This window comes from Thunnus maccoyii, chromosome 2 (assembly GCF_910596095.1).
Source record: "Thunnus maccoyii chromosome 2, fThuMac1.1, whole genome shotgun sequence".
In the NCBI taxonomy this organism is placed as follows: Eukaryota; Metazoa; Chordata; class Actinopteri; order Scombriformes; family Scombridae; genus Thunnus; species Thunnus maccoyii.
The window spans coordinates 30,550,855-30,653,876 of NC_056534.1; the positions used below are offsets into that span (position 1 = coordinate 30,550,855).

Sequence of the window (103,022 nt, forward strand, 5' to 3'; positions counted from 1 at the left end):
AGGCAAGGGAGGCAAGGAAAAAATAAAAAATAAAAAATCAAAGACAGGGATAGTGGTGAAAATCTGTGACAGAGAGAAAGAAGACAGAGGGGATACAGTGGAGAGGTATTTGAATATATTATGTGCCCTGGGACAGTTAAATCTCACAGTATTGATGGTGTTTATCTCCCACAGGGGTTTACAGAGAAGTTGAGCGTGGCTGCAGGCTAGAAAGTAGAGCTGACAGATAACCAATAACGAGCTCTGATTGATGCCTGAAGTTATGCACGGTGTGGAGCGATGATACAGGTGACAAACACACACACACACACACACACACAGATAGATGGATACAGTAGAAGTAGCCTACACACAAACAGGTGAGTAGACAGTCCTGGCTGCTCGGTGCTTAAACGGATGATAAAAGAAATAAAAAATAGTTCCACGTGTCCTCAGGAGGTGTGTTTCTTCTTATCCTTGGAAAGAGGCACTTTGAGTTGATTTCAGTTTTTTCATATTTTCTGCAGACACAGATACAGCCGAGGACGCACAGATAAAGACACACAAAATGAAGGGGTGAAAGGAGGGAGGGGAGGAGGGGGGGGGGGGGGTTCAGCCGAGACAAAGTAGGCAATCTCCCCTCAAATGAATATTTGATGAGAAGGCTGATATGCTGAAACGTTATAAATACACAGCAGCGTTAATGGGTTGTCACAGTAAAAACACCCAGGCCTGGCTCAGTCTGAACGTCTAAGCTGTCATCAGCACACGCACACACACACACACACACACACACACATGAACACACCACAGATCATATCAGGGAATTAATATACTGCCCAATGTACAATAAAGCCAACAAAATTAGAGGATTTGGACTAGATTCATGTCAGAGATTCACCGTATTAAAAAGACATCACACAAAGTGATCTCCAAAAATCATAAACAGTATTATTCCCAGACAGTTCATACAAAAGGATATTAGTGTTTTATGTAACAGAGTCGTTGCACTAACATGATGCCTGGATGTCCTTTTGAGGCTTATCAGTGTAATCGTCTTCAGCAGTCGGCCTCATGGTTTTAATTGTTTGAGAGAGAAATAGAGAAAAGGGGTTGTTATCATTAATGTTTATGGTCCAACTGCTGCTGCATTAAGGGAGCCGACAAGTAGCTCCGTGTGTCGTAACCCATCAGCTACAAACGAATGAACGAGTACTTTTTAAAATTGTATTAAAGTCATGACTGCCATCATGAGAAGAGGCTTTTTTGAGAATGGTTATTTTGTTGGTGCATTCTAGTGAGACTTGAGGAAGTGATCACACTTGACCTTCAAAATGGAAATGGTCATCTATTTCACATTATAGTTTTTACCTTTTTCAAGTGTCTTTATAATTAATGCCGAAAATACTTACTAGAGGACTAAATCTGTATTAATCCGCACCTGAAAATAGTTTCTAACAAGCGCATAGTTTGTTCTTGTTTAAGTAGCGTTCACTAATATCTACAGTGCCCAGCTGTTTTAGAAAATTAGTGAGACTTTCTTGAAATGATACAAATGAAAATTTGTATTCATGACCCATTTTTTAAAAGATTTATGTTTTCAGTAGGCAGAGAAATAGGAAAAGTATCAAGGCGCAGAACAAGACATTTTTTGTTTTGATCTTTTCATGGGATTTGAAAATTATAAAATTATAAAAAACCTGTCTTTAAATACTACTCAGAATAATTAATAATAATTTGTTGGTATGATATAATTTCAGCATAAAAAATTATGAGCTTTTAGTTTTTTAAATCTGTTTTTCTCTCTACACTTTCAGAATTGTAAATGCTGTTCTGTTATTCATAATCATTATTTTCTAAAACTACCATCATTTTCCCTTTTGTCCTCAAAAAGAGATTATCTACTGAGTAGATAATCCCAACTCAGAAAAACAAAAACAAAAACAACTAGAAGAGAGCACTCAGTAGAGCGCAGACCTCCGCCAGGTGTGTACAGTCAAGATGGCAGTGAAGATAAATAAAACAAGGATTTATTCATTTCATATCTTGCCTAACTTTAGTAGATCATATTGGGTATGGAATAAACCTGCAGATGTTTAAGATGAGACCAAACTTTTCTATAGATGTCAGTTTTTGAGCCACGTCAAAGGCCAACATGTGGCCTGCAACAGACTAGGTAAGCCTTGCTTCTAGCATAGCTGATTGCCAGAACTGCTTTATGCTATATCATAACACATAGCATAAAATGGCGAGGACTGCTGAAAAGATGAAAGTCAAAGCTTTATGATAGGCTCATAAGGAATCTTGTCAACATTTATTTGAATTCACAACGCAACCCGCTCTCAAAGTACTGAAATTTGGCACTGATTGGTTAAGAGGAACGAGGAGTCAGCAGTCAATGGTGGTATAAAATAGTTCTCTCAAAAACTGTGAATCACCGCAACCACGAGAAGTCCTTGAGCATACAGTCATAAATGTGCACAAAAAATATTAAGCTGATGGGTCCAGTAGAATGTAAGATTAGCTGTTGACAGATACACACGCACACGCACACACACACACACACACACACACACACACACACACACACACACACAGACACACACACACACACACACACACACACACAACCAAATGCATGATCCCCTCCAGGTTTACGCCTGGCAGAGAAAAACACTAGATCAAATCTCTGCATACATACATATGACCAATTAAGCTTTAAAGGTTTTGGGGAAAGTTATTGCCAGGGGTGGATTTAGTGATTTGGGGGCACCAGGTAAACGCCATCTTGCTTTACTTTTCACCCTTTCTCTAACTGGGAATGTTGGTATTGGCAGTGGTAGAGGAAGTAACACTATTCACTATTAATAGTAAAACTATTAATACCGCACAGTAAAAGTGCATAGTTTAATGAATAATAATGCATCATATTTTAATTGTTATATTTTGTGAGTAAAATCTGAATCTGCAACGTAACCAGTAACATTTATCTGTCAGGTTAATGTAGTAGTACAATGTTTTCCTCTGAAGTAGAAGTACACAGTAAGTTAGTTTACAGTTACATATTCTTTAAGTGGTTTGGGGGCCTTTTGTAAGTTATTTCGAGGTATAATGAGTTAGAATAGTAACATAATTTAATATTTTTCATATCTAAGCGTCATAATAAATCTATAGCTGTTTGGGGGCCTTTTATTGGGGGCCCCAGGCAGTTGCCTACCTGATGGTAAAGTCCATCCCTGGTTGTTAATTCAGATTAGATTTTAAAGCAAAGTTCTGTATGTTGACTCCTTAAAGAGAGATTAAAGATGACATCTGTTAGTAGAAAAATGAAAACAAATCAAAAATAGTGAGTGAAGAGTTGATTTGATGTGAAACCAGATTCCTTCTCCGTCCAGCTGTATCGGCCGCAGTTTCTGTTTGTTTCTTCTGAATCCTCCTTTCTGACCTCTGCTTGCTTTTTTCCCTCCATTCCACGGATCAGGTTACTTTGAGCAACTTCAAACAAACAAGGGAGATATTTCCACTTGTGATAGTCGGTGTTGTTAGTGTGCACCTAATGTCGCAGACATCATTAGGAAGTAGCTGGAGGACAAAGTTTTTCAGAGATATTGATTCATTAGTTTCACAAAAGCAGGAGGTAGATGGAGGAATAGGACTGAGGAAGGATGAGGAGTGGAACAGGTTAGCTTCTGTTTTCTTAGACTGATATCAGTGGTATCGATGTGACCTCGCATTGATAGTTTCCAGATCTCAGATAAATATTGAAATAATCAATTCCAATATTTAGTCGAGGTGCGTTTGCAGTTAGTCATGTACAGAATACCGAACCCCGCTGCAGCCACTGCTCTCAACACATATTGAATGTGTAAACATCACACAAGAGTGTGTCTCAGTTCACATACACAGGTCATTACATCAGAACTGGTACTTGAGCAACTGTGTTATGTCTGTGTCCACTGTTTACTTTTCAATTATGTACAGATACATTTAAAATTGATCAGTTTATACAATCAGATGTTATTACCTATTAATTTCAGCATCTTCAAATGATCAAACATCTTTTTCTCAGCAGTTTAACCTTCAATCCTCCAGCCTCTACTTCTCTAGACTTATATATGGAAGTCTGTTAGTTTTTTAAATGTATATAAAGAGGATATTGTGACCACTAAGTCCCTCTGTTTTTATTAGCTGTTTGCATTCTGAGGCTTAAAGGATGGCAACGTTGGTTGGTGTTACTTCAAATGGTAAACTAAAAAAAAACTGCAGTTTTGTCCAAAGTCTAGTCCAGTATCGAGGTGCAGTATTATGATGTCAAATATACATCAAACAGGTATTTCTTTATTTCCTGATGTTGAATAATTGTGAACTCAGGTTTGCTTTTTAAGTTGTTGATGTCAGCGTGGTTGAAATGTTGGTAGTACAATAAAATCATCGGAGCTCAGTATGCGGACTCATCTTCTCTGCAAACTTTTTGAACACCCAAACACTCAAATCAAGGAGTCCAAACCGCTTCACTTTTTACTCACCGAGTCATAACTCACAGTTCATACATGCTTGACAGGGAACAAGAGAAGAAACAATGCGAGACAAAAACATTTGTTATCAAAGACACTATCCATCCAATGGAAAGTCATCTTTCACTTTTCAGTCTGTGGCGATAAGTAATCAAGTCTCCCGCTGACATCTAATGTATCAGACTCGGAGGACAATGTTTGTGGGAGGTTAAAAACTCAAAACTATCAGATGTGAGCTTGCCATTATAATATAGATGTAACAGTGGAATAAATTATGTAAGACTATTTTTTTATTAATGTTTCCTGACTAGTCAAGAGGAAGCACTAGTTGAGTAGTAGGACAGAAATAAAGAAACATACCTGCAGGGGTTAGAGATGAAAAAAAAAAGAATCAGCTCTGCTTCCCGTCAAAAAATCATTTTATAAGTTGAGAAGTGAGAAAAAGCAATAAGAAGTCCAAAAAGCTGGATGTATGGATTTTTTTTTTCATATAACTGACTTTACATGTGCTAGAGACACACCAGCATTAATCACTTTTAGGAATCATAAAGTTATGTTTAGTCATTATCTGAACATCTGTCCTCTATAAACTACCCGCTCACTTCAACACATTCAGATTAGTTTGATAAACTAATGGAGGAAATGACTTGTGTGACGTACAGTAGTGAAGATTAGTCATGGCTTTGTTCAAAAAACAAAAATGTTTTAATCACTTCAGAGCATCTTCAACGTCATTTACTGGTCAAAATGTTCTATCCTTTAGCAAACATGGAAATACAAAATACTTGTAGAGAATGAACATTCACACAACAAGCATTCGGACACAAAGAAAAGAAAGAAAAGAGTTCTGAATCGACTAGTTAGTTAATGCTCTTATCCGGTAAGATTCACCAAACTCAAAAAAGGCTAAGGGTCACCTTTACCAGTGTCGTTAGGAAGAACATAATGTTACACTCAAAGCCCAAACCATCTGAAATTCATTACCGAAGAGATAAATCATATACTGTGATCAGTTTGACAGCAGAAGCTACTTACAACATCACCAGTGGGAGAGAAGGTGAAGATGAACATTATGGGTTAAAAATACTTGTTTTTAAACATCTTAAATCCAAACTTTCATGTGTCAGTTAACAGTCCAGCCAATACTGCAGATTGCACACGAGGAACCAGTGCAATATGGGCACTTCCTTAAATCACACACACACGAATGAATGACCACAAAAGGGAGTCTGGAGAGTTTTAAGGTGCATCCAGCCTGTGAGTGTTTTTGTCTCTGTGGGAGAAGTTTCCATCGTCCGAGTTCACAGAAGACAGAGGAGGAGGAGGAGGAGGAGGAGGAGTCGAGACGAATCAACGATTGTACTGGTTTGGTGTTTGTGTTGTATGTGTGAAACTATGAGTCATACGAGTCCACATGCACAAAATATGTACTGTGTATGTCCAACAGGAGGGAGGAGAAGGCCGGGTGGGTGTGTGTGTGTGTGTGTGTGTGTCTCAGGAGATGGTGGAGAACTCTTTGAGCAGGACGTCCTGACTCAGTGTGTTCAGAGAGACATTCTTCCTCACATTCAGACTGATGGAGCGTACCTGTTGACAGACAGAGACATTTACAACCACAAAGACAGTTTATTCAAACACACACACACACACACTGAAGGTTAAACCCATTCCAGTCGCTACACCCTCGTACCATCAGCTTCACTCTGTTTGTGTATTCATTGTGAATCCCAGGGTCAGTCTGGCTGGGGACTCATCCATCTCCATCATTTCCTCTCAGCTCTCTATTGTCTACTATTTAAAAAGGCATCAATGGCCAAAAATCCTCCAACAGAGAGTCTGCGCTGGTGTTGATTTATCACACTCCACTACCTTTAACTTGCTATTTTGTCGGATTTTATTTTGATCCTAAACTTTTTGTGCGCTCGTTTTTTTAAAAACAAGGCATCATGAAATGTGTTTCACACAGCAGGGGAGAGCCGTGGCGAGCTGATCTGCTGTGGTCCTGTTCGCTGGCAGGGCTGACCGCAGCCGACCCGTGACGACTGTGTTACTCAGCTCCTGTCTGTGCTGGAGACCAGAGAGAAAGCTGTTTTTAAATGTCTCTCTCGTGTTCAGCTCTCAGTACTTTTGTAGCTTCTGACTGAATCTCTGAGGTTTGAAGTTTAGTTTCTCTCCTGCGTCCCCGTTTGTACTTTCTGCTTTATTTTACTGTTTCCTGATTCAGCTGTACACAAGCCGTGTTAAGTTACCGCTGATGAAACCCCAACATTTCTTGCTTCATATGAAAAGTTTTTAAATGACAAAATAACTTTTATTGTAAAAAAAATCATAGCAAAAGAAATGTGTTTATAACAGAGTTAGCAGAGCTTAATTAACAGCGCTATTCTTCAATTAAAAACAGGTCAACACAAGATCTGGAGATATGTGGAGCTCTTTGTCCAGTGGATCAGTTAGAAATAATCCAGGGAGGATAGTTTAAGCAGAAACAGCCACAGTGATGATGAGGTTTGATGAAGAGCTGCAGACAACCAGCTTCTTTCACCTTGCCGTGCTGTGGAAAAACACTCATGGTGCGCGAGCTCGACTGGAGCACTACCAGCATGGCTCAGTGTGACTACTCCAAAAACAATGGAGAAACCACCAGTAGTGAAGTTAAAGGTACCCTGTAGAGTTTCTGACCTTTAGTAGCGCTATGGAGCGATGTGTTTATGAGTGGGTCCCCATTATGTTTGAATTGCATATGCAGACAAGGACACACATTTGATTATTTATACTTCATTGTTTTTGGGTTGTTTTTGTTTGTTTGTTTTAAAATTCTGGAATTTTCAAGTGTTTGATTATTGGAAGAGAAATGTGAAATCAATAATTCAAAAGTCTAGATGAAAGTATCACTTGCAGTGAAAACATTGTAATTTTACAGGCTTTTTCTGTTGTTGTTGTTTTTCTGATGCAGTTTTTCAGCCGATTTCTGTTCTTTCTATTATCAGAAGCATTTTCTCACCAGCAAGAGGACTTTTAATTTAATGTTTAATATGAACCACAGTGGCCAGTGTCATGTTGCAACCACTCGCAGGTGTGTAGGGACATAATTTACCCAGTTGCTTCTTTTAAAAAAGTAGAGTACTTATCATTAGCTTTGACAGACCACAGACCACACACCCTCAACACCCACAATGCACTGCCCCCCCACCCCACACCTCTTCTCTTACCAGCTCCTTGAAGAAAGCTGCCTCTTTTGGCTGCTCTGAGTATCTCTCAAACTGGTCCAAACCATCCTGCAGTTTGAGGGTCAGTGTGTCGTAGTTGGACCGCACCACCTCCAACACCTGTCGGGGCAAAAGGTGAGGGAAACAGAAACTGAACGGGTGTTGCATAAAACACAGAGTGGTAATGCATCATGCAGCAAACGCTTGAGTCGAATAGTCACTGAACTGTCAAATATTAATTAGTGTTTAATACTTTATTACAACATTTTATTCATGAGGGATCATGTGAAACAGTATAATCTGGTTCCCCTCAGAGTTATTTCCAGTCACTAACTGCTTACTAACTTATCTGGGATGTGATTGGTCATTTGGATAAAAGGGCAAAAAAGCATTTTATTTGCTTTCTTTCTCTTTTTGTTTTTTTTAACCATAATCCTTTTTTGGCGGAATATACGGACTTCTTAGGAGTCTGTGTGTGTGCCTGTATGTGTGCACGTGTAGCAGTGACATTCAGTGTGACTTGAAGACCTTCACAATGGACATTTTTCTATATAGGGGTTATTTTTGAAAGGACTCACTTCATCATTTTAAGGTCAGGGCACAACTGTAGTGTGTGTGATGTATAATACAGTGTGTGTGTGTGTGTGTGTGTGTGTTCTGGTAATAAATGCATTGACACACTTGCCTAAAGTAAAGTCCAGCTGAGATAAGAAGGAGGGCTGGAATCAGAGGTAATTATGCAGAGATTCTCCACACCTCCGCCCCTGCCATTCCCCCTTTCAGCCGTGAAATAGTCCCTAACCAGACCCTTTTCATTAATGCTCCCGCAACACTTTCCACACAGCATGAAACATTCACATCGGGATGCATGAGCCGCACTTCGTCATGCCTACCGGAGAAGCTCAATGACCATACAGACTCCTCTCATAAAACTCAGGCTTTTATCCATCCTATATCTTTGTTAGCTTAAACTACCATTAACTGTATGCACACATAACACGTACCTATTCTCCTTTAGCACTGGCGGTACATCTCCTGTACAGCTGAATCATCATTTTTAAAATTCATTAACAGAGTCAGGAACAGGAAAAACATTATTCTTCCTTTTATTTTCTTCTAATAAATCTACAGCTCTGCTCAGGGGGGAAGAAATGCTGTTGTTTTTATTTCTACCTCTGACGGTAGTCTGATAAAAAATTCATTCCCCATCTCTCCCTCTCTCTCTCCCTCTCTCCCTCTCTCTCTTTCTGCTTCCTTCTCCCTCACAGTTATCCATCACCCTCCCCTTTCTGTGGAAATGTGGAGGTAGGTTTGAACGGTAACCTCGGCTAATGTGTGTTGACGTTTTTTCCTTGCGGGGCAGGGAAATGGAAAAGGACAGAGGAGATGAAAGGAGGAGGGGCCGCGGCAAACAGGTTTGAAGCAAAAACAGAAAATTGAGGTAAAGTAAATGGAGAATTAAGGAAAAGTCAAGTGAAGACAAGAGAACCGTTATGTGCTTTGCTTTAGCAAAGACGGGGTTGATGAGTGTTTGGTGCAGCGTTTCGCACGCGCTTGACTCCGTTCGGAAACTTTCCGCATCACTAAGCAGATATGATTGTGTGCTCGCGGTTGTCATTGTGTTTATCTTGAAGTGCGGATACAAAATCAGCTTTGTGTACTGAAGTGTGTTTGACTGTAATATTGTGTTGTGTGTGTGTGTGAGAGAGACAGACGGGGCGGCACGTACAGCAGCTCATTGTAATGCCGTGTTGTTTCTGGAGGCCATCCATCTTCTCGTGTCACTGTAGGGAATGAAGACGCTCCGGGCGGATCGAGAGCAGGTAGTTGGCGTTTGTGTGAGTCAAAAGACAGAGCGGCGGACATGTAAGGTTTCACACTTCATTAAAACTAGAAATACCACCTCGGAGTTGTACGCCTCAGCCAACCAGTCAAGTTGCAGTTTACATCCATGTCTGTATTTTAACAGAAGAGTACAGAGAGGATTGATAGAGAGCTTTGTCACATGGTGTAACAATAATCACCTGAAGCTCAGTATCAGCAAAACCAATGAGCTTGTGGTGGACTACAAGAGGAACAGGAGGCATCCTGTCCTGATTGTAGGGAGAGGAAGTGACGATGGTGGACTCATACAAGTACCTTGGGGTCCAAATCAAAAATAAACTGGATTGGACTCTCAACACTTAAACCCTCTTCAGCAAGGGACAGAGGATACAGTTCTTCCTGAGTAGACTCAAATCCCTCAGTGTGTCCAACAGGCTCCTGCAGATCTTCTATCAGTCTGTAGTAGCCAGTGCTCTGTTTTTAGCATCATGGTTTAGAGGTCAGCAGTCTCAACAAGCTGTTAAGGAAGGCCAGCTAGGTGATCAGGTTGGAACTGGACAGTGTGGAGGCAGTGGGGGGAGAGGAGGAGGACGAGGGACAAGATCAAGGGCACCTTGGATAACTCCTCTCACCCACTCTAGGAGTTATGGCAGATGGGCAGCTCATTCAGCCGTCGGCTCATCTCACCCAGGTGTAAAACAGGTGCTGATTTGTGCCCACTGACATCAGACTGTACAACAGCAGTGGAGACCACTGACTATGAGGATGTGTTTTGTGAGATCACAGTGACCTTGACCTTTGACCACCAAAATCTAATCACTTCATCCTTGAGTCCGAATGGATGTTTGTGCCAAATTTGAAGAAATCCCCTCAAGGTGTTCCTGAGATATGGACGGACAGACAACTCGAAAGCATCATACCTCTGGCCACAGCTGTCACCAGTGTGGAGGTATCATCATCTACGCTTGCGTTCTCTACCTTGGCTCTGCCCTGTGATACAGGTGTGAGTCCACAGCTGTGTGCAGGACACTGGACAGCTACTCTGGTTATATTAATGTTCGTCAGTGGGACCCAATCAAAGGAAAAGGGCTGTTTTTTTTTAATGAATTTACATTTGTCTCTATCTTGAGTATCCATTCACTCTGAGCATTATTTTGTTCAGCCAGCGGGAAGATGTCTTTTGTTCGGTTGAAAAGCTCTTACCGTGCTTCACTCAATTCTCTCCTGCCTATTTGAGCTACATTTATAATCATAAAACGGATTGCTAGCATGAGAGCAGAACAAATGGAATTACTGTTATCAGTCATGTTACCAACCAGCTTATGCAGCATTCAACATTTTATAGTTCTGTATATTCTGTAACCATCAAATCTTTATAGAAAAATCAAGAGACATTACCCCAACACAAGAAATAAGCTGTTACATTACAGGAGTCCCGATGGAGGTTTTGCCCTTGATTTGAGTCATTTCATACAGACTACCTGCCGATACAAGTCTTAATCAGATATTCATATTTTCCTACATAATCTAGGCACAGAGGACTTATGCTACAAAACTATTACTAAAGCCAGTTTGTTTTAAATAAGATGTCTGACAGCTGAATAGCTCAGCATTTAAAACATATAATCTGCATCCCAGCTTTTCTTAAATGGACCCCGATATCATTTTGTATTGTGTCCAACAGTGTTTTATATCTATATAAAGAGTGTCAGCATGAAAATATTGTATCAGAAGTTTTGAACAGGATGTAAACTTGCTAGCTGATACCGATCAATGCAAAGATTTGTTTTGGCACCACTACTGATCTCGCAGAATGACACTAGACATCCATAATTCATATATCTGGTTAAATATTCAAATTGGAGATTTTATTTTTAGAATTCATTCTTCATTTGATATTACTAGTACTTCTAGTCACAAACTACTTAAAGACAAGTAAATGCAGGTTTTTTTTTCAGCTTTACTCTTCTTCCACAATGACTGGGTCTTCTTTAACTAATACTAAAAGACTGCCGGAAACTAGCAGTTATAAAAAGCTCATGACACCACAGCTAAATTCTGCCTTCCTTCTTTGTTGTGAATAAATCTAGCAGATAAAAGCAAGAGAGGTAATTGGGGAGTATAATGACTGAATCCATTACTCTCTTATCTGTATGTTAAAAAAGAGCTCTTCCGGCTGTATTTTCCTATCCTCGCCGTGCGCTGATTTGACATTAATGATAAAGTCTCAAATGGAGCTCACGGCGCTCGTATTGGTGAAATTCAGCCTCCTTCCAGGCTCAGGTTCTCACTGATGATGAGGAAATAACTCGTTTCAAAAGCGATTCAAACGTTTCCCAGTTGTTTAATGGCTCCGTGTGCACCCTGTGTTTATGTGTTTATAAGACAGTGGGACTCTTATGGTGTAGATAAACCGTCTCCTTTTCTACAAGGATGGCTGCGGATGTATGTAAGGAATTTATGAAAGTTGTTGGCTTTTCAGAGTCTCGACAAGTGACAATAACCAAAAACCTGTGTCACCATCTGTCATGTATAGTGTAAACTGTTTGGAGTCTGTATTTGTCCTCCCACCTGCCTGAACTGTGTGCTATGAATCAGCCATGATGAGCTCTAAGCTCTGTGGTGTGTGGTAATAACCGCTGCTCTAGGTGTCTCATCACAATAACCGATGTCTGAGTCATTCATCTCTGTCAACAGCTGTTGCTACTCACTACTACTAAAATGCAGTGAACCCCCCTCTCGAACAAGTCAGAGTGTTTTCAATTGTGTGCTAAAAAATTCATAGGGTTTGCTTTTGAAATAACAGAGCGGTGTTTTAGTGGAGTCCGGCCCAAATGGCTCTGAGATGTTCCTGAAGTTTTTAGTCAAAAGTGTAAAAGGTGGTTCAGTATGCTGTGTTTACCTGTTCTTCAGACAGCTGGGAGATGTGGTTCACAGCAGCGTACGACTCGATCTTCGGGTTAAAATGGTTGATAATGGCCCTTGAAGACAAAAAAAACACATTGCATTTCTGAAGTGATACAAAGTGGACATTTTCTGAAAAGTTAAATGATGTACACTATATTTGGTCAAAAGTATGTGGGCACCTGAACATCTGATTCCAAATCAATCAGCATTAATCTGTTGCTCTAACAGCCTCAGCTCTTCTGGGAAGGCTTTCTGCAAGATTTTGGAACCTGGCCGCAAAGATTTGTTCAGCCACAAGAGTATTAGTGAGGTCTGGCAGTGATGCCGAGTGATAAAACCTGCCTGTCTGCGTTCCAGTGATCCTAAAGGATGGGGCTCTGTGCAAGCCAGTCAAGTTCTTCTACAGCAAACTAGGAAAACCGTTTTCTTTATGTAGTTTGCTTTGTGCACAGACGTCTTGTCATGTTGAAACAGGAAAAGGCCTTCCCCCTGCTGCTGCTGCTGTTGGAGCACACTCTTCTATGGCTCTTTTTCTCTCTGCTTCAGGATGCCGTCCACATTAAACTGGGGTTTTTCAAACCCAAAAACTTTTCCAAAACAAGTGTGGATGAATCTTCAAATACTGGCTTGGTAGTTTAGTGTGCACAGAGACAATGATGAAGCCTTTCCAGTCAGCGGCAGCGTATATGTGGCAGTGTCACCCTTTTGTCGCCTCTAATTTTCACAGCAAAACTATTGTCATTAACTTGTATTTATGTTTAATTTGTCAGATTCATCATGACATCATGATGTACCGATGTGCAGAAGCTTGGGAGTGACTGGTTAGTTAAAAAATAGTATTTGACATCTTCAATCAAACTTTCTGTTGTCTGACAACAGAAACAAAAAAATATGTAAATGAGAAATTAAAAGGCTTTGTGTTGACAGTGTGCTGTAGCAGCAAGATTTACTTTAAATGGAGCCAAAACCATGAAAAACAGCCCCAGATCTAAAGTACACAAAGATAGATGGACAGAAGTGTCCACATACTTTTGCCCCCACCCCAAACAAAAGTTGTTCTTGTTTAGGTGCAAACTACTAATGTAATAATATTTAAGGTGTGCAGGTTTGAAGTCGAGACAGTTCATGAGCTGAGTTACAGACCGGCTGTTTAACACCACAACTCCTTTCTATTCATTCTTACTCAGTTCCATCTCAGTGCCTCCCTCATATTGTGTGAGCACACCAGGGAATTTCAGATGTACATTCAGAGGCAATCTTTTCCAGCATTAGCATTCGTTTTTATGAAATAAACTGCTTTATAGCCCAAATATAAGTTAATGCAATAAGAACGGCTGTGAGATGAAATGGCTTATTTTGTACTGGCTTAGAGAGATTCATATATCAAATAAATTAGAGTGACAAAAAAGCAGAGAATTCTCCGCAGTGGTTAGTCTGCATTCTGTCATTTTACGTGTGGGAAGCCAGCGTACGGAGAAATGAACTGATGGGAGTAAAATGGAATTGGTTTGATTTCAACACAGTCTCCCCGGGTTCTTTATATCTCTCTGCCTTCATTTATTTATTCTTTCCAAAATTACTCTTTCAATCTGACTTCCCCGCTTCCCCCTCGACCCTTATAACTGCCAATTTAAGCAGTGGAGTACGCTCCATCAAGAGCCTGGTCGAGTGGGTGAATCCTGGGGGAGAATCCCGCTCGTATGGGTGCTCCTTAGGGGCCTGCAAGCCAGGGTGACCCCAAAGGATCATCCCTTAAGAGATGAGGGTGGAAGAAATAAAGATTATAGGAAAGAAGAGCCAAGAAAAGACAGAGTATGTGTGTGGAGCGGGGTTAGGGTGAAGGAGATAAAGGCTTAGTAATGATCAAGGAGCCTAAGGGGAAGAAATGGAGGGAGGAAAAAGAGGAATAGGCTGGGGATAGAGCACCCAAATTACAGTTCCAAAGACTTAACTTCACTCACTTTGTTTTGACCTTTCCCCATCCCAGTCTTGTTTGCAATTCCCTTCAATCCAATATGACTCTTTTCTCCTTCTCAGCATATAGTATGTCTATTTAAGGGTGTGTGTATGTGCGTGTGTGTGTGTGTGTGTATGTTATTACCGAACGTTGACAAGGGCATGTGTGACTTTACTGGCTGCCTCCTTCCATTGGCCCGTGTTAGTTGATACTCTCAGAACTGGAAGGCAGAGAACGACAGATACAAATAGAATCAGACGCACATACAGCCACACTTACACATCTGTCAAATCTAGGATGAACATTTTTATTGTCGTTAAGCATTTTCTCAATGAATCAATTCATCACAGGGTGTAACACATGTCAGACAACACAGTGATGTCTTCAGATGTCTTGTTTTGTCCATCCAATGGTCCAAAATCAAAAAATATGAACTTTCCAATGATATAAAAATGAAAGAAAGCAGCAAATTCTCACATTGGAGAATTAAATTCTGAAATGCATAGAAACATACCCATACAGTAGAGGTTGTCAAAGACTTGGTGCATTCGTACGATTTCATAGTACAGTTCGTCGTAGCTGTTGGATGTGGGAAGAAATGTGTCGCCGTACGTTATGAACATGTTGAACAGGTTCACTACCTGGATAGGGAGACACATTAACATAATCAATTAAAATCACTCAAACAAAAAAAAAGGACCCAACAAGTGAAACAGGAGATGAGAAACCAACCAGCAGTTACACAGTTTTGTGCCTCAGATCATCAAGCGCTGCGACTCCGGTGCTTCACTCTTAAATAAAAAGGTTTGTTTGTGTCTCCTGAACGCCACCTAAAGCCTCTCTGTTCATGCACCTGTTCACTGTTTGGTTAACCTGCTGCTGAATGGATATTGTTGCCAGCAAATGTTATAATCTTTATGTCATCCATCTGTCTACAACTGTCTCTCAGCACTGTCTCTTTGTGTGATATGACAGGAGTTATTTTCATACATATATTCAGTTATTTTCAAATTAAAAGTCTAATTTGTGTGTGTGTGTGTGTTTCTCACCAGTAAGGCCAAATGAAAGATGTTATGCTTGGACAGCAGCGTGGTCTCATTTGACAACAGGAACTTCAGCAGGTTGATGAGAGCTGCGTAGAGGGAGACATGCACGCATTAATGAAAGAATCTGGGGTGTTTATAGTCGTCTACCAGCGGAGGCATATGGCAGCGCTCGGCTTTCCTCAGCGTGCATCTTTATTAAGGTAGATAATGGAAACACAGGATGGGGTGGGGGGTGGGGGGGGGACACCTTTCAACACCAAATCAGGTCCTTTCCACAAGCTTTTATAGAAGAAAGCAAAAGCCATGAGAAAAAACAAAACGTGAGCCTTTAACAAGCTGCAACAACAACACGCTGAAAGAAGATAAACACATCTATCGGTTTCATTTGGCTTTTTTTTTTTCCCTCTCCAGCCTTATTTCATGGTATGCTATTATCACCACCGGGAGTAGAGGGTCGTGTTATTCAGGGAATTAAGATGATTATTGGTCTGATTAGAGGAATCTGTATTCTAATGAGACGCAGTGCGATGGGACCATTACAAGCTGAAATGTTTTCCTATTGTGTGTTGACCAGGCTGAAAACAAGGCCACCAGGATGGATTGTGCTTTCTTTAGAGACTCATTATCCAATCTCAATGATGCAATCCATTTACAAAACAACAGGCCCAATGGCTTCAGAGGGAAATTGGCTTTGTTTTGCGAAAGCAGTAACTCCTGAGGTTATGCCCGACAAATCAAAAATACTACTGAGAAAAATAAATTAAATGATGCATATGTGGTATCTATAAATCCTTGTAACTTAATTTGAAAAATGAAGTTATTAACACATCCTGTCATAAAACTTCTATAACAGTTATTATTTAAACGCTGCTTGTTTATGCAAACACTGCATAAATTAGCAAAAACTGTCTCAAAGGTGACAACATCTCATTAATTTAATAGTCTAGTTACACAATAAAAATGTACAATTAATAACAGCTTTCTTTAAGGAGGGTGTGAGAATCAACGTCAATCATTAGAAACACTACAAGCAATTACTAATAATAAACACTTGTGACATTTATGATGTCTATAAGATGTGAGACTATTTCTATTTTATGCTTTGATTGATTAGAAGACTTTATTAACATCAAACATATCAATGTAGGGCTGCAACTAACAATTATCTTCAATATCTAGAATCTGTTTTTTTTCTCGATTAATCACTTGGCCAATAAAACATCAGAAAACAGAAAAAGAAATGCTCATCACAGTATCCTCGAGACATATTCAAATGTATTTTTTTTTTTGTCTTGCAAAAAGTCCAAAACTCCAAAATGTATCATATTGTGAGACCAGAACTTAAAGGCACAATGTGTAACTTCTGCCGCTATGGGTCTCTCAATCAAAACAATAACGAAAGAAGGAGTTTGATGATGTCGCGAAGTAGCGTGGGATGATGGGAGTTGTTGTCTTCATTATTAAAACAACCGCCATGAAAATCAATCTGATGTGACTCAGACAGAAGGTGAAAAGAGGCAAAATTATGTTCACGGACGGCAAACGGCAATGAATAATTGTGCTCCATCACGAGTGAGCAAAACAAACAATAGTAAACAACAGAGCGGCTAGCTAGCTAGTTCGTCAAGTTCCATCCTCACTCTCTGACGAACCATCTGGTCTTTCCCCTGTTTCCTCTGAAGTTGTATCAACTAGAGGGCATTTGAACATTGTCGGAAACATTTGGAATAATGTAAATACACAACTCAAAATATAAAACATACTGTAGGTCTGGTCGTTTTTAGAGATTTAAATGCAGAAAAGTTACATATTATGTCTTTAAATGGTTAATCAATAATCAAAATAGCTGCCAATTAATTGTCTTTCGATCAACTAATCATTGCAGCTATATATGTGTGTATATCATGATCAAATTGATGTTAAGAATCAAAGTAATGTAAGTCTCTCCACAAAGAAAGTCATTATTACACATATTTTCTAATTAGGCTCGAGCAGTAACAGTTTGTAAAATGAGAAACTGAGTCATCTTTACCTGACCAGAGCTCTCTCCAGGTGTAATGTAACCTGATTCTGCACTTCTTCTGGTAGCAGAGGAGCTTGTGGATGATCTGTACACAACGTCTGTTCAGGAAACAAACACAAAAAAAAAACTGTAGTGACAGAGCTGGATGGTGAATAAGTGAGGGAAGATGTATGTGTGTGTGTAAATGTGCACTCACAAGTATAAATCCATGGGGAAATCCTTCATCATATGAGTGACAATAAACTCCACCATCAGATCTGGACAAAAGGGAAAGAAAAAAAATAGTTATTAATTATTGTTAGCTGTTGGATATGAACTGAGATGATGAAAAGACCTTTAACTGCAAATCAATCAATCCAATTTTTATTGTCAAATACGATTATTGTGGTGCATTCAGTTTCACAACGATGCTCTCGTTTTGTCTTGTGTTATAAATCCAGCGCCCCCCCTTTCCTTTACAGCAATGCGTTTTCACCCCTCCCTAAAAGCCTCCAACGCGCGTTTAACATCTCTGTCCTCAGAACGAGCTGTCTGTCAGTGTTCGTATTTATTGGTCCAGTGATTTTATTTCCCCACCCACCGCAGCCAATGAGGGGAATCCGCCTGTAGTGAAACAGACGAGCTGACAGACAGACTGGGAGCTTTGATTAATCAATGTAGATGCCGTTAATTAGTTCAAAACACATATACAGTGGGATAATTGTGTGATTTAAACAGCTGTCTGTGCAGATTATGCTTTACTAAACGCAACAGACACAAACACAGGGGGTCTCCATGAGATGCTGGTTTGATTCATTTAATAAAGTGTTTCTGTGAGTCAATAAGTAATCGTGTTAAATAATCGTGATCTCAATATTGACCAAAATAATGGTGATTATGATTTTTGCCATAATCAAGCAGCCCCAGTGCAGTGCCAATAAAAAAAAAAAAAGAGAAATGGGACAAAATGAATGCAAGTTAAAATGTGTGAAAGAAAAGCAAAGATGGCTTTAATCAGGAAAAAAAAAAAAAAAAAACTTGCCAGTAAACACGCCAGGAAAAACATTTGAAACCTCCACGTAACCACTAATAACCAACAATAAATGTAATCTGTAACATGAACTTATGACATCTGCACAATAAAACTTATAAAAGCTTGAAGTTGTCCAAGTTACCTAAAAGTGTCAGTAAAAATCTATAATCTACACAATATATAAACAGAATTTTGAGCAATTTCCATTGTTTTCCTTCCTCCTCTTTAAAATACTTAATGTAAACAAAATACAAAGTAAAAACACATCTGTGACTATAGCTGTGATAGTAGACAGAAGTGAATACCCCAACCTTCATCAACATCTGGTGAAGCCACACAGACGCAGCAGTTCGACCAGAAGTTACAGCTAACTACCACTCTTCAAAAATACCAAACTTTAAAGAGGCAGCAGTTGTGGCTGTAAAGTAACAACAGTTGTAAATGTTCTTCGTACCTAGAACAGCACACACCAGCGGCCGCGAAGGGATGTTCTTGTCCACTGCTTTTTTTCTGTGCCTCATGGGCTGGAAAAGATACAGAGGTGACATGTAAGTATGTACATGTGCATGAATACATCGTACTGCACATGCTACAGAAGGACGGGTGTATCAGTGACGACCTGATGAGCAACATTATACAAAAAAAATATTTTTATCAATTGCGAAATTTTGTGACCCTTTTCTCAAGATGTGGAGATGATGTATGATGTGTGTCACATAATAATTCAAGCATCATCCATCACAGTCTTCATCATGGTCACCTTAAGAATACCTGAAAAGCTGAGTAGCTGCGAAGAACCTGCGTACGTACCAAAACTCACTCGCAGCCGTTAACTCACCATTCTGTGGAGATTGACTCTAAAGTTCATGTTGTCGTCATGAAGAAAGGCATCAGCGTACTGGTCCTATCACACACAGAGGAAGAGGAGTAAGACAATCTGACAGTCAGACTGTTGGATTGTGTTTTAAAGTGTAGGCTGCTCCTACCTCGGCTATGCAGGTGAGGATGATTAGGCACAGTCTGGCACTGTTGAGTCGATGCTCGTCTGGAAACACACAAATATGAAACTCTTAGCTAGTAAAAAAAAAATAAATGGATGAAAAAAAGAGTTTTTTTCTAGTGTTTTGGGAATAGAACAGTATTTATTTGCTAATGAAGCCTTGGACAACTACATGAGAACACTTCAGGGAAGAGACGGAGAGGAAAAAGTGAAAGCATGAAGAATTACAGGAGGGCAACAGGGCTTCTGTTTACCTTTAGTATCCTGCATTACAATCGAGGCGTACTTGAGGAAGGTGATGAGAAGGTTGCTGGTCTGCAGGTTGGGATCCAGAGGCAGTTCTGGGTTGTTCATCACTGCACAGCAAACGTACAAATAAAACTTCAATCAAAACATAAAATCACTACAGTTAAAATTCTAACCAATAATCTTTCTGAACAAAAAACAGATTAAAAAATAAATATACATAATTCTAATAAACCAAACTTTATGAAAAAAAACTGCAATCAGTTCCAAGTCACTTATTCCCCAAATAATGAAAACCTGATCCGAAACTCAAAGTCTACTGTCTGAGTATAAAGAGAGCCCCCCCCCCTTCTTGTTTGGCAGCGCTTATTCAAGCAAATAATTGCATAACAAAAAGTGATGTCTTTGTCTCATTACTCAAGCTTACTGTGTTGTCTAGACAAGCATCTTCATCCATTTAAAAAAAAAATCTCTGCTCTCTGAAACATACAGCTTGTTTCATGGATAAATGATGAGCCGGTCATTTCTATCTACCCCCCCTCCCCTCCTCCACTCCCTCTCTACTACCCCCCAAAACCCCTCATTTGTTTCCTTTTCCCCCTCAGATCACTGCAGGCCCAGAAGAAAAGAAGATTTCACACTGTCAGGACACATTCCCATCACAGCGGGCTATACTGTGGAAGGAAAAAGGTATATTCCTGACATGTGATTGCAGGCACATGTATGCAAGCACTCCTGGTCTAAGTAGAAGACCCTCTAAGGGGCCACCGCTCCCACGGCATGTCATAATGCACGCTGCATGTGAAACATTCATCTGTATTTGGAGCTGGAACTTAATATTTTATATATAAAATGGCTCTCATGTTTGAAGCAACGGAGGGAGAGCCAGCCAGAGATAGAAACATGCACCTTTTAACAGTTACAGCGTGTGTGTGTGCATGCTAAATGACCCGCTAGCAACAACACACCCACGCCTTCCACGAAACCTCAAGTGACACACATGCACCCGACTTTAAAAGACAGAATAACAAGTACTTGGATCGATGTAACATTCTGATTATTAAGATGTTAAGAAATCGACATTAGAAGTGCGATTTACTGAATGAGAGAAAGTGACTTCTATCAGATGAACTGGTGAATATTTAAAAGGCTGCTGGTGTAGGTGCATGTGAGTTTCCGCTCAAGGCAGAAGTGAGTGAGAGTCGCCATGTTCGGAGGGGGGAGTTATCAAAAATGCATGTAAAAACAAAGTAAGGATCCAATTGAGGCAAAGAGGCTGAGACCCTTGATGCCAAAAAGCTTTAGAAGTCCGTTGCTCCGTGTCGTGCCCCCTTCCGCTCCTCTGAGGGGGATCAATATTTTCAGGATAGTTCAAATTTGTCGAGAAGGTGAGGCTGCGGTATGAAGCGTTTGTAAACACAGGAAACTGACAAGACAAGGTTTAAGCTGTCCTCCTCTGTAAGCTCTGGGATCATTCAAGGTGGAAAACATTGGAACTGAATATTAAATCCAGTGTTTGAGGCTAGAAGATTACTCTAGACTGTTCCCCAAAATAAAACCTAAAAGACTAAAATGACTATTGAAGCCGATGGGAAAAGTCTGAAAGGTAAAGAGGTTATAGTTTCATGAATAATTAAAACTGTGATTCTAGCTGGCAGTTTTGACTCCATTAAAAATATGTACAAGTAAAAGGGGTGTGATTAAGGTTATAACCAATTTCAACTATACACGTAACCATTAAAACTTGGACCTAAATGTGTAAACTTTAATAAAATGCCACATCCCATCTTCCACTTTGACAGGACAAATAAGGAGTTTCCATAGCTCTGCTGCGGTCGCTGCTTTTATAGTTTCACCTCATTGCTGCACAAAATGTGGCTCCAAAAAACTGACATGAAGGAATCGAGAGTTAAACCCTAAAACAGACGTCTCTTCAACCCAAAGGGTGATGTCACAGACACTATATCCTACTTATCTGCAGTCTATGTCTCTCTGAATAAAAAATAACTTACTGTCTAGGGAGGGCGGCGTTGTGCCGAGCGGTGTCGTAGGTGTGGTTGGAGTTGGGGTGACAGGTGTGACTGCAATGTCAATCTCAGGGTGGCTCTGTGGAAAGACACAAAACATGTGAGATGTTATTAAGGTGTCAATCACTGAGTAGCTGCCCAGTGTTCCCCTTAATGTGTTGAACAAGGCAACAATGTAGGCTGGACAGGACTGAAAGAGGTGGACAGGATGCATGTTAGTAGAGATTAGAAGAGGAGTATTTACATCTTTACACATTTCCACAAAAGGGTTTGTTAAAAAAAACACAACTATAGCATTACCAAGAGCAGCACACTGGCTTAGGGGCTCTAATGAGGGGAGAAAGAGGGAGAAACGAGCTCAACAGAAGAGCACACAAGGACACCAAGTGGATAAAAGTGATAAACTTACCTGTGCTAATACAGTGATGAAGTTGCGGTTTAGATGCACAGCCTCATACAGCGCCAGCAGAATCGCCTCATTGGTCCTTGAGACAAAAAGGGAAGTTAGTGTTCAGAGCCGGCTTATTCCTTTATGGAGTAAAAATCACAAAATCTTCACGTAACAATCGCTTCATGCATCAGCAGGTCGCTTTTTTTAATTTCCTGTGTCATTAACTGCTGCACAATATGTAACTACTAATACATCATTTGCCAAATTTCTTTACATAAAACTTTAATGTTGACAAATGAGTTGATATTAACAATGTAAAACAACAGTGAACCTTGTTTACGGATACAAATAATCATTTTTAATATTGTCATCAAATAGCATAAAATCTGTGAAACAGGAGCAGGCCAGCAAATAAGCAACACAGTAGTCTAAAACAGTTAATGTCACTCTCCAAAACTGATTGTTAATATTTTCTCTTACTGCCACATGGTCATGATCAACATGTGTTAATGATCCAAGTTGTGCTCTGAGCCAATCAAATCTCAGTCTGTGCTGTAGCAGGTTCGGCTTTTTAAGGTTTTTGATATTTCACGTGAACTATAACGTCCTCATCAGGCCAACCAGAACACATCACACTGTCAAGTGTTGTTTATGTCTGAAATAACACATTTAAGTTTAAAACTGCTTGTTGTGGTGTTTTGAAATAATATAAATGCTGAAACACATTATGCAGATATCTAAAATATCACATGAGAAATCATTTCACTGATAAAACTCACTAGTTTATTAAACTGGAGTAGAAACAAAGATCACATTTAACACTAAAAACTTAAAGCTGAAGTCTACTTGATCATCTCATATTGTTCCGTTAATGTTTATACTATTAAAGCAAATATGTTCATTTAAACTTTGATTTCCAGCTGCAACCTTTGACTGTGATAGAAGTAGTGACAGATTCTTTCATTAAAACTGTAGAGAGCAATATAATTAAGGTTGAGTGACGAGTAAGAATTTAAAACGTTTGATCTAAAAATCACTTACTGTACAGAGAGCTTCTCATCAGCATCTGCTATAAACATGTTGCCCACCTGTGGACAGCAGAAGGATCAAGCTATCAGCAAACAGTGTGTGTGTGTGTGTGTGTGTGTGTGTGTGTGTGTGTGTGGGGGGGGGGGGGGGGGGGGAGTGGCACCAATACAGAGCCTCAAATTAAACTAATCTACTGACAAATATGAAGTGAGAACAAGATCGTACCATACTAGTGAGGGTAGAGAAGAAGCCACCCTGGTTCTCCTCCTCTTTGTCTTTGTACTGCCTGTAGAGCAAAGCAAAAGAAAATAAGATGGACAGAAAGTGGGTAGTAATGGAAAAAGCGGAGTGGATGACAAATAAATTGAAGACAGATAGGTCCGCACAACAGCAGAGGCAGAGATATATGCTCCCACTCAAACACCTAACACACATTTACCAAACATCTCCTTCTACTCCCTGCAATTTGTTATCCGAGGCCATTCAGATTATACACACAAACAATGAAATATATGGAGCTGTCATCCATCACTTTGATGTGTCTGTCTACACGCGTAGACAGACAAGACCTTCTTCACAAACAGAATTTTAATTTCCAAACCTTGCCTCATCCAAAAAACATTACCGACTGCCAAACGAAAACTGTCAGATATAAATAACTAAAGTAAAAAGGGGGCCTGTGTTTTTTCTTTTTTCTTTCAGGAGAACAGAAATAGAACATTTGCGAGGAAACATCAAAACTAAACTGATGACTCCAGCAGCCTCAGCGCACTGTGCACTGCATCTTTAAAAACACTTATGACAAATGGAAGTTTTCAGATCTTACCTGTTATATTCTGTCAGTGCTTGGTGGACGACCATACCCATTCCCTGAGAAAGAAATTACCTGGTATGTCAATCAAACCTTTGATAGTCTGCTTGATGTGAAGGCCTACAGGAGACTCTTTATTATTCTGCTGTTTGAGTCGATATGTTACAACATACTTACATCCAGCGTCGGCTCGTCGTCCACGATGGAGAGCTTCACGATATACGGATTCACAGACTACCAAACAGAGAAAAATCAATGAAATTAGGAGCTTTTAAATATTTCACACAAATATTAATGTTAATGTAAAACTGAATCCACCCTTAAAAAAGGCAAATCTCTCTTCATTTTATCCTCCAGCTGACGGGGCTCGACTCAAGAACAACAAACTGGGCCTGTTACATTCTCCATGCAAGATGCACATACAGTAATGTAACTGAAAATGCATTGAGATTAGCTTACTTGCTGTGGTTAGGTCTAATAGTCCAAACAGGGGAAGCGAAGCCTGTGTGATGCCGGATCATGACAACTCTTTCCTTGTTAGTTGGATTTCTAGCAGTAGTTTTTCATGTTGCAGTCACATTTCAAATGCAGACTGTTGCAGCAGACTTTTGTCTTACAAACTCCAGATTGCAAATTTTACAAGAGTAAAAAACGCAAAGAGTGCCCACTTTGCTTACGTACAAGTGTTCATCCTCATCCTTTTATCCCCTCCCACACTGCCACTCTTATCCTTCCAAGAAATAACTGGAGTGAAGCAAAATGGAAGCTATTTCAGGCAGCGTGTTTGCTTTCTGATCATTAAAATGTGATAAATGACCCTTTGATACATGACGTAGCCCTCATCAAAGCTTATAAAGTGTATCATGTGCAAAATAGAAATGTTATATTCATATGTTCACCTGCACAACCATCCTGTTGTTATCAATGGAGTAATTATCCTCACGCTTCACTGACTTGATCTGAGTTTTGCAACATATCTTTTATGGGCTATTATTAAAACAGGCTAATTATAATTCACATATGTTTCCCTTGGGTGTGGTGAGAGTGAGATACTCTGTCTCCTGTACTGTAAAAGCCTTCCTAGAAACGACACACCTGGGCAATAAAATAGACTTCAGGAGCTGCTTCTGTTGTATCCTACTGTTGAGACAGTAACCAACATCGCAGCACAGATTACTGAGTCGTGGTAGAAGAAGATGAAAGGTCGCACACATGTACGCGTATGTATGTCACATGTACGAGAGGTTTATTAATTCTTCTTACACCTCACTGCTGCTCAAAAAGCTTTCCTATCGACAAAAAACAAGTACAGTCTCCATTTATCGACAGCGTATACACAAACACACCTCATATTTCCTGTAGTTGACTAGAAGGGCCAAAAGAACCACAGCATCATAACCATGCTGCCCTCTACTGGACACATCTGACAGAATCTGTGGAGTTGAAAGAAGAGAGAGCATTGATGATAACATTAGGAGAAAAGATTGTTTAAAGATAAAAGAGAATACAAATCGTAGAATTACAGAACACATAGTCTTAGTGACTTATCACTTACCTGCAGAATGGCTTCAAAGATGCTGTTGATCATCACATATTCCAGTATGGTGTTCTGACTGATGTTGTCCGTTACCTGCAAACAGATTTGTTTACATCTTTGTTTGTTTTCCAAACATTCTCCAAACTCCATCACATTAAAGATATTTCATATTGTTTTTTTTGATTGTGCTCCGTCTCACCGTCACCAGACACAGCAGCAGTTTGAGACAAAGGCTCTTCAGACTCTCTGACCCGTCTCCACAAAGGAGGCCGTCCAGTCTCTCCATCAAGTCCTGCAGGAGACACAAACACAAGAAATGATGCGAATGAACCTTTTTACCCTTTTATTATATACATATCTTTTACTCCTTTCTTCCACTGTCAGACGGGGTATTTCCCCACATACCTTCATCCTTTGCTCAGCCTTGTCAAACCCCATGAGCATGTTGATGATGTCAAAGCCAGATGCTGACTTGTTCTTCTGGTGAACCCCTCGGAAAAGTGCACAGAGAGTCTGGGAGAGGAGCACAGAGGTTACTAAAAGAGTGAATAATGTGATTTGACAAAGTTAATGTGATACTGGTGACACAAAACAAGATCAATACATCTGAAAAGCTAAGATGCATGGATTACAAACAGTATCGTTAGCATATTAAGATGCTTCTAGTCACGCGAACAATGTAACCTGCAGGTGAAAATCAAGGTGACCCTCCAGAGCTGTAGTTACCTGCAGGGCATTGACCACTTTGATCTGGTGCTCCTCTGCTAGAGCCTGAACACAATGATGGAACAGAGAGTTGATGTTGTCCTGGATCCGCTGAACCTCTTCTCCATCTACACTCTCCAACTTGGACTCCAGGTACTCCAGGTTCACCTGGGACAGAGGTAAAAACAACAACAATTGAATACAATGATTTTTAGATGCATTAGGTAGGGATGAATGGTGAACATGCATATGACTGGAGGATGATTAAAAGACAGACGTTATTAAGAAGTACTCAGTTGATCATTTCACAACACTCTCTTGTCAAAACAGCATCTGCTCAGCCAGTTAGAAGTGTGGTGCAGCAGAGCAACCGCACAGTTCATGCAAATTAGACCACTGGGCAACTTTGCTGACAGATTGCTGTCGACTAATCTGTGCAGCATGTTTGGGCTGTATCTGATTTGTGTACATCACCACTTCCTCTTTTTCTCTACAAACAGCATACTGTCTCCAGCCACAAATATGTTGATTACGTTGCTTAAAAAGAGGATGGACATACAGGAAGAGTCATTTTTCTGCACGTGCAATGCTATTCTGTACATCTGGAGTTTCTAATAAGTTGAACTGGTTGTAATGCCAGAATGCCAAATACATGTTCTGCATGTATAATCTACACTTTTAATATTTGTTCAGGTTTAATAACACCTCATTGCATACATAGTGAACTTCAGCACATTTCTGCACACTCTATATACATACTATAATATCAGTTTTTCTTCCAGGTTATGTATTTTGGTAGGTTATGTTCTGAAAATTATATTACTATTATTATCAACATATGTGTCAGTTAGCTTTACTGCTACCATTGCTGCAACCCACAACAACCCTGAGAGTTTTTATCTATTAAGCAGAACACATTTCTACTAACAGATGTTGCTCTTTCTCAACTATTTTACTCTTCACTGTACCTTCATAAGAAACAGCTCATCCCAGAAGCGAGGGTTGTTTTTGGCTGGGTCCTCTTTCTAAAAATCAAAGAAACAGACTTTTCAGATTTTGTTTACATGTGAATATAAGTTTATTTCTCTATATTTTCCATCGCTGACATTTTCTCCACTGTGATACTCACTGCAAAAATCTCATCATACATCAGCACCACCTTCTCTTTCAAAGGTTTCTTAGAGGATGACGTTCTCCTCAGCAGCCCTGCCTTCTTCTCCACCTGAGACATGATGAAGTCTGAGGACAGAGACACAGTGAGATGGATACATTCGTACGTAATGTAAAAGCAAGCGTTGTTGAAAACTACCTGATTTCTTTAACAGTACTCTATGGATCATATAAACGATAACGCTGTTGTGGTGATATCCTATATTTTTGTTACTGTCAAAAAAAATCTCATAAAAAGGCCAAAACCAACAACATGTTAATCTGTTTCATAATACTTTAATAATACTTTACGACTCCCCCGATCTGACAGCTGCTCTCAGCTCAACGCCCATTCATTCCTACTGAGAACATACATCTTTAAAATGGGTCAAGAACATATACTTCCATCTTCAATAAAGGCTACATGTAGTTTTTAGCAAACATTACTCAGGCAGCAGTAAATAGTGCATTTGTCAGGGACTATTTTCAACTGCAGATTCGGTGCAGGAGTTAGTTGTTTACGTACATAAGCTAGATGTTGTACGTGGAATTGACTCGAAATAAACTGAAGGAAAAGTGTCAGCTAGTGCAGGTCTGTGGCGCAGGTGAATAACAATAAGAAATACTTTATTAATCCCATGGGAAACAAATGTGTCACAACAGCACCGTCCAGCACACATCACACACAACATTAAAATAAAATAAAATAGTTAAATAATAAAATGAAAAAGGCTGTTATTATACATTATGCACTAACTATATACATAGCATATAATAAAATAAAAAGGCGTGAATGAGCTGTATTGACTTTGCTGTATCAACACAGACAAAACTTGATAGCAGGATCAATTAATTGTTGTTTTTGGTCTTTCAATGGGATCAATAATTTTTCAAAATATTATCAATAAAAAGGTAGAATACAACCAGACTTATTCAAGAGTTTTCTTTCTTTTTGCTTGCTCCAGAAGCAGAGGGCCTTCACAGCAGCACAGCAAAGCGGCTGGCATGGATTTACTTGCTTAGTGAAAGCAAACAGGATGTTGAACATGTACGGGCACTCTCTCTCTAGTCACTCCTCCTGTCTGATGAATACTTTCTTCAGCAACAGTCACTGACACTTGTCCTCCTGTCATCAACTGCCCTTTACTGAAAAACCCTTACAGACCAGGTCATCAAAAACTGTCACCTTTTGTTGCTTATGTTTCATTGTTGTTGTTTTTTTACGGTCTTAGTTTTAACAGTTTTACTCTTGTGAAGCACTTTGTGACCTTGCTCTGTGAAAGATGCCATATTAAACAAACTTTACTTACTTAGTTATCTGTTGAACGCTACCTCACTGTCTAAATGATTGTTTCACTGTCAGAATCACAGAAACAAACTGTGCAGCTCTTGTTATTCACTGTTTATACTCGGCTGGCTAAGGGGGGGGGATTAAATCAAAGTGACGTGATTACATTAACGTCAACTTTCACGTTCAATTAACAGAGAAGCCGGTTATATTTAATTTAATAATTTGCATAGGTTGACTAAGTAATTATCAGCTGACATCTTGCTAAAATTAATGGCACATGACATATAAGTACAGGTTGGGATGGGCTGCTAGCTAGCTAGCTAACATTAGCTAACTGACCCTAACGTTGGCTAACGGGATTAAACTAACTAGTTTACGAAAAACAGCAACTTCGTCACAACAGCGGGCACATTTTCTTTTCCAGCTGAGGTTTGAGGTGCACTTAGTTTCCCAGCAATTCAGTCACCAAACGTAAATCTGCTGAAATATCTCAGTCCTCGCAGCTAGCTAAAGCTAACGCTACCCAGCTAATGCCTGTCAGACATGGATCTTAACATGAATCTAGCGTTAGATGTCTAATGTCTGGGTGCGAGTGTTTACAGCATTATCGTATTGCATTAACAGCTCATTATCCAGGAGTGTTGTTTGTTCTTACCTCAATTAAAGTATTAAATGTAAATGTAGTTCATGAATCCTGGTGACAACAGCAGCTCCAGCTAGCATACTGCTCTCTGCAGCCTCCGCAGGGTCTTAGCGCCCCACAGATACAGGCATGTTGATTAAAACGATGGTCTGTAATTACACTCAATTAGGTCTAATTGTGTGATAATGTCATTTGTGAGGTTATGTCACATGTATCCAATTTGTGTATAAGGAAAAAAATGCTCTGTGATTGTTATATGAGAAACATTCTTATCCACGCAATAATCATTTAATGATATAATTTGGTTTTGAAATGAAACTAAACCAAAATGAATGTGAAAAAAAGAATTGCTCAAAACCTGAGACAGAACAGCCTGAAGGGCTAAATGCCTAAACTGGAACTCAATATATTTTTGTATAGGTCATAAACAGGTAACCTATTTCATTTTTTTTTTTAAAACAGTCCAGGCAATATGGACTGACATGCAAGGTTGATGTGCATACTTTTCACAGACAGTGAAAAAAAAAATACTGAAATTACCATCAAATTTTCCATGTGTTTAATTGGTGGTGAACATATGAATTTGCTACTAACTGTAAAGCAGAGAGAGAGAGTGAAGTGCCTACAACATGCATATATATCTTATGTGGTTGTTTCTGTGTCTTTTGGTTTAATATATGTCAGTAATTCTCAGGAGAGACTTTCAGTGTGCAGACTCTTCTTAAGGATGTTTGGTTCAACTCTGCTGAAAATTAGGGTTAAGACCTTGATTTATACTGTATCTCCTCTGACAGTCCAAGATTCAGCAAATGCATCCTGTTTTATCTGTAAAGGAGGGTTTATATTGTGGCCTTAGGGTGATTAGATTGTGTGTGTCATCAGTGAGAAGTCTAGGCATTTAAACACACAGCAGTAGACCTGGCGGTAAGCAGAGTGTTGTGCACTTTGTACTCCCATTAACGCTGGTAACTGAAGGTCAATTCAGGCGGATCAGAAGTTAGGTTCAAATTAAATAACAATAAGAAGCCATCTGTGTGACACTGAGGGGATGCTGAACCTGCTTTTCTAACTGGTGCATTGATAAACTCACTGTAGACAGGATCAGCAGGGCTGAACTGGTTTTACAAAATGTTGTCAAGATATGAGTAATGGAGGGACTGAAGGGTCCTGATCTTTTGTCTTTATGATCTGTGGCCACTTGTTGCTGATTTCTGTTTGAGCTGCTCCTCACATAAGCACACATAAGTTACTTAATATTATTCAACATCTACAATTAATTAAATTGCCGGAGCTTTGAGTCATCGTCGTTTTTCATTTTTGCAATAAATGGCTCTCTCGGCAGCAGCTCTCTAGCTTTTTTACATGACTGGTTCCTGAGCAACCACACTGAGGAAATTAGACAAGAAGGTCAGATGTGTTATATATTCATACCTGCTTTTTAACTATAGCAGATAATTAATTCACATTATTTGTGAGTGAGTAAAAGAGTCTAATCTGCTCCGTGGAAGGCCCATTTCTCTGTGCTTAGATAATAAATTATCCAGTGGTTTTAGCTCCAATTTAAAGTAAAGAATCAGGGTGCAGCAATTGATGCTTCCATGTTTTGACCTTATGAGCTCCTTGGTAAATTAACTTTACCATCAAGGGTGCAATATTTCTGGTAAAGACTACATGGAGGAGCACCTCAATTTCCGCAATAATTGAGATGAGCTCTGCTTTTAGCGAGTCATTAGACAGGGAGGGAGATGAGGCAGGAGAGAGGGGGAAAAGCAGAATATAATGAGCAAAAAGAAGAGAATCATAGCAGTTGAGGAGTGTACGAGAACATTAACTGACACTCAAAGAAAGGCAGATAGGCAAAGTTGCTCATTAACTGTCTTTATATGCAAATACACACACTCTAATGCTGGATCACCTCACTAAGGTCAAGTCAGTGAGTGCAAACGTGTCATCAACACCCTCTAAAACATTCACCAGCCAAGGTTGTTTTTAACTTTTCCGTTGCTTAAAAATGTGTTTGTGGAGCTGAATTATCAGCCTGAAGCTCTTAGTTGATGTTTTATCTTGTGAAGAAACTGTTCTGAATACAGAAAAGAGACTTAATGAAGATAGAGGGTGAGAAAAGTGCTATGCTAGAACACACTGATACTTTTGTAGTTCTGCAGAACAGCAGCCATGCAGATGTCTGTTTGGGCCTATTATGACCTTTGGAAAACACCACTGGATCTCACTGTGGAGTATAAGTTCAACTTCACTTGTGACCTCCATCAGATAGAAATATCAACACAATACATGGTGTACATTCCTCAGTATAAATAATTCAAATCCAATTCATCCTGTTTGTGTCCATGTGTACAAGTTTTGGATAAAAATGTAGTTTATTGCAGTAGAAAATGATACTCTTCCCTTCACACGAACACACACACAAAACATTATGTCTCATATTATAACACAAGCTGTTGTAAGTATCATTTATTTGAGGGTTATGATAAAGACAAAGTAATTGTAAATATTATGTGTCCCTGAGGTGCGTCGCACGGGGATTTACTGTACGTGCTGTGATTTTCTTTTGGAAAATATCACCAATAATCACTCATTACTGTCAATATCTCCCCTAAACACTGAATCAAAGACACTGAAACATTATGAGACGAATAGTTTCAGTTATTTTTCTGCATTTCGACTGACTCAGTGCTGGTTCTCGGTGCTGCACAAAATGACCTTCAGTTGCTGCAAAACATTACCAGTGTCATCTGAGAAACATGACAGACAGGAAGTGACAGAGCAGAATGAGTGAAGCGGCTCATCACACTGTTAATAGATGACTAATAAAAACCATGTCATATGATAATACACATTAAGGTACATTTGTACCAGGACACACACAATATGAAGTCATTTTAAGTGTCAGAGTCCACCGATAAGCGGACTCAAGTTTCACTGAAGGACAACAAGAAAGTCCTGCAAATGCAAAATAAAGCAACTTGACCTTGATCCATATAATATGTTAAAAGCTGTGATTTACATAGTGAGATGTATGTAATGTAAGAAATGGCATGAGGCTCTTCCACGGAGGCGAGAGTTTTCATCAGGCTGTCACAGCTTTACTTCTAACCCTGGAAGACACTCGACTGGAAGCTCTGCTGGTACAGTGTGACACAGCGAGCGGAATAAACACCTGCAAGAGGTTTGATAGTTGGCAGGTGAGATGTGTGTAGGAGGCAAGGAATGTACTACAGGGGTTTGAAATGGAGACATTTTAGTGTCTGTGACTCTGAGCTGACATTGGGAAATCAAAGAGAAACACAAACACACCTTATAAATACTTTGACTGCTCTAAGTGTGAAAAATAAAAGATTTGATACCGACAGGATGAAGAGGGCGCAGATGCACTATCCAAGCTGAAAAATCATGGATTTGGACTCTAACCTGGACCAACTTTACCAACCATGGCCTGTGTGCTCTTCCAGGTGTTACAGAGACAAAGCAGAGACAATGAAGGCCTATTTACATGCACACAAAACAACGTTTCCTAGCAGCTCTCCAACTCCTGCATACCGACTCATTGCACCACACAGAACTGTTGGTTGCACCAGCCGTGACATCAACAGGAAGGCGCTTTTTTTTCACCCTAAACACACCCTTAGAAGGAGGAAGAGCAGACTAGCAGTGTCGTGAGTGAATATGAGTACCTGTCTGTCCCACAAGCAAAGCCAGCACTCGGAGCACTTGTCTGCAATCCGGTCCTCATGCTTCAGAGGCCAGCTGGTTCTCTGCTCTGCCTGTCGTTTTCATTCTTGCTGTCTGTTCGAGGACTGATGTAAACCTGGATCGACAGGTGGAAGCAATTAAGTACCCAGTAGGATAGAAAACCAGCAGGCCGCAGTTCCTGAAGGACAAGGTTTGAGGAGCTCCGGGATACCCGTCGGCACAGCTTGAAGTCTGTCTGGAAGCTCGACACCGCTGACAGGTCACAACAGCACGACTGCGGAGGGATGTGACTACACAGCTTTGTTTGAAGATGAAGGGTGATGTGTTGTTGTATATGATTCAACAAGAAACTCAGGGAGAGGGACAGGATCACAACGGAAGCAGCTGGATACAAAGACGTTTACTGTACGTCTTCCTCTCTCATCCTGACCTCACCTTTACGAGGGGCACTGCAGCGATTTTACAGATTTGGACACACAAGATCAGTTCTGTTTCATTTCTTTTGTCACTCTGCTTTTTAAAGTCTGAATAAAAATAACACCGGCAGTCCTATGACATCATCAGGGGTTATTTTATCTCGGCCTCGGCTTGGAGACTTGGAGAAAATCTGATAACAAAAAGCATGTTTTGCCAGCTGAGGACGTGGAAGGAAGAAAGACACAAGGATTTACAGGCATGGAGGGCCAAACAATGAGTTGCATTATGGGATTAGAATGAGTCCACGTTTTTGGAGTTTGACCCTCATGGGTCAGGATTTCTCTGCCTTTGTTGCAACAATTTTACTAAAAAATATGCAATATAGCCCTTTTCAAAAATGCTGTATGTTTTCCAGTTCCTTTAAAAAGTAAATACAGAATTCACTTGTGCACAGGTGCTGCTTAAATCAAAATGACTCCATTTAAGTAAATTAGCTGCACTGGTAAAAAAACCAAAAAAACTCCTGTATTTAAAGGACTTTATATTGTCTTCAGTTACTTTTTTATAGTATGTGTCCAGACATGCTGTATGCTGTGTTTATGCTTCTCAACAGTGCTATAATCTTCATATTTGGATTCCCCACTGAACCCTGAATGATGCCTTATGTTACAACACTCTCCAACAGTGAGAACACCTGTTATTTCCATTAGTTAAGTCAGTGTCAGAACTGTAAATAGCAAATTGAAATTCTCCAAAATGACCAAAACCAAGAAGCACTGACACACGACTTAATTTATCAGCTGTGTTGCAATAATTACAAATTCACCAACTACACAATATTTTAAAGTGAAAATGTATCTTTTTATTGGTACCATACATTAATTATCAAGGGCAGAAACTAACCAAATCAAAAAATATATATCAAACAATGATTTTTCTACAGGGTTTGGAGAAGGTACAAGTCACCATTCAAACTCAATCATAACTGCTGCTGGATTCAACTGTAACGAAATGGAAATGTACAAAAGAATAACAGAGCTTCAGCCGTTTTTATAAGAATTTAAAGACTCAGCATTGCTACCAAATATGCCGACTGAACTTAATGTTAAGCTGGTTTTAGAAGATGCTTGGATGACTGATGGCATCACTCTGTTGATTATAAAAGAGACCACACAAATAAAGACAATTTGGACACAAAACTAATAAAAAACCCTCTGTTTGTAGCCAGTGATTTAACTGGAAATCCACTGGTTGACTAACAAATTCAGCGAGCACATTCACTTGACATCAGGTTGAAAGTTGAGTTGCAGTACACAAAAATTGTGACGATTGTTAAGTGAAAAATCACTTCCTGTATACATGAAATAAATGAGTGAATTTCTGAAATTTCCAAAATAAATACAAAAAAAAAAAAAAAAAAATCAACAGAGACACAGTAAAATCATCTCTCCATGGTGCCATTGTACCCCTGGGGTTTTGTAATTTAATTTACAGTTTTAAAAAAGAGGGAGGAAGAGGAGGAAAGAGCAGGTGGGAAGATAAGAGGGACGGGTTCATGAGTGTTTTTTCTCCTTTTTCCTATTTTTGTTTCTTTACATTAGATCGGGATGGCTTTAGGTAAATCTAAGTAAGAATACATTTTATTACAGTCAGACAGAACTTTGCTACTACCTTAAATATACAAGCACAAATACACAAAAATTCAAATCTCCAAAAAGGAACGAAAAAGACAAAATAAAAACATCCACACTAAATTATTTCTCTTTTATAAACATAAAAGATAAAAACAATATATTTTAGAGGGGGAGGGGGGATAAAAGTCCTGTGTTGCTCCTTGGTCTGTAGCTTTTCAGTATCGGTAGAAAATAAAAAAGTAACAATTGAAATGAAGGCGTTTAATACAAATTAAAAAACATTCTAGGGAAATATATACTGTATAAAAACTCTTAAAATGTGTAACTGTGTGTATGTGTGTGTTGTAAATGCTCTCTGTTTGAAAGACTGCATCCATTGTAGTCTAATCAGAGATGGCTCGGGCACTAGGGGACTCAAAATCCTTCAATCGTTATGTTATTTTTGTATGTGTGTGTGTATGTGTGTCCTTGTGTGTGTGTGTGTGTCACTTCCCTAGTGCCACATTTCAGCTCTCCTGCTAGAGTGTGAATTTCAATGGTTTTTATGGACTGATTCTAAATTCTGGTCTGTCTGATTTGGCAAAGCCACAAATATGTTCAGACTGCCTCGTTTCTCTCCTCAAACATTACACACACTCGCGCGCACACACATATACTCTATTAACAAACATTACCAGTGGCTTATGCGTCAGGGCAGTCCAGAATTGAGAGCCAATGTTTAGAGGACGGGCGGACAAGTCGTCCCTAAGCAACTCGCCACCATCTCTGAGCCCCACTGCCCACCCCCCCTCCCCTCCACCCCACCCCTTCCTACAGGTGTGTATGGTTTGTTTAGGGTGTTTTAGAGTTCAGTATGGTTTGTTTAGAGTGCACAGTTCTGCCCTGGATTAAATCCCCGCGCCTCCTTGGTCGCATCTACCAAGTCGCTGTCCGAAATGAAAATTAGCAAGAGCAGACGGGACATGTTGTGTATGAGATGAGGGGGGGGGGGGGGGGGGACAGAGGCGGGACCACAGTGCCTAAATATGTGGGAGAAACTTTTAAAACTTCCTCTGGCTCAGCGAAACTGTCAGAGGAGGTCATACTGAGCTCCCTCGGGCTACCTGTGTTTGTTGAATCTGAGCTCTAAATGATGTCGGGGGTCAGCGAGCGGGCGAGAGGGTGCTGCTGTTGCACTCGTGGCTGTCAGGGTGGGGTTGGGTGGGGGGGCTGAGGAGTGACAGAGAGAGGGGGTTTTGTGTTTGAGGTTGCGGGGCTCTGGGCTCTACTGCGATGCCTGTGAGGTGGGGTTGTCGCTCTTGCTCTCCTGGCTGGAGGGGGCCTTGTTGTTCCAGGGCGAGTTGGAGCCCAGCGCCGGAGAGTTGTTGAAGCTGTCCTCGTCGTCGATGCCGTTGGCCGCGTCGAACTGCGTGTTCTCCAGCCGCGTGATCAGACGCTCGTCCTCGTCGCCGAACTCCCCTCCCATCAGCGTGGGTTCTCCCACTACCATCACATCCTGCGAAGACACGAAACAGTGTTAACATTTAAATTCTGTGAGGAGGAAGAGGTGTCATGAAAAAACTACAGCACAGCATATTGGGTTCATACACCTGGGGAATGTGTGATGTCAAACACACAGGTGGTTTTTGACCATTTAAAACTTCAGTTACTATTGTAAAATGGATTTATCTACTTTGTTGAAACTCAAATGTGTTTTAAGTTGACTTTATTTGCTTTGAATTTGTTTACAGTGTCCTGCACTGGTTAACTGTAATAGTGTTTCTGTTGGAGATGTAATAGCAGAGTAATGACAGTAGGTGGCACTGATGTACTCACTGGAACTTGGCTGGACAGAGGGAAGCCGCTGCCAGGGCTCTTCTTTTTGTTGTTGTTGTTGTTATTAGTTCCTCCTCCTCCACTGATGGTGCTGCCACCTGACATCTTACGCTTCCGCCGTTTGTTTGGGGCCTGTCTTGATGGCTCAGCTACAGAGAATGGGAAGGAGAGACAGAGAGAGTTAGAAGATAAGTTAACTGTGTTTGTGTGTGTGCCTACATCTGTGTCTGTGTGTTGTTCATCTACCTGGTGGTGCCACCATCCTCTGCCATTTCTGGAAGAGGCAGGTCTTGAGGCAGTCTCTGGGGCTGAGGCTGTATGTCTTGTGTCTGGACATCAGCTCCTGCATGGGCTCCAGAATAACACACAGCTGGAGGAGGGAATAAAGAGAGGCAGCAGGTTAGAAATCACACATTGTTGTAGATCATATACTTTAATTGATCATCCATTATTATCAGCTGGTGTTCAGGACAAATATTTGGTGTGCTTGAAATTCTCAGATGAGAAAATACAAGAAGACAATGATTAAACACGACTCATTGTTTTTCTCGGAGTCAAAAGACACATTAAACTCCAGCACTGAGGCATCTGAAGCAGTTTATGCGTTCCCCTGTGGATTTTCAGTCTTGCTGGTGACTGAATGAATCGTGTAGGTGCTAGTGTCCAGTGAACTCCTCAGTCTGTGTTACCATGCTCAACAGTTAATAGAACATTAAAACACTGCTTTCTAAAAAGGAAATAATATGACTTTCTGGGTGTACCAGAGTTTCATATGTACGTAGCGTTAGGGAAACATGTCAGGATGAGATTTTGAGCAGCAGCCTCTGGCTACACACAACTTTTCATCTAGTTTTTTTCCCCCTCAAAAAAAAAACAACGAGACCATGGCGGGACTCAAGAGGCAACAGGTGTGGGGATACAATTTGTTTGATGAATATGTGGTGTCATCAGCAACTATGATGTCCTCTACTGGCTTTATCAGGTGTCAGAGAGAAATGTAACACGTGTTAGAGCTGCTCTGTGAGAGTCAGGCAGGAGATAAAGACCAATCTAGGACCTAGAGAGGCAGCTGAATGTTATAAAACATAATAAGATGAAATGAATTACTTGTTATTTTAATGTTTTGTAGTAGTGTTTTGTTTTGTTTTTTTAAATTGATGTAAACAAGAACACTGGACCTGCACATCCAGTCCAACCTGTGCATCCTTGTGTATGCTGGTAGAACATGAGATGCAAGCAATATGGGACATACTCATCGACACATTACATCATATGGTAACGTACATTATTGTGTCCATATATTGACTTCTCGTACGATATATGGACATGACCTTGATCATTTTTGCTGACCTCGATACTGTCTATTGTGTTTACATGTGTGTTTGTTTACATAAGAATGTCACCAACATTTTAGCCAACATGATGCCAGAATAAACAGCATAACTTATTGTGTGTGGTCTATCTATTTGAGGCAAATAACCCATCTCAAATATTTCTGGGACAATATATCGTCTAACAAAAGTGGTTATTGTGGTCACTAGTGGTCATGAAACTCTACATAGTAACTTAAATGTCTCAACAACAACAGCAAAAAAAAAAAAAAAAAAAAAATTTATCATCAGAATCAACTATTTGTAAGTCAAGTACAGCTATAATTTGAATACCTGCAAGGCACCAGATAAGTAATTTTGTTCTTAGATGTTCTTACTAAAATATGACCATGATCATGACACAATGAAGAGAAAAACCATCAAACACCAACGTCATTCTTGAGGTAAAATGTTGTATGCGTGCCTCACTTACTCGGAGGTAGTTAAGAGTAGAGTTCGACAGGCCACATCTTGTAATGTTTTTGGACAGCTGGTCCAGCATCTGTGGGTCCTGGGCCTGAGATACCAACAAACAAGACACACATTAACATAACTGACACACACACACACAACATAACATACATCACATGTACCCCTGTGGATTACCACTCTCTCTGTATCTACTCACATGCATGGCCAGTATACTGCGGGGGATGAGTTCACGGTGTTGTCTGATGCTGAAGTGCCACGTCTTTATCCTCATCATGTCGTCAAACATGAACTCCAGGTACAAGCGCCCCTCTACGCACACCTACAGCAGTTCAGAGGACTGAGGTCAGTAAACAGCAGGTCAACTGTAAAATCTATGCAGAGAACGGTACAAGCTGCACCTCTGCAGACACACTAGGGTTGTAAGTCGGAGTGATCACATTACTGGAGAAACGCTGTTAAATTTTACAAAGATGTTTCCTAAACTGTTTTAATAAATGACAGAAATAGCCATACATATCTTAAAACAAGGTGTGTTTTAAGCAGACACAAACACGGACCTGTGTGAACATGGGCTTTCCATTCTGGGTGACCATGGTGCACTGATCACAGTCGAGGGAGACAAAGTTGTTGTGGAAGGACTCCTTCGGATGTTTCAGCACATAGTAGAGCTCAGTGGCACCGCCCTCAAATATACTCCGGAAGTATCTTGGAATCAACGTCCGGCCAATTGCTGGAGAGAAGGAGAGAAAACACAAAGGGTATGAGAACAGGAAGATGTTAGCAGGTTGTACAGTCCATTCATGACTGTAGGACTAAGGGATGAAAAGTGTAGTATGTCCCTCAAACAGATATTCTATGTTTCTTACTGTAACGTTTGGGCCCATCCTCCAGACAGAAAGTAATGGTCAACATGGCGTCGTCTTCAAAGAACTCTGTAGTAAATGCATCCCACCACAGGTTATCACACTCCTACAAGGTGGAGAGGGGGGGGGGGATAATCAGTTACCAACACAGTTCTTGGGTTGTTAGTGTGTCTGAGTGTGCGTATGTGGCCGTGTGCGCTTACGAACCTCTGTCCAGTTCTGTAGCCGTTTGTTGAGTTCAAATATTCTGTAGTCTGTCTGGTTGCCATATGGTGTGTGCCTCCTGCTCCACAAAAAGACAAGAGTAGGAGAAAACAAAAGACAGACGGGTTGAGAACAGTTATCTTGTGATAATATGACAGCGTCAGTACTTTTAGGACAGTTTCACAACCTAGTTTAGCCTTGCCGCAGACTAAATGCAAAATTTGTATTGAAAGCGAGATAAGAATACAGCTTCCCACGACCTTATCTACACTTGTGTTAATGCAGTTTTCACATTAGCTGGAGATACTGGGAAATAATGTAGTCTTACCCTATTCCTGGCTCCAGGTATGTGGGAGGATACATTGGGGTGGGACTGGAGAAACGAGAGACAGAGAGATTATTACATTCAGCTATAGTGCTAATATGCCCTCCTCCAAGAGCTAGTCTATCTTTACGACCCTGGGACGCGAGCCAAACATGGCACAAATTGGATGATACAAGGAGACAGTAAATAACAACACGTCTCAGTTACACACACACACACACACACACACACACACACACACTCACACACCAACTGAAGCAAACTCGCTCGCTGCAAAAAGACAAGCCGTGCAGCACGGCACACAATTCTTCTCAGGTGTGTTTCCTAACCTTACTGAGCCACACAAGACAAGTCAAATCAATTTTAGCATTAAACATCACCCACTCAACAGTTTTAGCTTGTAGCTCAACAAGCATTTGCCTGAATAATGGGTTGTGTTAATGGTGGTGGACAAAAATGACACTGCACTAAATTACACAGGCTATTGGATCAGCCTTTTACAGACTGAGAAAACAAACACAAGTGCTCTCCTTTGCTAAAATATCACCAATAAACCTTCCTGCACCCAACAGTGTTCCCAGAATACCTTGGTGTGATAGTGCTATCAGTTTCAAATAAGTGTTCCACAAATACTTTGTGTATTGTACACTTAACTTGCACATAAATATACCTCTAGCAGCTGATCTGAAGAACAGATTTATAGTGTTACAGTTGAGTGTGATGGTGCAGCATCACTGTTTCGTTCTTTAAGGAAACCCTGTGCAGCTGACTGGATGAATGCATCGCTATCTGTGCTGTTCTTGAATTTTACCTCAGGTTTTCCAACTGAGAAAATAGAGCGGCTGTTCTGGAAATGTCAGATTTTACCAAAACTATCCACTGAAACCATTTTCTTAACTTAATGTACATCTAATTTGAGTATTTGTCCAGGATGTTTGTGAACGTGAGCGAACACAAACAGTCACTGTGTAGTTCAAACTCACCATACAGCACTACGCATTGACTCTGTTATCAAAACCACTTTACACAGTTTGCTGATTGGTTAAATTATTGGTGAGCTGCCAAGATGAATTGATTACTGGAGGTTTTCCAAGCTAACGTCTTGTATCAGAAACTGAACTCATGATGTCTGTGCTGGCTTTGTCAGACTGTATAAACATGGTATCCAATAATACAAACACATTTATAAAAGTGTGTTCAGATAGAAAGCAAAGTGAATTTGACTGCTGGACCATTTGTGCAATCTCTGTTTATTTGACTCAAACAGCCAATGTACTGTGTGTACAGATGTTAGCTTTAAGCTAGCTAGAAAGGGACTCTGATCTAAGAACTCACCAGGACCTCCAGTTCTTTTAGGAATCACCCTCCAGTCTTTTTACTTTCTCCTTTTGTTTCTGTTCATTTATAAAGCAGATTCATGTAACACTAGGATCAATGCAAATTTTCCCTTGGAGCCCACCAGGAAAATGTGTGCCTAATCGTGCCCAATTGAGTCTTTCCCTGTGTTTATATGTAATCTTGCCTTCTCTAAAATCTGCTTTGATTTCTGTATGAACACACCTTAAGACATCTAAAAGTCTTGGTTTTCCCACCCAGAGCAGACTCTGAAAAGTACACACACCCAAACACAAAGACACAGACATAAAACTCACCCCACGTCTCTGTCCAGCATGGTGCCGGGATGGAAAGGGGGGAAAGTGCTACCGTTGGGGGGCTCCTTAGGGGAGTACAGCTTGAATGACTTGGAGGAACAGCCTGGAAGAGAGGTGAGAAAAAATATTAGAAAGAACATAAAAGTAATTATATTTTTTTAATGTTGTAGGTTCAGGGATTACTTAAAATGTTAGTTTTTAGGGCTTCAAGATAAGTTTAACAGCTATATCTGTCAGAAATAACATAGATGTGTCAAATCTGGGAACAAATGCTGTATCTATTAATCCACAAATTCAACCATTGACACTGCAAACCTTTAAACACATTGTGAATAGTGGTCCAGCTGGGACTGTTAATAAACATCTACATTGTAAGGCAGAAAAGAAAGAACACAGAAGAGGTTGAAGATGGCGCCCGCAGTTGCTATACCATACGGAATTACAGTGGCATTAGTTAGTTATTCGCTTTTGGAGTGGCCCTTACAAAGAATGACTGTATTATGTGAGGGTGAAGGCAGCCTGAGCTGGCCAGTATGGCCCAGTTTTAGTTGGCTGCACTCACAGGTCATCCCAAATACCTCAATCTTGTTACAGGAAGACGCAAAACAACAACATGAACAGGAGAGAGATTCCTGTAAACATTGTGCTCCTGCTACACCGCTACAGAAACTGCTGCCCTCCTTCTACTCTCCCTTCACACTCAGTATACAACTATCAAATACCAACCAATTACACTAACAGACCAATACTAACCCAATACACACACACACACACACACACACACAAACAAAAAACTGATGAAAATCTGTCTCACACACACATCTCCATCCCCCTGTTCTACTCTAATTGCCCAGCTCTCCTATAAAGGCCATCCAGGCGTGGCGGCCTCCAGGTCATGACCCCTGCCGTCACCATGGTGAAGCCCCGCCTCATTAATGTCTCTCTGTCTTGTCTCTGCATATTAAAACATATCAATGTACGTGTGAAAGAGACTGAGATGTTTTCCAGCAAGGGTAATTGTGATTTGAGACCACTGCAGCAATGTTATCTATATATTTCAAGGATACAGTCAGACAATTAAAGAGTAAAACAGCTTCTCTTCTGTAAAGAGGTTTTAAAAAAGCTAACTTTTCAATAATGTATGCTAGCTGTCTAAAGTCAGCTTTTTCTATGTTTGTTGGAGACTGCACGACAACACAAACATGCAAAAAGATAAACACAAATTGTTGTGGGACTGACAGAGAGCCATGTTCAAAACTGACCTTAGGGACCACACCGATATACATCAAGTTGGTCAGTCTTAACTGATCTACAGTATGTTATCTAGTAAAAAGAAAATGTCTCAGGTCTACAGGTTTCTATTCTGTGTAATAGTGGCCACATAGTCAACAATATCTCTCTTACAGACCTACTTGTAAATAAATAATAAATCAACAAGGAAAGTTCTTCCATGAAGACAAGCACAGATCTTTAAAACAAGTATCACATCTTCTACACAGAAAAAAATCCATTTGAAATCCTGTCTTCACTTCGTGTAAAAATAAGTTGTTTGCTTTGTGTGAGCCAGTAATGCTATGCAAAGGCCTGAATGCACCACCAGAGGAAAACAAATGGGGTTGATAAATAAATAAATAATCGATGGTTAAGTGTCCATTAGTTGTTGAGAGCTCCATTAGCTCCTCTCTTCTCCTGTTAGCTGTTAATGACAGGCAGTCACAATCACATCAGCTGGATTTCACTTCCTCCACTGGGAATCATGCTCCCCTCTCCTACAAGCAGAAACTCTACATATATAAATATATATGTATACACACACACACACACACACACACACACACACACACACTTTACACATATCTTAACTTCCTTGGTTTGAGTGATGCTAACCACCGTCACCCAACCTTCAGAGCATAAGATCTCAAATATTTTGTGGCATGAATCCCGAAAAAAAACCCATAACATTTGATTTCACAAGAGAAAAATCCACCAAGCATTACAAAGTCTCCTCTAAATGATAATAACACGTCGTGGTGTTGGACTCCTGTCACCATGATAGCTAAGTATCCAAACGGAATACAAGCGATAGCTAGGTTACACTGAAGCATTAACCTGCAAACTTTTTTTCTTTTTTTACAAAAACCTGACATGAATCTAAAGATTTTATCAAGTTGCACTTAAAACGTCCTATTCGCCAGTTTAGTATGTCACAACTCTATCAATCAAAGCACATTTTGACGAGGGGTTGCCTGCTTACAAAGGCAATTAGAAAGGCAGCCAGCGCATACTGCTAACACTTAGCTGTTAGCTCGGCCAAAACGGGTCATTTCGGGGGGAGAGTTTACAGCCACAAACGCCTACAAACACAATTATAACAAACAAGATAGCTACTGAAAGATACACGATAAAATAACCTCACTGTCCTCACTCGCCAAAGCGAAGCCTGTATACAACACTGCCTTGTGTGGGCCTGCGAGGCAAGCTAACGCTAGCCAGCCTTGAAAACAGTTGGTAACCAGTTAGCTGCTGTTAGCCGTTAGCCGTTAAATCCCCTTTTCAACGAGAAAGCACCGAAATAACGCAAGAAATTACAACCGCGGCGGCTCGTAAACTACGTTTAACCGCCACAGCTGCTAGACATTGCAGGAAAATGTGTGTGTTTGTGGGGTAAAGCGACCCCTTTTTTACCTGCAAAGAAGTCCAATCAGAAAATTGATGTTTACAGATCCGTGGTGATAGACCGTGTGTACGCTCCGTGCGTAAAGACGGATAGGCCCGCTGGACGCAACGTACCAACACAATACGTCCCTCTGAATAGGATCAATAAAAAATCTGCTCAAACCGCGAGACTGAGAGGGAATAAGGCCCAAATTGCGGGAGTCGGTCGGCTATGTTTTGTCCCGCATGAGGCCTTGTCAGTGGGCTGAAGCCTGCTGTGGGTTTACATACGGACCCCGATGAGCCCTTTGTTCACGGGAGGACATGAACAATAGCTGTAGGCCCTCCTCCTCCTCCTCCTCCTCTCCTCCCTCAGCAATGCTCCTCTCTCCTCTGCCCAGCACCGCCAGCCGCCCCCCTTCCGCCCCCCACTCCCACTGCACATAAAGGTTGTCTGGTAAGCATTTTTTTTCTTCCTTCCTCCTCCCCGCATCCCATCCTTTCCCTGTAACTGACACAGACGAGAATTGGCCCTAATGCAGTCAAGTGGAAGTGTGTGTGTGTGCAAATAAAGATCGTGCTGACTGCAAAGTGGTTTTCATGTTCGCCTAATTAGTGCACATCATCAGCTTGCTACAAAAACAACTGAGCTGAGACACTGACAGCCAAGTCCCAGGTCATGTGTAATAATATACAAGGTGGGTCCCATGCAGTGCAGTGCAGTACAGCAGCCTGATCAGCCAAGAGGAGATTAAGATCTTATAAATTAACTTTCATGTAAGGAAAACAGACATGGGTTGTTTACAATTAATTGTGTCTTTGAGTTTGTACACTGAACTGTCTCCAAGGTAGGCCAGTAAATCCATTACCATTGGGAATCTCTCTCTCTCTCCCTCTCTCTCTCACACACACACACAGAAAGCACTAAGCCAAAAGGAGAATCCCATAGGCCTCTAAATCTGCTTAAATCGCCTCAAATTATAATCAGATATTCAGATCACAGCCAGAGAGGACTCACCCATATGGCCAAAGTTGAGATATAAAAAGAACAAGTAGTATTAGGTCAGGAGTTTTTCATACTGTATATGTGGTAGTGTGTGTGTGTGTGTGTGTAGCCGGACATCTGAGCCACCAACATGTTCTGATTTATACACGATCCATGTACACATGGAGTGAAAACACAATGTTTCATCAATGATTTATTCACAAATTAAGCTGCTCTCATGAGCCGCTCTGTGGAAACAGTTAACAGGCTTCACACAGGCTCCTGTACACCAAAACACTGGTGTGGACTGGTAACATTAAATATAACACAATTCAATATTATTTAGTAGAATTATTTTTTAGGGGCAGTCTTAAATAATTTGTCCCAGAGATGAAGGTTTACATACATATGAATTTGTAAGTCTTATTGTAATTCAGAAATATGTACTCCACGGTGATTGTGAGGATAATCATGACATGGAACAACTTAAAAATGTAGTTTATAGATGTGGAGGGCTTAAATTCATTTTGGTTTGCAGGACCAGTTTTGCTTTTCAAGGGTCAGTTCCACTAGATGTTGCAGCTGAGAACCAAAAATTCTGCAATCTTACAATATTTATATACATAGATTTTATGCTTTAAAGATTATATATACGGTATATATGATCTGTATATATATCATGTGTATCATCATCATCTGCATCACTTTATACAGTATATACAGAATACACATATGATTTATGTACAGTCAAAAGTTCCATTTATTTGAATGAGAAACTGAGGCTGATAGGTAGGTCATCAGTTTTGCAGGCAATAGGTCCTGAGCCAAAATATTGAACAAAATCTAAATGACCTGATGATGGCACGAGATGAAACGTCAGGCGATCAGTGGGGACCATGAACGTGTTTACTGAATTTCACAGCAGTCCGTCCGATTGTTGTTTAGATTTATCAAAAATTTTGTTCCGATCCCTCAAGTAGGTATTGAGATGTTTCACTGAAACAGGAAAACTTTGACCTGATGGAGCATCACCAAAGTCATTAGAGTTTATCCTCTTGGGAACATGAATGCCTGCACAAAATTTCAATCCGTCCAATAGTTGTTCAGTCGGGACCAAGCGACTGACAGACTTATATCGTTCTTCCTTCAGCCACGCTAGCGGCATCGCTGAGAACAAATAAAGGAACATACTAATAATGAAAAGGTATTTACCAAAAAAATCATGAAGTTAATTAAACACTTCAGCTATACTTAGTACCAACTTATTGATTTGATTGATGAGCCATATAATCATTTATTCCATCAGTTTAACCCAACTATCCCATTCTTCTATCCACCGAAGTACATGACACACAATACCTCTCTACACTATTTGTTGTGGGCCTCCAATATTCCAACAATTTGAAGACAGTAAATTGCATATTTATTTTTTCCAGCTGTCTACTGTTTGCTTCTGCCATCTCGATACAGAAAATGTCCTTCTGTTCTGACATATTTGCAGATGTTTTCTGTCTTGCATATGAATATACAGCACAAAACTCATAACTCCCTTATGTCTGGCAGCTCAAATGTGGACCTCTTTACAGACTCTGTTGTATGAAATCTGGAGTATGGTGAAGTACAGTGTGTCCCAGAGCCAGACATGTGGAGAGGATAAGCTGCTCTAAGGCCTGTCTCTCACCCGACCAGCAACAAAGATGCTTGGGCTGAGTTTATGTATATTGGTTTGACCATGGTAAGCCTGTGACATGAGCACTTCACAGCTCGCGAGGCTCCTGTCAGTCTTTTGGCAGCATCTTTGTGTGTCTAGTACCAGGGGGAGGTGTAGTCAGTAGTAGCTTAGAGTGTCTGTTGTGGGTGACTTGTGTGGATTTGCCTATCTTATATTCGCTGGCCCCTGTAGCCATGGCAACACGAGCAGTCAATGCTGTCACAACTGGAGTGAGGCTGAGAATCATCCATGGAAATGGACACACAAGGGTTAATCCTGTGTGTGTGTGTGTGTGTGTGTGTGTCTGTGTGTGTGCGTCTCCAAAGCTCACCCATTCAAATGGTACATGACGGGGTTAATCCCCAGTGCGCGCGTGTGTATGTGTGTGTGTGGTGGGGTGATGGAGAGGAGGTGGGGGTGGGAGGTGTGTCAGGATAAGGCTTGAAGGGCTTACACACACCGTCTCTTTCGCTCTCAGGCATAGGGCAGGCCTTATCTTCAACTAGCACCCCAACCAGCGAGTCACACACACACACACACACACGCACACACACACACACACACACACACACACACACACACACACACACACACACACACACACACACACACACTGCTGCCTAACCTTCACATCACCAGCTAGCCTCATTTCCCAACTTGCAGTCACACATTCACACCTAAAGCCATAAATCCATGTATAATAAGTGATTAAAGCTGCAGCGTGCAGTGGCTGAATAAACTCCCTAAAGTGCACCGTGTGATGTTTTCACTGAGCTTACACTTAAACCTACAAGCGCAACTTGTTTAATTCACCTTTGTCAAAGTCAAAAAAATAAGGAGAAGAGGCCAGACTTAAAGATAATTTATCTGGAGATCAACAAAGCAGTGAGATATATCAATAAGAACAATCAAACATTTTTCTTTCAGCTGTTTTCTTTGATCTCTGGGTTTTTATCTTTATGTTGCTGAATCGGCTATGTGAAAGACAGAAAAGGTAAAGGTCAGCAAGCAAGACTTACCTCCTTCAGTCTCCAGCGGTTCTGACATTGCCATTTTGTCACCCACAAATGCACTTTCACAGCTACATACTGATCTAACTCAAAGACTTGGGCCCTGTTTTCAAGCCTCTCCCTCTTTCTGATATCTCCCATGTCCAGACTGTCAGGCTCAGGGGCACAAGGAGGGGGGAGAAGGATGCCTACAGTGTGTGTGTGTGTGTGTGTGTGCGCGCGCGCACTCTAATGCATGTGTTGCCTGTGTATGTGCAAATGTGTGCAGCGTGCCACTTCCACTCACTAGTCAACAGGAAACTTAACGGCACAAACGTCTGCCAGAGTTCTGATAACAAGCATCCCAGTCGCCCTCCCTTCGACACAGTCTTAAACACTGATCTGAGGACAGTCTCGTGTTGGTCTCAGTTTAGAAAAAGCCCTGACTAAACTGATCCAAGATTTTAACAATGAGAGACAACTTCTGATGATCGGCGAGTGTCCATTTTTTCCCAAACAGTAATGAAAACAAAACCTCTCCTGCTTTCATAGATTGCATTCACTTTTATTTCTTTCCCCAATGTAATCCCAAAGCTACTGTTTGATGGCTTTTACCACTTCATGGCAATAAAGTCAAACATACTGTTAAAAGCACAGACAGTCCAATTTCTCCTCATGAGAGCTAGCGTCACATCTCTGAAGCTCTTCTCTGTGGTCAGTGTCTGCTAGACGACTAGTACTTGATCAATTTGGCAGCTCAGGCTTTTTTTTTTACTCTGTTATTGGATCAGATTTAGTGACAGAGATCCGATTCAGCTCTGATAAAACATCCAAAGGCTGCCACAATACAAACTGACAGTTTTTAGAGGAATGAGCACTAATCCAGACACATTGGCCAGCTTTATATCACCAAGGAGTCTGCAACAGCCTGCGAGTCAGAATAGAAGACACTTAACTGCAGTGGTACTTGTACTTTACTTCCTTTTTATGCTACTTTATACTTCTACTCCACTCTATTTTAGAGGCAGATATTGTACTGTTATACTCCACTACATTCATCTGACATACAAAACATATAATGACTATGTTATTGATTAAACACTCCCACAATATATAAAGCACCAATTAAAATGATCTTCAGCTCAGCCAACTACTACATGAAAATGCTACTTACACATGAATTAATGATAGGGTTGGGCAATGTGACGATATAAACTAGGGCTGCAACTAACAGTTATTTTCATTATTGATTAATCTGCAGATTATTTCCATTTCATCGGCTAATCATTGCAGCTCTAAAACCATGAGACGATGTGAATTTGTCTAAATTTGTCAATACTGCCTCACTGTTTATACCAAGTATCTCTCCAATAATATCTTTGGTTGTATCGGTTCAATGAGCATGACTGCTTTATGGAAATATTAGATTTTTATATGATTTTTGCATCAATGTGATGAAGCGCCTTGATTTGTTGGGTACGTAATTTGCTGGATTAATACAGTTAATTGATATTACCATGAATTTACTGTATTACAATATACTGTGGCTCAAAATTGTATGTACCATGATAAGGAGTTTTGTCCATATTGCTTAGTTAATAATTAAAACATGTAATATACAGTACTGTGCAAATGTTCTAGGCACTTTAATTGTTTAGAGTCTTATCCATTATGCAATACCATCATGTGATCGGTCCCAAACTTATTCTGCAGCATGACAACGACCCCAAACATCCAGCCTGGAGTCTAAAGAACTATCTTCACCAACAAGAAGAACAAGGAGTCCTGCAACAGATGTAATGACCCCCACAGAGCCCTGATCTCATCATCATGGAGTCAGTTTGGGGTCACATGAAGAGACAGAAGCAACTGAGACGCCTGAATCCACAGAAGAACTGTGACAACTTCTCCGAGATGCTTCTAACAACCTACCTGCCAAGTACCTTGAAAACAAGTGTACTGAGGAGAATTGGTGCTGTTTTGAATGCAAAGTTAATTGATTAATAAAAAATAATTATGAAATTATTTTTTGAATGCATCCTCAGTTTACTCTTAGTGCCTAAAGTGTTTGTACAGTACTGTATGTCACTTACAGGGACCATTTTATGCATAATGAGAACTTCTACTTTTTGTACATTTCAGTACATTTTTCCGATGACACTTATAGTTAATTAAAATCTTTTGTAAGGGAGTATTTGGACATTGTTGCGTTGCTACTTTTACTTAAAGTCCCCCTCTAGTCAAAAATGTGTTTTGCTTCTTGTTCCTTCAGTTGGATGTTTGAGCTTCACTGTGCAGAATGATGTATGTGCAGAGTTTGACACTAAAAGGCTGTTTTCACATTCATCTCAGCCAAGTAGGTTTGCACATACAAGGAATTTGTCTTGGTGTTTTGGTGCAGTTGAAAAACGGTTGAAACGATTGAAAAATATACACAAAATTAAGTAGTCCTAAATAATATAATAATAATAATAATAAAAGAATTTACAATATATTCTAAGTGTAATAACATCAATAATAATAATAATAATAATAATAATAATACAAGTTGAATTAATGTAACGTATCATGTTAGATATATAAGATTATATAAGATTATTGTTATTATATTTACGTTAATATAATGGTTCATGTCCATGGGAGATAGAGTCAGTGTCAGTGGGGGTTCCAGACCTTGTTGATGAGGCAGCTGCAGACGGGAAGAAACTGTACTTGGGGAGTGAGGTTTTGGTCTTGACAGACCTCAGCCTCTTGCCGGAGGGGAGTTTTTCAAAAAGTTTGTGTCCGGGGTGGGAGGGGCCGGCCATGATTTTTCCTGCTCGCCTTAGTTTCCTGGAGGTGTGCAGGTCCAGGAGGGTCAGCAGGTTGCAGCCAATCACCTTTTCAGCACAGTGGATGATATGCTGCAGTCTGTAGTCTTGTCCTTGGCAGTTGCAGCAGCGTACCAGATGGTGATGGAGGAGGTGAGAATGGGCTCAGTGATGGTGGTGTAGAAGTGCACCATCATTGGCTTTGGCAGGTTGAACTTCTTCTCCTGCCGCAGGAAGTACATCCTCTGCTGAGCCTTCTTGGTGTTGATGGCTGCAGATGTTCAGCTCCCACTTGAGGACCTGGATGATGATGGTTCCCTGGAAGTAGGAGGACTCTACAGTGTCAACTGGGGAGACATGTTTCCCCAGCTTCAAGTGCTGCTTCTTGTCAGACAGGAAGTCCAAGTGTGGAGAATGTAGTGGAGGGCCATATTGACCTGTTGACTTCTGACCTGGGGGTCCAGATATGGGTGAGGTGGGACAGCACAAGGTGCTCAAAGGACTTCATGACCGCAGAGGTCAGGACAAGGGGTCTGTAGTCTTTAAGTTCTGTGGTCCTTGTTTTTGTTTTGCTTTTGTCCTGCTGAAAGTGGAACGTTTCCATCCGCTCATCTTAAATCTGGGTTTAAGGTGTGAACCTACAACTATGATTTGTGACACCACATCTTGCTTGGAGCCAGTCGTGGTCCATTATACAACTTATACAAGGGTGATGTGGAAACTTGAGAATGAAAAACACTGAGAATGAACTTTACAGTGAAGGAGGAGACATCTTTTGTCCAACTTTTGAGGTGAAAAATATATTAATTTTATATTTCTAGAATCTGTCATTTTCTAAGAAAGAGAAGGAGGAGATTTAATTTTGAGGATTTTAACAAGATAATCAAACTTTTTTGTGGAAAAAACATATCAGACACCACTTATTATTCAAAGCAAAGTATATTTATATATCTTAAAACATGTCCGGAGGGGATCTTTAAGTTAATGATCTGAATATTTCAGTCAGATAGACGAGGCAGACAAAAGCAACTAAAGACACAGTTTTACATAAAAGAACAATAATCAAAGCTCTTATGCAAATTTGCATCACAAGTAAAACTGTATGCAAATGCTGCTGTTGTTATTCTGCAGGAAGCCATCGTTCTGCATTTGATTTGCAGTCAGGACTTCACCACACATTATTACACAGGGAAAAAAAAATTATAACTGACCTACAATCAGTGACGGAGAGCGTTCTGCTTGTCCTTTGATAGCAGCGCCCTCCTGTGGCCGCAGCGAGCCAGTGTGTTTGTTTTCATCCTGCCCTACAGTATTTTCTCACTCACTGGATGAATTCCCCACTCAGGATTTTCTCTGGCAGGCGAACACAGACACACTGCAACAAGGGAACTTCAGCCGAGCAAGTGCGTCACATGTTATAGCAGGGGCCAATGGCTAGAGGGATTAAAGTGGGAAAAAGGCTGAGCCAGGTTGTCATTAATATACTGTATATGATCTGTGTTTCATAAAAAAGTCCCCCCCCCCCAAAAAAAAACAAAGTGTACATGTATGTCTAACTTAATGATCAGCATTATTATCCATCATCCTCACTTTTCTCCTCTCACACTTGCATTTTGCAGGTGGCTTAGCCTTTAGGGGTGTGTGTGTCAGATGTGTGTGTGTTTTTGTGTGTGTGTGTGGCAGCGGCTGGTGTCAGCTGACAGCTGTGTGAGGGGAGATGACAGTGCCCTGATGCTGCGTTCTCTGTCTGTTCTCTGGGAGCCATTTTGTCTGTCTCTGATCTCAGAGTCAGGTCTGCCCCCCCCCCCCCCCACACACACACTCCACCCCCCCTCAGCCAATCACGTCAGCGCTCAGCGTTGCAGAAAACATTGAAACACAGTCTGATCTCTCTCTCTTTCTCTCTCGCCTTTCTGTCTCACCCTCCCTCCCACCTACTCGCCCACTCCTCCTGCGCTCCTACAGTGCTCATCTCCCACTTGCCTCTCTTTTCGTCTCTGCCTGTGCTCTTCTGCTCTCTGCCTCACCCCCCTCTCACCCCCCCCCCCCCCCCCTCCTCTTCTTCCTCTCTTAATCCACATCTTTCCTCTGTATCTGCTCACTCCCTCTCTCTCTTCCCCTCCGTCACACCCTCCTCCTCCTCCTCCTCCTCCTCTTCAGGCTCTCTTGTTGTGCAACCCGTTTCTAAACAGCTCAGCCTTTGTGCGTTTTTGTCTGTTGCCATTTCAGCCAGGCTGCAGTCTTTACTCATTTTCCTCCAATCAGGGACACCATGTGACTCTCTGCATGAGAGGGCACAGTCCCTTCCCCCTTCTCTCTCCTCTCTCTCTTTCTCTCTCTCTCTCCCCTACTCTCTCTCTCTCCTCCCTCCTTATCCCCCCCCCCCCCCACCTCCCTCCCCTTCCCTCCCCTCATCTAGCCAGCCAGCCAGGCAACATACGCTAGCAATCAGGGGAGTCAAAGAGAAAGAAGGAGAGAGGGGAGGGGGGGAAAGGAGAAGGGAGAATGAAGGTATATACACAGTGCAGAGTGAAACAGTGTGCAGGAGGAAGATGAAGGGGGGGAGATGGGATAGAGGTGAGGGAGCAGGGGGTGAGAAAACACAGGGGACGAGGGGTGTAATGTAAAGGTCTGTCCTGAGTCTGATTGACCACAAAGCACAAAGCATCTGTGGTTTCAGAGAGTATACTGTATTGTAACTTATACTTCCTTTAATGATTGCATCGCAGCTCAGACCACATCCCGACACACTCTGCCCCGCTGTTTATGTCATCCACATGTCAGGGCACATGCTGTGTGTGTGTGTGTGTGTACGTCCTCACACACACACACACACACACACGTACACACAAAGTCACGCACAAACTCTGAGCCCACACAAGAAGGGGGAGGATCCCTCTGTGTTGAACACGGCTCTGGAATGTAAACAAGCAAGAACGAGAAAAAGAGAGAGGAAGGACTAAAGAGAGACCCTGTAGTTTCATATTTTTCTATTATATTATATTTTCTATCGTAGTCGACCAGAGCAGCGTCTATCGACTTGTTATAAATGTGTGCGTGAATAACTTTTAACTTAAATTAACCCGCATCACTGTGGGGTCAGGCTTTGGTTTTATTTGAAGTTGAAATGAGTGAATGGAAGTGATTGTTCCATATTTGGAGGCAGTGTTTACATTGGATTTTGGTTACCTCATGTTGTATATGTGTGTGTGTGCGTGTGTGCGAGCGTGTGTGTGAGTATAAGTGAGGTTTTACTCATTTACACACATTGTTTAAGGCCTTCGAGCTTGCGTGAAAAATATAAAGGAATGACTGATGTTTTCTCATATTCCCTGTTGGAAAAGTTTCAACATTGTGTTGTTTTTCTGAAAGTTTGAAAAATCTGTGTTGACATCTAACATGGAGTCCATTAAGATGAGAAAAGCAACGTTATTCCCTTGCTGAAAACTGAAAGAGAAATCAGGAGAAAAACAGAAAAAAGGAGAATTCATAAAGCAGAGAAACTGAGGCGAAAAAGGAAGGGGAACACCAGAGAGAACAATATGAGAGCAGAAGTGGAGCGCACAAGAGTGCGGTCATACGTCTTTTTGGAAATTTCCATGACCACGTTGATTAAGTATGCAATCTGACCGCAAGATAGCTAGGGCTCGGTTCTAAACAAACGCTCCCGCCTCTGCTGTGCAGGCTTGTTTAACGGCTGAGGTGGCAGCGTTTGCCTTTGTAGCACGGGGTGCTGCGCAGAGATTGAAAACACACGCACACACACAAACTTGTGTATATGCAGTCACATTTAACACAGATACACCACCTTTTCCTGTGCCATTGTGTGCCCAAGACAAATTTATGTAAATGTAACACATACACGGACACACATAATCCGGGGTTTCAGGAGAGTTTGTCCTTGCTGGTACCAAATCTTTGTCTTTTTCTGCTTTAATCCACAGCCATTTTATCAACCTATTCATCTGTTTGCAAGCTACAACTGTACGGACCAGGATGAGTTGGCATTGTCTCTTAACTTGCTCCCCCTAAACTTTCCGCTTTCAAAACAATCTGTCAGCTAAAGAGTTTCCAAACCACAAAACATGGGACCAGTTAGTGTTTCCATCTTTCTAATGATTAAAGTCGAGACTGGCACCAGGGTAATCTGATCCTGAATGCGTGGTTGGCTAAATTTCTCTATCCACATCCCGGCTGTTTGAGGGTTGACCACAGTGGCCACTGTGGCCTGGTAGGCAGGAGAGAGAAGAGGAGGCCACGTCAGGATGATACTGCACACTACACGGGACTGAAAAAACACACACGCAGCAACTCACACAACTCTATCACACTAACTTCCTCCTCTTCTGCTGCTGAATATTGTATGACAGTAGTTTTCTGAGTACATCTATCATGATTATGAATACATTTTCTGCTATAAGATTATATTTCATGTCCTACACATCCCATCCGGAGCGCAACATAAATCGTTGTAACACTTAATCATATATAGCCCACAGCACAGCAGCGCAGGGTTTATTTCTAGACCTTGATTTCGCTTTTTCTTCCCTCCTCTGTCTGATTAAAGTCAATAAAATGAGAAGAATTATCTGTTCACTGTCAGGCTCCCAAAACCCAAACACAACAGTTTGAGGACTGCAGGGAGTTTCTCAGCCTTTACGGACGGTGAACCAGTCGCACACCTCTCAATATGGTGGTCTGATATCACAGATATTACTCCCTCCTGGTTGCTCTCTGTGACTCAGCTCCCAGAAGCCTCGCAACTGTTACTCAACTTTGACCAATTTTATTAAAAACGGTGACAATCAAAACTCATTTTGCTTTCAAGTTAGGCCCCCCCCAAAAAAAAGTGAGTGTGAGTGTCTCAGCCACTGAAGACAAGGTCAGCATGTTTCTGCCTTTCTCCCTGTCAGGTATGCACTTAATGACCTCTTTCCATGAACTCAGGAAGAAAGAACTTCTGGGCAAAAAAAACTCCCTAACAAGACCATTATAAATCTATGTCATGCTTTGAAAACACAACAATGAGAGTAGGAGTCACATCTTTAGAGGCGCTTAAAGTCACTTAAAGCCAAACAAATGTGGTGATGCTGTGTTTTCACTGTGGCATCATTAACAAAAAGCTGCTTCTACATCTGAATTAGGAGTCTCTTTATCACTTTCATCGAGCGCTTTATGCATCTTAAATGATATACTCCTGTGTGAACCGTGAAACATCAAACATTCATTAACAACTCTTGTGTGGGAAGAGGTGCAGAATCAATCATGCGAGTCTTTGATCCGAGCCAGTGATCTCTGCCCTTTAAATGTCACACTTTGATCCCTCTTTTTCTTTTCTTTCTGCTATTCTCTGCATGAGAGGGCAGTCAGTCAGTTTTTTTTTTTTTTTTTTTTTTCACCGTGAATAAGTGACTGTAACATCTGGTACTGTGCCGACCTTAAAAGAACTCTGTTAACCCGGGCCAACAGTCAGAAATCATCATCATCATCATCTGCAACTACAACAACAACAAACTGGCGGAGGAAGAGAGAGAAGAGGTAGCATTAGTGGTGGTGCCATAGCAACAACTTCATGCCCAGATGTCTGCACCGCCAGCTGAAACAATCTTTTTCTGTTAAATCTACAAACTCAACAACATACAGTAAAAAGCGCTTTGTGGTCAGACTGAAAGTGAAAAGTGAGGACGAAACAGACTACATGTTGATCTATCTATTCTAGTATCTTCTTTGCTCTCCATCCTCTCTGCCATCACAGAGGGCGACCTCCCATGAGCCTTTGCAAACAGAGCCCCGGGGCCCTGGGGCACCTCTCTCCCTGTCTCTCTCTGGCCCAGTCACGCCACGGCACAGCAGCGGCTGCACTCACCGTCCAAAATACAACAACAACAACAACAACCAGAAAAAAGTCAGCAGCTGGCAACAGCAGCGGCACAAGCAGCGGGACTGTCGTTAACGGCAACCATCACCACGGCAGCTACTTACCGGGACACGCGCAGCCGCCCACGGACATCTTCTCACATGTCTGGTGTGAATCCGATCAGAATGATGGTGGTGGTGGCTCTGTTATCCCTGCTCTCTTCCTCTCCTCTCCTCTCCTCTCCTCTTTCTCACCAGTCACTGCTGCCGCCACTGAGGCTGCTCACATGAGCGTCTGTTATCCCCACGGTTCACACACACACACACACACACACATATACACACACACACACACACACACACACACACACACACCACCACCACCACCACCAGGGAGCAAAGAGAGAGAGAGAGGGAGGGAGGGAGGAGAGAGTAGGAGAGAGTGACGATGAGGGAGGAAAAGAGAGACAGAGGGGAAGAAGAGGTTAAAAAAGAGAACACACAAAGGATCGGATTCTCTCAGTTGTAGCTGTACACTGTGAATCACACCGTGTGTGTGTGTGTGTGTGTGTGAGTGTGTGTGTGTGTGTGTGTGTGTGAGTGTATTATAGAGTGAGGAGAATTCTGTTCCTGCCTCTGCTCTGCCCTCACCCTCATCAGCCCTGCAAATTACAGCTCAGGTGGGAGGAGAGAGGGAGAAAGAGAGGAAGAGAAAGGGAGGGAACGAGAGGCTGAGCGCTTGAGAGAGAGAGAGAGAGAGAGAGAGAGAGAGAGAGAGAGAGAGAGAGAGAGAGAGTGTGTGTGTGTGTGTGCCAGAGTGAGGGAGGGAGAGCGAGAGAGAGTGGACTGTCAAAGTGACCTGAAAGGCAGATTTGAGAGAATAACAACCATGTGATGTGGGTCCTTTTTTTTCCCCTTTAAATATGTAGAGGCTGTTTTTCACTGCCGCTGTTACAGTGATACACACACTTCACACACTTCACACACGCACACACACACACACGTGAGCTTACGTATGTACAGTAGTGCACACATGCAGGTTTAAATGATCTTCAGGAAATCTGGTGATAGCCAATGCGTGCATGTGTGTATGTGTGTGTGTGTGTGTGCGTGTGTGTGTGTGTGTGTGTGTGTGTGCGTGCTGCAGCCGTCTGAGTGGCTTGTTACCATCCAGCGAAGGTCTGCTACATGGCAGGGAGGGCAGGGGGGAGGGAAAATGGGGGAGGAAAAGGGAGGGGGGAGAGAGGAGGGGGCGATTGACGTGCCTCGGCTCTCTCTCTCTCTCTCTCTCTCTCTCTCTCTCTCTCTCTCTCGTCTCCCTTCCTTGCCCATTCAGTCTCTCGCTCCGTTAGTCTTTCTGTCTGCAGTATGTCACACAGTGTTGCTCTCTCGCTTCACTCATCTTCCCGTCTACTCGGCCATTTATCTCTGCCCCCTCCCTCCTCCCTCGCCGTCTCTCTCTTTCCTTATTACTCTGTCTTCCGTTCTACCTTTCCCTCCCACTGTCTCCATCTCGCTCTAATCTTTCCTCCATCACTATGTCATTTGTCTCTCCCTGTTAGATGCACAAGGTTGTGTGTGAAGATTGTTGGACCCAGGTTAAATACAATAATCTTTTTGTCAGCAAATCCAGTGAAAAGACCAAAGCCAACAAAGAGCTGAACAAGTACTGACTATATTGATATTACTCCTCTGTGCCATAGAGCTCCATTATTGTCCAAAATCTATTGAAAATGAGCCACACATTTGCACCGGGTGACATGTTCCTTCATCACAATGAACATGGACACTGTAGTTTTTCCCAAGTCCATCCTACATACATCATCCTGCTGCAATATATACTTCAAATAACAATAACGTGTCTTCATCCACAGCTGAAAATAGTCCCCAACAAATACACTATTTACTCCTCTTTGAGTAACTTTTGCTAAAAACTATAAAGCTATTTTAGAAACTTACTTAAGACTTTAAATGAACAGTTCAACATTTTGGGAAATACACTTATTTGCTTTCCTACCGAGAGTTCGATAAGAAGATTGATAGCACTCTCGTGTGTGTACGGTAAATATGAAGCGACAGCCAGCAGCCAATTAGCTTAGCTTCACATAAAAAACAGTAAACAGGGGGAAACAGCTGGACTGGCTCTCTCCAAAGGCATCTTTTGGACTTGTCATGGGATTTGTTAACAATGAGAAAAAAAACAAATATCGCCACCCTTAACCAGAGGTTACCAACTTAGGGTCGGGACACCACCAAAGGGACCACCAGATATATCTCGGGGGTCAAGAGGTGATTCATGGAAGAATTAAAAACATCCTGCTACACAAAATCATGTTTAGTTTCTGGCTTTTGTATAATTATTGCCATGTTCTTGTGAATCCCATCCCACCAGGCTTCTAAAAATATTCAAATGAAACAATCTGAAAATAGAAAAATCACTCATATGTTAAGCCAAACAATATAAAACAGGGTTAAAAGTAGATATTGCTTCATTTTAAGGGGAAACAAGTCAAAAAGCCTGGGAAACACTGCTTTAAGCAAAAATACAAACTGCTAATTCAGGGATTTGCAACCATTACAAAGGTCATGACCCCAACTGAGCTCACAGCTTCCACCACCACACACGCTCTCATCTGAAGAGACTACATGCATATACAGTACAGTACACACTTATGCACATACCTAAGACAGAAAGCTATATGTGCATATACAGACATCCTGCACTGTTTCCCTCCAAAATGACATCACAAATCAGGTTCTCTCTTCACATGCAAAGACGAACACAAGTCTGCATAGATCGCCTCCCCCATATAATTTCTGCTTCCCTTTTTTAAGACACTTGCTCTTTGTCTCCCTCCCTCTCTTCCTCACCCTCTGTCTCATTAGGCAGTATCTCATTTTGAGGAGGAGAGTGTTAAGCCAATCAGAGAGGGGAAGAAATAGCAGCGGAAGGAGGGAGATGGAGAGAGGAGAGAGACAGAGAGGTTGCGGGAGGAAGAGGGCAGAGATGGAGAGAGAGAGAGAGAGAGAGAGAGAGAGAGAGAGCGAGAGAGACAGAGGAAAAGGGAAGGCGATGGATGGATGGAAGGAGGGAGGGAGGGAGAAAGAGAGAATAAATAGCTCTGGCGCACTCGTCCCCCATTACCCCGGGAGGGCACTGTCGCCATGGCAATGTGGCAGAAAAAGGATAGCACAAGCATGATGAGCTTCCACACACACACACACACACACACACACACACACACATTTACAAATGAAAACTGTGATTCACACATATATCTGCCCACATTAACAGTTTCATACAGACAGTTTTTACAAGTTCATACTTTTAAAACGGATGTGCACACAAAGCACACTGTCACCTTACCATAATTATTTATGTACAAGCACACGCATACACTCGTTAACAGTTTGCCAGTTAGCAGATAGTCAAAGCCCACAGAACACAGATAAATAACAGAGACAAAGAAAGCTGCTCAGGGAGATGAAAGTATAAAAGACAGACAGTAAACACAAGAAGGTGAAGAAAAGGCTTCAGGGAAGAAAATGACAAAGGAGAGCAGGGAAGCAATTTTTGCAGCTAATCAAGTATCAAGCAGTTTCCTGCTGTGCTGCCCTTCAGTAAACTTTGTTGGATTAGTATGAATGTTTCTCTTAGTTCTTCCTTTTTACTTGCTTTGATTCTTGTATACAGTATTTATCTAAAACGACATCTTAATTAAACCTGCATTAATTGATTTTTTTTTTTTTGGCATGATTTAGGAGCAGCACAACAAGCTGTAAACAACATTGACATATCATCACCTGATAAAGTTGTTTGGGCTGTTCAAGTCTTTTTACACATCCAGCAGACAGGGAGCAACATTAACATTCTTAGTGGGTTGTGTTTCTTTCCACCTGATGTATGTAAGTTTAATTTTTACTCTCCCTTTAGCTCTGGTTCGGTCCTGAGGCAATATCTGACTCTTTAGCTGCTGAATCAAAAACTCTGTCTGACAGTCATTTAATGCTCTGCAGGCAGCATACAGGTAGCTATATGAAATGTTAGAGCTTTTCCAAACAGCTGTCTGCTGCTGCTAGAAACAAGACCAAATGAGAGTGGTGAGATCGAATCACAACAATAAAGTGACGGCCGTAAAACCAAAACATTAGCCGAAGGATGCTAAAATGCTCTGTAGAGCTGAGTGGGCTGATAATTCTCCCTTGGGTTTGTCACTAAGAACGAAGAATATAACAAGACTAAAAGTCCAAAGCCCTGCACCTAACACCAGCATACTACTAACATGCTGATGTTTAGCATAATGTTCAATGTTCATCATCTTAGTTTAGCATGTAAGAATGCTGACATTTGCTAATCAGCACTAAACAAAAGATACAGCTGAGGCTGATGGGAATGTCATTAGTTTTGCAGGTGTTTGATCAAAACCAAAGTTTTGGACAAAATGAAATTTTAACCCAGTGACAGTGTTTAGTGAAAAGTTATCACTAAAGTTATTATAATTCATCTTAAGGGGGACATGAATGTGTGCATCTAATTTCATATGGCAATCCTCTTTGTTGAGACATTTCACTCAGACCACAAACGTGAACCTCATGGTAGTGCTAGAGGAAAAGTCGGGATCACCAAAGTTGTTGGGAGAGTTTGTGTAAAATTGCTTCCAATCCATCCATTAACTGCTAATATATATCAGTCTGGACATTGTCATCCAAAGAGCCACACTGCTCGTGGAGCTGAAAATTGTCATTAATGCAGCTTTAAGTCTAAGCATGCGTCACATTTTGATTTGGTCTGATTTATCCCATCTAGTCTATCCAATGTCTCCTATCATGTTTGTCTGACTCTTGTGACCTGGATCAACACCACCATGTGTTTTGGCTCCCTGCAGGTTTAACCATACTGTATCAGTTCGTCCAAAGCAGCAGCAGGGACAAAGATCACTTTCCAGGTCATTAATGTTGAAGGATTTGTACAAACCAGACACGCTTGCTACAAACTACCCTGTTACAGCACTTCAATAATGTAACATCCAGCAAATTAGGAACTAGTGGAAGAGCGCAGCTAAAAAAAATGTTACTCCACAGAGTAAAACAAATCACCTAAAGTCAGTAGACTGAAGTTAAACATGGCTTTAGTGCTGTTCTCATGCCTTTGTTTCAGCACACTTATCTGAAAAGTTGTTTGGATGGCAAATGTGGTGGTTAATTAGCTTAAGAAATCTTGTGTGCATCCAGCCTGAGGGCGAACCAGAGAATGAAAGAGGCTGTTCTGAGCCAGCCAGCCCTCTGTAAACTCTTATGTAAGGCAGAATCTGCATCCTGTTTCTCTCAGCTACATTATTGATGCGGGCTTCTGTTACCACACTGAGCGTGTTTGTGTGCGTACATGCACGTGAACACCTGTACGTCTCTACTTCTTGCTGGATAGTCTCTCACCTCTGCTGTTCTGTAGACAGGGTGGTCTCCTCCAGCTGATGTCTTGTCACTTTCTCTCCTCCCCTTTACCACCTCTCTGCATGCTCTCTTGTTCTTTTTTCACCTCCTTTCTTTTTTGCTGCTTTCTGTATTAATGTAAGTCCCCTTCCTCCACCTCCTCCTCCTCCTCCTCCTTCTCTTTCTCTTTTTCTCTCAGGCCTTCAGTTCTCACTAACAGATGTTCTCTGCGCCATGTGGGAGGGCATTCCTCTTCTCTGCTATGAAAGCAAAAGAAAAAGACGACTTGAAGCGAAGAGAAATCAAACAAGGACGACGGCAACACAACCCCATAACTCAGCAGTCTCAATGTTACACTTGTGTGTCCCGCTTTTCCCCGTGGAGAGGGTGTCAAGTTAAAGATCAGAGTGCTTTTGCCTTTTTATAACACACTGCTCCCAGCGTTACACAATATCAGAAAGGTCATGGAAGTGCACACACACACACGCACACACACATACACACACACACACAAAACACTGCATGAACGGGCAGCTAAGATGACTGGAAGTCACCTAGAAAAATGAAAACGCTCACACACACTCCTGAAGAGGCTGCAGGGCACACACAAACACACACAACAGCAGCAGCGAGGACAGCATATACCTGACTCCTTAGACCTCATGGGTTCTTTAATAATTCAAACATGCCAAAAGAGCGCCGTGGGAGTCGTCCCGCAGGTCAAGAGTGAGCAGGAGATGAGAGGCAGAGGCGAGAGAGAGAAGGGTGAGAGAAAGAGAAAGAGTTTTTTTTTTTTTCTTTTTACTCATCTTCCTTTTCCCTCAAGAATCAGAGTAAAGTCTGGCACTCTGTGGGGCTTGAGGGAAGAAGGGAGAATGTCTGTTACTCTGTGTGTGTGTGTGTGTGTGTGCATCTCCACAGATGGTGGCCCCAGTGGGAATAAAAGGGACAGTGGCTGGAGAGTGGGTTAAATGTGTGTTGTCTGTGCATGTGTGGTGGGGGGGCCGTGTACCGACACGGTGGCTTGGTGCTGGATGCTGCAGTAAGGTGACCCACTTTACACAGAACTCCCCCTCCTCAACAAACACACTTACACATGCCTCTGAACACACTCACACTGCACCCGCTGGAGACTGGAGGATGCTTTGGCCCCATTTCAGACAGTAATGTGTTTCAAGAGTTGTGTGAGATGAAGCAGGAGGTGGTGTGTGTGTGCATGTGTGTGGCAGGAGCAAAGAAAGATGCACTGTAGCAATAGTATAGAAGAAGATATGGGATTAAGGGACAAAAAAAATAACAGACAAAAACGAAATAGAGGTCACTGAGCAGATGCACAGTTGGTAAGATGTGTGTGAGATCAAATCAATGAACAGGGAGTATGTTGTACCTTGTTAAAAACGTGCGTCTGTGAGTATATTTCCCTCTCCGCTAATCTAGTACAGCCATTGACTCTGTGTACCGCCATGACATTCAGCAGAAAGGTCAACTCCTCGCTGGCATGCATGAGATAACAGGCCAGACACATCCATAGTCCTCCACGGAAAAACAGTGAGATAATACAAGATAACGCCACACAAATGAAGAGGTGACGAGCCTCAGTTCATTATGCATTCATTTCATTCATGCACAAATATCTGATTGGCGTCCACTGTGGATAGGTGGCTGGCACAGAGCAATCAGCTCACTGGGAATTAACTCATTCACAACTTTTGAGGGCTAATAATAGGCAACCTGAGAGTGTGAGCAGAACTTAATGGGGAGATGTGTAGTATCACCATCTAGTGGAGAAAATGAATCACATCAGGTTCATTTACATTATTCACAGAGGGAAGAATAATTCCTCTTCTGTGTCAGTAAGTAAGATACACATACAGGACTCAAAATATGTTGAAATCTCCAGTTTCACTCATCATTATCTCTAAAATGTGGAAGATTGGTGCTATGAAACATAATTAATTGTCCCTTCTAGACCGGAGCAGTTACATTCGGCTCATTCTTCATCTGCTGGACTTTGGGTGATGGCAGGTAGAGTTGGCTATCCACCAATTTTAACACCACAGGCTCCTCTGAGTACCTTGTGACAGCTGGTGCACCTTTCAAAAAAAGAAATGAAAACAAACGTGTAGCATGACAGGTCTACTGCACAATGTGATCTTCCGCTCTGATGATCTGATTCATGCACAAGAACTGTCAACTAAAGCAACATGTTTCTCCTCAGGTGGGTTTTTCTTGACTTTTCAGTAAGTACTCTCATGTGACAGCTGTCCTCAGAACTGCAGACTCCAAGCCATTTGAACAAAACGCCCACATACAACACTGTCTCCAAACTCCACCCTATGCAAGCTGATGCTTTGTGGTTAGTCTTGTTTGTAATAATGGAGAGTTATTTATTATAAGTGAGCAGGTCAGGTTCAGTGTCTTTGTTCAGGAACATTTTGATATGCTGACACACTGGCTGTTGTGATGAAATAAATTTTCTAGTATAGAATAAGAGGAACAGTCAATATGAGACCATTTAGTGTAGAACCTCTAGACCTCTGTACAAGTGTGGAATGAAATAAAAACCACTAATGGAAGTGTAATATCAAATTGCTGGAGTAGGCTACTGCTTTAAAGGAACAGTTAGACATTTTGGGGAAATCCGCTTATGTGATTTCTTACCAAGAGTAAGATGAGAAGGTTGATTCCACTCTGTAGAGGTGCTAGTTGGTGGATTTTCTCACATTCAGACAGAGTCAAGCTGTTTCAAGGGAACAGAGGGAATAACTGTAGCATACAGTACGAAGAGTTGTGTGAACCTGCTGTCGGCCTATTCACAAAGTGTCTATTTAACATGGGTGTCCTCGTAGTTCATAGCAAAGAGTTTCCTTGTAAGAGCTATTCACAAAAGTGCTGACGCAATGAAAAGAAAACCTATCTGGAACATTGGAAAGAAGAAACTAAGAGCCAAAGTAGATTAGAACGTTATCTGTCCCTAAAAAGAGATTATGAATAGGCAGAAATATCTCTCTACTGTCAGAGATAGAAAGCAGAGACAGATCCCAACCAAGTACAGGCTCAGTGATCACAAAGTAGCAATAGAAAAAGGACGACATAATAATATATATTAATCTTAATATTGTGTTAATGTTCATATTATTGTTATTCTGTACTGTCCAAATATTTGGACAAATTGTATTTTGATGCTTTAGTAATTATGTTCTTGAAACTTTTATGCCAATAAAGACCATTGAATTGATCATTTCCTGATGAACAATCTAATGGAAGAGGCTGATCCCGTCACTGTGGATGACATCATGTTTCTGTCTACAGTGATTGGTTGGCTCGTCACCGGTCTGTGTCGGCAAATGTGAAATAAAACATTAATCAATATGTAGGAGTGTAAGAAGGAATTAGATTGGATTAGATTCAATTAGATTTGATTAAAATTACATTACAACTAAATTAGATTGAATTAAAAATTAAATTACATTAAAAATGAAACCAAATTACACATTCGATTAAATCTAAAAATCAATTAAGAATTAAATGAAATTAAATACAAAATGAAACCTAATTCTAAATTAAATTGAATACAATTTAAACAATTAATTTTTAAATGCAATGAAATTAAATACAATTATACATTACATTCAATTAATAAAATTGATTGATAAATAATTCAATTCAATTTTAAATACAAAAATCTTACATTTTATTTAATTATAAATTAAATTAAATTTGATTGATTTCAGAGTCCTAAAGTTAAGATTGACACATCTCTTATTTTTAGGAGCTTCTCCTAACTTTGCTACTGTCTCAGGATATTTTGTGAATCTTTCCTTGTTTAAATGTGATTTTATTTGACACAATTCAGATGTTCTAACTGCTACAGATCAACCTCACCTAGTTAAGGTGTGGATGGGGAATGACATCGGACATGATGTCAGTTGAACAAACTGGACTGGACGTGTACGACCAGCTTCATCCCTGGAAGACAAACACTCCGACTCTTGCAGAAATGATTCACTGTGTAGCGGAGCAACTTGAGCATTACTGCATAACTGGAGACAGCTGTGTAATGGGCACTATAGAAGGAGATGGAAGGAAAACACTCGGCTGCTGTGGTGAATATGTAAATGCAATCAACCATCCAAAAGACCATCATGTGATTTGTCAGTGGAGCATGTGGTTTGGTGCTGCTGTGGGTCTTCATCAGCTAGAGAGAGAGAAATGCAAACCACCGGTGATAACATGGTTAAGACAGCTGTGTCTTACAATAATTATTCATCATATATCAGGGGGCACAGTGTGGAGCTGCACAGGATGAAGTGGGAAGAAAATAAGATTTATTATGAAACAGCACCGGTTCTGATTAATGTGACTGCAGAGTAAGTCACGCAGGGCGTCGTCAATACAGAAAGTCATGTGAACACAAGCGATAAATGCATTCAAATGTATTCAATCACAATGATGTACTGTACAGTTTGTCTGAAGGTAGCTTATTACATATGCACACATTTCAATTCATGTGAGGACTTCAAATTGGACCTTGACAGGTATTATTTCAAGTGAAACGGTGTAGTAGCACTGTTTTCATGTCCCAACGGCAAACCATGTCAAGGTGGAGGGTGTGTACACAAGTTAATCAGGAAAGTCAACACATTAATATTACAACGTCTGAACATGCAGATAATCTGTTTGTTCTGGTGATGAGGCAGACCACAGGAAGTATATACGCTCCTCAAGGACTGGTTGTATATTAATGCCACTAATTATGTTATGATTCTGATGTTGAATGCATTGATATCGTCATCATATTCTCAGTAATTATAACATTGGGGAGGTAACAGCACTTGGGTGGATTTAACAGCTTTCCAGAGTGTTGTTTCCAATTTCAAGATAACTCCAGGTTACACTATTAGTGCTCTCTCTCTATCTCGCTTTATTAAAGCCTCCTGTCATAAAGGGAAAAAATATCTCAAAACAAATCATTAATTTAATAACATGTGTGGTAACCTGAGAAATGTATTTGACAGGTTTTGCCCTCATTTTGCTGAAATGCTGCATTTTGTAAGAAAAACACAACATAAAATGAGTTTATTTTACACATACATATGCCTTTTGAAAAAGAGACTCTGGTACAGTTGACCTATTTAATATCTTAAATAATGGATATAGTACATGTCTATAAAACCTAGAGATACTATACTTGGGTTATTCCCTGTCTTATATTTGCTTTAAGTTCATTGGGTGGGACTTGGGGTGTCGCTAGGTGTCGCTTTTGAGCGATAAATACATAAAATAAAAATGTAAAAACCGTGAATAAAAAGTTCTAACAAGCAAATGTGATGAAAATTAAAGACACAACTGACATATGAAAGCAGCCCAAAACATACAAAACAAACAAATAAACAAACACTACTTGCATGTGTTACATTTGTAGTCCCAGACATGTAAAAACCGTTTTCTATGTCAAACTATTTAATTTTAACAGCACATTTTAACAAAAAATCGACACAAAAACCGCTAAATAAAAATATATCTGCTAAACTGATCGCTTATCTCTGAGACACATATGGCTGACCTGGGATCTGATTTCTACTCCTCTCCTCGCTCGCATTAATACAGTCGGTGGTGTCAATCTGATTTCAGGTCGGTCTCCTCTGCCGCTTCCCGCCAGTGACCACGTGTCTCCGTCCGGCCTGCCAGCGTACCATGTGGAGCAGCAACATGGCGGCGCGGTGGAGGGGGAAAGAAGGGGATTTAAATGCCGGCAACAGCGACTTTCTGTGCAGCAACACACCCGACGAGGTACCGCTTTCCTCCCTTTAACGAATTTCACACCAAAAAAAGCCAGAGTAGTAGCGGGTTTCGGTGTGTTGATGGGAGTTGTGTCCGCGCGCATGGCGACACGTGGCTTAAACAGGCTAGTAGTCCTGCTGATGGTAGTGATCAGGGAGGCGGCAGGGAGCTGGGTTCATCGATTAGCATGCCTTTTTGGCCGTGCATGTATAGAAACGGTTGGATGACACGTCAGTTAGTGTCGTTATCTCTCCGTTCACGTTTTTTGTTTGGTCTGACATCAAATATTCACATGTTAATGTCGACAGGAAGACCAGCTTCACATCTGTAGTACAACATGTTCAGATCTGGCTGCTGTCTTGCTCACTAACTTACACCCTCACCTTTTTCATTCACTTACTACATGTACCCTCACTGCTATTCTGTCTCAAGCCGTGTTTTTGAGATGTCTTCAGTCAGGCACAGGGATAAATGACATTATTGACACATAAGAGCCTGTAAATGTCCTGTACCCAGTTCCTGTACATGGTGTGCATGTCTCCACCCGCCTCTTGGGCCTAGTGTGTCCTCAGCCTGCCTCCTACTCACTTGTGCACTTCTGTCCTAATGGAACTTTGAAATGTTTGCTTAATAAACTTCTCTTTGCAAATAGCTTTTTCAAAATATATCAGCTCTTTGACAGTGTACCTGCTGATCCTTATGTATTCAGATCCTTTACTTAAGTAAAAGTACCAATACAGCAATTTGAAAGTACTCCATTACAAGTAAAAGTCCTGCATGAAAAATCCTGTTTAAGTAAAAGTACATAAGTATTAATTATTGCTGTAAAAGTAGTGGTTTGGTCCCTCTGACTGATATATTATTATATATGACATAATTAGATTATTAATACTGAAGCATCAGTGTTAGAGCAGCATGTTACTGTTGTAGCTGCTGGAGGTGGAGCTACTTTCAACTACTTTATATACAGTTAGCTAGTTTAGTCCAGTGGTTCCCAACATAGAGGTCGGGCCCCTCCAAAGGGTCAAAAGATAAATCTGAGGGGTCGTGAGATGATTGATGGCAGAGAAAAGAAGAAAAAACAAAGTTCTGATACACAAATCTGTTTTCAATGTTTGGACTTTTTCTCTAATCTTTGATTTTTAGTGAAATCTTGGATCATTTGAACATTTATTGAAATGAAACCATGTGAGAAGTTTAGAGGGAAAAATCACTATTTGGTGGAGCTGTTAACAACTCATAGACATCTGAAATGTGACCCCGACTACACACTGCTTTTTGTAAGACGTCACAAACCAAAAAGGTTGGAAACCACTGGTTTCATCTTTAACAATATGTTGTACTTTAAAAGCTTGTCATATTATCCATTGTGTCAAATCTTCATCTGAAAAGTTACTAAAGCTGTCATAAATGTAGTGGAGTAGAAAGTACAATATTTCCCTCTGAAATGTAGTGGACTGGAAGTATAAAGTAGCATCAAATAGAAATACTCAAGTACAAGTACCTCAAAATTGCACTTCAGTACAGTACTTGAGTAAATGTACTTTGTAACTTTCCACCACTGCAAACAAAAAATCTGGTATTATGAAAGGAATAAGCCCATTCAGAGTCATTCAGTTATGTTCAGACAGGTCTGCAGCTGTTTTCAGTTCTGCAGAGCTGAAACGATGATCCTATTACTCAATTACCACAGAATTAATCAGCAACATCTTTCTAAGCTAACTTTTTAAGAAGTAAAATGGCAAAAATTCACTGGTTTCAGTTTCTCAAATGTGAATATTTACTGGTTTTCGTCGTCTTCTATGGTAGTAAATACAATATCTTGACAAATATGTCAATTCAGGCTTTACAATTATCATTTTTCACTATTTTCTGACATTTTATAGACCAAATGAGAAATGACTGTATTGCTCCAGCCTCTGGTCAGATCAGGGGAAGCAGGAGGTAGAAAAAGGCAGTACATGCGAACTTACATAGCATGGGTGTAATAATAATATTTCTGAATGCCTGTCTCTCTTCAGTTCACCCTGTGCAGAGGTGATGTGGAGATGGACCCACAGTCCTGTATGGATCACTCCATCTTGGCCATTTTTGAAGATTCCACTGTTTCATCAGAGGTCAGAGTTCAAGCACATACATCTCTTTGAGTATCCCGGGCCTTTGTACATTAGAAGTTTAAGGTCCAAAATTAACAATCCACTGGCACAAAATCCTGGTAGAATTTGACAGATGAACCAATGTGTTTGTACCCCATTTTAGGACAAGAGCGGAGTGGAGGAGGAGAATGAGACTCTGCTGTCGGCTCTGACCGAGATGCTGGACAGTGTGGAGGATGTCAACGGGACTCTGTCTCCCTTTGACACCTTGCCTGACACTAAGCTCCTCACCAACCAGGAGTGCAGGGACAAGTCAGCGGTGGGTACACTCTCAGAATCGAGGAATACAAACCTGAAAGCACTTAGAGTACATAATCAAAGTTTAACATATTACCCAAATTATGCTGTTCTTTTAACACTTATGTACAATATGTGATGTCCCATTATTAACTTTTTCTTCTGACAAAAGATTTGACACTGAAGATCTAAATGTTTTTCTCTTCAGGAAGTATACCTCACTGACAGACTTAGACCAAGATCCAAATCCCCAAATTTAACATTCACAATAAAGAGTGATGGGGAAAAGGAAGAAGAGCGCAAAGTAGAGAAAAACAGTCTGACTTTGTTTCAACCCAACAATAAGAAAGTGGAGAATGAAGTGGAAGTCTTCACCTCAACATCTCTGGTCAACCTGGTGAAGATCATGCACCCCTACTGCTTAAAGCTGCAGGTGGAGGAGGAGGGGAAGGGCTGGGAGAGCACAGCCCGACCGTCAGCCTCCTCCTGGGACAAACTGAAGAAAAAACACACATTATTCTCCCAGGGAGAGGTATATAAGTACGAGAGGCCCACTGAAGATGGCGACGAAGAGATTAACGTTGTGTCTGACGATGAGGCACCTGCAAAAGAGACAAAGGAGGAAGAAGAGGGAGATGAAAAAAGAGATGATGGCAAACTTCTGAAAAGCATATTGCTGCATGGGAATTCATCCAGAGCTCCGTTGTGCAGAGAAAAGAAAAGAGTGAGCTTCGGTCCCGTTCAGATGGCTTCACTCGATGAATCCGCGGGTAAAGAGTTGAATGAGAAAAATCAAACTAGCGGGCACACGAGTGGGATAACAGTTTCAGAAGCACTTGAAAATCCAGCTGGCTCCGCACTTGAAGCCCAAACAAACCCGTCGTCAGAAATCAACAGTAACAACAAAGCTGAGGTTCTGCCACCAAAAGCTGAGACAAAGGCCAAATCACTAAGCCTCCAACAGTACAGACAGCTGCGCCAAAAAAGACAGCCTTTGGTGGAGAAACAGGGGAACTACATCACCAAGTGGCCCTCTGTTTCTGAGCCCCCTAAAGAGCTGACCCCCATCCTCTGTTTACAAGGACAAAGAATCAGTACTGATCGTCTCCATAGACCTTCATCCCATCGTACCGCTCTACCGTCCAGGCCTAACCCAGTAGAGGACAAGCCATCCAGTCGTACATGTGGTAGTGGGTTAAAGTGCCCAAAGACTGAGTCTAAAATCATCTCACCTGCTAGTCCACTGCCAGATGTCCAGGCTAATGCAGATGTCAATGTGCCTGAAAGCAAGAAAAGTCCAGTAAAGAAGCCAACGCTGCTCAGTAGCGACCCCCCAAATCCTGTCCTCCTCCCCATGCCCGTTACCCAAACAGCATCCCCATCCACTGCTCACTCCTCATCCAAAGAATCCAAAGTGGAGCTCCTCAACAGAGACTCTAGCCTTGAGACCACCGCAAACCTCCAAGAAATCCAAAATGAATCCACAACCTCAACTTCTCAAACACAACCATCCTCCTCAGAACCAAAGCCTAAGGCGATGTTACCAAAGCAGGATCGTAACTTGGACAGCACCGTCCTGCTCCAGGAAATTAAGAACAAGCTCACTGAGATAGTTTCAGGTATCTCCTCTAGATCTCCTGCACTAGGCTCCACCACAACACAAACAGAGTCGAATTCAGAATGCAAGGAGCCTCAAAAATACAGTCCGAAGCCAACGAAAGACATCATGCTGGAACCAAAGATTCCTCAGTCACCATGTCCGGATCCAGTGGGGCAGACAAAATGTCCTTCCTCTACGTCATATTCCAGTCAGCCACCTACTTCCCTAAATACTCCCACACCAGTAAAGGAGACGTCACCTGAGGTTCCCTCTAGTATTTCTCCTCCTGAGGAGCCACCACCGTCGCCAAAGCTTGGCTGTAGAGAGCAGAGTGCTGTAGGTGAGTCAGGTAAGCAAAATGCAACATTTTTGTAGTACATATGTTCAGTAAACTGCGGTGGTGCTTATAACTGATAAATAAGCAGATATCCCAAGTCATTCTTTCAATAACTGTCTGTCGTCATACTTCAGGAATCGAGGCCCCTGATCTGACAAGCCTGCTGGAACAGTTTGAGGAAACACAAGGTGAGCAGTACTCTGTCGACTTGGACGCTGACATCTGGTGTTTATCGTTCAGCTGCGCTAACCTGTCCGATCTATTTTCACTCTCTCATGTACAGACAAAGAGGAGGGAGAGAGCGAGAGCAAGCCGGAGCCCAAACTTGTTAGTGCTGCTTCATCTCCAAATCTGCAAACACACACAGATCTGCACATAACTCCGCCTAGAGGAACAGAAAAGACCTCCAAACAACTACTGCCTCCCCCTGTGGAACCACTTAAACCTTTAAGCACTTCAGAAACACCTGGGACTCTAAAAACTATCAGGAATCTGCCAGATCTCCAAATGTTACCGCTCGCGGATATCCCCGAGCCCCTTGGCACCGAGATCATTCTCAGCACTCAGCAAACGCAGCCAGCAAGGCGTAAAAACCCTCCATCCAAGGCCATTCAGATAATCGACCCCCGTCCTCTACCATCCAAGAAGACAAACACAAGCACTTCAGAGTTCCCTGCCGCTCATACCGCTCCTCACTTGTATTCATCTGTATCCTCAGATCATGATTACTGCGCGCCTGTGGACCATTCACCTACAAGTGCTACTCAGCATAGCAGAGCTAAGCCCTCTTTACTCAAGGATATTTCTAAAACCACTAATGAAGTGCAGGTGAATACCCACGACTCCTGTGCAACTGCTGAATGCAGAAAACAGACCTCCACCAGGGAAGTTACCACCACTGTCAGAGCTGTTAACTGTGCAACACCTGTGATGCAGCCTCTCTCTGAGAACCACAAGACCAGATCAGAGACAAACCCGTCCACAGACAAAGCTCTGTCGCCTTCAGACAGTGCTGCCTCAGAGCAGGACTGCGGCGGTGCGAGCGAAGATAAGACGGCTCCATGCACTCTGCCGACACCTCCGCCCAGCCCTCCCAGTAGAGGAAGAGAGAAGAGGAGATATCGGAGAAGATCCCCTCGCTCCTCTTCTTCCTCCTCCTCCAGCTCTGCATCCCGCTCCCCAAAAAGACCAAGGTACCCGTCTACTGCTATTACTCACGTTCCTTTAGTCTGTACGTGTCCTTTTCCGTGCATCATTTTTTATCTTTAATGTCTCACAGGCTCCATCACAAGCGTTCAGAGAGCAGTTCATGCTCGTCGTCCTCGTCTCGCTCTGTTTCCCGCTCCCCACCTCGGCGGTATAGATTGTCTCGCTCCAGATCAAGATGCAGCAGGTCCAGATCTCGATCTTGGTCTCAATCCAGATCCCCGTCACGGTCACCATCCCCACGGACCTGCCATACGCGATGGAGAGATGTTTACAGGTCAGTGGGTGATGTCGGATGCACTCTACCTACCTTTTTTTTTTTTACTTGCATGTAATGAATCCTAAAACTAACAGATGGAAATATGTTTGAATATTGAAATTCCTGGTTTAATTAAGTTTAAGGGTGTAATCTCAGGCTCTCTTTTCTTCCAATCCCAACTTCATCCCTACAGCAGCAGAGAGTCCAGACGGCTCAGGAGGGAACATGAGATGAGGATCCAGAAACTTAAAGCCATTGTGAGTAAGATTACTGGCATGTCAGCTGATGTGTTTGTGGTTATTAGTCGGGTAACGAGTGGTGATTAATTATAAAAATCCTCTCATACAGGATGAGCGGCGGGTGGTGTACGTCGGCCGCATCAGCAGGGCTATGACACACGATGAATTGAGAGAACGCTTCTCTCAATTCGGAGACGTAGAATGTGTGTCGCTTCACTTCAGAGACCGAGGGTAAGTACGCAGAATTAAAACTCAATTCAGAAATGTTTTTTTGTGTTTTTACAGTGTATCGGTGATTTTGTATCATCAGTTACTGTATGTTTATCACTATTAAAATCCACTATCTTTGGTTCCCATAGCGACCACTATGGCTTTGTCACTTTCTACAACATGGAAGATGCTTTTGCAGCCATTGATAACGGAGGAAAACTACGAAGGCCTGATGAGCTGCCGTTTGATATCTGCTTTGGTGGAAGAAGACAGTTCTGCAAATCAAACTATGCCGATCTCGGTAAGAGTTTAAAACCAAGAATAAAGCCAAGTATATTATTACAGTAACGAGAAACATTTTCCCTTGTTTAAGACAGCTGGAACTGTCCCTTTACACGCCTGTTCAAGACCAGTCATCTGTCCAAACTGTACTAAAGGAACCAGGATCAAATTCTTTGTTGTATAAACTGAATCAGTGTTGCACCGACTTTGCATAGTTAATGTTACTTTTTGTCACCTTCATATACTCGTACATGCAGGTAGTAGGATACAGAAGGCCCTCAGAGTTTACCATTGAGTCATGTTACCATAAACTGAACAATGTAAGCTTCACAAAGTTAGTACTTATTGCAGGGCTGTGAGGCTGGATTGTAGTGGATTACACGGGTTTTTTAATTATTTTTTCCTCATCTACTCTCACTGTGAAAACTCTTTTAATACGATTTACGTTGATATGTTAATTTCCCTCTTTTCCTCAGATGCAAATAGAGATGCAGAAGAGTCTCCTGCCAGAAGCAGGTTCGAGGACCTCGACTTTGATTCATTACTGAAACAAGCCCAGAGAGGGTTAAAGAGGTAGCAGAGCCGCATGGAAGGACAAGAAGACCGGACTGGATGTGGCAGAGATGGAAATGATTTTTCATGAACCTCAGAGCTTTTTGCTCATACTTATGTAGCAAACTTTTGTATGTCATTAGCTTTTTTTTTCATGTTTTGGCACTTGTATGTATGCCGTTTTTTAATGTGTACAGTTAATATGTACAAGTATGTAGCACTCCTAATTTGAAATTATCGTATTAGTGGAACTCACTAAAGATTTTTTTTTGCATTCCATAACACTGATAAAGTTTTGTATATTTGTATATGAAAAAATAAAGGCTGTTTATTGTGTCTCCTGATGAACTGTCGACTTCAGTTTATTTGGTTTGTTTTCGGACTCAAATCTAAAGAACCTTTTTTTATTGACAGAAGACGTTTTGGTGTCACTGCAGAAAAGGCTCACTAGTGTAACTAATAATTTGAACGATGGTGAGCCAGCACGCACAGTAGAGGTTTGACCTACAAGCTGCCTAAGTTTCACTTGACTTCTTTTAGTAATTACAACAGAGGGAGTCTTTTATCCTCTCTAGCTTTGTTTTTGTAAATCCTAAATCATGTTTCTGCTAAAACTCTTCTGTCCTCCTTGTCTCCATCTGCGTCACTTTCTTCTATAGATTCCTGACATTTTGCTGAGTCTCACATCTAGCCAGTTTGCTCTGCAGGCCCCTACTCTGAACGTCAGTCTCGTACATCTTTCTTTTCTCAATCTAACGTATCTTTACACACAAGCTCCAGCTCTTATAGCTTGTTTTTATCTACAGTCTTTTAATCCACAGCACCCTCAGATATCTCTTGTGGAGTTAGCCTCATCAAGGCTTCAACCGCATATGCTGTTGGAAGCTGTCCTGCTAAACATTTCCACATCTCAGCCATACGTCCTAACTACATTAAGCAAGTGCTGGATAGCCTACGCCAGGGATTAACTTTGACATATCCAACACTTTAACATCGACTTCTGCCTCTGTAAAGTTAAGATGTCAAAAACAGGCAATTTATAACATTATTAATGGCCCAATTAGGGGTTCCAGTTCAAGGATTCTATTGTGTCCCATTGGCTCGTGGTTCTGTGACACACTAAATGGAACAGAGTCATTGTTAATAGTATTAGTTACACCTGTGCCTTTCCTGTAGTGGCACATCAAATATGTGACCTCTCACATTGCCTAAACTCCATATACTGACACAGGTTTGCTGGAGCTTATCATTATACTTACTGATAGTCATGGTTCCAGCATCAGATGTACAATATATTTCTGATTGGGAGCCTCATGATCAATATAATTGTGATCTTAGTAGTATGCAAAATATTTTTAGACCAAAAAGTGGAAAATATTCCATCATAAACAAAACAGGTGTTACAGCAACATGGGATTTACAAGTGGTTAACAGAGGTTAAGATAAGTCAGTATGCTACATTGCAATAACAAGGTACAGTTTTCCCAGCTGATAATGTTCAGGTTTTATGGAGAACTTACTTATCTTGAGGATTTATTTAGGCACCAGCAGTTTTTGCAGGGCACAAGTGTAAGTAATAACAGTTCAGACTTATACATTATCAATCTCTTCTAAAATTGTGATTGTTGGAGCTCTACAAACTGACACATGGGCCTCATACCAGTCTATTCAACTTAATAACTGCTATGAGCCACCGCCTAAATTGCTGGTGCAGTCACAAATACTTTCAAATAATGTTGCAAAAGGGAGAAATTCTCAAAAATCCAGAGGACATTGAAACTGCAAAAAGAGGAACTTTTCACAAACACCATCACCAACACTACCAGATTAGATTAGATTACAACATCACAAACTGACCAGAGTTTAGTCAGAATCATGGGTGATGAAAAAAAAAACTTGCCAAACTTAACTATATTTACAGCAGGACTTTGAATTGTAAAGTACTGGTGTAATCTTGACCACCTCTCTGTCAGCTTCGTGTTTTCAGGTGCACTGTCCCTTTAAATGACAGGGACACTGTCCCTTTAAGACGTTCACCCAGTCAGAGACGTCCAGTCAACATGAGGCTGAGGTGAACTTCAGTCATCACAAAACAAACATCTTATTCGTCTTAAGTCTCCATAACTGCAGACTTTAGATACATAACATAGTTACATCATGTTGCGCAACGCTCTCTATGCTTAAACCCGACTGGTCTGCGCAGGCGTGAGAAGACGGCGCAATAAAAGTGAATCACGTTAAAGGCGGGCGTGCAGAGTTATGACTGACAGTACCGCTGTGTCAGAGCTGGAGCTGCTGTCTGAGCATTACTGAACTAAAGAGACAGAGACGAGGACTCAACACTCAACTTAACAGAGAATCATGTCGAAACCGGCCAGTACCAAGGCGGATCCCCAGACTGGGACGAGGCGGTTCATCAGCGGGGTGGTAGAAGGTGAGCAGACAGGGACCAGGGGCCCAAACTGGACGACCAGACCCCTGTGGTGATCCTGCTGGAGTCATCTGATTTAACCCGGATGTAAACATTCACATTAGGCTGCATTTATTTAGCTGCATACAGGGTTAATTCAAGATACATTGAAAGATATGTTTTTTTGATCAGGGGAAATTCAGTCATGTATTGATCACTTCTGATAAGGTGACATCATTTGGTTCATGACATGACCTTTGCTTGCTGCAGGTTTTTATGGGCGGCCATGGACTATGGAGCAGAGAACAGATCTGTTTAAAAGGTATGTGGCCTCCTACTATAAATAAGTCTCAGTGCATGACTAGAAATGGTCATTTGTTTTAGAAATTGTCCTAAAACTCTGTTTTGCATCATATTGGGTGTTGTCCATTGCGTGTGTTTATCACATGTACAGCTTTATTTGTAATCAGGAAAGCAGTAGCTGCCCCTTGTCCCCCTAACAACTCCCCACCCAGAGCAGCAGAGCAGCTGTGGTTGTAGCCCAGCCTGCGGCCACAGTCCCTACACTGCTCACCCTTTGCACCTGGCTTATGTTCAGCTATGATGCATTTACTCAGGACACCACTTGAGTATCAGAACAACATGGAAATGTACTGTTAGTTAGTGGCAGTAATAATAGCAATAGTAGTAGTCAGTACATTAATAGTATTAGTAAAAATAGCGCATGCCTCCATGGAATTTATGTCATGATTATTTCTTATTTAAATATCAGGGTCTCCACTCCTCAACCTTTGAGCTGAAGAGTGGAAACCCTGAATTCATGAAATCTATCAAAGACATTGATGTAATTGTGTTGACAGAAACATGGTGTGAAAACGATCTGCTCACTCACTGTCCTCCAGGTTATGATGAAGTCATGGTGCCCTCTATAAAATTAAAAAACATACACAAGGGCAGGATATCGGGGAGGATCTCAGTGTGACATAAAGGAGATCTTTGCCCCCAGTAGATTCAACTTATTTTGATGAAGACATTTTTGAAACTCAATTCAGAAATGACCTATTTCCAAGCCCAGAGAAACGTGTTTCTAACTGGAGATCTGAATTGATGAACAGCATCTGAACATGATGTAACTGACCCACAGGATAACAACCATGTATTTGGTCATTCTCTCTTGTTTACCTCACCAACCATCACCCATCAGAACCACCTTCACTCTGAAATAAATCAAGGGAGATACTGCATCTCTGTTGGGCCTTAGGTCTGTACATAGTTAACGGTAGGTTCAGAGGGGTCTCTTTAGGGAGATTCACATACTCCTCAGGTCTTGGGTCTAGTTTAGTTGACTATGCAATCACTGACATGGACCCCTCCGCTATCAGTGCATTCACTGTCAGACAGCAATCCCCCCCTTTCAGACCACAACCAAATAAACGTGTTCTTTAAGTCTCAAGTCAAATGAGTGACACAACATGATATTTGGTGTGATTGTGTATTGCTGGTGTTGTGTTTCACAGGGAGCAGAAATGGGGTTTGAACACGTACCTGTACGCCCCCAAGGATGACTACAAACACAGGATGTACTGGAGAGACTTGTACTCTGCTGAGGAGGCAGGTGAGTTTCACCCCTTCACATATCCACTCTGTTCACACTGACATCACAAATCTCACCCAGTGGTCAGTTACCCACCTAGTAACCAAAAATACACAAGACTGAACACTTCTGACTGTCCCATCAAGCAGGATTAATGACTCTTATCGCTTACTGATGAACCTAAAATGGAAACTATCAAATCAGCTGTCTCTGACCTGTTGTTGACTGTCTGGGTATCAGTGTCGCACCCTTTCTTTTACGTCATCTGGAATAGCTTTTTCTCGGTTGCCTTGGATGTTGAACTGAAACTCAGTCTTGCCAGTGTGTGGGAGCTTATTTTTGAGACTTTTACTCATCATTTATATGTGTCTGTATAGATATGCAACTACCTTTCAATCGGACCCTTTAAAAAAAAGCTAAATTATATTTAGAAATTCTTCCAGTTGTCTCATCAGGACCTGCGTTACCAACACATACTGTGGTCACTAATTTGCCTGGGATTCACCAACCAGTTAACCAGATAGAAACAGGGATTGAAACTGAAAACGCCCTTATTTACTTAACAGTTATTTGAATTTTTGAGAGCATGCTCACATGAGAATCTTCATTTACAATTTGACCAGAAAAACGAAATGAAACACTAAATGAGACCCATTATTTTTAAACCGTAGTTATAAACCTTATTTTATAACCTAATTAAACCTAATTTTATATTGTTGTCTCACCAAATACACATTCTGACTCATCGTTATGTCCTTTGAGATATTGTTTAATTGCTTTTATTGCTCAGTTTGGATCTTCTCTCTGTTGCTTGGTTGAATGTTATCAGTAAGGTTACAGATTGAAGGGCAGTGATGACTTGAAGTTTGACCCAATAAAACTATCATGTCTCTGATGAGTGGATGTCAAAATAGAATCTACTAGTGGACTTTGGGACATCACAGATTATTTGTACCAATGCAGACATTTTACCTGTAGGCCTAAAAATATGAAAAATTGTTCTTTTCCTAGAACAACTCATCGCCCTGATAGCTGCAGCGAAAGCACACAACGTCGACTTCATCTATGCGATCTCTCCCGGTCTGGACGTTACTTTCTCCAACCCCAAAGAGGTTGCTGCCCTGAAGAGGAAACTGGATCAGGTAGGACTTTGTACGATGAAGGGTGGAGCAGAAGAGATAATTTAATCGGAGCTGTATTTAGCTTTATGGCTCTCTAGGGTTTGGTTTTGGACACCACATTACTTTGTATGACACATGAAGCAGTAAAATGGTAACATTCAGTAAACTGCAAGTAGGTCAATGGGCAACTGATGGCACTAACACTGCTGCAGGTAATGGGTTTAATTCCTGGTGGGATAACCCTTTTTGAGGATAAGGTGTTGTGGAGAAAAGTCTGCAGCAAATTAAGTTTAGACTTTTTCTGACCCTGTTGCATCCTCTATATTTAAGCTTTTTCAAGTTTAAAAAAAATGCACAAAGATTTTAAGATTGCTGATGTCAGATATCTCCAAACCACAAGTTGTGCCGTTTATCCTTCAGGTCAAAGGGTTTGGCTGCAGCTCCTTCTCTTTACTGTTTGACGACATTGAGACCGAGATGTGTTCAGCTGATAAAGAAGCCTTCAGCTCCTTCGCCCACGCTCAGGTGGCCATCACTAATGAGGTGTACCAGCATTTGGGAGAACCTGAGACCTTCCTCTTCTGTCCTACTGGTATAACAGTAGAACAATCATACTTAAGTTGACAGCCATCGAGTTTAAAGCATGTAAAAATTACGTGAAGTCAGTTTTATTTTTCATAATAAGCTCAGTTTTTCTCTTTTGTCACTGTCATCTGTTTCACTCTTGTCCTGTCCTGTAACTCCAGATTATTGTGCTTCATTCTGCACTCCCAACGTGTCCCAGTCCTCCTACCTGCACACTGTGGGAGACCAGCTGCTGCCTGGCATAGACATACTGTGGACTGGTAAGCTTGCACCAAACCAAGGCTCAACTTGTGTCCAGGTACTCCACAGACGGAATCATGAGGACTGAAAACTTTTTTTTATTTCTTGTATTATTTAGGTCCCAAAGTGGTGTCCCACATAATCTCAGTTGAGTCCATAGAAGAGGTGTCATCTGTACTGAAGAGGGCACCAGTCATCTGGGACAATATCCACGCCAATGACTACGATCCACAAAGGCTTTTCATTGGACCCTACAAGGTAAATATCTACCTGTTGACATTAACATTAACCCAGTGGACGCCTCAATAAGCACCACTACTCCTTCTCAAAGCCAGTCAAATCTGAATACACAAACATGACACACAACAATAGATTCAGCGTGATTTACACTTGTTGAGGCACCTACACTTATATATAATGTCCTGATCACAGATGAAGCACAGATGTATTATAGGAACATTATTTACGAATAACGAACAATATTTAATTCATCCATATGATAAAAGTCCATAAATCCACTTAAACATCAATTTTGAAAAATCCCCAGTAAAATAATAAAATAGAGATTAAAATTAATTAATATGATAATCTCTTTAAATTACTATTGCTCAGAATGTCTTATCAACATGGTTCTTATATCCCTGTAACACTGACACTCTCCTCTTATCCATACATATGCAGATAATTACCCTGTGTTTAAAACCTATGGATATTTAAATTGCAAAAAACTTTTTTTTTTCATGAAGAAACTGTTCTAAAACATGTATAGTACAACTCCCATGCAAATTGATTGCCCAATTTATTCTGAAAATAACAATATATGGCATTCTTGGCTAAGACCGTTAGTGACTCTGCTAAAGGCCTGTAAATGAAACCAAGCAAAAGAAGCCTGGGGTTCAAACAGTTACTAAAAGACTGACAATAATATATTTTTAGAGGTCTGACCCTGATATCTATATTCTGAAATAAATAACTTTATCTTTTCCAATAAGGATCGTCCCACTGAGCTGATCCCTAAACTGAGAGGAGTGCTCACCAATCCTAACTGTGAGTTCTACCCAAACTACGTGGCCATCCACACCTTGGCTACATGGTGCAAGGCTACTGCTGACGGGCGACCGATGGATGTGGAAATGGGTGAGTGTCTGTGCTTTTTGTCGTATAGGTCAGCTTTATTTCCCAGATTGAATCTGAGTCAGCAGTTGAAAATAACAATTCAGCTACTCATAATCAGTGTCTGTAGGGAGAGTGTCTCTTTCACTGTCTCTGACCTCCGTCACCAGGCGACGAGCAGCAGGACCCCCGCTATAGCCCCCAGAAAGCCCTGAACCTGGCCCTCACTGACTGGCTGAAGGAGTTTATGAGCACAGATCAACCTGGAGGTACACACTCACATTATCCTGTGTACACTTTTAATATATTGTTACCAGAATATCAGGAGACAGTAGGGCTGCACAATGCCTCATCGCCTTCCTCATCCTTTCAGGCGCTCATCATCCTCCAGCTCACCTCAAGAAGGAGTCGTCTGATGAGAGCTCCTACGTTCCAGGACCTGGAGATAACCCGCTGTACACAGCCGAGCCTCTGACCCTGGACGACCTGAAGCTGCTGTCAGACCTCTTCTACCTGCCGTACGAATACGGGCACACAGCCAGGACCATGCTGCAGGAGCTGGACTGGCTTAAAAAACACAGTCTCGCTGCCACCACTGAGACGGACAAGGTCTGTTTTATAGTTTTTCAAATGCTGATGATGTCGTACACATGTATCTTTTGCGCAGTTGCTTCACCTGCTGCTGTTTCTCAGACGGCGGAGTGGTGTTCAAGAGCAGCGCAGTTTGACGGCATGTGCGAAGCGGTGGTGCAGATGTTCAACCGCCTGTCCAACGCCCCGAACCGCAGCATTCTTTACGACCTCTACAACTACATCTGTGACATCAAGAGTGGCGTCGGTCTGGCTCGAGCCTACGTGAAAACTCTGGGTGAGAAAATCTGAATCTTCTAATGATGATTGAACTGCACAAGTGGGCATGAAAAGGATACAGTATGACGGGGAAAAGCTGCTGTAAAAGAGGAAAATGTCACATCAATATAATGGATGATTATAGCAGGAATCTATAGAATGATGCAAATAGTACGCAGAATAACATGTTGGAACAAGTTCTAACCATAAACCCTCTGCTCTGCTATTTTATTTTAGTCAAGGCTACTCCTTTTAAAGAATAAGATTTATGAAATTAATTCCCATCATAACTGATAAAGTCCACATGAACATGGTGCCACTTGGACAGTTAAATAGCTACAAAAACCATAAAAGGATTACAATGTACAGTTTGTACTGAAGGCAGAAACTACTAAAGCAGGAATTCATGAGATTGTAACGGCAGAATCTCCACAAATAAACTCAAACAGAACAAAAATAAGAAGTAAAGTCTGCATTTGGATTAAAAAGATTATGACGGATACGCTCACAAGTGTCCTTTTCCAGGAAGTTGGGGAGATGCCAGGTGGCTTTGCTACATGCTGTCTTAACTTACTGCAACAGTCTTCATCATGTGGGAAGAATAGGGTCTCTGCTGAATCCAAAGTATTATGTTGTTTGTTTTTAATCACAAAATGGGGCTATTTTACTTAAAAAGATTACTGTGTTAATGCATAATAGAGCTGCAATGATTAGTTGATTGACTATTTTGATCTTATATATATTGATATATTTGATCTGAACATTTGCTGTTTGCAGCTTCTCAAATGTGATGAGTAGAAACTTTTGTGTGTCATACATGATAGAAAATGAAGTTTGGACTGTTGATCAGACAAAACAAGACATTTGAAGGCGTCACCTCGGCTCTAAGAAATTATGTTAAAAATTATTAAGTTTTTTTTATAACATAATATTTTCTACTATTTTCAGACATGTCATAGAAAAAACAATGAATCGATTCCTTCCTAAACCTAATAAAAGTTAGCAACTGTGGCTTCAGACTTGATGTTATTTGGTTTTCATAGGAGGGCGTGGCCCACCCTCAGCCCAGCTAATGACTGACGATCCTGAACCCTGGGGCTTCAGAGGCGGTCTCTCTGGAGAGTTCCAGGTAATCTAACAAGGCTTTGTATTCTGACAAGAGTGATGTATTTATCAGCCATTTTTCCCACTGAGCAGGATTATTGCATATTGTAAATATCCTATTTTATAATATGACCATATCGGTAAATGATTAATGTAGGTCTACATGAATATGAATATACTGCTTCTTTATACATGCAGAGAATGCTGCCTTGCCATGGAAACAGGGACCTGTTCAAACATCCTCCCATGACGGCAGTGTACTGCATACGTCCGTACTGCCCTGAGGACAAGGTGAATATGACGGGGCTCTTCATCATCACATATTCAAAAGTGATTCAAGGCAACCTCAAATAATGTTGTTTTCTGTCCTAGATGGAAGTGCAGAGGATTTTCAGGGAGATGCAAAGAGCCGAAGAGGGAAAAGCCCCCTCGATGACACAGACGGCTCTTATTAGTGATGGGTAAGAGAGTCAATTTGCTCCCCTCCAAATATTTATACTTTAATACCTCAACATCCCCTAACATCCCCTCTGCCCTGCTGCAGCCTGTCAAAAGGTGAAATCCCTCCTTCCCCTCTGTGTGCTTTCATCCTGGAGGATGAGATGGGGGTGTGTGGCTACACCCTTGCACTCACCGACGCCAAAGCAGCTGCAGCCAAGGTTCAAGTTTGATTCATCAAATGCAAGAATCTATTTGTTTTTGATAATAAAGTAAACTGAAATAGTGATTTACTGTGTTTTATCTCTCGCCTCTAGAGGGAGATAAGTGACTCAGTATTCAGGGACTTCCCCTCCCTGGTCACTACCCAAGTATTGCCCCGGGTCACTGATCCCTCTCCTGCCAGGCGTATGATTGGCCAGCTGTTGTCCACCATCAGGAGCAGCGGTACGTCAAGGCCTCACAATGCTTTGGAAAATGTTTATGGAACTGGATTTTAACTGCAGTTTAAAACTTTATCCTTTTTCACACTAATAAAAAGCTGAAACATTTATCTTCTCCAAAAGAGAATACAAAGCAATCACCATCTTGGTTTACCTCATCCCTGCTTTTTCAGGTTCTAAAGGAGCGTTCTGCGAGTTGAGGCAGAACGATCGGAGGATGATCGACTTCTACACTAAGCTGGGCTCCTTCAAACCTGTTAAAGTGGCCGGTCTACCTCAAGACATCCTTGTCATGGGAACAAGCCTGTAAACAAGACGCCTCGCAAGGATTTTCCTCAGGTTTCAAGTGTTGAGAGATAGAACTGTTATGTGAATAACTAACTTTGCAGCTTGTTAAACCGGTCCAACCCATCATCTTGTCATTTTTATCAGTTAATATCACATTTGTGTAATTCAGTAGCAATCAAAGTTTGAAGTCGTTAAAATGCTTGAGGAAATTTGTTTACTGTGTAAAATGAAAAGTAATGAAATACAAATGACTTTGTACACATGAAAACTGTAAAAATTTATAGTGATTATTTTTTAATTTGTTGTGTTATCCCAGCGCAATAAAAATGTTGACATTATGGCTCTAATTTGTTGCATATATATCAGACACTTCACTTGGGTGGTAGACTCATTTAAAAACAAGACATAAGACATTCAAACGAGGAGATATTTTAATTATTCTTGTTTTGAGAGGATACAAAACAAATATATTACTGGTTAATCTTTAAATAAAATAGCTGGTGTTTCTGTTCAGACCAAATACTGTACATATTCTGACTTGAACTGCTGACGCTGAGAAAAACTCATCACATGAAGTTTACTCGGCAAGCTCCACGAAGACCCCATCATGTTACTATAAATCTGAAAAAAAAGAGAAACTTCAGTGTATCTATACCGGTTCATGTAAAATAAGAAAACACAAAGCAATGAGTAAGTTTAATATTTCAAGTAGTTTATGGACATTCATTTCTACTTTTTTAAAAATGTTGTCTCATTGTGTGCTTATGTTGTTTCATCTTGTTCCCCTGAGTGTCTGACCAGCAGAGTTTGGCTGCAGGAGAGGAGATGCACATTAACCTGGTTTCTTTTTTTACCCAGACTCCTCGGGGATATAAGTAGTGTCTGATCAAACAAGGATGTTTAACTCAAGGTTTAGACAAAAGCATCAATCTACCAGCGCCGAAATGAAGTCGTTAAGGCTTTAAAACGTTAAAAAATCTTATCCGGTGGCGACTGGTTAGTGACAACTTCTGCGTGACTGGTGTGTGTAGCAACTCACAGATTGGCTGCATACAATAGTCACATAATTGAAGCTGTAGGTGATGTTTAATTGTCCTCCCCTTGTGCTATGGCATTCTCCTGCCCTTCAACCTTCTCTTGCTCATCTCGGTCATCATATAATTATGAAATATATAATTTTGGGTCATATGAAATTATTGCACCGTAAAACTGAGAGGGGAATGTAATACTGAAGAACTTTGCTTTCAAGAAACTGTGCGCCTTCAGCTCTGTCATTTTCAAATAAACTCCAACCCTTCATACTTCACATCCCCTATCTTTGTCTCGGGCATCAGCACCCGACCGTCGAGTGTAAATGCAATAATGTATGTTGCGATCCTGCCGGCATCCTCCTCTGATTTCAGGGCCAGAATAATCTGATCGTCTGTGTCGGGAACAAATTTAAAAGAGGAGAAGCCGTGGGTGGGGTTAAGCGGGCCGACGTGCCGCACTGTTATGTAGCTGAAGTCTGCGGGGCAGGACAGGAGCATGTTGGTGGCACGCCGCTCGTCTGCTGTCTCTTCGTAGTGCTCGTGGCTGGCGCGGCGAGGCAAGAAGAACCAGCGCTGGAGACGCTCACTCCATGCTGCGGATTCATGGATGAGATAACCTGTTGGGAGAAATAATGGATGAGACCTGAAGGAATCAAGAGGGTTGTGTGTATAGAAGAGCCAACAAAAAAAGTGTGATAGGAACTGTCAACAGGACTATCAAGTAAAAAAAAATTGTTGTCAGAACCTGGTGGTTGGATCCCAGCAGCGCCCCGCAGTGCGTTGTAGTATGGCACCCAGTTCTCGTGCTCCACGTCACCATGGTAGCCGACAACTTTCACCCACTCTGGGTTGTTGTTGACGACTTCTCCGGAGGTCGTAGTCCACTCTTTCCCCAGACCACCAACGTACAGGTGCTCATCCTTCACTGCAAGCCACTCCGCCTTAAACCCTGCACACACACACAACAAGGACAGATCTGTCAGAAGGGGTGTGAATGTAAAACGACTCCCAACATTTCAAAAAGTTCCCAAGTCTCTCTTGAGTTTTGTTAGATTTAGATTTAAAAATTTTTAAGAGAACCATTTCGTCTCAGACTTTTTCTCAATCAGACCTACAAGTGTGCAGAAGATAGAAGTAAGAGGTCTAGTGGAGACTGACCTTTGGAAACTGAGCCGTCACCATCAGGTAATATGACCCAGGGGACGGCCTGGCTGCCCTCGATCCTGTACACCACACCTGTGCGGTCATCCACGCTGTACAGGTGACCGTTAAACGCCACCAACTCGGACAGCTCCATCCCTGCGGCAGACGTAGTCGATGAAACATTGAGGTAACCCACATACTGACATAAGAACGCAAATGTAGTGAATATTATACAAAGTATAACAGATCTGTTTTTATCCCTCTTACCTCGTCCTTTCTCAGCCAGATGACTCTCCAGAGTGACCGCCTCAGCATCCCACTCCACCTGCAGTGTGTCGGCACTCTCTGAAACAGTCAGGTATCCCCTTTTCATGTAGCTGAACCATGTCTGATCCTTTGAGCTACGGGATGCTGTATCCAGGTCTGCGATCACACCAATACGGTACCTGATGCCATGCTTTGTCTTCACTGGTGGACTTAAGGGGTACGTGTCATTGTAAGGTGGTTCCCTTTTCTGGCGGTGGCCAAGGCTTTGTGCTGTTTGTCCATTATTGTCCCTGAAGATGTCTTCATCACCGTGCATTTGCAAACTATGAGCCCTGTTGCGGTAGTAACCTCTGGTAGGAGTGTCTCTGTCCCCTGCTGTCCGGTGCAGATATAACACAAGCACTAAAACCAGCAGGGTTGCCACAGTGATCGCCCGCCATTTAGGATGGAAGCGTGAGTCTGAGGAGGCAACTTGTGTCATGGACGCCAAGGCCAGGGGGAGGCCTCGTACAGCAACACCAAAGGAGGTCATGGAAGAATCGTCTTCATCCTCACTGTACGGCTTGGACTGGGGGTGACGACTATCATAGCCTGGGATCGAACAAACCAGAAAGAGGCAGATCAGGAGAAAGCCATGGTGGAGGGAGTGGTGTAACACAAAGTGACAAACAGAGGGGATTGCAAAAGATGTTTTTTTTGTATGTATTTCTTTCTTTCTTCATATATGAAAATGCATCATCCCTTTATCATTTAGGTATAAAAATCACTTGTCAAGTTGTCTCAATCGTGACACGGTACTGTATGGCACAAATTTGAATTGTTTTCAGCTGCTTTGTACTTTTAATTGTGACAAAAAAATATTTTAAAGTTTGAATAAAACCCTGAAAACAACAACAACTGGAGGAGATGAAAGAATGAACACAAAGGAGGAGGACAACATGTTGGAGAAATAGGCTGTTGTTCCTATTGTTCATTGTTGGTAACAGAGCTTTGTTCAGGCACCTCTAATATGCATAATGAGTATGTAGCTGGCTCATCCTACTTCCTCAAGACGACGAGCCTACAATTAATCTTGCTCTGTTCTGATGTTTATCTCAAATTATTTCATCTGTCTGAGCCCCAAAGATATTCGTTTGTGAACTAAAACTGCTTATCACTATCTTAGTGTGGGAAAAAAGCAAGTTAACTACTTAACTAGGATGAAAATTTTCAGGTTTCCCACGATGTTTCATAGCAGAGGTGGACCACCTCCTCTAACATCATAAAAACAAATACATTTTTATGAAATGAAACACAGCTATGATAAATATTTCTATATTCACAATGGATCGCAACGCTCACAGTGACGAACCCGAACCTGACTCAGCACTGATGAGCTTCTGTCTGTCAGCTTCTGTTTTGATTCACTCTCACAGCTCTCATCAATGTAATTTCCAGACACAAGCAGTGTTAAAAAAAAGTTTTAAAAAAAAAGACAGCAGACACAGTTAGCAACCAGCCACCAGAGTATTTCCTTTGGGAGTTGGAGGGGACTAAAAACATCTAAAACAAGACTGAATACTGAACTTACATTTGTAAAAGTGTAAAGTCACACAAATTAATGCTAATGTTGCTCCATATCTGCTGGATGTGTAAAAAGGCGACTAATATATCTGTGTTGTGTTGTTTCCGCTGCCCCCAAGTGGCCAAAACCCAGTTTGATGAACATTTCTATTCCTATAATGGACTTAGTGAGTAAATGTAAAGCTGGAAACAAAGAAACAAACTGTGGTGCCACCAAAACTCCAAATCTAAAACCATGCTGACAATATTTAGAAGAGCATCCCTTTAATGGTTGATAACAAAAACGATAGTTGGTCCTTCCAGGTAAGGTTGTCTTTTATTAGATCTTTTTCTTGCACATGCAGCACAACAGGTCTTTATTCCTCCTGCAGTTTAGACATGAATTTCATGAAAACCTTCCTGTAAACCACTCTCCTAGCAGTTATGAATGACTGCTTGCAGCCTCAAACTGAATGATATCCTAATCAGTGGAAGATAATGCAACTGTGAATTACATTTCTGCAATAATAATAATATAATAATGATGATATCTGATCAGTTGAAACAATATCTAGGTGGGTCTGAAGTGGCAGATCATTTGTGTCACTAAACAGATAAACCACCACGGTCAAACAATCCAAAACAGATGTCACAATGGCACAAACAAAACATTTGTCTCCATGAAAGAGCAATATAAGCCTAAGAAAACAATGCTCTGTCCGTGCTTTTAACAATTATCCTTTAAATAAATGGGTGGAGACACAAACCAGTTTGTAGAAATATTTGCTAAGAGGCTCTATTTAGTATTACTGAAGTGGAACACATAATCTTTCTTACATCACACACAGCCGGTAACCGTTACTTTCCCCCTCTGTCTCTTCAGCTGCTCATACTGCTCAACTGACATGCTCTAACACACACACACACACACACACACACACACAGGTCAAACTGGCAATCTCTTTCGACTACCATGGCCAACAAATAATGCCCTTATTGTCGCTATTGTATGCGTGGCCCATATTTCCCATCCCTCGGCAGCACAGACCCAAACACAGCCTCACTGTACGCTGTATGAAGAATTCAATTATTCACCCTTCCTTCGCCTCTTCTCCTCTGAACACTCTGTTACCATCATGTTGTTCTCTTTCGTACGCATCCCATAATAAACTCCACGTCCCTCCAGACCTCTGTCCCACATGAATAACTGATCTCTATCTCACCGAGTCTCCTCCCTCTCTCTCCGCTACACCATCCATCTCAAGTTTCTTCCCCTTCTTGTAGAACCAAGACAGAGGGCCGAGCTCCGTTAAAAGTAGTAATAATCGGGTCAATCAGGAAGAACAGGTTGGACACTTCGCCTGTAAGTTGTAGCATATTTGAGTTTTAATAATAAGTGGGATGAATTAAGAAGAAAGAGGCCTGGTCAGCAATTACTGATTAGCGGGCGGATTGAACCTTGAACAATGAGTGTGGAACCAGTTTTGGTAGCCGAGGATGCATTTTGGATGAGAGCTGAGCTGTTTGTGAAGTGTGTTGGATGTTGTTACACAGTGTACAAGCCCTAATCCATCTGTGTCTCCTTTAAGTTTCATGCTTACTATGTCACTTAAGGTCATAGCACGGGTAGCGCCAGCTCCCACATGTCTCTGTATGTGTGTGCATGTGGGTAAGTGTCAGTTCAAATGCTCGTTCTGTAACCCTGCCCTGATTTTTGTCACTTTCTGACCCCGACACTTGCTCTGGAATGATTTTGTCATTCAACAGAAAATGGATCATTTCCTATTTTGATTATTTATCAAGTTTATCAAGCAAAACTATCACACATCTGCAGGTTATAGCATTAACAGATGTGAAGAGTTGCCTGCCTTCATCCATTTCATATTAGAATCACTTTTATTGTTTCCAAGGTCAAGAATGAGCTTTCACACTATTTATTTATAGTCTGTCTGTGTAATTTACCAGATGTAATTTCCTGTTGGGTTAAATAAAGTATCAGCTTTGACAGATGGCTCAGTGTTAATACCACTTTTATGTCCTGTATATATATCCTTTATATGCGTCCTGAGCAGTTTGATCCAAATCCACCAGGATGGTGGTGTAAATATTTGTGTGTCCTCTGTTGGTTAGTCTGACCTTTGGTCACAAGTATGAGACACTGAAAGATAGATAAATAGATTAAATAGATTGACTATATTGTCCACCTCAAAGGGATTTTTTTTTGGCTTCTCCCAAAGTACTTTAAAAGTACATACAACACACATAGCGCAACACACCATTAAAAACAAAACATAAGCCCTTATAACGGTGTAGCCCTCAGTGTCAGTATCTGTCCGGTCCTCATGGAGCAATGTCTCAGTACAACAGATCAAGTTACTCCTTCGAAAAACCAAGTTATCACAAAACTCATCAAAGTCAACGAAAACACCTGGATTTACATCAAATAGATCCTGGCTCACATTTGAGAGTAAGAGAAGATGTAACAGATGGAGTCAAACAGGTAGTTGAGTAATTTCTTACCTTCAGATTGACCGATAAGGTCTTGCACACATTTTAACACTGGACTGAGTTGGCTAACGCTAAACGAAGAGAACAAGAATAAATAGTTCCTGTCTTCATTAGGGCTTTACTTGTGTCGACTGGGTATAGCTGTATGAACATTTGTGCCTTTCTCATGGATGTAATTTCACGCTGCACGGCTCGTTAACAGCTTGTACTCCTTCACTGGCTGTAATAACCAAGTTTCTACACATAGCCACGAAGGCAGACACAGACTGAGGGTAACACCTGTAAACTTTGACTATCTGTCTGCCACAAAAACACGAACATAACGTTAAACATCACAACTGTTTTAAACACACACACTAAATTGTAAATGAATGAGGTGTCATTTAAAAACAGTCGCTAAATTAAGACGCCGGTCCTCTTTAAAATGTTAGCCATCCGAGTAACGTCAGCTAACGTGCGCTAACACCGTGAGCTTGCTAGCATTTACCTCTTTCCAGGCTAACGTTACTATATGACTATTACCAACAGCCTCGTTTCCCTGGACTGAAGTTTTTACCCCGGTCGTCATTTTGAAGCTTAGCTACCCCGTATCTTACCTGGTACAGAGGTTCTTCACGTCCGACCGGCTCAGCATACTTTCAGACTTTTTTTTAGCGGCGTCTCAGCTCAGCGTTAGCTCCTCCTGCCTGGAGACCAGCTGAACAGTGTGTCCATGGATTGAACCATTGGTACATATGAAAAAAAAAATGCTACAACAGTGGGGAAAAAAGTATTTACCCACCTCATAACTCATATTAATCTACTACTGACTGCAAGTTCACAAAATTAACTGAATGAAATGTATAATTGAATAATTGTTTCTAACAAGAACAGACGTGAGCCTTTTAACCACGGACGGATTAACGTTTTATTGTGCTCCAGGGCACAGTTTTTCTTTTGGGCTCCTTTCGACCTCCCCCATTAACAGTACTGCATTACAGTAATGTGATTACTTTTTTCAGTAACGACTAGTGTAAGGTAACCTGTGAACCAGATGAATCTACAAACTCGTGTTTTATTTTCTCTGGCAGATGCGCCTGGTCCCCCTCCTGTTCAGACAGATTTCCAGCTGACCTGGCCCAGTCAGGCCAACCACAACCATGTATCTAATATGGGGCAGATTTGATTCAGTGACTGTAAAAAGAACATGGATGTATTATAAGAGCTGGATACTGGGCCGAAAATGGCATCTGTTCAGTCCAATAAGAATTGCTCGCCTGGCGCATATGTCAAAAAGTTTCTATCTTGCGGGGGTATGTAGCCCACTGAATATGTGCAGTAGTGTTTCCCCCGCTGGCCCCGCCCGTGAGTTCCCACTCGGCCCATAGACTTTACATTGTGGTGACGTCACAGATTTTTCAATTGCTTTTCTCAGCTCCAGGAAAGTTTTACAAATATAAAACCTCCATGGATCAAAAATTCATAATAGAAAGAGTCATAAGTGACCTGTGTCCTGTCAACAGTTTTACAGATGTCTTGTTTACAGTGGTGGTCTTTGGGAAAATGCTTTTTGGGCCGCAGGGGGATTTTTGCTGCAATACCACAAGTGCCAACTGGGAAAAAATTGGCTGCAAGGCTGAGCAGCAGAGCCATATCCAGTTCTTATAATAACATCTATGACAGAGGAGCACCGTTGAAGCATTTCCATAAACAACAAAGATGGCTGCCACTGAAGTGGAATGGTCTGTTGAATCTGCTATCGCGGCAGTATTTAATGAACTGGGCGGTATATTTTCTCTAAAAGAAGCACAAACAACCTGTCTGATATCAGCCAGAATTGTCTCTTGACTAGGTGGAGTGGACGGATACAAACGTCTGGACCCAGGCAAACAACTGGCACACTATCACAGCTTATCACTGCATGCTGTAGTCTGTTTACATTTTTCCGTCACTCAGCGTTACGTCACACATTTCATTGCTCTGATTGGTTGTAGGTCTATCCAATTGTGTCCATTTTGGTCTGCACCAGTTGATAACTCCCCTTGGAAATCAAAAACGAACTGAGAGGTTCCAGACCAATTTGTAAATGTCAGGTTAAGTGTACTAATTAAAGGAGAGTAGTTATACGCATAGCTGCAAGGCTATCAGAAAGCAATTTCAGTGAAAAAACGTCTGCACACTTACTCCAAGCCACAAAAAGTTAACTGAAAGGATTGAAAACCTCCAGATTAAGCTTTTGCGGCTTGGAGTAAAAGTGCAGGCGTTACCTTTTTCATTAAAGTTACTAATCCTCAGTAATGTTCAACAGTCGGGGGTCGATTTGTTTGCTGTTTTACTGGTAGTTTGAGGGAGGAGGGTTGATATCAGTTTGATCTCTATGAGTAGAGGACAGACTAGTTTACTATGTGCGAGCTTGATGTGAGGGCTGGAGGTGTGGGATGTGATTAGTTGCCACCAAAAGAGGGGAAATGCAACTCCAGGTAAATTGTCTAATTTGCATGTTGTATTTCTACCCACTGGTACCGGACCATTACCCAAAGTTCATGAAAACAGGTAGCGTATGTATTCCTAGCTGATCGCGTGTACCTAAGACATTGGCAACTGAGTGTATGTGGCAGCTTCCTTTTTACTATCCTTAATATTGTACATTAATGGAACAAATAAGCAATTAAACAAATTATCACACAGTGAATGAACCTGCCCGGCGTGGAACTGTTGCTACAATCAGAAGAAATAAAGTCCTGCATCTCTTTGGGGAGCAGTATAACTACAACATGCCACTAGTTACTACAGAGATAAGACAATCAAATTACATCCAATGTCATCTACATGCACACATACAGTAAGTCAACTACTGTCAACACATCCAATCTTAAATACAAATATTTATTGTGATGATTCTCTTTATAATCTACAATAATGATTAATAGAACATCGTGTAAACAATAATGTAAACAATTTAAGATGCTAGAATGAGGGCAGTAACAATGTGCATCAGTTACAATTAAGTCCCATTTGTTCTTTAAAAATATGTCTATTTGAAAATCATTATCCTTCTACTGTATTAGCATCAAATAAAAAGTGCAAATATATAGCTTTGATTATTAACATTGTGAACGACACATTAAGTTCCCTGGGTGATAGATCAGCATTGTGAAGGTTACAATAAAAAGCTACATTCACATTATATGAGATGTTATTTCTCTTCACATGATTTCCTATTCTTGTCTTTCCTGTGGACTTTAAAGTTGTGGTGTAACAGATTGTCACAAGCAAGGGGGGGGAAAAACACCACAAAACAGACGGACCCACCCTTTTACAAAACAATGGAAATATGCCAAAACCAATAATGAACTCTACATTTGTTAGTATGCCAGTGAATAGACGAAGTGGAACTGTTTTTTCCTGACAACATTGTTCACTACGGCCATTAAACAGTCTGTTTAAAACAGAAAGGTTTAAGAGTAATATGATTGCTACAATCACCATCATTGAAGTGACCCCATATTAGGCACACAATGTTTTCTTAATATATGTAGTTGAAACATACGAAGCTTATTTTCTTACAGCAGTAACTACAGTGAACAAAGAGGTATAAATAATGAAACTGTTAACTAGGAGGTCAAAACAATCCATGGATAGAAAGGGTACATTTACCATTGTGCAAACCTCAAACAATGCATATTTTATCAGTATCGGTGCATGATGACTCTGTTCAGAGGTGTATGTTGATACAGAGGTATGTTGATATTAGATGAGTGCCACCTCAGCTCTTCCCCATCATCTTCAACAGAAGCTGCAGATAAAGGGAGGAAATAAAAACACCACGGTTTCTCTTCACATACTGCAAATACAAATGTCTTTTGTATTTAAAAACCTGGTTAAATGAAGGAAAATGAGCAAACATACTACAAGTTATAAATGGATGCTGACATTTGTAAGTGATGCATGGTCAGAAGTACAGAAAAGTATTTCATATATTAAATGGGAATAGCACTGGATCTCAGCTGTGTGACCCAAGTTTTAGGCTAGTTGTCTCTCTAGTAATATACTTCTCTGCCTAAAAATGGATGGAAATTGACTAAAAGCTGACTGACAAGCCAGAGTGGTGTTATATTAATCAAAGTACTGGTTTGAAACTACTATTTTTTATAACTTTTGGGGGTTTCGTGTGCTTGTGTACCTTTGTTAGGTGATAGTCCACATCTACCAGTTGCTCAATGATACTGAAGTGGTCTGTGTTCAGCACATCCTCCATGGTCACATTCAGTCCAGACGCCTCCAAAGTCTTAAAGGCCACAGTAACAAAAAGAGGTCAACAAATAGTTCATTTGCAAAAACATTTCAAAAATGCTGACTTAATGTGTCTCAGTAATACATGATCACAAATTGTTTACACATTCAAAACTAATTTTTCAGTTTGTGAAATTATTACAGTCTCAAACTGCTGAGGTGTTCATCAGAACTGACAACTACAATAATTCAAATTGTGATGAGAAAATGAAAAGATATTAGGATAAAATATCTGCAAGCCAATTCCCAGGAACTGTTTGTGCGTTCTAACATCTTAAAAAACCTAATCCTTTCATGGAATGAAAAAACTAAACCACGATAAAATCTTTCCAGCTTCCATGTGGACCATTATAAGATATTAACTGGAAGATGAGTCAATTCATAAATCACCAGAAAAATGACAAAAAATGTTGGTAATTGGCTAATGGTTTGAGTTATTTATCGAGAACCTAAAGGAGGAAGCCAAACACTCACTGGTTCCAGTGAAGATGTGCTGCTTCTCTCTGTTTTATATAATTGTAAATTGAACACATTTGGATTTTGGACTGTTGATCTGAAACACAAGAAATCTGAAGAAATCAATGGCTCAAAGAACTTGTGATGGCCATTTTTTAACTATTTGCTGACATTTTGTGCACCAAATTATTATCAAAAACTGATCAACTGAATGATTGATAACAAAAAACTATTTGTTTCAGCCAATATCTATGATACTTGTCATGCATGAACCAGAACAGCATTCCTCATCTGGAGCACTGACTTTGTAGTATTCTTCCGACTGCTTCCGAAACTCTGGTGAGTCGTTCTGAGCGACGGCCACAACGATGTGGCAGCCGGAGGAGGAGACTTTGAGCTGAGAGACCAGCTTGCTGGGGCTGTTTCTCACCGCCACCTCCCTGCAAACAGGAGACACCCGGAGACCAGACGAGTCAGACAGTGACTGGCACGACAGACCATCCGAGGACAATTATACAGACAGACACACACACACACACACACACACACACACACACACACACAGACCTTTACATGCACACTTTCTCCTTCACAAAGACTATCATGACACTGACTGCACACAAACACAAAGCTTGTATATACAATACACTTGATAGAAAACTAAGCAAATGTTCCTATATGTACTGCCATACCAATTTACAGGCATTTACTTGCGTGTGCGCACACACACACACACACACACACACTTACAAAATGTTCAAGATCTCACCAATTAAATCCCTCAAACTGTCATGTGAATATGAGGATGTATGAGATACTTTTGAATTATGGAAGGAACTAAAGATGCAGTAGTGAAAAAGATTATCTGGCCTTTTTTTTTTTTTTTAACAAATATCCAATATCAATATCCAATTTTAAAAAGTCAATATATCTGTTTATAAATAATTTGTAAATCTGTACATCATGTGACTCCGCGTGGAGACCCAGCTCAAAGGTTTGAGACTCTGGATTACCGTGAGTAATCAGGTTAAGGAAGGAAATTGCATAATGCGTTTACATGCTATGAAAGTCTGATTACTGTAAAACCTGTTTATCTGGTCAGTAATCAGATTATTACCCTTCCTTAAATGACCTGACATCTTTATCAGCTTTCCATGCGCATGGAGCAGATCCAAAAAGATTTGTCCGGTGTTATTTTACTTGCAACGTCAACCTTGTAGACAGCTGGTTATTTGATTACTGCCAAATATGTGTAACGATCAGATACGGTACTAAGTGACAGGCAGACATCTACTTACTCTGTCATCTTCAAAGGCTCGTTGACGTAGGTAGACAGGATGGGCAGTAGGTCATAAATACCGCTGACAAGAAAAGCACCTAGAAGACAAATATGAAAACTATTCAAAAATAACACACGAGCTATGCAGCATCTGTGTCTCAACCTTGTATACTGAGCATCTTTTCTTCCTCTTCAGTATGCTGTAAGCAAAATGCTCTCAACAAGCTCCTCACCTTTGATCTGAGGGGCGATGCTGTACTGCGACCAGTCGGTGGAGAGGACCATTGCAGCCAGGTGAGCCCCAGCAGAGTGTCCACACAGGTACAGACCACTGAGTGAGAGATTTTAGAAAAAAACACAAAGAGATTCTCTATAGTCGTATTTATAGCGGTGAAATATTTGCCTTTTCTGAATAAGAGGAGAGCAAGAACATCATGATGTGATGCATTAAGGTGAACTTTCTTCAAAACAGGGGAAAAAACAAGCATCGGTACCTGATGTGAGAATACTGCTGAACAACAGACACAACACTCCTGCGTACTTGTGACACCATCAAGTCCATGTTACCTGAAAAGAGAGTGCAAGGCCGCAGGCAGAGAGAGCTGACATTTCCAGTTCATCCTCTTAAATGATCTCTCTTTCTCCGAGAACAGAAACAACATTGTCGGTAATCGAAAAGCGTCTACCTTTGGGGGCAATGTCATAGCCGACAGCGACCACCACTACACCTTTATCCATGAGCGGGACAGCCATGAATCCTGACTCCTCCTTGCTGTATGAGCACAAAGTATCAACATGAAAACACTGAACAAGAAATGTGAATCTGCAACAGAAGCAACTGGGAGCATCACACTGTACCTGAGAAACTGCCAGTAGCCTCCATGAAGGTAAATAACAAGAGGGACATCTGAAACATAAAGTCATACATTATAGACAGGACACATGCACACCGCACTTTACATACATACACTCATGTTTTATACTCGTTATTTATACTCTTATCTATTACTGTTGCTTTTACTATTTTAAATTTTTTTTTTTTCCTCTTACTGCATTGTCGAGGAGCTGAGACCTAAGATTTTTACTCTCTAATACTTGCGTAATGAGATCTAATAATAAAGAGCTTCAAATCGAACTTGAAACAGAGGAGACAAGACCTGTTAATCCTCATGTTCGCTACGCTTCTGTGCATTTAAAGCGTGACGGTGATGTTTGGGTGTCAACACATGTTCATACCTAGAGAGTTGGTGCTGGGTATGTAGGCATCCAATTTCTCTCCATCTCCCTCTCCATATGGCACGTTGAGTAAAGTTTGAGCCAGACCGCGGGCCCGCTCCGTACCTAGACACCAAAACATGACATTCTAGTGGAGACTACGAGTGGGTTGATATGATAATAAACACCTTGAGACTAACTACGCCTGTCGACCATCTAAGATTTTGTCAAACTGTTTTACCATGATAAATATCCCTTTTAATATTTCTGGGTGTATTAGGCCATTGTGGGAAAAGCTGCAAGTCACTGTGAGAAATACTGGACTTTGCATCAATGTGATGAAGTTTCTTTATTTGTCAGGTATTTAATTCATGGGATTAGATAAAAACAGACATACCCATGTGGTTATTTTATCCATAAACAGTTTCTCATTTGATTTTCTGGACGCTTTTATCAAATCATACACTTTAGGCTATATAAAATTACATGTGCTATGGTAGAGGATTGTATCCATATTCCCCGTTCATAGTAGACATAAAAACGAATTATTCCCAAATAACAGGTATGTGAATGTAAATTCTTAATCTTATTCATAATGTGTTTCCCCTTTTACCAGAAACATATTTCATTTCAGTCCAAACTCTGTAGAACATTGAGGGAAAACATATTTTAGAGGACCTTTATTTCTAATTACCTCCATATAACTGGCTACAAAACTGGCACAATATGCTCCCCAAACACAACATATTTAACACATATGCCCAACAACTCTTGTATGTACTCCTTTGAGGAATAGATACAGGAGTCGTAGCCTGTTTTTCCTTGTTAAAAAAGGTTTGTCACTAATATGTAATGAGAAACATCACAGTCATAGTCCAAACTGTGTTGAATATGAGTGACATGTTTTAACCAGCTTGTTTCTTATCTCGAGCTACAAATCTTCGACAGAGACCCAGATTTCACGGGTATACAGAATTTGGCACGACACCTGCGTTGCTATACGGCCTATTCGCCTCAACCGAGATTTCTGTGTATTGTAGCATTTATCTTCAAAACAGACCGACCTTCCTTCAAAGCCTTTACATGGGCCTTGATCACGTCGTCTGCCGACATCCTGTGCGACCACCGGCTGGGTGAATACTGCCTCTCAAGCTCCTGTCAGCCGGAAAAACTGCTGTCAGTCGGCAGGCCATGAAAGCCGAGACACCAACCACGGCGCGTCTTGTCTAGATGGTAACCCTAGCTTTGCAGGGAAACTCTCGCGAGATTAGTAAGCAAGAAAGAACTTTATCCCACACCACATTTCAAGTGATCATTTTAATCCAAACCTAACCAAGTGTTTTTTTTGCCTAAACTTAACCACACCTTAGCCATACATCATAAAACACCGAGACAAGAATTGTCTCAAAAATTTTGAAGCGGCTCGCGAGAGTTTCGCAAATCTAGGGTTACCATTTAGACAGGACCAAGCACCATCAGCTGCGGATAAACACATGGCAAACAGCGACCTCCTCTGCCAGTATTGTTTTTTCCAAACAAATTTTCAAGCAAAAAGCCAAACTTTTCAGAGCTGACTGTCCATATCAAACAATACATTTCTTATATCTGAATGTACAAACAAAAAAGCTGTTAAAACATATAACCACTGTAAGCTTTACAATATAATTATTTAACTATTTATTTTTTTATGACAATCTTTACTCCCCCTGGCATGTTTGTGATTATAGATTCAAGTTGTATATACAAGGTGCTGTAAACTTGTAGTATACTTGTTTCAATAAAGCTGTTTAAAAAAATAAACAGTTAAAAAAAAGTTGTTGTCAAAATGGGAACAATGAAAGGTTGTTGTTTTAAACCATGAAGAACAGAACATTCTAGCTAGCGTTAGAAATCATTTCCCACCAGTCTTATGACAGCAGCAGACAAAAGTAAAACAACTAAAAGTCAAACTTACATCTTTCATCATTTCAGTCCAGTGAGTCATTTTATCTCTTAAAGTGAATTAATTCTCGGAAACTCTTCTGACAAAAATAAATCCAAGCAACATGTGCTCAGCAGTGAGACTGAAGGACATCTGAACTTTAGACTTACAACCCCAAACCTGACTGATACCATTTGGAGATGTAAACAGTCCAAAAAGCCGTCACAGTACGGCAGATACGGCTGTAATGGCAAGTTCACAAAACTGCACCTCCTAAACAGACACATACTGAACAGTCTGTGGTTAACAAACACGTTTAAAAAGGGGAAATGACAGATTCTGGCAGAGTTTTCTCCATTAATGTCTTTTAACCATGTGACCTTTAAAGATACAGAACAGCTGCTTTCTAGCAGTGGTGGAAGAAGTACTCTGATCCTTTACTCAAGTAAGTTTTTTATAGATATTTTTGTTGGTCACTCAAGTAATGGCGCCCCATATCAAAATGAGCCATTTTCAAGGGATTTCAGCTTTGGGGAAAGAATTTAAAATTTGTCAGCTGGCAGATGATACCTCACTGTTTTTAAGGAACAAAGATGAAATTCCCAAAGCATTACAGTACATTGAACATTTTTCTTTTGTATCCGGTGTGAAGATGAATGCCAAGAAATCCTTTTCCCACTTAAAGTTTGCAATTTGTCTCATATACATGATATAGAGGTAAAAGACACTGTCTCATATTTGGGGATTACACTTTGTAAAGATGAAAAAATATGTACAAGATTGAATTTTGAATTTGAATCATTAACAAACCAAAAGCAGGTTTAATATATGGTTATCTAGAGATTTATCATTACAAGGAAGAATTGTTTTTTCAAAGGCTGAAGGCTTTTCAAGGTCTGTATATGCATCACTTTCTTTAGTTATGCCAACTGAAATTTATAAAACACTTAATTCACAGTTATTGAATTTCATCTGGAAGAATAAACCTCACTACTTAAAAAGAGATGTTTTGTACAACAGCAAAGATAATGGGGGCCTGGAAGTCTTAGATTATGAAACACTTAACAATAGCTTTAAACTTAATTGGTTTATAAAATTTTTCAATAACAAAAATAACATATTGAACACCTTTCCCAGATACTTATTTAGTGATGTTGGTGGGATTGAATTTCTTCTTGAATGTAACTATTCTGTAGACAAATTACCTATTAAACTAGGTTATTTCCACAAACAGGCACTATTAGTATGGAGCTTGGCCTATAAGCACAACTTCTCTCCACACAGATATTACATATGGAACAACAAAGATATTCAGTTTAAACACAAAACTCTGTTTATCCAGAAATGGTTTGACAACAATATTATTCAATTTTAGCAACTTTTGAATAAAGATGCGTTGTTATTGTCTTATGGTGAATTTCTTAAAAAGGTTGAATTACCTGTTACACCAAAAGAATATGTATTGGTGTTTGACGCTATTCCAAAAGGTGTTTTACAGGTTCTGAAATTCTCACGATGATACAACTCAGTCACCAGACTGGAGAACGAATATCTTCATTGGTGATTTAGATGTCCTAAAGAAAAAATGTAATAATAAACAAATCCGGAATATCCTTGTAGAGAATAATATTCCCCCATTGCAAATGTTCTGGTCTTCTCTTTATGGTGACCTGGATTGGAAAAAAGCATGGAGGATATCAGACAAATATTGTATTAACAATAAAATGAAAAATGTGTCATTTCAAATTTTACATAGAATATATCCTGTAAAGCATTTTCTGGAAAGGTTTAAGTTGAATATTAATTATTCTTGTGATTTCTGTGGTCTAAACAAAGAAACAATTTTTCACTTATTTTTCCATTGCATTTATTCCAAAATATTTTGGAATGATATGCAAAACTTTCTATCTAGAAAAACAGGTCATGCTTTCTGGTAGCGATATCTTCATTTATTTTAAAAATAGCTTAATGGACAAAAATGTTAGCTTTTTAATCCAACTGTTTATGATTTTTGGCAAATTCCACACACATAAAATGAAATGACCCAATAGAAAACCAAACCTTACCTTATTTCTAATTTATATTAGAATCTATTACAACTCTATAGTCAAGATGGCGAATAGAAAAGCAGTCAAGACCCAAACAATATTTGAAACATATAACATTATCGTCTGTATCACTTAAT

The 103,022-nt window shown here is 40.9% G+C and overlaps 6 protein-coding genes and 1 long non-coding RNA gene across 13 annotated transcripts; 2 read left to right on the forward strand and 5 right to left on the reverse strand.

The window, feature by feature from the left end:
• Positions 1–4,484: 4,484 nt before the first annotated feature.
• Positions 4,485–29,416, reverse strand: armh3 (armadillo like helical domain containing 3). The gene is made up of 26 exons (XM_042430699.1): positions 29,310–29,416; positions 27,344–27,453; positions 27,183–27,239; positions 26,236–26,382; positions 25,915–26,022; positions 25,709–25,801; positions 25,528–25,602; positions 25,319–25,405; positions 24,150–24,206; positions 23,988–24,031; positions 23,387–23,447; positions 23,174–23,220; positions 22,151–22,226; positions 21,727–21,820; positions 19,723–19,824; positions 19,455–19,513; positions 19,307–19,372; positions 18,923–18,992; positions 17,653–17,713; positions 17,466–17,554; positions 15,437–15,519; positions 14,902–15,028; positions 14,532–14,607; positions 12,426–12,504; positions 7,703–7,819; positions 4,485–6,080 (listed from the first exon to the last, which is right to left on the reverse strand). Exons 2-26 carry the CDS (start codon positions 27,443–27,445, stop codon positions 5,988–5,990), a joined length of 2,070 nt encoding a protein of 689 aa, XP_042286633.1. The 5' UTR covers positions 27,446–27,453; positions 29,310–29,416; the 3' UTR covers positions 4,485–5,987.
• Positions 29,417–34,264: 4,848 nt separating this feature from the next.
• ldb1b (LIM-domain binding 1b) lies at positions 34,265–62,386 on the reverse strand. Of its 4 annotated transcripts, XM_042430785.1 has the most exons (12): positions 62,160–62,386; positions 56,853–57,021; positions 41,721–41,823; positions 40,072–40,116; positions 39,747–39,822; positions 39,543–39,645; positions 39,234–39,406; positions 38,873–38,995; positions 38,678–38,761; positions 37,121–37,244; positions 36,875–37,023; positions 34,265–36,554 (listed from the first exon to the last, which is right to left on the reverse strand). In XM_042430785.1, the coding sequence occupies exons 2-12, from the start codon at positions 56,878–56,880 to the stop codon at positions 36,324–36,326; spliced, it is 1,239 nt and encodes a 412-aa protein (XP_042286719.1). In that variant the 5' UTR covers positions 56,881–57,021; positions 62,160–62,386; the 3' UTR covers positions 34,265–36,323. The 4 variants fall into 4 exon arrangements, with proteins under 4 accessions (XP_042286719.1, XP_042286712.1, XP_042286728.1 ...); XM_042430778.1 differs by lacking the exons at positions 56,853–57,021; positions 62,160–62,386 and adding an exon at positions 48,091–48,114; XM_042430794.1 differs by lacking the exons at positions 56,853–57,021; positions 62,160–62,386 and adding an exon at positions 44,406–44,694.
• Positions 62,387–63,756: 1,370 nt separating this feature from the next.
• LOC121909944 lies at positions 63,757–67,795 on the reverse strand. Its single transcript, XR_006099558.1, has 4 exons — positions 67,723–67,795; positions 66,042–66,223; positions 64,818–64,896; positions 63,757–64,249 (listed from the first exon to the last, which is right to left on the reverse strand). It is a non-coding gene; the product is annotated as an uncharacterized LOC121909944 (long non-coding RNA).
• LOC121909885 (peroxisome proliferator-activated receptor gamma coactivator-related protein 1-like) lies at positions 67,760–75,362 on the forward strand. Of its 3 annotated transcripts, none has more exons than XM_042430714.1 (11): positions 67,760–67,949; positions 69,962–70,057; positions 70,200–70,355; positions 70,542–72,282; positions 72,405–72,458; positions 72,554–73,463; positions 73,550–73,753; positions 73,929–73,992; positions 74,084–74,205; positions 74,334–74,485; positions 74,943–75,362. In XM_042430714.1, the coding sequence occupies exons 1-11, from the start codon at positions 67,854–67,856 to the stop codon at positions 75,041–75,043; spliced, it is 3,696 nt and encodes a 1,231-aa protein (XP_042286648.1). In that variant the 5' UTR covers positions 67,760–67,853; the 3' UTR covers positions 75,044–75,362. The 3 variants fall into 3 exon arrangements, with proteins under 3 accessions (XP_042286648.1, XP_042286658.1, XP_042286664.1); XM_042430724.1 differs by having other exon boundaries at positions 73,932–73,992; XM_042430730.1 differs by having other exon boundaries at positions 70,542–72,273.
• Positions 75,363–76,703: 1,341 nt separating this feature from the next.
• Positions 76,704–85,511, forward strand: ogal (O-GlcNAcase like). The gene is made up of 17 exons (XM_042430743.1): positions 76,704–77,452; positions 77,699–77,750; positions 78,946–79,043; positions 80,034–80,164; positions 80,564–80,735; positions 80,890–80,988; positions 81,087–81,226; positions 81,961–82,105; positions 82,252–82,350; positions 82,455–82,690; positions 82,775–82,949; positions 83,974–84,059; positions 84,233–84,325; positions 84,407–84,495; positions 84,579–84,693; positions 84,790–84,919; positions 85,089–85,511. The coding sequence occupies exons 1-17, from the start codon at positions 77,380–77,382 to the stop codon at positions 85,223–85,225; spliced, it is 2,070 nt and encodes a 689-aa protein (XP_042286677.1). The 5' UTR covers positions 76,704–77,379; the 3' UTR covers positions 85,226–85,511.
• Positions 85,512–85,616: 105 nt separating this feature from the next.
• cant1b (calcium activated nucleotidase 1b) lies at positions 85,617–92,687 on the reverse strand. Of its 2 annotated transcripts, none has more exons than XM_042430757.1 (5): positions 92,291–92,687; positions 87,645–88,235; positions 87,393–87,533; positions 86,980–87,183; positions 85,617–86,851 (listed from the first exon to the last, which is right to left on the reverse strand). In XM_042430757.1, exons 2-5 carry the CDS (start codon positions 88,174–88,176, stop codon positions 86,481–86,483), a joined length of 1,248 nt encoding a protein of 415 aa, XP_042286691.1. In that variant the 5' UTR covers positions 88,177–88,235; positions 92,291–92,687; the 3' UTR covers positions 85,617–86,480. The 2 variants fall into 2 exon arrangements, with proteins under 2 accessions (XP_042286691.1, XP_042286699.1); XM_042430765.1 differs by lacking the exon at positions 92,291–92,687 and adding an exon at positions 91,707–92,118.
• Positions 92,688–94,545: 1,858 nt separating this feature from the next.
• afmid (arylformamidase) lies at positions 94,546–100,184 on the reverse strand. The gene is made up of 10 exons (XM_042430807.1): positions 99,981–100,184; positions 98,938–99,042; positions 98,560–98,608; positions 98,388–98,473; positions 98,196–98,268; positions 97,935–98,032; positions 97,721–97,799; positions 96,727–96,862; positions 95,857–95,961; positions 94,546–95,469 (listed from the first exon to the last, which is right to left on the reverse strand). Exons 1-10 carry the CDS (start codon positions 100,027–100,029, stop codon positions 95,440–95,442), a joined length of 810 nt encoding a protein of 269 aa, XP_042286741.1. The 5' UTR covers positions 100,030–100,184; the 3' UTR covers positions 94,546–95,439.
• Between the last annotated feature and the right edge of the window lie 2,838 nt (positions 100,185–103,022).

Bases quoted from the DNA above. Each gene is read 5' to 3' on its own strand.
- ogal (XM_042430743.1), top strand. From the start codon at position 77,380: ATGTCGAAACCGGCCAGTACCAAGGCGGATCCCCAGACTGGGACGAGG. The intron at 82,950-83,973 runs GTGAGAAAATCT...TGGTTTTCATAG, and splicing joins AGCCTACGTGAAAACTCTGG to GAGGGCGTGGCCCACCCTCA. The intron at 84,496-84,578 runs GTAAGAGAGTCA...GCCCTGCTGCAG, and splicing joins ACGGCTCTTATTAGTGATGG to CCTGTCAAAAGGTGAAATCC.
- ldb1b (XM_042430785.1), bottom strand. From the start codon at position 56,880: ATGTCCGTGGGCGGCTGCGCGTGTCCCG. The intron at 39,823-40,071 runs GTAAGACTACAT...TTTGTGGAGCAG, and splicing joins TACCTGGAGCCAGGAATAGG to GAGGCACACACCATATGGCA. The intron at 38,996-39,233 runs GTCCGTGTTTGT...GAACTGCTGTAG, and splicing joins GAAAGCCCATGTTCACACAG to GTGTGCGTAGAGGGGCGCTT.
- afmid (XM_042430807.1), bottom strand. From the start codon at position 100,029: ATGTCGGCAGACGACGTGATCAAGGCCCATGTAAAGGCTTTGAAGGAA. The intron at 98,474-98,559 runs GTACAGTGTGAT...GTGCTCATACAG, and splicing joins GGCTACTGGCAGTTTCTCAG to CAAGGAGGAGTCAGGATTCA. The intron at 98,033-98,195 runs GTACCGATGCTT...TCTCTCACTCAG, and splicing joins CAGCAGTATTCTCACATCAG to TGGTCTGTACCTGTGTGGAC.
- LOC121909885 (XM_042430714.1), top strand. From the start codon at position 67,854: ATGTGGAGCAGCAACATGGCGGCGCGGTGGAGGGGGAAAGAAGGGGAT. The intron at 72,459-72,553 runs GTGAGCAGTACT...TCTCATGTACAG, and splicing joins ACAGTTTGAGGAAACACAAG to ACAAAGAGGAGGGAGAGAGC. The intron at 73,993-74,083 runs GTGAGTAAGATT...CCTCTCATACAG, and splicing joins TCCAGAAACTTAAAGCCATT to GATGAGCGGCGGGTGGTGTA.
- cant1b (XM_042430757.1), bottom strand. From the start codon at position 88,176: ATGACCTCCTTTGGTGTTGCTGTACGAGGCCTCCCCCTGGCCTTGGCG. The intron at 87,184-87,392 runs GTCAGTCTCCAC...GTGTGTGTGCAG, and splicing joins TGACGGCTCAGTTTCCAAAG to GGTTTAAGGCGGAGTGGCTT. The intron at 86,852-86,979 runs GTTCTGACAACA...TTCTCCCAACAG, and splicing joins TGCTGGGATCCAACCACCAG to GTTATCTCATCCATGAATCC.
- armh3 (XM_042430699.1), bottom strand. From the start codon at position 27,445: ATGTCTCAGGTGGAGAAGAAGGCAGGGCTGCTGAGGAGAACGTCATCC. The intron at 17,714-18,922 runs GTACGAAGAACA...CCTTTTGTCCAG, and splicing joins GCTGGTGTGTGCTGTTCTAG to ATCTGATGGTGGAGTTTATT. The intron at 17,555-17,652 runs GTGAGTGCACAT...TTTCCTGAACAG, and splicing joins TTCCCCATGGATTTATACTT to ACGTTGTGTACAGATCATCC.